Source organism: Falco biarmicus, chromosome 6, assembly GCF_023638135.1.
Source record: "Falco biarmicus isolate bFalBia1 chromosome 6, bFalBia1.pri, whole genome shotgun sequence".
NCBI lineage: Eukaryota > Metazoa > Chordata > Aves > Falconiformes > Falconidae > Falco > Falco biarmicus.
This window is the reverse complement of record NC_079293.1, coordinates 19,203,867-19,345,756: the sequence shown is the minus strand read 5'-3', so window position 1 is coordinate 19,345,756 and position 141,890 is coordinate 19,203,867. Positions and strand designations below refer to the sequence as shown.

Here is a 141,890-nt window from a genome sequence, read left to right as displayed (position 1 = left end):
GACTTAGTCAACCTGTTCTGCAAAAAAATCTGAAAATACATAGATCAATTGATTTACCAAAGGCAGTACAGTATCTAACTTGCCCACTTCTTCCTGTCCTGAGATAGTACAGATTAGAGACACAATACTTTTTTTATTATGTTTTCCCTATGCTTGATCAATCATCATAAAAATGCAGTTCTGCTAAGTCCGTAGACTAAGAACCAAGGATACTTTGATTCCCTGTGCTTTACCGTCACAACAGGCCTTTAATGTATGAAAGCTGATCAGGTAAGCAGTCAAACCCCACTGGGTTTTCTTCCATTTCTGAAGGGCAGACAAATATATGTGTAATGTAATACTGAAATAAAAGGGACGGCTTCACATTCGGTAAGGTGAGCCAGTCCTTTTCATTTTTAGGGCCTGAAATATATAGAAGTAGGGTAGGTAGCTCTTCTTAATACTTCTGTATGGCACCTTCCATTCAAAGGAATCTTGGGGACAGGTGAATGCTTTCACACACTGCTGAGAGCCTGAAGCTCCCCAGGTGGAGTTCTAGGGCCATGATCGGAGACAGCCGTAAGGACTAACACACATAGCTGGAGCTGCAGGGAACAGCAGCAGGAGCAGGCTGCTCTTAACTACATCAGAGCTAGCTAAGTACCAAAGATCTACCCTTGATTTAAAACAAAGCCTGTGACATCTTAAACAACCATAGTTTGTTGGCATGATGGCCAAGGCAGCGTTTCCAGTGCCACTTTGAAATCTGATGTGCTTCACATACCAATTAAAGGACATTCTTTGGACTTCAGTGTCCCAAACTGTGCAGCCCTGACAGTCTCCCAGCTCTACTTGTTGGGCAAACTGCACCAGGAGCATATCCAATTTGAATCCACCAAACGTGTGTCTTCATCCTCCTTGTGTCTGGTCTCCCTGGTACCTGATCACCACCATGACCAACAAATTTGATCATTCACAAGTGAATCAGACTGATCAAAGGACTGACTGACCTCCATCTGACAGTTGTAAAAGCTCTTGTTCAAGGAAGAATACATGTCAACATTGATTTGAGCTTCTCTGGAGTAGCTGAAAGGAGATCTTCTGTCTTCCCATTGTGTCTATTTGAAAGCTGAGGAAAAAACCTGCAGACCATGAATGCAGCTGAAACAGAACATCTTTATCTCTGCCTGAACACTACACTGAGTCCCTATTTTTATCCACTGTTATAGCTAAGATGGCCGAATTACAAGGTCACGTATTTTGCTGAGGGCTGTAGCATAAGTCATTTGATTAAAACTCTGCCCTTCCTGGCTCTCAGTCCTTTGCTCTACTCATTAGTGCACACAATGTAATAAAATGTTGGAATATCCCCAGAAGGGAGACTTGCTTAGACCACTTCCTCTGTAGTTCACTACCACAGACCTCAATTCTTGGCTTGGGCAGCTTTCCAGCTGAACTACATGATGCAAAATAACATTTTAAGTTAAATTTCAAGTGGGATAATGAGCAGCTAAAGAACTTCAACATTGTTCTAAATTTAAACAGAACAGCAAGAGGAATTTTAGAGAGTATTCAACAGAGTAAACAGAATAGAGGCTAAGCAAATACATAGCAGACACTATTCACCCTTCTTATTATCTATCTTGACAAGCTTCTTTGATGCATTTAGTAACTTATGTCCTCCACTCCCTTGCCTTTTTTTCAATTTTTAGCAAAAACCCTTTACCCAACTCCCTAACCCAGGATAATTGAAAACTGAAAAGCTGGCAAAATTAACCAGCTGTACTGACTGATGAGAAATCATTGATAACATTAGATATTCTATTAAAGTCGCATTAAAACTCTTCTATTTAATAACACAGCTTAAGGAAGGGTTCATTTTATAAACTCATAGGGTGTTGGGATGAAAGATGTGATATTTCCCATGTAACCTCATAAATTCTCTTGCTAGTCAGTCTCGAGTCTATGAGCTCTAATAAAATTCTCATGAGAACACAGTATCCGTCCATAAAAACTCCTGAACCCCCCATGGGAATCAGCTGGTTTAGAAGGGTTCAGAGGTTGAAGCCTGTGGTTTATTTATTAAAATTTTCTCAGTAAATATATCATGGTATAATAGATAACAACCACACTGTTCTGTGCTAGTAACATCCATCTTCCATAAAATATATGAACAGTAAGCTTCAAAAATAGGAAGGAAGAAGAACCTTAAGTTACATTTAAATGTGGGTGCACTAAAACTTTTCTCAAAAAGAGTCTGAAATCATAAACAAGAGTGACAATTTGCTTCCTTATTCTCCCCCTCACAAAACCACTGCCATCGGAACAGCTAAAATGTTGCTCTTTGGAAAGCCAGAAAAAGGGAATTCAGATCACCTGAGCTTTTAATAGACTGGGCTAAGGTTAGACATAGTCTCAAAGGAAAATGGTGACTTAGAGATAACATAGCTCTAGTATTAGAAGTGTGAATCTGACCAGGAACACCATGCCACGTCCATGCTGGAAATACAAGCATTTTGTATAGTGTGTGGTTTAAGGCTCTGAACCAATTTTATCTCCTCCCTCTATGAAGGCTCTGAACCAACCCTAAAAAAGAAAAATGCAAACTCCTTCCCTTGGAACCAGTGAACAGTAGTAGGAATGTGACAGACAGCAGTAGCTTCTATGAGGCAATATTGTACCCAAGACTTGCTCAGATACTCTAGTGATGAGTTTGATAGCTAATTGGTGCCAGATTAATTATTGTAACACAGGATACACACAGCCATTTCCACCATAAAAGGCTCTTTAGGGAGGGTATCACTAGAATCCAGACAGACCTTTTTTTTTTTTTTTCTGTTGGAAAGCAAAAACCAGTTGGTCCAAATCCTCTGGTGGTATCGTCTTGAAGAACACTTCCACCCTAAGAAAGAGTAAGTCTTTCATAGATGTTTTATAGCAGGTCACTTCAAGCCTTTAGAGGCAGGCTCTTGGGGTGGCAGGAACAGGGAGGTGACAAAGGCACCTTTCTCGCAGCACTACAGCCAGCTGCCAGCTTCCAGCTCTGAAAATAAACAGGTAGATGGTCACAGCTCTCCTGGTCCAAAAGACTGCTTCATGCAGATGTGCAGAGCATCGCAGCCCCAGCATGCTGTGGCGCCCAGGAATGCCAAAACCACCATTACTCTAAGTTGCAGGGGCTGAGCATGCCACAGGCAGTCTCCAGTTTCTCTACTCAGAAACCTCCATATCCACTCTTCTCCTAGTACTACTGTATTAAGAGAAAATGGGAGAGGAGGATGCTATGTGGAAAGGATGAAATACCCTTTCATATTCCCTGCCTTTCCTCCCTGTGACACAAGTGCATAGCTTTTCCCACTCAGCTGGTCTCCGCTCCATATCGCATCCCATATTCACCTCTCCATTCTCTAACACTGATGTGATGCATATAAAGAGCACAAGGTTGTGCAGCAAAGGAGCCATCAGTCTCATCCCTCTGTAGTCTGCATGCATGCAGATCCTGCTCAGAAAAATGGACTCTGTTCTGATTTCTGCCAACCATCTGTTGAAATGTAAATGTGTTTTATTTTTTATTCTCAAACAACTCCAAGCAACTTCACAGGCTTCCTTCACTTACCATAACAACACCTTGAATATGTTCAGAAAATTTGCTTAGCTTGGATAATAAAGTTCTGGCTTTGTATTTCAAAGCAGTGTGCTTCAAATCCTGCTGGGACTGCATTTTTATTAAAAATTCTCTGTATCTTTCCTTTCTCTCCATGTGAGCTCGGCACATGTACAGTATTTGAATGGCTGGATTAGAAAGATAATTAACCAAAATATTCAAATAACCTTTTTTTGTTGTTGTTGCTGGAAGAAGCCAAACTTTGTGTGTGTGTGCATGCTCATGCGTGTGACAGAGCTGGTTTCCTTCACACTGACACAGCCCAATAAATGTTTAAATAGAAATGCGTATGTCAAATTCAACTGTTCAATGTGCGAAGTAACCATTAAAAATCTTTCTTAATTTCTTAATGCAATCAAAATTTTGATTCTACAAATAGCGTATACTATGATTTAGTGTTAACCGGCTAAAGCTGTGCACATAAAGGAAGTCTGCAAGCACAGTACCTTTACACATCTATACATCTCTTCTCTGGAACAGAGCTGACATTTGCATTTGCCAAATGATCTACACCAAACTTAGAAGATAAAGAAAGGGAATAAAGTGTTTATTGACTTTTTCAAAGGAGAAACTAGATCTGAATTCCATTTTAGGCCACTCAAAATTCCAAGGCTTTAGGGCAGGCTTCTGCTTGCATTTTAGCTCCAGCAGTAACAGTGAGCTGTAATTCACATAGCACATCTTTTGAAAACACCTCCAATTTACAAAGATTTACGGGAGTCATTTCAGCCAACAGTGAACTGCGGGGATGGGGGAAATAGGTTTGTGACATAAAGAGGTAGGCCACAGAAGTGAAAGAATACTGTATTCCCTTGAAAAATGTAGAGGATAATAGGTAGACACACTATAAATTGTAACACTGGATTATCCTTCAGCTTGTAAAAAATGTCAGGAGACTTTAAATACCTACAGATGGTCAGTGCCTCCATTTTCAATTCCTCTGACAGATGGCCCTTCCCTGCGGCCCAGCACTGACACGCCAAGAGCAGCGATTAGGGATTGACTCAGAGGCAAGAGCGGTGCCATACTTTGCAGCTGTATTTACAGTCAGACCCAGAGTCTTCTTTGCATGTCTTACTGCAATTCAAAAATGTCACCTGAAGACATATTGAAACAATAGCAGTCACATAGTTCTATCCCCCCGGCCCTGATTTACCACCATAAATCATACTGTATTGAAACTAAAGGCTATTCACCAGTTACATTAAAACTCCAGAACTTATCTGTACCCTTTCTAGAAGCTAACAGCTCTGCATACACTTAATGCATTAAAGTATCAATGCAACTCTCTTTCATTCCCCAAAGTTGAAGATTCTGTTATAGATCAAATCATCAGTTAAAACTATTGGCCAGTAATCACAAAACCTGAGCCAACTGCTGACAAACCAAATCTATAACTGGCATTTATACTAAATTAATCATGTAACACGTGGCATTTGTTAGCACTTTACCACATTGTACACAGCCTGGTTATTTCCTGACTCCAGTTCCAGTTTCAATCACGGCTCTTCATTTCATGTAAAACATCCAAAAAATAAAATGATCCAAATGTCTTTATCACCTCGGAAAATGTAAACCGTGGGAGTGTGAAATGTGAATTCTTCACGATCCAGTAAAGCACCAGGCCCAGATGGCCTCTCTGTGCAGTTTTTCCAATGATCCAATTTGCTGCTTCCGTCCCATTTATGATCCCTTTATTGAGAATCATAATAGGTGTTCAAAAGACATTGAGTAAAGCAACTATTTCTGGATTTTGGAGCCTGAAGAGAGTCTGGAAATAGGTTTGCTTGCCCACTTACTACCTTCAACTGTGTGGGATGCATCCAGAACATCGCAACGCTCTGGTCTGAGCAGTGTCAGCCACACGGCTGCAAGCAGCCACTTCGCTGTGCCCACTGCTCTTCCTGCTCCTGCGGCCCACGTGTCTCCCAAGGATGGCTCTCTCTCACTATGGACCTGGCAGGACGAACAGCCCCCGCCTTGACAAATGGCACAGATAATTGCTGGGGGTGGGGATGGGTAGGGGGTGTCAAATACACCAAACGCCTGATCAGCATTTGCCCAAACAACTGATCATGTTACAGAAGATGACCATCGACCAGATTAAACGGTTACTGGGGCAATACAAAGAGGCTTGACACTAAGCAGGAGCCAGACTGAAAAGAAGTATAAAAGATGCATGAAAACTTAACAGGAGGGAGAGACCTTGGAGGGGAAACAGCTTTCTCAAGGGCATGTGGTTCAGTCACCAACTTGTAGGGAGCCGCAGGGGCCTGCATTAAGGTACAGGACCCACATCTGCCAGAGGAGGCACATGTAAATAGGGAGACCTGCAACCTTTGGAAAGGGGGGTGTTTTTGTAACCCATACTGCCAACAAGTGAGGGGGTGCATACAACTCTGTGCATGCATGCGTGTGTGTGTGTGTGTGTGTGTGTACACTAAGAAGACTTTGGGATTAGTTATGGGAGACTGTTCAGAAATTTCCAGTACGATTTGCCTATTGTATTACTGATCTTGTATTCAGAGTTCACTGATTGCTGGTTCATTATATACTGTCAATAAAGCAATAAACTGCTTTGATGCATATTTATTTTAAACTATGTAAACTCAGCAGTTTTTCCCTGCAACATCTAACAAGTTGCTGAAGCAACCAGAGATCTCTGTAGCACAAGGATTTTATGTTTTCTTCCAGAGCACTGACACGGAATAAATCCATGTAAAATATATGTTCATGTTTAGTGAGTCACATCGAAACATATGTGAGATCCCTTAAATGCATGCAATATTTGTCTCAAAATAATTACTTTTAAGTAAGTCATTACACATATGGTTATTTCAAACCTAATTCCCAGAAGTTTATACGCAGATGTTACATGGTTAGCATTTGTAGTTAAACATGCTGTTATACTTCAATTTGGGGATCAGCACTCACTGTTTGCACCATATTTTCCTTTGAGTTGTCTGTGAAAAGAACAAACCGGGCTTGGGATTTGGATTTCAATTACCACAATCTGATAGAGAAGAGCCTTAGCTAAACCTTACTAAAGAATCAAAATTGTAATTCTACAAGTGGCTTTCGTGTGTTGCAGTTTCACTGACCCTATAGGGTTTTGGGGTTTTTTTGTAACATCGACTCAGAATTTTCTTTTTCTGTAAGAGAGACAAATCTTTTCAATTTTACCCATTTAATCGTCCTGGCCAGTTCTCTCTCCTTCCATAGCTGTAATAACATACTCTAGTATTCCCTAAAGCATGTTTTGCTGTGCATGCCTGGATATGTTAGTCAGTGCTAATTTGCTATAACCCTGCTGTCCTGACTTTCCCAGACCTCACTGATAACAAATGTAAGCAGTTTGGTCCGAAGTGTGGACTTTGTAATAGCCTCACAGCTCTGAATATTGCCCAGCATTGATGCACTACCAGTGACAACAAACTCTCCACACATCCTCATAGTACAGATAGGGCACAAGCAGGCAATCAGCCAGGAAGGCTCTAACACTTACCAAACAATGAACTTTGAACAACTTGGTAAAGGAAATAAACAAATTTAAAAATCTCTGTTTCTGGGCTGATATTGTAGTTGGATATCCCTGCCAAAGATAATTGTATTTCACAAAATTGCAAACCTCACATGCGAGTTTATAGTGGAAAACCACTGACAGGCCATTGTCCGCGGCATTGTATTCATATTGCTGTAATTCTAGCTTTACCATAATGAGTGTTAACTCTGTGGTCAGGAAGATGGCAAGAATGTGATATTTTTCCATGGAATACTTCTTCCTTCATAGATGTTTGGCTTGAAATCTGCCGTTTAAGTTGCAGTGTCGTTGGCATTATTTTTCTCATGTTTTCATTTTTTGGGGCTGATTTCTGTAAGTGCTTTAACTTGGCTCCTCATTTTAGGTGTACAAATAAATATTACTTCATTATTTCCAAGCTTGATTAATTGCACATAAAAGTAGACATGTAAACACTTTCTATCATTTGATGTTTAGAATCCTCCCTTTGCACCCACAGTGGTACTCCTTTGAGTATTATCAGCCACAAAAAAATGACGATTTTTTTTTTCTTTTTTCAAATTAGGTCACTACTGTTATTAGGCAAGATCCCTGAGGTCTCACTGAGCTGTGCTCCTCCAGGCTGGCTTGGCAGGAGACATATCTTAACCCACGCTGCCTGATGATAATCACCAAGAGATACCAGTCTTACACCCACGAGAGGCTCCTTTACCACATCGTTGTGGAAGGTTTCTGGCTCATCTGCACTGGAGGAGCAGCAAAAAAACCCTCAGCAGAGACCAAAGATCTGGCTCCATAATCAACCAAGCATGAAATACAGTACTGTCTAATATACCCTCGTGTATCTAAGTGTGGGATGAGCTTTGGAAGGGGAAAGAAAACGATGTCTGGACTGTTAAAAATGTTACTTCTGATAGGTCTAAAAGATGGGTTGGTAATCATTACTGAAGGCTGCTTAGTAGTGGGTGGTCCTCCTTACTTGGATGTCCCAACTCTAATGAGCTCTGACGAGGAAACAAGGTCAGAATCTCACTGGGAAAGTGCTGGAACAAGAACACTGCTTTGAGAGCCCAAGCCGGCTCACCACTTTTTCTCAGTAGTACTTGTATAAGCAATACTCCTGATGGTAATGTGATTATCTAAAGGCAGAAGGAATACTCATACAAATAAGGGTTGGGATTCATGCCTAGCAATCTGTCTTATCTGGCACTCCCTCTCCTTCAGCTGCACTAAATGTTTTCCAGCAGAAGACTCTCAAATATTATATCCAAAATACACCAATATTCTGGGGGGAAATTCTATCATAGCTTACAAAATCTTTCCCGAGACATGAGTATCCATCAAGTTCTGTGCAGACAGAATAGAAGGATCCCAGGAGAAAAGGACTATAGTTTAGTCTAAGGGTCCCTTTCCAAGTGCTAATTCTATGTCAATCGTTGTAAAACTGCATGTTTCCTCAATAGGGTACAATGCAGTGCTAGTGATCTAAGCATCAGGTTTCACTGAGGTAACAGAACCCTGAGATATCACCTTCAAAATATAAAACACAATCTCCCAAATAAATTACAAACTCCTAGCAACATCACATTTGTCCTTACATACCTGTGGACACAAAACCAGGGACCTGAAAAGAACACAAGGGATGCCCTGGTGAGTCGGACCAACATTCAGTTACTGCCGGTATCCTATCTCCAATAGTAAGAGATGATATTTAAAGAGAACGTGCAAGCCGGGCATATACATTTCCTTTGTTCTCCTCCAGTATCCACAATCATTGCATTAGGGATGTTAGGGAGCACATCCCTACCCATTCCTTTTAGAGTCTCTTCATGAACCTGTAGTCCATTTAATCGTTTTGTCTCCTTTCCAGGCCACTGACCTATCTGCTTCCAAACCCTCTGCAAAATCCCCAAGTCCACTATACCTGCTACTTAAAAAAGTATTCCCTTTTATCTGTCTTAAACCAATCGCCTATTGGTTTCAGTGGCTGCCCCCTAGCTCTAGTACTGCAGGATTCGGAGAACAACAACCTGCATTCACTGTACCCACTGCCTTGATTTTATAAATCCTGATCGTATCCACTCTCTCCAAAATGAAGCTCATGCTGTGGATAGCCTCACTCCCTTCTGTTTGCCCCCCGACGCTATGGCACGTGGGTCTGAAAGGGACTGTCCCTCCACCTTTCACCCCCTCTTCAAAACATGTGCAAGAATCAGCTCTCTAAGACTGCAGTTCCAGAAGAGAAACGTCAACAGCAAGCTAAATTTTCTGAAGATTTATCATCATGACTCAGCACAGAGTTCACTGAGTGCCAGAGGTGGTTCAAGGAAGGGACTGAGAATGGGGAAGCCAGCAACTGAAGTAAGTTATTGCAAATTCACAGCTTTAGCCACTCTCTGTGCACCCCATAAAAGCCAGGATCTCACAGGCCTTTTCCTTCTGGGACAGATGTTGTATTTTACTTTCCTTTCATTTCTGGTGTGAGAATGATCCAAAGGTGCTTATGATTTGGATACTCCTGTCCATAAGCTTGCCCATCCTGGACCTGAACAAAGGTGCAGCCAGCTCACGCTCCTGTCTCAGTCAATGGCCACAGGTAGGACAGAAACATGAACAGTGTTCGTGAACATGAACAGCAAGAACAGTGGGCATGAACTGATGTCTAGGAAAGAGTAAGGACAGGGCATGCATATATGAACTTTCATCCTACAGCTTTCCTAGCTTCAAACTATTTTCAACCCAGGAAGGTGCTTTGAGGCATGTACAGGTTTTCAGTATGCCATGGTGCATCTGCTAGAATTTGGAGAGGGCAAGGGATCCTGTGCCTCTGTCCTTCAGTGAGATGTTGTCTGGAAAACTCTTGTCTCTCAGTGTGTGCAGCTGAAAACAGACCCCTCTGTACTGAGTACATAGGGGTGACAGGTATCAGAGATCTGACGTCTATCATAGGATGACAAATATTAGGGAAAGGGTCTAAAAATACACACACACACAAAAATCCCCCCTCCACCCCAAGAAACTTTCATCTTCATGAGTTGTTTTCAACCAGCTGAAAACATCACACAATGACAAACAAGCCGCTTCAAATGTCACTGAAATCCCTCAGGGCTTCACTCTGACTTCTTGAACTGCTTTAAAATCCACATACTTATTAAGAAAGATGGGAAATTTGGGATATCTTGGAAGCAGAGCACAGCTAGTGGTCCTAATCTGGATTTATGTAGACCAAAGATTTCTATGATAGTGAAGATAAAAAGCTCCATTTCTTCAGAAGATGGAGTCTATCAGCTATTGAGAACTCAGTTAAGAAAACCTAATCACTACACTGAGCAGAACCCAAGGCAGATTAATCACTTGCTCTTAACATCTGCTACAGTCCTTTGATCATGCCTGGTGGACAGAAACAGTTTTACGTACGCTCTCCCAAATCACTGCATATCACAATCACATTCTTGCATTTTGTTCCCATTAATCTTTCCACTATTAACTGTAGCTAGAACCTAATTTTCCTGGAGACCTCACATTAAAATCATGGATATTATCAGCTCACAGTAAAACTGGATATTGCCAGCTCCCAGGGCCCACAGGTAGGTTTCTGTGAGCATGTCCCTTATTTCACCATTTGCTAGCTTCCAGAAATACTAGTTTGCTGGATTCAGCATCTGGGAAGATTCCTGAGATACCACTGACCAACCATAATTCTGAGTTGCATTTCACTGTATTTACCACAAATTTCAGCTGGTGCTATACCATAATGCTTTCTCACAAAGTCAGAGGAAATGCACAGCTTCAGGTTATCTCACTCTTTTTTTGCTGACGCCTGCAGAGGCTCTCCCCAGCCTCCCACCCCCTGATGCAGTCCCAGTTCTTCCTTTATGCCCTGATGCTTTTTAGAGCCTTTTGACCTAACTAACTGAAACAAGTAACTGACTGAACTAATTCAGCAGAAAGCTGTGTATTTTTCTGCCTGGTTATGTTTCTGCTGGGCTACTGAGTTGATGCAGCCATTGCAGATTGGGAGAGAAGGAGCAAGATTCAACAATTACTGCACAAAATAAGGCACTGAAAAGCAGATTTGGAAATGAAAAGGTGCTTTCAGCAGCAGTGTGCTGTTAAATTTGAGTACCATCTCCCACGAAATCATTGCCCAAGAACCCATCTCTTTTTCCTTTGCAAGTTTTATTCCATGTTCGTATATGTTTCATTCATAGAAAAGGCCTTAGTTTGTGTAGCTGTTTATTAATGTGTATGTTCTGCCAGATAACTTCATGGTTATTATAAAGAGCAGTATCTCTGCTTTTTACCATTTGATTGAACTGTCAGGGATGATTCTGGATCTAGACTTTCATACTAAATTTTCAAGGAAGTGGCACGTCAGGGCTGAAGGGTAACGACCCATAAAGGCGGCCCAATGAGGCTGTAGATCACTCTCCTCAGCCTTTAAAACAACCTTCCATCACTTTAACACCACTGTCCTTCTCACTGCTTATACACACGTGTATGCATATGAAAGCTTATTTATTTCTAACAGTCACCTTTTTGTACCGGAACATGGTAACTGACTTCCTTATTCAACTACAGATTATGAAACCTGATGCCTCTGAATCAGCATTGTAAAAACCTGTATTTTGCTCCTCTTCCTTTTCCATAGTCCCACCCGATGAAGAGAACAATCTTTTGCACAAAAATCTTCCAGAATTACAGTTGTCTCACGGTGCTCAGCTGCTCCTTTTTCCCCTCACCCACAACATTTTCTTCTGTCTGTGGTACTTCAGAAGCACTCTTCCACTCTACAGATCCCTTCTAGAATCACATCATGGTTTACGATAGCACTTAGCATTAAATTTTACTTGGAGTTTACAACTATGAGTAGCCTTTAGTGTTAATACAGGAAGACCAACAAAACCCACAAACAGCTCACAGCAGAAGACTGGTGTTTTATGTGATTCATGCTGCCAACACCCTGCCTAACTACAGGTAGCCTGAGTAAAAGTGTTGAAGGGGAGAGAGATGGGCTGTGTTACACAAGCCCCTTAGAGGCTCCTTGTTTTATACTTAACAACGCAAGGCACAAGCTCAGCCCTTCCCTGGAGAGTAGGCATACATTCAGATGTGAATGGAGATGGGCCTAACGAAAGATCACACATGATCAACATGGGTGGAACTTTCTGGGGACTGGGCTGCACAATTTTAACAAGCCTCCAACTCCACATTTTTAAGCTTTTTTCTCTTCAGGTCACATTTTCATGAAGATGGAAAAATATATCCCTGAAATAAAAGCAATTTACTTGCCAAATCTGAAAGTTGTTTTTACAAACCAGAGAGATGCTAGAGGCTGTTCAGTGAAATGGTTATGTTTATAATGGACAAAACCGTGTATTATCCCCTAAATTCATCCTTGTAGTTGGCTTGATTGTTGTAAATGGAACTTTCTAAAAACAAAGCAAACAAATCACAATAAAAGGCAAAACAACCAAAACAAGCTAAAATAAAACAGCTGGAAGCAGATACCCAGCAGGGGCAGTTTCAGTTCAGACTGGCCGTTACGAACAACTGAAAACTAGAATAGAAAGTGCTTAGCAGCGCTAACACTAGCTTTGCTACTAGCTCTGTTATACCTCACTGTTAGGGCTGAGGGAGTTGATTTACCATGCTACCAACAAACTAATTTAATGAATTCTCCTCTCATTAAAAATCTCCCACAGGAGACTACCTGTGCTGTAAAATACAGCAACTATTTCACATCAGGCAATAGTTTAAGTAACAGCTTAGGGAAAACGATACCAAATACTTTTTGTAATTGAAAATGGAAGGGAACACAACAAGAAGCATATAATTACGTGAATTCAAATTTAGCCCAGGCTATCCAGTCTCCTTCAGCAAGGAGTATCATTGAATCAGTAACCACAACTGGTCATGATCCTAGAGGTGCCAAAGACACTGTATTTGTTTGACTTTGGAGCCCCCTCAAATAGAATTGCATGGTTTTGTTCTATTTAATCCATTGTTTATTTAACTGTGCTTTACAAGAGCCACAAGTCTCAGAATACTTCATAAAGAAATCCAAAATTTCTGGATTTCAGCTTATGAATCTGCTTTTCATTTGCATTTTGGAGCTGTCCTGCCCTCAAGTGTCCTATGTTTGTTTTCCAAAGTTGCTATACCTTCAGTCTTCCTTCCCACAGATGAGGGTAAGATAAGGAGAATGGTTGTTTTCCACTAAGCAGACAGACTTGGACAGCTCATATGAAGTGGGGTTTTGTCAGAGCAGTTAAACACTAACAGAAAAAACAAACGGAACATTAGGAGTGGAAATTAAATACGTTAACCCTAATGAGAATACTGATTCCGCTTTCCAGCAAGCTCTTCAGAGCGGAAAACTCCCACACCTTTAGGCAAAGAAATCTAAAGGAAACAGAAGATTTTGGCAGGGGTTTTCAAATGACCCCTGAAAGGCGGCAGGTATCCAAGTCCCATCACACAGCATTGTGCGTCTCTCCCTGTTGTGGCCGTGTTTATGCTCAGCCTGTTTGCAGGAACACGGGAAGCGTGGGGAACGTCACAGAGAGGCACCCCTGAATTACTCTGAAGGACACATCCTGGGCTGGTCGAGAACGTCTCACTTGAGAGTAAGCTAAATACTGCAGTGGGTGACAAAATACACACAAAAATAACTTTTAGTGGTATAGCTCCAGCGAAGAGGGATAGCAGAGAAGAAGTCAAGGTGTTAGAACAACCACACCAAGCAGTTTCATACATGAGCTATGCTGTGCAGCATCCTGAGCCTTGGGGTTCGCACCTGTTGGTTTCCCTCAACACACAGATAACACCAGCGCTCAGTCTGTGCATCCGACTTCATACGGGCCACCCCCCTCACGGCTGCAAAGCTGCAGGCGAGGAGAGGAACTGCCCCCCGTGAGGGGCAGGGGGTGCCCGGCACAGCAATGAGCACCTGCCGCTGGGGTGCAGGGTGTCTGGGTGGTGCAGGCAGGAGACCCTCGGCCCAGCCCCTGCCCATGTCTCTGTGGGAGGTGGCCGTCTGGGGACAAGGAGCTCTGCAGGCATGACTCACTCTCGTTCGTGAGTTCTTCTATCCCCAGCGTGGCCGGGCAGGGGTTTTTAGGCTTAAAAGGCTACAATGAGCCACGGATCTCTCCGCGGCCCGTGGAGCCCTGGCAGACGAGCAGCCGGAGGGCAGGACGAGTCCATGCGGCAGGAGACGCCAGCCCCGGGGCTGGGCCCCGCCAGGCACGGCGCGAAGCTCCGCCGCCCCCGCCAGCACTGGCCCATGTCCCCGCCGCCCCCTCAGCCAAGTGCCACACGACGCCGCGCCCCCGCGCAGGGCGCTCCGCGAGCGGCAGCACGGCCGGGCCGCGGCGCGGGGCCGCCCCGGTAGCGGCAGGCGCCCTCCGCTCCTCCTCGCCCGGGCCCGGGCCCGCCCAGGGGCAGAAGCCAGGGCGGGGGCGGAGAGGCGCGGCCGGCGGTGAGGCGAGGCCGTGGCGCCGGCCCCGCGAAGCCTCACGGTGCCCGCCGGGCGCGGGAGGCGGGGCCGGGGGAGGTCGGAGGGCGGCGGGCCGGGCGCGGCGGGCCGAGGTACGGCGGGGCGGCGGAGGGCGCTGGCTCCAGCAGGGATGAGGCGCCGGGGGGGGGCGGCTGAGGGTGAGCGGGCCGCGGAGAGCGCGGTGGGGTCCTCTGCGCAGCCACCGGCCTTCTGGCGGGGGCTCCGGCGCGGCGGGCGGCGGCAGCGGGGGCAGCGGGGCGAGGGGCGGGGGCAGCGGGGCCGGGCCCCGCGACCCCGGGGCGGGAGAGGGAGGTTCCCCCCGCGGGAGGGCGGCCGGCCGCGCTGGGCCTCGGCCTGCCGGCCTGCCTGGGCCGCGGAGTCGAGGGGATCAAAGGTCGGGCTTTGAGTCTGGCTCCCAGCCCCGCAGGCCCCGTTTTCGGGTGTCCATGGCCCTCTAAAGCCACCTGTCTTGCTGAGGGGTTACAGCTGGGGCGGGGGGGAGTCACTGTGAGTTACTCCCTTTAATATTAAAGGCTTGATGTGAAATGAGTGTGTGCTCTTTCGTGCTGCTGCTTTAACGCTGTGAGCAAGGAAGCACCTGCTGAGGTAGAAAGAAGGATGCGCTTAATTAAGTGTACACTTGGTTTGGGAGGAGGAGGAGGGGAAAGGTGTCTCCCACCTGCAAGCCACTGCCACTGGCGCCTTTACAAAGCACAGCCAGGGAGGCAGGGATCAGTGTCACAGCAGTAACCTCAGTGCTTTTTGGAGGACAGATGCCTAACTTGAGACAACGCACCGAATGTAAAGGTGAGACACAAGGGGCATAGACACAGTCAGGTAAAGTTACTGTATGTAGAGCTTCCTAAGACAGCCTAGGTTTCTGTCTCGAAGTTTTGGGTACACTCTGAAAATTCCTGCTTTTCCTGGTGTTGCTGGGCCTGTGACACTCCACTCGTAGCACACCAGGTACAGCCTGGTTGAAAGGCCACTAAGCAGGGCACTCACAAGTCCTGTACGTATCCATAGCGTGTGCCCGGATCAGCCATATGGCACAAGTGCAACAAAACTGATGCTTTGAGTGATGTCAAGCTTTTTGCTTGCATACCTGTATTTTTGACTGGGAAAAATGCACACCACATACATCCCAAAAAAAACCAGTTTCCCCTGATGGAAATTTGGTATTCTCTATAGTGAGGTGTAAGGAAGGGCAGCAGTTAGTGAAAATATGATACAGTAGCCAATAGGCACATCTTTACCTTTTGAATTTTTGACACAGTAATCAAACACAACTCAGGAGAGTGTAGTGTTATTTAGAACACACTAAGTAATGATATATTATTTTTTTTTACCGGGAGGAAGGAACTTGTTTGTCTTCAGTTGCAGTGTGTTTTCTTTTCCAGAGTTGGGACCATGGCTGTTGACTGGATTGGGTTTGCATATGCTGCATTGCTGGCTGTTGGAGGTGTTGTGGGTTATACGCGTAAAGGTAAAGATTGGGACTGCAGGATTTGGAAATGAAGTATTTGTTTCCTCTCCACTATGCTTTGTAAAAAAAATAAAAATATGTGAGACGTTAAACTTTTAATGTAATGAACATGACTGCATATTAAATCCATCCTGCGCTACTATAAATTAGCTGAGTCTCATGAGATTTACTTGGGTCACCTTAAGCATTTAAGTGGTCACTTTTTTCTGTTAATCTAATTGATGAGTTTGTTTTCAGAGCAAAAAGGGGCTGTCACGTTATCTTTGACCTTCAGTGTATTATGGACGTTCTCATTTCCTTTAATCATTCCTGTGTTAAGCACAGCAGATAATCTTTGATTAAATCTTCATTTCTACAGAGGCATCCAGGCTTGAATTCTGAGATTTCCAGTTGCACACTGGAAAGAAAAACCTTTACTTGTGTATTCTGATTTGGTGGTTAATTATCTCATGCTGTTAGAATCGTGCATTTCCACTTTAAGATAATCAGGCAGGATTTAGGTTATTACATACTGCACTGTATTTCAGGCCGTCTGCCGTTTCTGCAGTCCTTTCCAGGTAGCAGCGCCCTGCGGAGCCGAGCACAGCGTCCCGGCAGAGGTCGCAGTAGCAGCGAGGACCGGCTGGCGGCTCTCCGGGCCGGTCCCTCTTGGCTCCCCCACAACGTGCGCATCCCAGCAGCGCATCTGTCTTTTACACTGTGGCCGTCAGCCATCCCGAGTCTTGTGATTCAGAGTTGCTGTTTCCTTGCATAGTGTGCGCATACTTTGCTCATGGAGACATGGCTTTCTGAAAACACTTGCTGTGGTTTTTCTGTTTGCACCTAGCTGCGCTCACTGACTGTCACATTTGCTTGTTCTCGTCACTGTTTTAATAGGTGGTCAGTCCTTGTGGCAAATCTAGATTACTTTGTTATTGGTAATGATTTCTGTTTTCTTGCAAAGTCTTGATTAAAAATATTCAGTATTACAGGACTGGGAGCTAAATGACATCTGGGGTTCTGGATTCTTTATTTATAAGCATTTTGGGATTATCTGGATTAATCCAGATAATGCCTGCTGTTCTGATTCTATGCTTTTATCAGATGTTACTGAGTCATATGTCTATTCAGAAACCTAAGAATATTACTGAAACTCCAGGACTTATGAACCAATTTTGTAATAGCACTGCAAGAAGACATCGAGTTACTTTTTAAAGCCATATTTTTGTCCTCATTGCCATCTGCTTGGGTTTTAATCCTTTATTAATTAAATGTAATGCTGGTGATACTATTTCTTTGTCCAGGACTGATGTCAGACCAAAAGGCCTATGACTACATGTGTTGTCCAGTTTACCCTTTATATATATTGACACATTTCTACCGTTTTTGGAGGCTCTCAAGTGCTATAAGATATGGTTAAAATCAACAGACAGAGAAATTACAAAAATGCTTCTAAAGGTATATATTGGTAGAGAAAATAACTAAATTTGGGGTTGTGCTTCAAAAGTGGTTTTTTTTTCCCAAATAGCAAGTATTAATAGATCCTGATCATCTCCCTCTAATTTAGTCAACATTGGCCCTAATGTCATGTAAGAGAATGACCCAGTTACAGAAACATCACCTGTTTATTCACACTGGGTGAGCTAGTTGCACTGTGGCAAAATTGGTTCTATTTTTTAAATATTTGGATAATACTGTGTAGGAAAAACTACTGTATAAAAGTTGATCTTAAAGACACTGTATTGAGAAATAACACTTGAATGGTTTCTTGCAGGTAGTAAAATCTCTTTAGCTGCTGGTCTTACCTTTGGTTCTGTGGCTGGTTATGGAGCTTACTGCACAACACGTGATCCGAGAAATGTGAAGATATCGTTGTGTAAGTGTTTTACTACAGTAAACAAATGAACAGAAAAAGCTCCCAAAAAGCAATTTCCTTAACTGTATGGAAAATTCCCTCTTTTAAATTTTGAGTTTTGCTTTGGTTTAAATGATAGTTTTTAAATAGAGATTGGCACTTCAATTCCGCTTGCAAAATTCAAGAGCTTAACTGTGGAACTATTTGCAAGGTAAGGCAGACCATTCACACAAAGCTTGCAGGTGTGTGTTACCACCTGGCAGTGTCTCCTTTTATTAGATGGTTACCTAACATTGCAAATACTGTGAAATCCAGCTGAGAAACATGGGAGAGTACTGGAATAAAATAATTAGCGCTACAGATTGGAATGTACTTTTGAGAAGAAAAGTAGGTGTGGGATCCAGTCATGCATAATGTAATGTCTCCTTAGCTCTCAATGAAACAAATAGTTTGATTTGGTGGAGGTTTTTTTTCTTTGCTGCTAAGAAAGACAGAATACAAAGTGTGCAATAATGGTCACATTAGCTAGTTTGCCATGAAACCCTCCTGGAGGCGAGGAGCTACAATCTTTAAGAGGGACGTTATCCTCACACAACTGATTTGCAGTAAGAGCTCTTGGGAACTTGTTTCACTCATGGTTTTAGCAAAGATAGCTTAGGCTGTGGTTTCACATGCAGAAGTGCATTTAAAATACATTTAATCCAGATTGTGTGAGTACACAATCACTTTTTCTGTTAGTTAGAATTTATGGTATACTGTTCATGCTGGCGCTGTGCTTTACACCAGCCACAGCTGTAAAAATTTCCATTTTAAAAAAGTGTTGGAATAGCATTGTTAGCAAAATATGTTCCACCGAGTTCTTCAATAAAGGTGGTAATGGCATACCTGATCTGCCCCTAGATGGCCTAAAATTGGATATTCCACTTTGCCAGCATGACCTTGTTCAAATTAAGTTATCCCACTGTTAAAAAAAACACCCTTTTGTGGAATGATGACAGCCTTAGGTATATGTGTATTTTTGTCATCCAGTGTGAGGTGCTTTTAAGTAGCATATGATACTGTACTTTTATGAGTCAACTAAATCACTAATTTTGGATACAGAATTTGCGGAAAAGAAGACAAATTAAAACTTAATAACTGTTGCCTGTTTCCCAATGCCCTGGTTTTGAAAGGACTAATACAAAATTTCTACTAATCTGCTTATGAACATCTGATACACTAAAATATTGTGAGTGTTGTGCGGTTCATGTAGGTGTAGGCATGTGAGGACTTTGCACTGGAGAAATGTGTACCAATGTAATAGAAATTATAGCAGTACAGATGAGATATATACCTGCCTTAGAAGGTTCTTGTTATGTAGAGTAAAAGGAGCAAAGACTTTTTAGAGTAGTCTTAGTTTAGAATGTTTACAAGGTAATGTTCTAATTGCTTAAAACCTAAACATGTATTTAATGTTGGCAATGAATGGGTGGCCTCTTCAACATCCACCTGTGCTGAAGGAAACAGAGAAGGTGGTCTGAACTAACTGTAGTAATTTTTGCCTGAAGTGAGTTAGGAAGTTTCATACAAAGTATGCTGCCAGCACCAGTCAGGCTGGTTTTAAATCTCTTCCAGGCTGATGTATCTCAGTCTGGAAGAGGGCGTTTTCTGGCTTCTATATACATAGATACCGTAAACCAGGGGTCCTCAAACTTTTTAACCAGGGGGCCGGCACGCGGATGAAGTGGCAGGCAGTCATCTGCGGCTGCTTGGTTTCCCCCCCAACCCCCGGGGGGGGGGGGGGTCTGTAAATACAGGGGCAGGATTGAGGACCCTGGGGGGCTGTATCTGGCCCGCGGGCCGTAGTTTGAGGACCCCTGCTGTAAACGAATAAAGAACTTAGTAGGAAGACTTCAGAGGAAGGGAGAATTAGACATACTCAGGAACATCTACAGGTCCACCTCTTAAAAACCTTTGATGGCTACTGTTATCTATAATAAGGCTTTCTGTAATAAATGTGTATTGCTTTGGTAGAAAATCATAGTGTTTTCACTTATGCCTAACCTTCTGAGGTGCCAAAAGCAACTAGAGCACAAATGGAAGAAGGACACTTAAGTGCATGGAAGAAAGTGACTGCTCTGAACTTAGAAACCAGTAGAGTAAATTGCAAGGTAAAATGAAGCAAATACCCAAGCTTTTAAAGGTTAGGAAATTAAAAAAAAAAACAAACCCTCTCCAAACCCATAATTATCTGTAGTATTTATCATCTATGCAAGAGTCTCCTACAATAACCTAGGTAGTGTTTTAGTACGAGACCTTGATAGCAGGGGTTTTGTAACTTTCCCTGCATACAGAAAATATGTAGCATACAGATACCCTAGGAAAATTCTTAGTTGTTGTAGAAATTATTCTTTCAGGCATTCTTGCACTCCCTCTGAAATTAAATATCGCTTTCTTAAATACTTTAATGCAATTTTATGTTTGGAGTAGGAGTAGAAATTCAGACTTCAATTATGCAAGTTAGTGCTGTTCAGAGTGCAAGTTGATGCACCTGTCTATTGAATTTCTGATTTGAGCCTGGTTTATTGAATTGAATTTGGCTTGATTTATTGAATTTCTTTGATTCAAGGTGAAATAGTGACTATCTAGCACTTCTGAAAATCAGGTCTAAAAGTTGAACATCTTAAAAACTTGCTGACACATGCAAAAAGCCAGATACTAGTAACTGGCATTACAGAGTGAACATGCTTTGTAGCTTGTAATTAATTGTAAATATACTCGGGGCTCTGGCAAGATGCATACTGTGGAACAGTCCATTCTTCAGACATTCCCGAGAGGATCAAGGCTATGGGACCAGAAAAATAAGAGCAATGGATAATGGAGCATAACAGTTTTTTTGCAGGGTGTCTTTAATGAGTGCACATGCATAGCTAGTAGAGTTTTGTAAGATGCTGGTAACTGTCAGAGCTTGCTTGTTAATGCTGGAGTGAGTTTATGACTAATTCTTGACAGTTGTGAGCACAGGACTGTCTACAGGAGGAGACAATGGAGTTTGAAGATAATCAGCCAGATGGTTTAACCGCTTCATAAAAAAGGAAAAGATTTGTGTAACTGCCATTACTTTGGCTGCAAGAGTGATAAAGCCTAGCTGCCCACGAGAGGTCCTGCCTTCTGCCCACCTCTAGGAAGCATTTCAGGTGACAGTTCTTTACCGAAGCTAGCTGTATTTGCAGTTTTATGTATTCTCATCAGTCTTCTCATTTATGTAGTGCTCTGCAGCCATAGTTCGATATGAAATCCCCAAGCCTGACCAGTTCATTGCTACCTCCGTTTTTAGGTTAAACTGCTCCAGGAAGAAGACGCAGTTCCTTTCATGATGTTTGTTTTCTGCTGCTTGCACTGCATTTGTTGCCCTCTTGGGCTGCCCACCTTGTGCCACAGACAAGGACGGTTCCCTCGTAGCAAAAGGAAACACAGGGACTTCTGGTCGTGGTGAAGGAGATGCTGATAGCCATATTCTGTAGCTGAAACAAGTGGCAAACCTTCCAATCTAGTTTTTAAGGCTTAGCAAATAAAGAGCTAGCATTCTAAAAAGAAAACAGATAAAGTTGGATACTCTAGCTCCTTGACTAGTTAGAAAACAGCTGCAGTGATCTAGGGCGGTGGGATTTATGAGACACTATTCCTGTAATTCAGCAAACATGTTACTGTTATGATGAAGAGTCTTCCTACTTTATTTGTATTCCCAGGAATGTAGATACAGGGGAGTAGAAGTCACTGTCTGACAAACTTATTTAGGATCTGTGGAATAGGGTTTAGCATTCTGCTGCATGTGGAAACCTTATTTGTAGCTGAAAGAAATCATAGCAGTGTATTTTGGAAAAGCAAGAATGTTTTTATAGACCTTATCTCTGATCTAATGTTTTATTAAACTACAGTTCATAGCAAAACTAGCAGTGACCTTTGATAACTCTCCATGTTCCTGAATGGTCCACTGGGAGAAGTGAGAAAATAAATATATTAAATTGTCTCTTACAGTTTCAGCTTTTCTTTTGACCATTATAATGGGAATGAGGTTCAAGAGGTCCAAGAAATTAATGCCAGCCGGACTAGTAGCATGCCTGAGGTAAACCTATATTGAGGATCTTTTAAAGATTTCACTGGTTTTCAAATAGTTGCTATTTGACATCTGATTCAAGCCAGTATCAGTGGAAGTTACCATCATCCAACAACTGTATGGTTTAAATGAAATCAGTTTGGAGGTCACAGTCCTGTTTCCAGTGAACAGCTTTTTCATCTCACTAGGCGGATACATCTGATATGGACTGACTTTCTCAGCACAGAAAGGAAAGATCTGCAATTAAATATTAATGCATATTGATAAGGCTCTTGGAAGAACCTGAGGTAAGCCTCAGTGTTTTCAAACACATATGTGTAAAAGTAGTCATCTAATTTCATGTAACACAGTCATCTTAAAAAAGAACAATGTTTTGGTTTAGAAGTGCTGCATTCAGAACTACTGGAAACACAGCACCTTTGAAAACTAGGATGTTTTTGACCTGACCTAAGAACTTTCATTATTATTACTGCAAATTATGATGTTTCTAACCATTCTGACTGCTTTATTGCTGCTGTTTATTTTGGCATTCTGGAAAACATTATTTTCTGTACTTATTATTTTGGAATTGAATTATGAAGTAAGTAAAAACTTCTTTTCCAGTGAGTCTGCAACTCAAAACATTTTTCAACTGTAAGTCATAATCTCCATCTTCTGAAGGAATAGTAACCGTTGCTTCGTTGTTACCAGATTTAATATAACACCATTAAGTGTTTTACTGCAGTTACATACAGGGAGGAAAAAATTATACGCAAGTAGTCAAGATGCAGGACTTAAACTGGAAAATGTTATTTTCCATTGTGGATCTCTTTTCAAGCCTTGGTGGACTGCGTGTTTCAACAGACACTGAGGCTGTAGATTTAGAATTTTAAAAAGATTGCTTACTAGAGGCTCTAGCGTCAGGTATTTATGATTGCACTGTTATTTAATGATGACTTTCACTGGTTTTATTCATGCACAACCATATTTATGGGGTTTTTTTCTGGATTTTTTTTTTTTGCAGCCTTTTGATGATTTTGAGGCTTGTTTTTATGCTGCTGTAGGAGAATTCAGCAACTTAACCAAAGCATGACTGCCATGCCCACCGAACAGGCAAGCTCTCCATACCTGAAAGACAAGTTCGAACACAAGTCTTACATTGCATTTATCTTTTCTGTAAAAGATCTGTACCTGTTATTTGATTATTGACATTTACCGATATTTTGCAGGCTTTTTTTTTTAAACTAAAACAAGTGTTTTGTTGATGATCTATTTTGATCTACTTCTGCTAAGCAGTCTGTTAACTCAAGGGATCTTTTCTGTTTGCTATCTTTTAGGGGTGCTGAGCACCCCAAGAAATTGAGTTAGTCTTGCACTGTATCACTGAGAGAATATATCTAAATACATGTTTATGCTAAAAAGGTATATTGTATTGGACCATAATTTTGTAGCTTCTGAGATTAAGTAATCAATTCTAATCATAGTGTCAATTACTAACCAAAGGCTCAGGCCTGTACTGGGTTGCACTAGAAAACCCACCTTCCTTTGAAACATACGTTCTTGTTCTGCTGCTTCTAAATGTAAAAACTGTTTTCAGTGATCAAATAAAATGGAAAAAGTTTGAAGCTTCTCACTATTTTATGCAGACTAGCGAGCCGTTTTGTCAGTGAAGAGTCTGGTGATCTGCATTGTACTTGGTACTGGTTTAAAACGTGCACCGTGCTGTAATTTCCCACTGACATGAGACAACTGAGCAAGGTTCACCATCTTGCACAAATAGGTTCTGAACTCTCAGTCTTAATATTCTTTTTAACAGGTTTGCTGTTGTGGTCTTACACAGATTATCTTCCTGAAGTCCTCCCCATCCGCAAAAGAGACTATTCAGACAAACTATTCAGGGACTGAAGTTGCTTTGGTTTGCTTAGAAAATAATTGAAATACTCCCTGGGTCTCAAAGCTTGGCTAAAACGATCTTCTGGTGCACAGGACTGTGCAGCCCTAATCATTAGGAAACTGAATATGGGTGAGTGCACTACTGAAGACAAAGAGAAATTTTATTTCTTTTCATTTTTTTCATACAGAGCTTGCTTATAAAGGCTATCATGTATCAGATCTTAATGCTGCGCAAATCCATCCACAGAATACCAAGATTATTCTTGGCAGGGGCTTAGGTGGTCACAAGGTGTTGTGAGCAACTCAGGTGTCTAAGTATAACCGACCAAGAAAAAGGGCACACACACACCCCCCCCCAAAAAAAAAAAAAAACAAACCAAAACCCACCAGCCCCAAACCACAGCCTCCAGCTCTGGAATCTTTTGCTAACCATGTTGGTATCAGGCACACACAGGTATTGCCAGTGACTGAGCTGGTTGGGATGACAGCTGGACACAGAAGATGTGGTTCATTTCATCCTGAGGCAGAACTTCAAGGCACACCAGAGGAATTAACTGCCATGTACCCTAACAGGCTTGAGTAACCAGTGCCAATTTGCATATCTGTACTGCAGACAAGGTGAATCCTGCCTTATAGATTAAGCTCCAATGAAAAGTTTAGGCAAGCTAGCACTGAAATGCAGAAGCCATCCTGCAGTTGCGGCTACCCCGTATCCTAAATGCAACAAGATGTTATTTTTGAGCACATCCAGAGCTGAGCCTTTGGGGCATTCTCTGAATTAGCCCTTGGTTGGGGGGCTGGGACTAGCTTCCCAGTCCAACTGTTATCCAGACGCTTTTGCAGAAATTCCTGAGCTGCCCAAACAAGTAGCATTCTTAGCAAGTCCAACATATCCCTGTGGGCCTGAAGACTCACAAAATGTAAAGTGATGTCCTGTGCCAGTTTCTGTCATGGTTCAGCAATCAGCACTTGTTTGGAGCAGAGGTAAAGCTCAATGACAGCGGAGTACTATAGTGGACATAGCAAATACTGCTACCTTGGTAATTTTAATGTAAGACTTTTAGGACCTCATCTGGGGAGTGCCTAGGCAATTGGGGTGTTTTCAGTTTGTACCTCTCAGATGTGTTCTGTGGCTCAAGTTAGAATTAACTTTACTAGGCAACAATTCTGTATATACACTGGCTGACCGTTTTCTCTGCCCAATCAGTTCAAGTCCTGCTGAGAAAAACACCTAACTGAAAGAAAGAATAGTTTATGGCACTGTTCTTAAAGGGAACAGTGATGGTTCCCATGAAATTAGGGTAAAGAATCTGAAAGAGTAGTGAATGCTTTAATCACTGTTGAGATAAACCTAACCCTTTTAATGAAAAGGTAAACAGCCAGTGCAGTTCTCTTGACAACTACTTGGGAAGGGGCTGGAGAATGTAAAACCTTATAAAAAAAAAACAAACAGTCAAGTGGTTATTTTCCTCACTGTTACCATCTAGCCAAGCAGCAAGAAGAGCAAGGGAATAGGCGCTTTCAGTAGATGGAAACACCATCAGGCTAATTAAACACAAGTACTTTGATCTTTCAGTGAACAAAACCACTTCCAAAAGATTCATGTGGTGATTAAAAAAGTTTCTTACTTTTGCCATAAACTCACCAGGCTTGTGAGTTTTAGGGTTTATTTATTTATTAAACTGCTGCTCTGAAAGTACAGAGACAGCAGTGAAATACAGCAGGGGGGCAGTGAACTTTGATTGAGGAGACCACCTAGAGAGAAAACAAAAAGATCTAGGCCTGAATTTAAATAACTTCCCCATTTTTATGGAGTGGCTCTTCTCTCCTGCACTCTATGAAGTGGTGGGGGCTTTCTACAGTACTCTGCAAGCTATAGCTGAAACATTTTACCCTACCAGGCATGTACTGTAATTAAACACAAAGTATCAGCATATTTTATTTCATGTAACTGCTCCATGAAATATCACTTTCTGGACTCAACAGGTCCAAATCAGCCTTTTACGCTAATTTAAAAGTGTATTATGTTTCAACAATTATCATGCAAGCTACAGAATACATGTATGCAGTTTACACTTACAAGGCACAGCTCTGGCAATATACTAACTACAGTTGTATGATCTTCGGCAGCCAAATGATTAGATATTGAATATCTTCCTCACATTGGCAATAAACTTCTCATCTGCTGGTGGCTTCCTCTGGCTGCCAGGCTGCAAGAATTTTTTGATTGTTGGAATGTTGCTTGTTCTTCCTTTAAAAGCCTGTAAGGGGCAGCAGTAAAGCCAATGACAGTAAGGAAATTGTAATTCCATCCTTTATAACTTAAAAATCAGGTGACCTGGATATTTACTTGTCATTCCTATTTATTAAACTGAGAAAGGTAGCAGCTCCTTATAGCCAGCTCAGCCCTCAGCATTTTCCATTTAAAAAAAAAAAAAAAAAACAAACCACAAAACCCCAACATACTACTGAATTGGAAAATTCAGGTGTGAATATTCTGATTGGCAATGCTGGTGCTATGAAGTTTAGCTTGGTTTCCCAGATGGGGATGGGAGAGTTTAATATTGAAGAGTTAAGGTTCATCTAGAAAAAGTGGAAGAAAAAAGGAAAAAAAAGCAAAAAAAGATACATTTGGACAAAAAAAGCGGCAAAAGCAGCAATACTTCAGTGCAAAGCACAATGGAAGACAAGACATAAGAAATTTAACAAGTTTTGTGTATGATTTCTTCAAAATATAATTTTGCTAGCAAAAAGAGAATAACAAGAACTGCAGACACAGCAGGCTGCAGGCTTCCCCTCCTGATGCTCACTGTGTGTTTGAAGACATAGAAGCAGCAGTTTACTAACGCTACCAGTTTGGTCCTGTAAGTGAATTCCTGCCAGCTGAGAACAGCTGGGAAAAGCAGAGCTGGAGAAAGGTGAGCCCCCAGCAGCTCTGGGAGCAAGGCAGTGCACCTGTTTTCAGGTGGTTGTAGCCCACAGAAGTGGACCAGAGAACTGTCAGTAACAGTACAATGGTTCAAAAGATTTAACCATCAGCTAGCTTTTAAAACTGGGCAGTGAAATTTGTATGTTATATGCCATGTTGAGATCAGATGATTACCAACCTGCAGCAGAGGGAACGCAGACAGTATATCAGGCTTGCATTCTTCTGCCATTAAAATGGCTTCCAGCAGATGTATGTCTGCCCAGCTTAATTTGTTGCCAACAAGATAATCATGCCCATGGTCTTTTAAGGCCTACAAAATACAAACAAATAACAGAAGTCATATAGGATGTAACAATTTGACCTAGATATTTAATTACAGACAGATTTCTACAAAAACACACAGCACAGCAAATCCATGCAAGAACCTATAAAGTCAGGAAATGGTAGATACTCTCACAACAAAAAATCAAACCAGAACTCATGTTTCAGTGTGCACAGACCTATCACTCACTCTAACCTACTGCACCAGGTAACTGTAGCAAGTCCACTATCATAAGAAATACTTAAATCATACAAAAGAAACAGGATAGAGAGGATATAGTAATTGGAAGAGGTAGCAAGGACAGTTTACCTGTAGCATGCTTTGATTTTTGTAAAAAAAGTCAAGTGAATTCCCAGATGTTTCAGCCAAATTTGAGATTGCTGATTATAGTTGAAATAGGTCAGGAATGAAGGAACACAGCCTTTCCATCCTTCATCCTGTATGGAAGGATTCTTTCATGGCAAACTGCTGATGCAAGAATCACAGTCTTCCAAGGCTACTAAGAGCTGTAACAAACAAGTTGTGCTGAATGTTGCAACACAGCTTCAGAGCAGTTACCAGCGCTCCAGCCTACCTTTTTCTTGAAGACTGTGACACTTAGAGCAGGAGCAAGAGAAGGAAATGTTTTAGTGCAGCATTAGAGTAGCTTAGGCACAGACACAACGACCAAATGTGCGCTAGAAGTATGACAACAGTCTATGACTTTGGAAGCTGATTCCTTCTCCAGTCCACCTGCCAATTTCACTGTAACAGAGGCAGTAAACTCTGACACAGACAAAGATGATAACTACATGTAGTTATTTCTTACACTGCTCTAACAACATCCAGCCCAGCTCGTCTGTCAAAGCCATATGGGAACTCCCAAACTGAGCATCAGAACCAGACAGCCTGCAGTGCCCTACAGTCCCTTTTGCCGCTCTGCCTGGCTGCTGACTGTTTAAAGTGAACACTCACAGCTAGTGCTATTTTCTGTCAGGCTGGCGTAACACATGGACTACAAACCCTGCTAAACCGAATCAATGGTCAACTTAAACAGCTGGTACAGGAGGAAAATTGTTCATCATTCTAACAAAATCAATTAGGCTAAAAATCACGGAAAAGTTTAGTTGTGTCTTCACTGTAAGTAAACAAGGGTTATCTTGAAGACTTCCCTGCAGTGAGTATACACACTGAAACGTAACAGTAATTTCTGCCACCTAGGCACAGGTTCAGAGAGTATGTATGTACATAAATTTGCTTTTTTGGTTATTTATAAATATTTATGTTATATTCATATAATATAATCTTCAAATCTCTGGAAGATTAATGTGTGCAATCAATGTCTCTCAGCACAGCCTTCCATTGCTATGGCAGTGGATCCGTATGAACTCATATTACAGGAGTGCTGGCTTATGTTGTTCATGTGCAAATTTTTTTTCACAGGGCAGCCTCTGTGGGTTTCGCTTCTGCAGTTTAAGACTAATAGAGGCACATGAAATTGCATCAAGACCTGTACTTTCTGAATGGGCTTCAGCTGCCTGTGAACTAAGGATTCAAGCTAGAAACCTGGCTCAGCTCTCAAACAACACGGCTCTGTACCCTTGGCAGAGACTTCTGAGACAACTGCCACGCTCTGAAAAAGCACTGTGAGGAAGTCTGTATAGTACAAGCATACAAAGTACAAAAGATAAAGTTACAAACAGAAGTACACTAGTGAGATAAGGATCACAGCTGGCTCAATTTGAACAGGAAAATGTTAACACCAAAAAAAAAAAAAATATCGTAAAGGGAAAACCAAAACAAAACAACAGAACAAACAGCAAGCTGGTAGAAAATGGCAACTCAGTAACATCCAGCCTATGTTCCAGGGAGAAGAAAAGAACTGCCTGAAAAGAAAAGACCAACTCCTGCCTAGCTAAGAAAGACTCTTCATGTGCTCTACAGGGGTGGCAATGCCTTACCTCGTAGCTCGTTGTAGGCTAACTCTTTGAGGCATGCTAGCCAGTAAATAAATGGTTTATGCTTTTAAGCTAAATACATCCTGTTTGCAGAGCCTCTTTGTGCACACCTAAGGATGTCCAAATAGCAATTCAGAAAAAGACAGTAATAGTCTAAGTATAAAATATGTAAGCAATGGGGTTTAGAAAGTCCGCAGAATCAGGTCCTTAATTATAAAGCGCAATTATATTTAACTTTGAACCGCAAGAGTTGTCGTGGTTTAACCCCAGCCAGCAAGTAAGTACCACGCAGCCGCTTGCTCACTCACTCCCTGCCCCTGCCAGCAGGATGGGGAGGAGAATCAGGAAAAAAGTAAAACTCAAAGAGTTGAGGTAAGAATAATTTAGTAACTGAAATAAAATAAAAATAATAAACAACATCAGCAGCAATTGTAATGAAAAGGAGAGAAAAAGGGAGAGGAATTAAATCCAATGGGAAGAGGGAAAAAAACCCAAGGGATGCACAATACAGTTGTTCATCACTCACCAACCAATGCCCAGCCAGTCCCCAAGCAGTGATCGGAAGGTCCCAGCCAACTCCCCCCAGTTTATATACTCAGCATGACTTTCTCTGGCATGGCATACCCCTCTGGCTAGTTTGGATCAGCTGTCCTGGCTGTGCCCTCCCCCCATTCCCCACGCCCCTCCAGCCCTCTCTCTGGCAGGGCCTGAGAAACTGAAAAGTCCTTGACTTAGTATAAACATTCCCAAGCAACAACCAAAACCATCCATGTGCTGTCAACACTGTTCTCACACCAACCCCCAAACACAGCACTGCACCAGCTACTAAGACGAAAATAATCCCAGCCAAAACCAGGACAAGAGTATATTACATTCTCAGGCAACAAGTTCTGAAGGCTGGCACACGCATTTAAATGGTGCATTTATGCAAAATGCTAGAAGCTATCAGTCACTAAGCTAGGTTTAAAAAGTAGGATCTGCTCTTTGAGGAGTCTTAAAAAGAATCAAAGATACTCAGAACTGAAACCACCCAGAAACTACTTTGTGGCCCTCTTCACACTGCTGCATACTGGCTCCATCATAAAGTTCCAGAGTTGCCCCACTTTACTGTCTTTGTGGACTACTGGTGATTTACCACTTACCTTTTCATAAACAGGGAAGTACCTGCTTGAAGCTCGTTCAGTGATTAAGGCAAGATTCTTTTCTTTTGTGTCAGCTGGTTGAAAAGGGAGATACATGATCATTCCCATCAGGTCTGTTGTTCCCTCCACATACATATCAATCCTGAAACAAATACTTCTATTTTACATTTACCGTTTGAACATTCCATTTTGGTTATTTTCCTGAAATACAATGCTGAAGTGATCACTGAGTAAAATGCTTACAAGTGAATGTAACATAAGACACTAGTTTGTTTCCAACTTGTTCTTCCACTTTGATTTTTTTCAAAGTACCTATCTTTATAAACAGGCTTACAGTGTCTGCAACAAGGCAAGGTATAAAAAACAGTCTGCAACTAATGTATCTGAAGCAGAGTTCACACTGTTTTCCATTGATAATCTATTCATCTATGCCATGGGAGGAAAGATCCCATATGCAAACCATGCTAGAGGGAAAAAAAATATTTTTGAGGTCTAATCATGAAAGGATCCCACAGCTACCAACTGTCAGTTCAGACATGCCAGTCCATAATAATCCCCACAATCTCTGCAGTTTTCCCTCCATTATCACAGAATAAACCCTTTACAGTAAGTGGCAGTCAGTTAAGTTAAGGACTTAACTGAACTTTTGGGTGACTTTTTAAAGAAAAGAGTAAATAAGGATTTTGCTTTTGCATTAGCCCTTTAATTATGAGCACAGAAAGTATCCACAGCTTACACAGTAAAGTGATATTAGGAAAATAGTGGTTTATCTTTCAGTAGCATTAAGCCACTGGATGTCTTTTTTTAAATCAGCTGTGAAAGATTCTTTTCATTTTGAAAAAAGGAAATTAGAACACTTAAAGACACTTCATATTTTTTGCAGGTAGCTGTAGTTTTTCCCTACTGCTTTCCCATTTAAAGAGAGAGGGGAAAAAGGGCATACTTAGCCTTTATTATTGTTTTAAGGTCCTGCAGTTGCCCAGGAACTTAATGCACTTATGGTCTCTGCTACAACATTCTCACTATGTTGACAATTAACAGTCATTCATCAATCACAAGGACCATTCACCTAATCCCTGGATCTGAGGAGTCAAAGCACTGGCAGATGTATATGCACCCTTACAGGCAGCTATTTCACAGTAATATTCTTCTCATAAATATTAAAAATCATGGAAGAGTATTAGTAAGGATAGTATGCACTGTTACCGTACCAGGCTCTCTCCTTCAGGTCTTTTCCATAGAGGTTGTACTTCGCTGCTATGTAGCTGAGGATGGCTCTAGTCTGCACCATCTTCATCCCATCGATCTCCACCATGGGCACTTGCTGGAATAGCAGGGATCCATCTTAGGAAGAAAGAGGAGCAAACTACTCAGACTGCTGCAATAGCACACTGAATATGAGAAAGAGACCTGGTAACACACCAAGACATTTCCAATGAAAGCATCCACAAGCAAGCGGGAGTTTCAAATCTTTTCTTTACAGGTCACATTGTATTGGAGGTCTTACAAAAATATCACCTGTTGTCCTTCTGTTATACTGGTGTGAATTTATGTTTAGGGTACAGTTTACAAACTCACCATTGCGTAATTTTTCTAGGTCCTCCTTTGTTTCTATGAATTCTTCCTCAAACTGAAAGGCAACAATAGAAAACAACACTGTTTCACTCCAAAGGCAATTGAGAAGTGGAAAGAAGTATGGAAGTTGGACTCTACGTCTCCACACTATCCCCCATACTTCTCATGATTGTGTTGACCCCCTACTCCTATTCATCTCTTTGCTACAGCAAATAACCCAGGACTACAGCGTCCCCAGCCCCATAGTAAGTTTCCCTCATTATAAAGACCAGTCTATTTGCCTGCATGAACGATTAACAGACACCAAATCATTCACTTAAAAGCAGCTGATGCCACATGAAATAATTGAGAAATTTAAAATATCTTATGCCTCTGTCAGACAGCATTTATCTCCCTCTTTCCCCCTCTGGCATTTTTATTTTTTAATGAGAAGGACATTCAAATGACAGCAAGATCTTTGCTTCCTCAGCACTCGTGCTCTGCAGCTTCTCTGTCAGCAACATTCACAAGTAAGCACTATTAAAAAAGCCTTTTATTTCCAATGAAGTCTAAATAGTTTGAGAAAATAGTTTCAAAGCACTATAATCAAACAAAAAATGAATGTAGAAATTAAGATTAAAGACAGGATGGTTTTCACCTGTGAATCTAGATAGCTCCCCTACTGCCTTCAGGGCAGCTCTGTTGATTTGTACCACTGAGATCCTGACCCAAAGAATGAAAAGCACCTTGTTTGGAGATAACATTCTAAAGTGTTTCATGTGGTACCATGGTCTTGCAGTAAAGAACAATCATGAGGCACAGGGAAGTAATGAGTGTTCAGAAAAAGTCAGAGATACACAGGTTTGGTCTGTAGCAACAATTTTTGATCTCAGCTTAAAGTATGTTTAAAAAATGTTCAATTCTCTTTGCGTGTTAAAATCCTTCTACTGTGCAGCCATTGCCCAAGGCACACATTAAACACAACACAGGAGAGTGTATCACTGAAGCTAAGCATTCTGCATCATAATATGCAATGTTATGCGTATCTCTAAGCATAGACGCAACTGGGAAACCTTTCCAAAGATTACCTATTTTAATCACAGATTAATCTGATCACTTTATAAAAAAGTACAAACCTCAACCCCGGCTGCTGCTAACAGCCATCGGATTGACTCCATCTTCCCCCTTCCATTGGTGTAGTGCAGCTTGGGTTTCCCTGCCATGATTTCAGAGTTCTTGTTTCCTGATAAATTCAAGATTATGATCTTATAGGAAGCATCATTTAACTTAGCATTTAAAATGTTCCCATCCAAATTACTACAGTTAGATGAATGTGAAAGCAGAAGTGCAGTCAAAGCCTAGATACTTGGGTTTGATGCAACCAAGTTTCCTGTGGATCAGTGGAAATAACCAAGAAGTACACACTACCAGCATATGCAGCAATTCAAAAACGAATCATGACAGAATGTAAAAAGCATCTACTAAATCCTATACATATCTTTTAAAATATTAACATAGCTTTAAGAGCTCACAAGAGTTTTACATCCAAAGCAGCACTGTATGGTATTCCTGAATAAATACATTTTTAACCCTGTAGTGATGCAACCTCTTTAGTTGGCATTGGGTTTTGTGACAGCATCCGTGTCATACCAGACTTGAAAACATTTATGTCGAATGAATTGCTTCATAAGAACATCAACCCAGAGACAGCAGCACTATTTTCACCTGTCTCATTATGACATTTCAGAGCCCCATGGTACTGTAACTTTACAAACACAAGCTTATAACAGCAATATATATTCCAGCATGTATTTCACCAGGCCTGCTGACTTCCATATTTAGCTAGTTCTGTTTTGACCATTAACCAAATCACAATACATCCATTGTAGAGAATGTGGACCGACTTAAAACCCACTCCAATTTTACAACCAACAGTTAAACTGTAACAGGGCTTTATATCCTATTTGCCCTGAAAATTCAACTTTAAAATCAAACCCAAACAAACGAGCCCATGACCTCTGTTGGGCAGATACTGCCTGGTCAATGTCCCCAGCAGCAGGGGACTGAAGTCAGCCCATCGAATCATGGCACTGGGATGAAACACTTAATCCTTTCAAATTTCACTAACAAGTGTAGTCACATGCACTTGAACTCAGCATGTATGAACTCAGCAGCTGATGTGAGCTTGCTTGGTGCTGAAAACAAAGCTAACACTGTCCTCATCACTAATGGATCCCAGAAGAACGAAGCAGATTTAATAAGATGACAGAGTCACAGACTAACAAGAGTGCCTCACCATTAAGCTAAGGTTTTATCTGTTTACAGGCAGGCTTATTTATTCTTGCACAGACTTCACGGTATGTAATTGAGTCACAAAGCGGAAACTTTGGCCATAATCCCAACGGCATCAATGAAGAGGCACAAACAGAAAGTACAACAGTGAGAGAGGAGACTATATCCCCGGCCTTCTCCACTGAAGTCCTTTGTGTTGGGTGGTATTTTCAATAGGCAGCCACTGCTGTACTACGGGCTGGACTCACAGAAGAAACCTGGAGCCCCAGTCTAATATACAGGTCTTCAAAACCGCTGCTCAGATTCCACCTAGGCCTGACAATGCCTATATCCCCAGACACCTCAGTCTTTTGCAACAAAGTTCTCATTATACATAAATATATGCTTGATAATAAAGACTTTATTATATCTTGACAGTTTAGAGTTGGCATCTAGTCCAGAGCTGCTGGATGCTGAGCTAGATTCCTAATACCTGAATAGCAAAAGGGCGCATAAAGAAGGCATTTAGAGAAATGCCTTATCTACCTTACCAGGCCCTACACACAGAAGGCCATGACCTGTGCTCCACGACCTAGTTCCCATAAGCGTGAGCTGCTTTATACCAAGTGAAAGCGCTCTCAACCTTCCGTACTTCAAAAATACTTAATTCCCTGGCACTCAGCAAGTAGACGATAGTTCCACCAAAGAACTGTGCTTGGGCCGTGCTCACAGAATGGACAAGCACACCTCTAGCACGTAGGATCAAAGCTGGGAAACACACTACAAGGACAGGGTAGCGTTGAGCAGAAAGAACAAACCTCCCTGACCTCTCCCCAAATGAGAGGCAGAGCTGATAAAAACCAGCCCAGCCAGAGCCCTGCTTGCTAGCATCAGCTCAGTGCCCCACTCCAAACAGCTGGGAAAGCTGAGGAGCAGAGCAAGCGTCCGTGGAAAAAAATCCAGGTACCAACACAACCTGTACTTGTTCATCACAGTTCCTTACAGGGACTGGCCAAGGGTTGAGGATTTTTGCGCAAGTAAGAAAAAGCTCACATTTTCCTGGAACTGCGCTTAAGGACTGACTTGGGGGTTTCAGCTGAATGCTTATATAGGGTTGCAAAGTACTTGGGTAACTCTGCTGCTGCTCTGCGATGAATAGCCCTTGGTAAAGCAGTGAGCCATTAAAGAGTAGCAAAATTGGTAAATTATCTTTCTTGAATAGCAGTAACAGACCTGAAAATAAATCACAAACTTCCTTGATGTTCTAGGGCATCAGACCTTCCTCAGACCTCAGCACTGTCCTCACAGTGAGAAACAAGCAAGTGAATTTAACAGCAAGCTCGTATCCTGATGCAAGATCTTAATCCTTCTTCTCAGCTGAATGCGGACCCCAAAGCAGTTCCCTGCACCGCGCTGTTCCTCCAACACAGCCCAACAGGGCGGCCCGAGCAGAACGCCCTTACACACAGGCCTGCGCCGCACGGCCCGGCCCGGCCCCAGGCCACCTTAAGGCCGTTACTGCTGGCCAGCCCGTGGCGTGGCTGCCGCTGGGACCCCGGCCAAGTCCTGATGCATAAACCGTTCTTCCACCACCCGAGCCAGGAGGAGCGTTTGAACAAGGTGAAAGGCAAATTACCCCAAGAGATTTTAAAACTTTAACTCCGAACAGCAATTCCTCCTCGGGTTCCCTGCTGACCGCACGCAGAGCCAGACACACGCTCCCTCCCTGCGCTCCCACCCGGCGCGGACGGGTCCCCCGCAAGGCAGCGGGCTGGGTAACGCCGGCCGAACACCCCCGGCAGCGGCCGGGCGCTCGGGCTATCCCTGGAGCCAACACCGGCTGTCACGCACCTGGCCCACCGCCCTCCCGGCAGCGGCCGCGGCTGGCCGCCCCTAGCCCCGCAGGGGGCTCCTTCCCGGGGCCGGCTGCCCTGCCCTCCCCGCACCTAGCCGCGGCGGGTAGCGCGCCGAGCGACCGGCGCCGGGCGGCAGAGAGGGCCGCAAGGGGTGGCACAGAGCCCCGCGGCCGGCGGGCCGGAGCTCTGCCCGGGAGCCGCTGACAGCCCCTGCGCCCCGCGGCCAAACTCACACCCCGCGCCGGGCCGCCCCTCGCCCTACCCCACCCCGCACGCCTGCTGGGCCGCCGACCGCCGCCGCAGCCCCCCGGGCCGCCGCCGCCAGTACCCGCCGCACCGCCAACAGGTGCCCCGGCCCGGCCAGCTCCGCGCCGACTGCCCCCGCCTCCCGGCCCGCCGCGACGGGGCCGCTCCTCCCCTCAGCGGCCGGGGCGGGCTGACGGGCTGCCCCCGCCCCGCCTCAGGCCCGGCGGCGGCGGGAGGGGGCGAGAGGCGGGGCCCGCGGCCCCCGGGCGAGGTGCCGGGCCGCCGGTGTGCGGGGGCTCTGGCCCTGCGTGGCTGAAGGCGGGGGTCGGCAGCCGCCCGGGGGGCTCCCGTGGCGGGGGGTCGGCAGCCGCGGCCAGGGTTTGCAGCCCAGGTTTCTGACAGCGCTCGTCAGCTGCAGGGGCTGCGGGAGTGCCTCAGTGGGGTGGGAGGGACGCGGCTCTTGAAACAGCTCCAAATGTACACTCTGCTGCGGAAAAACATTGTGGTTTTTTCCTTTCTTGATGCTAAAAACTGGTTCCAGCTGCACGACAGCTCTTACAACGGAACTATCTGTGTTAGCAAGAGTTTTAGTGCCCTGACTCTGCCCAGCTTAAAACTTCCAGCACTAGAGCATTGGTTGGTTTTAGGGCACTGGCTGTTGCATTTACATACTTGGTTGATTTGGTGTTTAATTAACATACACATTTACGTGTTCAACTGCCTTGCTAGGCTATCAGTAGTAGAGCTTGACCTGAGTGATTATACTGTTCAACTTAGGTACAACTTATATTTAACTTAAGTTTGATATAATGTAAGTCAACATGAGGTCCAACGTTTCAAGGTCCACTAGTGCATGGCTCCAATGTGATGACTCCTTCCTCAAACAATTAATTTTCAACTTTACAGTTGGTGACAAACATTCATTTCTCAGCTGAGCCTGTAAAGTGCTCTTACTGCTACAGTAGACCTTTTGTTAAAGGAAATACTGGCGAAGCCATGGTACCGGAGTTTTAACAACAAAACAGAGGTGCGGTAGGATCTCTGATCCCAGCATACTCCCAAGTTAATTTTGGAGGAAAGCTGAATCCAAACCCACCACCCCCATCAAACCACAACCTGCAGGCTTTTCCTGGCGTTTCCCAGAACAGATATATTGACTGCTGTTTGGGCTAAGCTCTCTTCATTTTCCAGCAACTCTTGGGAATGCTGGAAAGACAGAACCAGAGAGCCCTTAGGTATGTAGCAGCAAGAAGCCATTGAACAAACTGGTTTTGAGTGTCAATAGTAAGACTTTATTTTAGATGTTCTCTTAAGTAATTTAAGACATACTGTGTTGTCCAGTGTACCCCCTAATTCAGTGAACTATTTCATTTGCTGGTATGCTCACCTTGGAGATGTTTGCAATAGGCTAAAACCAGTCCTGTAGCTAAGGAGAGAGAGATCAAAAACCTTTTTACTATTTTCATTAATTTCACTTTGTCACTATCAGCAAACACCAAGACAATGAAATAGAGTTTCTGTGGGTTTAGGTTGCTGCTCAGTGGAAAATTTTCATCAGTTTTGGTACGTCTTTTTCTTGTAGTGGTGGTTTCCTCTGGCTGCCAGGCTGGAGGAATTTCTTTATTGTGGGGATATTGCTTATTCTTGCTTTAAAACTCTACAAAACAAAAACAAAATAGCACTGTGCTGTTAAGAACCATGGTAACTGTCAGGCATTTAGATGTTATCTATGCTCTTTAAGTAATGTTATGGGTTAATCCTGCAGAAGAATCTTTATACTCCATCCTATTATGCTTTTGTGGCTATAGTGACAGAAGGCAGCAATAACCATTAGTATTCAAGGCCAGCTAAAACTATTTAGGACATTTGAGTTTGATTTTGTTTTTCACTTCTTTCCTCACCCTCCCACTCTCCTGTATTTCTCAGCCAGTGTAAATCAGGGGTCCTGCTTTGATTCATTGTCCATTAAAACTGTCCATTCTATTACCTGCAAGAGAGGAAATTTGGCAAGTATATCAGGCTTGCACTCTTCTGCCATTAAAATGGTTTCAAGTAATTGCACATCTGCCCTGCTAAACCGGTTGCCAACAAGAAAGTCTTGTCCATGGTCTTTCAAAACCTAAAAACAGAACCAGAAGCAGATGTGATTTTTTTTTTCTCTGCGTGACTTAACATGATATCTTCAAAGCAAGGTCATACACTGCATGGAGTTGTCCTTGAAAGAAGGAAATGCAGTAAGAGTATCTGTAGTACAAACAAATTATCTGACCACACTGTCATCCTAGGCATAATTCATCAGTCCTTTCTCTTCTGCATTTCTTTCTGGCAGCTCAGTTGTACTCCTCTTGCCTTCATTTCTCTAGCTCATGTAGTCAGTGCTGTTGTGTTGAAGGCTGAACTTTACGGGATACAGCCACCACTGCAAATGCCTATACAAAATTTACAAGAGGCTTAAGGCTCTTCAGCCCAGGGCATATTAAGAGTATCTTGGACTCTTTCTCCTTTACTTCTCACCGGCTTTCCTCTTCAACTTTGGGAATGTGCATTGAGAGCTCTCCAGTCCTGACACCCAGCTAATCCATCCTCTCTTGTTCCAGAAGGAGCTGAAATGCTTTTACATAGCATGGATGGTAGAGGGGGTTGTGCATTTGTGAGGAAACTTTATATAAAAGCTGATGCTATAGTGTCTTTTGTCTGAAACAACATACAGGCTAGAACATGGACATTTGGGGAGCTCGGTGTGTCCTGGGTTTTTGCAGCACTGCATCTCTCCCAGATTTGTAGTGTCTTCTGTCCCCTCTGTAATGTCCTGTCCCCATCCTCATCCTAGCAACACCAAAACCATAACATTTGTATCGAAGTCGTAACTTTTCTTCTCCATTTTGCTCAATAAAATGTTTTTGTGTAGAGCCAGGATGGAGTTTCAGGAAAACAATATTAATTAAGTTACTGCATCTTTGCCACATACCTTCTCATAGACCGGGAAGTATCTGTTTGTGGCCTTGTCCACAATAGTAGCAAAATGTTGCTCCTTTTTATCTGCCGGTTGGAAAGGATGGGTCATGAGCAACTCGTTCAGATCTATTATTGCTTCCACATACATATCAATTCTGAAAAGAACAGATACAGCTGGAAAAGTCAAACACAGTAGGTCTGAATAGCATGTTAGCTACCTGCACAACCCCACTGAGATGTTGGGAACTCTCTGCCTCTTCTATCCAGCATGCATAGCTTGGAGCTGTGCCCCCCAGAGTGCAGCAGCTTCAGGGGGGAGCAGGGTGAAAGACAAGTGCCAAGTGCCTAGCCAAAAACTAAAAGACTGTGCCCCTTCCATTTTTCACTAAGGAGGGATGATACTTCTTTGTATTAAGTTTTTCTGAACCTGAGTACAAAATTGGCATGTGTACCATCCAAACTTGTGTTAAAAATCTGGTCAGGTGTGGTAAATTAAACAGTGGATCTATACAATTCCTAACAAATATCTTGACGTATTTACTAGTACTAATTAACTTGAAGAATTTAAAAATATTTCAGGTCAAAACATGTGCCCTAAGAGCCCTGTCCTTTAATAACCAGTTATTAATTCTAATTCTTGGTTAAATGAGAGAAATATTTTCTTTCCATCTTTGATGTGGTGAAAATGCCTGCTGCTGACAACTGCAGGAGAAAATGAAAAGCAGCATCAGTAAGACAGTCTGCCCTCTGTGCTCCTGACTACTTTCTTCTGATAACTGTATTGACCTTTGATCTTCATGAACTCCCTTGCGCCATGATGCCTATCTAATCTAGTTGGTTATTCCTGTTATAGATATAACCCACAGCCATGGTCCACACGTGCTGCATGAAAAGCTGCTGTATCACGCTGAATCTGTGAGCTGGAGCATTCTTGTGTTACACAGAGAGGTAGTGTGAACTGCAGTCTAACAAACAAAGATGGTACTGTTACAGTACAGGGCTCTCTCCTTCAGGTCCTTCCCATAGAGGTTGTACTTCGCTGCTATGTAGTTGCCAATGGCTCTGCTCTGTGCCATCTTCATTCCATCGATCTCCACCATTGGCACTTGCTGGAACAGCAGGGATCCGTCTAGGGAAAAGGGGACAAGACAAAGAGACATTCAGTCTCTGAATGAGAACCATTGGTGGGTGTTTGGCAAAGTAGCCACACATATTATTTTTTATTTAGAATCATTGAATCATTTAGGTTGGAAAAGACCATGAAGATCATCGAGTCCAACTGCAAACACAGCCAAGTCCACCACTAAACCATGTCCCTGAGCACTATGTCTACATGCTTCCAGGGGTGGTGACTCAACCAATTCCCTGGGCAGCCTGCTCCAATGCTTGACAACCCTTTAGGTGGCAGTCTTCCTCATTCTCACGGCAAAGTACCATGAAAACAAGAACCATTTCTTAATGACTTGTTGATAATATTATAGCACTTAGCTTCTTGAATTTTCTTCAGATCTGAGGAAGCACCCAAATGCAGGACTTTCAGCAGTCATACACTGAAAAAGACAAGTCCTGTGCTGCATGGCCCTAACTCCGATGATTCTCATGGAGGTTAGTACAGATGAGAAGGACTGAAGGATCTGACCCAGCCCGTTTCTGTCATGCTTTGGCAAGTATTACAGAAATCTAGACTATTTAAGGGCTTGCCAACTTATAATGTGAACATACATGCATATAATAACTTTGTGACTACTATATTGACTTTATACAAAGGCATACATCTTTACAGGCATGAAGCAGGAGATAATGGGTGGGTTTCATGAGTTTCCTGCAAGAGCCAAATACCACTTGGTCTGAGACTGTAGCCGTGTAAATCCCTTACTGATCTGCAGGAGTTTTATTCCAGCAAGGAAGAAGTCAAAATACCTCCAGGAACTGATCGGAGAAACAAGTCAGAGTATTTGCTTTATGGAATCATATTTCTCAACTCAGATAACTGATCAGCTACGTCTGCCTTTGTATCCACTGTAAGGCAATCACGCAGAGAAACTTGTCTGCTATTAAAGGCACATTTTCGTTTACGCTCGCATCTCAAAATGCTTTTTGAAAGGTGGCAGGGGGATCAAGTTATTGTTCCTAAAGGAGAGCAGGACTGCAAATGCCAACCCTAGCTCAGAGTTCTTTGAAAAGCCAAGTGAACTAGAAGAGTACATGCGTAATTAGGTTTGTAGCAAATGTGAATATCATGTTCACAAAGATGGAAGCTAAACATAGAAAGGTGAATAGTTACCTTGGGAAACAGGAAGGCATCAGAAATCTGAAACTCTGATTTCATATGGATTATAAAGCAACAACTTTGTAGGCTAAAATGCTACTGAATTTCAAGATGATCTGATGACAAAAACCTGTATTGTCATAGGGCAGGAGGCAATGGGCACAGACTGAAACAAAGGACAGTAAATCATGTGAACTTAAGGAAAGGCTTTTTACTGAGAGAATTACTGAACACTGGCATGGATTGCCCAGAGAGGCTGTGGAATCTCCAACCTTGGAGATATTCAAAACCCAGCTGGACACTGTCCTGGGCAACTGGCTCTAGGTGGCCTTGCTTGAAGAAGGGGGGTGGAGCAGATGATCTCAAGAGGTCCCTTTTGACATCAACCCTTCCGTGATTCAATGAAGACTGAAGCAACTGGGTGGATGATACCATCTAACACGCTGATGAGTGCATCTGTGATACCTCATGAACAATCCAGTCTAGATTTTCTTTTTAAGAGACGTAAGACTTCTTAGGTATTCTAAGACAAACAATTCTTCTTCTAATTATGATTATCATTATCATTACTATTATCAACTAATTATTAAAAAGCGAAGGAAACTTACCCTTCTGTAACTTTATCAGATCATCCTTTGTTTCCAGAAAACATTCTTCAAACTGCAGGAAATACAGAAGAAAAGTTGCGTTGTCACCACATGTTTTAGCTTTGCATGAGACAATGAGAGCACAAAAAGCTGTATTTTGGAGAACTTTATTTTTAAAAAAATAAATCAGATTTGGAAGTGACATCTTTAAAAATGTATTTTGCCTCTGTTGAATCCTCTCCTCCTCCCTCTCACATGTGATTCATGTTTTAGCATAGGTAATCTGAGGTGACTGAAAGGCACAAAACCCTGTCCGCTGAGCAAACAATGACCACGCCACTTCTGTTGTCAGGGCTGGCCAGTAGCATACAGTACCTTCAGGAGTAAGCTACACTGTAGTAGGCATAATTTTTTGCTGTTTTGGACATTGGAATTTAACTGAAGGTCTTCAGAATTGAAAGTGCTCAACCCCTGTGATCAGAAAATATGAAGCCAGTTTCTGCTGCTGTAGTTTAATTTTTTGTCTTTCACTAGCTACGGGGGGGGGGGGGGGGGGGGGGGGGGGGAGGAGTTTGTAGTGCTACCAGTAGGCTTGGCACATGATACTGGGAAGTGAAACAGGAACTTGCCCCGCTGCTTAGGGTAAGCTAGTGGTCATTGTTGGCTTGGTCAGCAATGCACTAAATGCAGAGCTTGCAGCTGCTAGTCTGTCACCTTTTTTATAAGGAACAGTAAAAATATGTATTTGTCACATGCTTTTAGTATAAAAAACAGAGGCAAACCTCAACCCCAGCTGCTGCTAGTAGCCACCGTATTGATTCCATTCGGCCTCGTCCATTGAAGTAGTGCAGCTTGGGCTTCCCAGACATATTCCCACGTGCCTGCTCTCTGGAATAAAGAAGCAAGGTTTGCAAAATTAAGATTCAGAATACTGATTTTGAGTCTCTAACTGGTTCTCAAGTATTGTTCAAAGTTGTCTTGCTTGAAACCAATGATTTATGGTCCAAGACTCTCATCAGATTCATAGAGAAGGTAACAGTTAAACTATATTGAGAGAGTACATTGTGTCATTTTGCCTTAAAATGTCTTTTATATGTGCAGGTTAGTTAAACAGAACTCTGTACTGAGACCAATTGGCCCATGTTGGAGAACAAGCAAATCAAAACCCATTTGCATCCCAAAGTGTTCTGCTCTGACCAAAAAGAAGGTTGTGGGAGACACACTGTTCTGTTTACTTTGGCATTATCTCAGGATACAGTTTACTATTTAATCAGATGTACAATATAAGCTCAGCAATTGCTGTGCTTTCTTCAGCAGCTTCTCCATAATAAAGTGACAGGAAAGATCTTTTTTTCCCTTTGTAAACGTTCAATCTCATTTACGACACTTCTCTCTTATCTTTAGGGAAGCACCTGAAGATGTGGAACTTAATTAATCTCTGGTAACATTAGATTTGCCTTTATCACAGGCAGAGCCAAAGTGCAATACCTGCTTGGTCCAGTTCCAACTCTGCCAGAATTTAAAGCAACAATATTTTCTAGCCAGACTGACAACCACCCTATTAAGAACCAATGCACTGACATCAGCAGCAAACATGTAGACAGTGCCTGGTTTCTACTAGCTTCACAGTTATTAACACCACGTCAACAATAAAGCTGAAGCATTAAGAGCAGCAAAAATAAAATTACTAAAAACCCACTATATTACTGCCTTTGTAAATAACATGTCATCTTCTCTACAGTAGGAATAAGGGAGTGAGAGGAAGCACCCCACATTTCTGAGATCTACATTGCTTTTTCTTAAATTTGTACACCTAGAAAGCCGTTGATTAATAATTCAACATTTGACGCACATAACCATGTTAGTAAAGAAAGTACATACAAGTATTTAATCCATAAAACCTGTTCACTTAGTTTCAAGTAACTAATTCCCTATGCATGTCCAAACCGCAAAAAGCTTACCTTCTGCACAGTGTAAATCACTCTAAGCTCACAGTAGCTGTGCCTTGAGATTATATAGGTCTGTAGTCCCTCCTACAAAGAGGAGTGCAAACAGCCCTCTGCTGATGGGAAACTCCTATTTCTTAAACAAATAAAATCAGTTAGGTCTGTTTAGTCCCTTCTCACCTACAGAAAATAAATCCCTGACTAATGATTACTATGTACAAATGTAAGGTTCACAAGAGGTCATGATCATTGGGACATCTCTGACAGCAGAAAATTGTATGCTTCCTATTTTCATTGTTTGGCAACCTACCAGTTAAAAAGAATCTGAACAGCTGAAAAGCTCCCATGATTTAAAAACATGCTGTGATGGCAATCAAAATTTTATTGTAATATTTTATGGGTTTTTACTTTACTTTTTTTTCAAGGACTGAAACTTTACATAAGTCACACCAACTAATTCAGTTTGAGTCCTTCATAGGTTTCCTTCCTTTCCTTAATGATGGGGGATAATACTTTAGGACATTTTTTCTGCTGAATTTCATTCACGAACATAGAAGCTTTTTTTCTGTTTCTGCCAAAACTTTTTCCCTAAATTTGACCTAGTGAAAATGCATGCCAAGGACAACTGTAGGAGACAATGAATGAAGAGTGGCATCAGAAAGCAAACTGCTCTCTGTACTCCTGACTGCTTTCTTCTGATAACTCTGTTGACTTCACAGAGCCAATACAGCATGAACTCTCATGCACTATCCTGCCTGTCTAATCTAGCTGGTTAATACTGTTGCAGACATTATCTACTGGCAAGGTTAATGTCCTATATTAAAATCTGCTGAATCATCCTGAGCTATGTAACTGTGAGCTGGCATACTCTTCTGGTATTATACAGGGAGATTGTATGAACTTATGTCTATCAAACAAAAAATTTAGTTGTTACAGTACGTGGGGGCTCTCTCCTTCAGGTTCTTCCTGTAGACTGACTTTGCTGCTATGTAGCTGAAAATGATCCTCATCCCATTCGGCTCCACCACTGGTACCTGTTAGACCAATGTGTTCCCCGTTTGACAATAAAATAAGCTTGATCATTTATTTAAAGCTAGAACCAGAGAAGGACAAGACATCAAAACAGTCACCACTGCAATGTCTTGTCTTTTAGGAAGTTCCCCAATGGAACACTCTGTGCCCTATACAGCACACGGGGAGAGCTAGGCTTCACAGAAGGGGACTTCTCACGGATAGCACATCCCATAGCCTCCACCTTCTGGTTCAGGCTCTTTTCTTTCTTATTTCCCTCTGTCCCCCTCTTACATTTCGGGAGGTTCTGTCCAGTGAAAGCTTGCAGCGGGGCTCAGTTACCTATGCAGAGGTATCCATGCTGCTATGCACGTTCCAGGGCATCTGTTGGCCTCCAGCTGCTGCTCCAGAGAGCCCAGCTCTGCAGCATGTGCCACATGTCAGCCCTGCAGAGGTGTCGCAGGGAACCCCGGCATCTGTGCTAAGCGCAGCAGCAGCAGACTGTTGGTACTGCTGTAGAAGCACAAGCTGCCCACATTTTGTTTTCTGTTAACATCCAACCCAAAATAATTTGTTCATACTTTCTAATGAAACAGAACTCTGCATACAAATGTTTGGTTTGCTTGCTTCCTGGAGAAGTTACTGCTTTCCCCTCTAGGCTTCTGGGAGTGCTGATTTCTGCTGTTAGCACTGAGTTTTTTAAGAGTTAAAGATCAAACTACGCTGCTGGAAACAGTGTTTCTGGAATTGTTGGACAGAGGTGATTTATGACCCAGAGTCTAGGATAATGTAGGCGGTAAGTTGTCCCTGTGGAAACATATGCACCAAGGTACATCTGGTAGCGTTTCACAAATCAGACTCACTCTTAGGTAGCTTGGCTGGATTAGTCATTTGTAGACCTGGCCATGATAAACTAAGGACTTGACATCCACTGTGTCAGAGGACTGCAAGGTAACAAAACATGATTTCACGCATGAAAGTTAATCAGTGTAGACAACTTGGGAAAACTCATCTCCTGGAAACTCTGTAGACATCTACATCTAGTCTAGTTGTCTAGTCTCCTTTAAATAGGTCTAAATTCAGGAGCAATCCCTCCATCATGCAGTCGAGCTACAGCTGATATCCAAACTACTTGAAAGGATGCCGTCTCAACTGAGACAGTTAAAAGTTTAGATGAAGCCAGTCTCTTCAGCCTTCCCTTAGGGGAGAGGAGTAAAAGTCTTCAGAGGGTGATTTATTGCAACACTGACATTTCTTACCCTGTCAGAGATACCCATCAAGATTTAAGGCAAGTCCTTGTCAACACAATTACTAGCATAAATAAAAGTGAAAAATAAAAATACAGTCTGTCTCCTAACCTAACAGGACTTTTGGAAATGTCACTTTACTGAGCTTGTCAAGTATTTTTGAAAATGCTATGGAAGTATTATTTATATCTTGCATGCCTGAAAGCATCTGATCTCCTAAGAACATTTAGGTTCAGCTTGACCATCCAGGAGTTAAAACTAGGGGAAATGTTAAAGATACCTTAATAACTTAGAAGGGAATATTCACCTCAGCTGCTTCTGTTGGCCACCTGCTTCTTTCCATTTAGCCTCTTCCTTTAAAACAATAAGGTATAAAATGTTTGTTGGTTTGTTTCAAACATGATACTGATTTCTTGACAAAGCATTAGAAAATGGTTTGTGTCATCAGCCTTTGTTAACTTTCCTCTCTATATAAAACATATCAGAATTATGTTAATTTGAATTGGAGCTGTGTCCAAAATGATGAGCCGATATTTAAAATATATTTGCAAGGGAGGCAGGTGCATGCACAAACTGCTATGCCTTACTGTATTAGCAGGAGGAATAGGGACAGTAGAGAAGGGAGCCTCATCTGTGGCTAATGAGACCTGTTGGGATATATCCAGTCCTGCCTTGCTGCAGAAATAAAGTGCAGCTCTGGTGATTCATGCAATTCCAAACAAAGATCCCATTTGTTGCTGATTTTCCAAGCTGGCACTGCCTGTGTTCAGCACAGTTGAAAAGTGCAGCTCACACATTATGTCCCATGAAACATTTCCTCACACTGCATTACACCCTCCAAACCTTGCAGGGTAAGTGTGCAATGTAACAGTCTTATAAACCCAGGAATATGTTTACAAAACATAGCTTTGCAGAGGGAAGGGAGAAATTAAATGAAAGAAAATATCTTTTTCTCCAGTGATCCTCATGCTGACTTAAGACTTGGTTTCAGGTATGTGAAGGCCATTAGATGTTTTTCCCAGGCATTTTGAAGAGCAAGTGGGTTACCTAGAAGCCGGCAGGTATTCTCAGTGCTCCTCCTGAGCTTGTACTTTTTTTACCATTATGGTTTTTTGCCGGCAGTTCCTTACAAGATGGTTTGAATAACAAATGTGAGACCTTGCCTAAGCAAAACCAAACCAACGCTGTGATATTCAGTGAAAATTAGTGATCAACACTGGCTAACATCAGCAGCTCCTGCCATCCCAATGTGAGGCAAAGAGAAGGTTGTGAATGGGGCGTTACCTGCTCATCGTTGCTTTTAGAGCTCTCTTACCACATGAGAGCACATTAAGCTTTTAGATTTTCTTCTAGTTCCCTCTAGCTGGCTCCCTCTCCCTCTCTCTCTCTCTCTCTCTCCACTGCTTAGTTTGTGTCTTCTTGGCAAATTCCAAACCGTCTCACTTACCTGTGATTATTCCCTATTTTCCCCTCCACGCTTCCAGCCTCTGGACCTTTCTCCTTTCTGGATGTGATTCTCTTCCCATGGAGACGGTCGGTATGTAAGAACAGAAAGTAGCATGCCATTGACCCTCAGGCAGCATCAGGACTTTCAGAGCATTTCACACCTGAAAACTTTCTCTTTAGTGTCTTTCCTCTTCTTTTCTCAGCTTTCCATCAGCCAGCACAGAAAGGATCCTAATATTTACAGAAATTCAAGGGTTTCTTAGATCGCTGCTAGTAATGATTTCAGACTCCTCTCTGAAACCAGGGTTAAGGGATTAACTTCCTCTGCAAGTATCGCTCCAAGCACGCTCAAGCGGTAACGTGACACAAACCAGTACAACTCCACTCTGAGATCACTTATGGCCTGATGTGAAGGTGCATTGACCATTTCAACATCTGACCTGCAGGTCCTCAATATTCTAGAGCGAGAGATCCCAGCCACTTCACTCTGCAAGCTGTTCCTCCAGCAGCTGTTGTCAATTTAAAGTGGAAAACCGATGGGAAATACAACTTGTTTTGAAACCCAAAGTGGGCATGGAAAGGAAGACTTGCACACCAAGTACTAGAAGTCTGTATTTATCTGCCTTCTCCCAACAGTGACCTTCAGCCTTCTTGCTCCGTGGAGCCTGGAACATGCCATATGGCTTGTTAAACTGCTTGTGTTCTCTGCCCCTACAGTTTAAGCCAATGTGTGTCCTATACCAGTGGGAAATGCGGTTGTTTTTAACAGTTTTTTATAACTCTTACAGGGTTAAGCTGCAAGTAGGGTACACTAGCATTTTTCCTGCACCCTTACACTTACTCTCTAGTTTAGCTTGCCTAAAAGCTTGACAACAGTAAGGGATGCACCTTTTTTTTTTTTCTTTACATCCTGGTTACAAAAGTAATAAAATTTTACAGGACGGCCTTAGCTTACACACATATGTGGATAACCACCATAAATATATTTTCTGCTTCCGTTCTGTTTATGCTTAAAGCATAAAGGTGCACTTGAGTCCACAGCTTGCTAGCACTCACTCTCGGAGTTAAGTGCATAAGCACACACTTGCCGTTAGGTGAATAAAGATGAGTTTCAGTGTTTGCAGGTCATAGTCAAAAAGCTACACAATCGTATTGGACATAGTCGTAAAAGAGTAGGTTGCCTCTGACAAAATGCAGAGCATATTCAGTTGTAAACCCCATTTCGTCTAGTTGCATCCCAACAGAAATAATTAATTGTTCTTTTGTAGTCTGCTGCACAGGAGAGATGTGGGGGAATACTGGAGAGCAAGCAATCTGAAAAGGAAGCTTGTTCTTCTGCTTTCTCCCTACCAGGTTCCTTTTCCTATATTTTTTTTCTAATTTCCTTTTTTCTACAGTTTTGTATTGGCAGTATTAAGCATCAGATTTGATTACTGACATCTGCTGGAACAAGTTTACTTCTATGCAGATGTTGCTTTGCCACATCAGGCCCCTTCACAAGGCAGTTATTGCCTACTGTAAATGTATAAAAGCCCTAATATTTTCTTTTTTAAATCAACAGAAGCTGAACCTCTGTTGCTCTGTATTCTGTCCCACAGCTATAGAAATAAACCACCTCTGCTCTACCTGAGTCTGCAAAACAGATTATGTGTTTCTCCCACAATGCTTCCTTCTCAACAGATAATATATTTGTAACCTGCATGTGAAATGCTAGTAAGATCATACACAAGGTTTGAAACAATTTTTGAAGAAAAATAATCAGTTTTGCAAGGAAAACTTTGCAGAGAGATCTTAAGAAATCCAATTCACCCATAGGCCTTAATTTAAAGATGGCAACATTGGCTACATTTTGACCTTTTACAGGTATGTAAGCAAGTGATGTACCAACCAGCTCACAGGAATTCCAGTTCCACATTCAAAGCCCACCTTGTTGCTCAGCATGGAGAGGTAGCAGCCACACAGATGGCACGGAGATGTACGTTACTGTGGTGGCAGCTACTAGGAAGGTGGTGTTCCTGCACAGGCAGATATGCAGTGGCTTTCTTCTTGGGACAGCGCAGAGGTGCCTGGTGACACAAGGAGGCAGGTTGCACTGCTGCCCAGCAGCTGCACACGCAGTTCACCTATGGCATTGCCAGCCATTAGCAAATAAGTTCGGGTACTTCTCCACCTTCGGGATTTTACAGGAAAAGCAACTTCTTCCAGCAACTGCTTGAGACCTGCTGCTTTCACTTACTACAGAACCAGGAAGAGACAAAGCGCCAACAGTGTGGGTGGCACAGGGAGGCTGGTATCTCCAAGCTGAGCACTTGGGTGGCCTGGGGAATGATGGCTCAGGGCACCTGGCGAGGGTGAGGCAGGCCAGCACAGATCCCATGTGCTGGCAAACCGGCTATGTAAGGAGCCATCTCTAGAGATCTTTCCAAGACCTCCTGTGACTCCCAGAGGGTTAGGTAGTCCCCACCAAACAGGACTGACCGTCCTGGGGATCCAGGTGCCGATGCCATCCACAACGGCTGCCATTGCTGAGCCCAGTGGCTCCGTATTTGGAGCAGAGATCCAGGGTGAAAGCAGGGCAGATCCATTGCTCCTTTCAGCCTCAGCCGACTCTGACATCAGACCTGGGAGCCTTTTGTGTGGCACATTCTTCCTTGCTCACATTGCACCAAAGTCACTTTCCAAGAAACCTTAAATAGTTTTTCAGGATAGAGATAATGAGCACAGCTCACTAAAGGATTAGTGAACTTTCCTGCACAAGGAGAGATTGGGAAGAGAAATTTGGGCGACTTTATTACACCTTTAATGCACCTGAGCTGTTCTAGCCATGAAACCTCTGCTGCTCTGTGACCCCACTCCTCCCTTCCCCATTGCCACTCTGTGAATCGCCTTCACCGCTGCAGACAGGCCTTGCTGCGAGGAGCTGTGGCCACCTTGGTGACACTGGTCCCAGCACATGGCCAGAAGGGCAGGTGGTGCCCCACTGTGCCGCCAAAGCAGTAGCACCCCTAGGCTGCCATCATTTCACTCTGTGCAAAGTGGCAGCTCAGGCTCAGGTTTTGCCCTCTGGACCTCTCCAAAGATCACATCAAACACGAGGCAGTGCCAGGTCACGGGCACTGGAAGATGCCATCTATGTTACTGAATTGATGTTGGCTCACTCAGGGCTTATTGGTCTGCACCTGCTACTCTCGCCCAGTCCAATCCAGGGCCCAGCTGCAACAAGCTGCTTGGATGTGGTCACACAACATTGGGTAATAAGAGAGTTTAATAGCATGAATTATTTAATAGTGGGTATTATAATCTAATTTCCTCAGAGCCAGGCAATGGAGCCTGGTGCTTCTTGTTTTACTAGGAAGAAGATGTAGCTGGCCATTGGTGTCCAGAACTGGGGCTAGGAGGCAGCTGAGGGTCCCCAGATTGGCAGATGAATGCACAGAAAGAAGCATGAACAAACATTGAACCCGAGTGCTCATCTGTTTGAGGATGTGGCTCTGCCCTCCCCATTCTTTGAAAAGGTTTATCACGTGAAAAGGTGCAGAATCCAGTGCACTGGGAACAACAAACTAAGGTGCTTGGAAGAATCAGAGGAAGAAAATAATGGAACTTTATAAAAGCTGGTTCCTAGGCAAGACCTAGGAAGTGTAAGAAACAAAAGAGATTTGGCTTTGGTAACAACAGATGAAACCACGACTAAATTAGAAGTTTCACTCACACAATACACAAAATATAAAAATAATGTAAGTACTTACCAAAATTGCTCTTGAAACAAGTCTACTTCTTTAAAGAAGTGATTCAGTGAGTCTTCTTCTCTTTCCTCTCTTCCATAGCTCTTATACTGAACCTATTTTCATCCAGAAAGTATCTTCTTCAACATGTTACATTCTGACAATACTAACACCGCATTGGTTTTTTTCCAAATGAATAAATTCTCTACTATACAAATAATTCTTTGCTCCCACACTCCTTTGTTTTCATGTTTTACTAAGCATTTGATATCAATAAAGACAAACCTACTGTCACATTGCCAGGGTAATCAGAATGCTTTATTTCCATTTTGGGGCTTTTTTTTTTTTTTTTTTAACCATTGATTTTAACTGCAACAGTAACAATTTACTGAGCTTCCTACTTCCTTTGGTTTGAGCTTCTGAGTTTGGGGTTTTTTTTCCAGCATTTTGAGTCTCAATGAAGGTAGAAGGCATTCATTTCTTAAAAATCTTCAACACAGTTTCAACATAAGATTCATCTGGTTGGGGTTTCCTTGGGCTGCCAGGCTGCAGGAACTTCTTAATTGTAGGCATATTGCTCATTCTTATTTTAAAAGCCTAAAAAATAAAAACAACAGAGTAAGAGAGAAATTCCAGCTACTTCAGTAGCAAACAGTGCTCCCTGCACAGAACAACTGCTTCCCCCCTGCTGCTAGAAGAGACCCTAACATTCATTCAGATTTCTTGCCATCTACACAGTCGTCTTCTGTCCAACAGGAGGAGGACCTTGCTGCTGCAAAAAGCCTGTTCTTACCAACGAAGGCAGTATTGGAGCAGACATCTAAATCTCTGCTGTGTGAAAGAAACTGAAGGCAAAAATTCAGTGTCTGGGAGCACCAGGGACTAGATTTGAAGGTACAAATACACTGACCCAGCTTGTGAGCTTTTTTTCTTTCTTTGCTGGTTCTGATGTTGCAAACCGCTATGTGGGCAAACAATTATATATTTTAACATGATTTACATTTTTACTACAGAATCACAGAATGGGTTTTGAATGTCTCCAGAGAAGGAGACTCCACAACCTCTCTGGGAAGCCTCTCCCAGTGCTCTGTCACCCTCAAGGGAAAGAAGTTCTTCCTCATATTCAGAAGGAACTTCTAGTGTTGCAGTTTGTGTCCGTTGCCCTTTGTCTTGTCGCTGGGCACCACTGAAAAGAGCCCGGCCCCATCCTCCTGGACACTTGCCCTTAACTGCAGACATCCATAAGGTCCCCTCTCAGTCTTCTCTTCTCCAGGCTACACAGGCCCAGCTCTCGCAGTCTTTCCTCATAAGGGAGATGCTCCAGTCCCCTCATTATCTGTGTAGCCCTTTGCTGTGCCCTCTCCAGCAGTTCCCAGTCTCTCTTGAGCTGGGCAGCCCAGCACTGGACACAGCACCCCAGATGCAGCCTCACCAGGGCAGAGCAGAGGGGCAGGATCACCTCCCTCCACCTGCTGGCCACGCTTCTCCTAATGCACCCCAGGGTCCCATTGGCCTTCTGGGCCACCAGGGCACACTGCTGGCTCATGGCCACCTTGCTGTCCACCAGAACTCCCAGGTCCTTCTCTGGTGTATAAGCCACTCCTCCCAGTTCTGTATCACCAGCAAACTTGCTGAGGGTACACTTTTGTCACTTCATCCAGGTCATTGATGCATAAGTTGAACAGAATTACATTATGTAGTAAAATGATGAGCTCTGTGTCTAGTATGCCCACTGTTGTCCCACTGTCCCAGCATTTCTAGGATTGCGTGGCTGAAGGTGAAATGACTGAAGGCATCCTTGGCTCAACTCAGTTGTCCAGTAGAGGCTTCTGATGCTGTGTTGTAGTCTACAGTAGCCAAAATATCTATATAGGGCTAGCAGATATAACAGAGCCCCTCAGGAAGGCCTATTTCCTCCTGGAGCAGTGGCTGTAGGCCAGGACTAGGATTAAGGAAGAGCTAGGCATCTCAGGTGGCAAGAGATGCCTGTGTTAAGGCAACTGAGGATCCTGAAACATCTCATCGTGCAGTCAGAAAGACTCACTGATGCAGATTGCAGCCAGCTGGAGACCCCATGGTTAGCTGAGCAACCTTAGATGCACAAGAACCTTCTAACAATGGGGCTAAGGGAGAAAAGCTTTACAGAGCAACAGCCAGTTCTTGCTGGCAGATGTATGAAGTTAATTCCCTTTTCCTTGCTGGAAGGATAAGAGGGAAATACAAGAAGGAGCAAGAAAAATAAAATAAGTAGCCACCACTTTTAGAAACATTCTCCCTTCCAGCAGTAAAGGAATCCCTCCATAATTCCAGGCACGGCTTCAATGTAACTGTGCCCATGCCTAGTGGCTATGGTATCTTGCTAGAAGACGGGAGTTAGAGACAAGAATTACCCAAGTCTGCAAAACTGCTTATGTGATAAAACCTGACACATGTAACTGCCCACTTTGTGGCTCAAGTGCCTCATTCTTTCACACTAAATTCAGGCTTAAACTGTTGGGGTTGAGATCTAAAAATTTTTGTAAAAGTAATCAGAAAAAAAACGTCAAAGCCCTTTTCCTCATCAGTTCCATGCAGAAAACCTAACTGTGATAGTCTGATGCTGAACTGTTGGTTGTTGTCGTTGGGGGTTTTTTGTTTGGGTTTTTTTTTTTTGTTGAAGGGAATAAAGGCAAAGTCTTTGAGTACACCCCTTAAATTAACTGTCTGTAAGCACACAGAAGCATGACCTCAAGCCTTGCATCCTCAACCCAAATTTGCATTGCCTACACTGCTTTATTACCTTGATTACAGGCACATGAGAGGACTAATGAACACTATCTGCTTCTTTCCAGTCACAGACTACTTGGGTCCACTGCATCTCAACACTTAATGACTCCTGCAGGTCACACCCCAGGCTTGCCCACGCACCATGCTCTATAGCATGCTGCGTGCTTCTGATTTCTGGTCAAGGCTCACAGCAGAAGTGCCTCACTTCTGCTTAGTTTCAGACTTTGTATGTGACACAAAGGCAGAGAATTCCTCTTCAATTGTATCAAGTTGATTACTGACAGCTAACTGTGTCGATACTAAGGCTTCAGTTTGTAGTCATAGTGTAGAAGGCAGAAGTGAGGCTACTGGGATCCCAAAATTGTAATACCAGCCAGTACAAAAAAATGGCACACTGTACCTTATTGTAACATGTCAATCTGTACCACAGACAGCATTTGTTACCTGGCGTTAGATAGCATCTACTGGCAGGAAGCAGGAAAATGAAAACAGGGCAGCTTAGGTCAGTGATTCCCTTAGGATGACATTAATTTATTTCTATTGAGAAGGCATATACCACTCAGGTATATGAGGTATATAGGCATACCTGAACAGAGTTCATCAGGAGCACAGTGTCTTACAACAAACCAGCTAAATCAATTCCCTCTTGTGCTTGATGTTAAGCATACATATAATAGTGACAGTTCCTCAAATTGCCCACACTCGTGATTTACATAGCATGACGAGGTGATCACTTTAGGATTGCCCTCTAGCTCCTGAACACAGGCATGCTCGATAACCACATTACCTGCAACTGAGGAAACCCCGACAGCACAGCAGGTATTTTCTCCTCCACTGCTAAAATGGCTTCAATTAGCTGAACATCTGCCCAGCTGAATTTGTTGCCCACGAGAAAGTCTTGGCCATGTTGTTTTAAAACCTGTAGAATACAAGAGAATGTGGGCTGCAGATGAGAATGGGACATGTGATCTCTGGCAGCTAAGTCTCACAGCACAGCTGTAGAGCTGAACAGCAACTATATCTGATATTTCAGGGTGGAGTTTCCAGCTGGAAGCTGTGAGCCTAAATCACTTCATTATTGTTGGGAAAAAATCTGAACTGTTGTAATACACAGGCTGCAAACTTTGGTCACTTAGTAATGGTGAATGATAATAGGCACTGGGAACAGGGACAAAACTATATGCTTAAGTAGATTCGTTAACAGTCATAGAATTAAACATAGAGATATTGGAGGAACTAACAAGTAACTTGGAGAACTTCTAAAACTGCCATTCAGATACTTCATTGAAATTTATGTCCCATGTTGATACCAGGGAAGCAAACTTAGAAATACAGAATTACAATAGCTAACCAAAGCAAATCCCTGCCTTTGGGAATAAATTATTGTAAGAACTTCTAGGATGTTCAGCCTTTATTATTGTTTTCCATCAACAGTAGATGAACGTTACAAAAGTAAGAAATGTTTCCAGATGCCCAAGTCACATGGGCTTTGTTTGTTGTTTTTGAAAGTGGGATGTGCAGAAATCTATGTTCTACTAAAATACTCCTAATCTCTCCACCTGATGTATTTGCAAGCAATTTTTGCATTTGTCTAATGAAAATGTTCCAACTGAAATTAAGTATAGCAGAGAGATGTGCTCTAAACAAAGGTAAGTGTGGAACTATCCCCTCAAGCAAAAAAGAAATCATACCTGCTTGCTTTTACTTTAGTGGAAAGTTTTACTGCATAGCTGAGAACATACGACTTTGTAGATGTTCAAATACCACAGCCCTGACAACACAAGTCAACAAATAAAGAAAATGTGCTGTGTGTTTCCCTTTGGGAGAGCCAAGAAAGCTGGGGATTTGGAACTGACGTGCACTACAAGCACATTCTTATTTTGGGGAAACTTCTGATAATTTGCAATACAAGTTTTATAGACACATCCTTACTGTCACTTACCTTTTCAAAGACTGGAAAGTACCTGTTAGTTGCCCTGTCCTTAATTGAGTGAAGACTTTTCTCCTTTGCCTCAGGTGGAGAGAAAGGAAACATCAAAATCATTTGCATCAGATCTGTTATTCCTTCCACATACATGTCGATCCTGTTGGTGGGGGGAGACAGTAGAAAAGAACACAGAAGTTATTTCATCTGTTTTCCAATTGACTAAAACTACTTAGACGAATTTTGTATCCCCACCGTAGTGCCAATTTTCACAGCCAAAACGAAACATAAGCTAAATATTTTTTAAAGGACTAAAAGCCTGTTTCTGTTCAGCAGCATTTCAGAAGCAGTGTTTCTGCTAAAACCTAAGCAAAGGCTAGAATCCTTGCTTTTTATTGTGTTAGCCTTTATCATGCCTTTCTACTGGATTTACAGGATTTACTTTGTTATATATAACGCAGCTATCAAATAACAGATTGCTCATTAAGTGAAAGGAGGTGTTACAGTACAGGGCTCTCTCCTTCAAGTCTTTCCCATAGAGATTGTATTTCCCTGCTACATAGCTGAGGATGGCTCTGGTCTGCACCATCTTCATTCCATCGATCTCAACCAGGGGCACTTGCTGGAACATCAGGATTCCATCTAGGGTGGAGAGTTGAGGGAAAGCTTGTTAGTTCTTCCTAGACTGCTATCTTTACAGGAGAGCGAGAGACTAAGCACATTTCTTTGCAGTGTAGCAGATTATTGATATCTTGCCCTACTGTAAAACTCCATGCGGTAAACTAACATGGGAAAGATCAAATACGGACTAGCTTGCACCACGCTTTTGTAGCTAGGTCATTACAGTGCACTGGGCCCCTTGCTTTACAGCACTGCCAGAGCTTCACTGGCTGATGGGAGCTGGCACTGCTTGCTCCTTTGGGCTTCTGGACCCTGCCTCATGCTGGCAGGAAAAGCCTGAGCCAGCACTTTCAACCCAAGGGACTGGAGGAGAATAAAGGTCTGTGTTAAATCTGAACTTAAAAAAAAAAAATCCAATTATTTTGAATGCAGATCAGTTCCCTGTCACAGACATACACACATGAGTAGAAAGAACGAGAGGGGCAGTACTGCAGCAAGGCTGAGCTACCAGGATAACAGAAGAGGTCAGGCCACTTAAACATTGTGAAGCTCTCCAGCTTGGCAGTCCTGGGTAAATGGCTGAACTTAGTTATCTCAAAGGTCTTTTCCAACCTAAATGATTCTATGATTCTAAACTACAGAGTTGAAGGCAGGGACTCTAACAGGAGTTGCTGTTTAAGTTTTAACAATCCCCCCAGGGACAAAATTTTGAGAGTACACATAGATTTTCATTACAGGCTTATCCTCACTGTCATTCCACAACAATTCAGACCTATTTAGATACGTCTTCGTAGTCTCATTTTCTCCTGGTGCTGGTAGGAGCATTTGTGGAAGCCTTCAGTGAGGCAGCTCTGAGAGCTAGGCTGACGAGATTCAGAATAGCAAAGTCAGCCTTTTCTAGACCAGTTTTCTGCTGGATTCTTTCATGGTCTTTGGCGATACTCCCTCCTCCATTTACACATTCAGGGCATCTAGAGAACAATCCCGCCCTGTTCAAATCACAGCAACATTCAAAATCCAACTAGGCAGCTGTCACTTTGCATTGCTCAAAGTTAATAATTTATTTTAATTGCTCAGTTTTAATCTGTTCAATGCGTCCTTCTTTCAGGTGTAAAAGTTCATTTTAACAGACACATCTGTTTGCATTGTCCAATAGCTCCACAGAGCTATTAAAATACTTTGCTAGTCTAGAATTAATAAACATTCTTCATTCATTCTATATTATTAATTTACAGTTTAAATTCAAAGAGTCGTTCCATCTGCAGCAATGAATAGCCTTTTTTTCTTGTAAACATTCACTGAAAGATCATGTGTCTTCATGTCTTTCCAGGACACACCTCTGCAGCTTGATATCTATCTAGCAGAAACAAAGTAGAATGGGAAAACTAACAGTTCTGCAAGGGAACTTTTTCAGCAGGAAAGATGTGAAACAATAAAATCTCACTTTCTGGCCCCTGACAAAAAGTGATCCAGCAAATGTGAATGAACTGAATGCATGGTTTGTTTCTTATCTACAGAAAAGAGGGATTTCTCTCTTGTGACCAGCAGTGGACCGCTTCTCCTTGCTTTGCAGTGAGAACCACTTCACATAACCACTGCACAGAATATATATGCAGGATTAAAAGCAGTTTGCCAGTGGTTTTACAGACTGGATTGTGCTGTCAGAAGGTGTTCTGTGGAACATACCTTAAAAACCAATCATTTAGACCTACTTTTCATCAATTACCAGCAGACTTTGTTGATATTCAGGTAGCAACCTGGGCAACCTGTGGCTATACAGATTGAGCCAAGCTAGTAATCTCTCAGGCCAACAAGGTACAGGTCTGGCCAGGCTGATGCGATTTAATTCTCCAGGCCTCCAAAACAGCTGTCTGTCAGCAAGCTGCCCGTTGGGAACAGCCCCTGTCCCAGGCTTCATCCTGGACACTGCTGGGGCATTGCTTAGAAGATCATCAGCTGGCACCTGCTGAAGTCACATCTGGACCATTCTAACAATGTGCTGGTGTTTAAACACAAAATAAGCTAACAAAAAGCATTTTGGAAGGAAGAGGTAATGTGGGGTTATTCTGTGTTCAGACCTGCCCTGCAGGACCGGCAGCATTCCAGAGGTTGCTTTATCAGGATGACTAACTAGTTTGTCTTTCTTAAACCCATCATATTAAATCCCACATTTTTCTTTTGAGTTCTCACTATCTTAATCTCTCTCTCTATATATAAAAAAGCCCTTGATCTTCTTTATAAAACCTCCCTATCCCTTTCATCACCATTTAGTTCTTCTCTCTGAGTATGGATAAGCTTGGATGCTGTATCCAGGATTGTACCACTTGGTCTGGATTAATTAGCCCTGTGAAGCAAATTCAGATTTGGGCTTTCAGTATCTAAGCTATCATACTTAGAGCTATACCTGTTATCTTTACACTGCACTGCTCTCCCACATCAGTTTCCCAGACAGCTGGACCTGCTATTTTAATTCTGCTCTTCATTATACCCTTTTTTTAAAAATATATATATATATATTTAATATTAATTTTTCTGTCAGAATTTCTTTAAACACAGCTTGTCCTTTCTGACCAAGCAGCCAGAATGCAGCCAAGTCCTCTCCCAAGTCTCCCAGCATGATTTCACAAGCTCAGCCTGCTGTGAGGTTTCTCTTAGATCTCCTGGGCAGCAGGTAAACTGTAGGGCAGGTGCACTCTGTAGTGCTCCTCATAGTCCCAACTCCTTCTCCACCCTGGCAGCAAGGTCTTCTCCTTCTAGGGTGGCTGCAGAGGGATTTGGTCTAGCCAAATATCAAGGGCAGTGGCTGTGGATATGCACTGGTATTTGGGAACTGGTCTCACTCCCACGGCTGACATGAAGCCTTTGTGGCTTGCTGGTTTGACCATGTCAGACTTTCCACAGGTCTCCCCGCTGGGTCCCCGTTTTTTAACTGGCAGAAGCTTCACAGCTCAGGCTTGTCCTGCTTAGGACTGTCACTAGTGTGTTTGCAGACAGCCTAGCACAAAGGAAAACGCTTTCCTGGGGATTTTGATGCTATGTCAGCCTTTCATTTAGAGGCTTATCTCACTGAGGTTCAGAACCAACATATAGGTACATCTATCTGTTCTAGTCATCTCAACAAGAGCTCAGGCCAGCTGGCACAGAGTGGCCATCTTCATTCTATGCAGTGCTCTCTGCCTATAGAGCATGGCGGTCACATCTAAGTGACAACTTGGAAATGGCCCTTGGCCTGGGACAACTCCCAAATGATGCCTAGGAATTGCTTTGGGGAGTGCTATTCACCCTGGACCAAAAATGTGTCAGGAACCATGCTAACAGTTCAACAGCATACATAATTAAGTTCCATTAAATAGGTATATTTGCTGCTCCTGTTTAATGCGATACAATAAATGAGTCACAGAAGCTATGGCTTTTAGCTTATAGGATTTGTTTGGCACTGGAAAGAACAGGTTACTCAAACCCAGCATTTCAGTATTCTAGGTGTGCACCTGGAAGTTTGCACTGGTTTAAATAAACTAATTTTAAACCACAAATTTAGCTAAATTGGAGCAATTTTCTGAGGTGCTAAGCCTCAGATGTTAGGATTCTTACCTTTGATTAACTTTTCATACTGTTCTCTTGTTTCCAAAAAATTTTCCTCAAACTGGAAAAGGAGACACAATAGTGTTATACTGCTGTATTTTAGCATTTTTCTTCTGCAAGTGACTACACATAACCGTATGCAGAAGGGTCGAACTAAGCAAAAGATAGTGGGCTGCATCTTCAACTGCGCTGTTTGGCCACAGATGTCCTGAGGATCCCCCGTGTGTCCTCACAGATGGGGAGGAGCAGAAGGTCCTGGCCGCTTCTGCCGCAGCACTGATTCAAAAACAACCTAAGTGTGGGGACATCTAGAGGAGGGAGACGGGTTATAGCTAGTGCCAAGGGAAGCACGAGGTAAAGCAACTATTTCTAACCCCACCCCAGGGCATGCAAGTCAACAAAGCTCTTTTGTTTATACACATTGCAACTGCAGGCAGAGTAAGACTGAGTTAAGGTGGTTTTGCACAGCGGAAACCTCAGGCTAATTAAGGACCTTTAAGTAAATCCCCAATATGATTAATTGGTTCATGGAACTGATACTAGCTCTAATAAACTCCAAGCTCCACTGTGTTTGCACCCAAAGTATTAACACCAAACAAAGTCGTTAACAAACATGCAGTGCCACTGGCCAAATTAATTTAGTCACCCCCTTGCAGCCATTTATCCTCTATGTGCATGTTAAATTGTTCCTTGCTGAGGCCAGTTGGAAACACCAGTGTGGAACACAGTAGTCAACTAACCTCCACACCAGCTGCTGCCAGCAGCCATCGTATGGTCTCCATTCGCCCCCTTCCATTAAGGTAGGTAAGCCTAGGCTTCCCTGACATGCTTCTGAGCTCCCGGTTCCCTGAAAAATATGAAGCAGAAAACAGCATCTCATAAAACTGGTGTAAAGTACCATTATTTTGATGTGAGAGAGAGCCTTTTTTATTCTCGCTATGCCTGCTGATGTTTAAACTCCATCTGGTTTAAAACAGAAGATGAGAGATGGGCCAGTGACACTACAGGCTGTGCTAGGAAAGGAAAGATGCGCAGATCTGTAAAGCCTTCCCCAGCGCTCATACAGAGGTTTGGTATGATTATAAGCAAACACAGACATGTTTAAACATGTGGTATGAATCCCAAGCTACAGGGGGAACCTTGCTGTATTTTAACACAATTATACGAAGCCACCGAAAAGTCTACCACATCCCCAGGGAAGTTATTCACTCACCCTCCTTGCCCTCATCCTCATTGAAAAGATGAAGAGAAGAAAACAAAACATGTTGTACTAGAAGGCTGAAATAGGCTAGCTTTGTTTGCCAGATGTGGGAGCACATTTTGCAGCTTCAACTGCATCCACTTCTTTCCTCATTTAGGGGCAAATGAATTGTTAATCTTCCCTTTGTTCCATGAAACAGGCTGAGCTTCCTTGGCAGTCCTATTGAATGGCTACAGCCTGTTTCATTGCTGCTTACGGCAGCCTTGAGGTGTCCCTCAGAGCCTGGAACGTAGATCTGAATCTAGCTGCGTTGCTTCAGGTGCCCCCCAAAAGTATCCCCTAGGGCACCAGGGACCTGCGTGCCCAGGGGGTGGGCGCATCGGAGGCTGTCTGAAGCTTGCTGTAACAGCACCTCTCTGCACCATGAGCAACAGAGCTCCTGGCAGAGACAGCATGTCTGTGGTGAGCTGTTTCATAACTAGGAACGAGCTGGAATACTTGTGCTGACACAAATAAAAGTGTTTGCAAATCAAGGCCTTAATTTCTCTGTGCTTCATTACCCTGATTGCTTAAAAAAAAAAAAAAAAAAGGACTACTCTTCCCCCTTCACTAAGATGTTACTATCATACACGAATGACGGGGAGAAAAATGCTTTAAAATGGGTATCCTAATCATGTTCCAATGGCTCAGAAACCTGAGTGCCTGATTTAAGAAAATATTTTTACAGATGAGCCCAGTTTTCTCAGAGCTAAAAGCCAAGGGCACAACATCATGTCTGTCACACTCTGCATCCACATGATGTTTCCCATTCGAATGAGATTCAGTATGGTCCAGTTATGTGTTTTCTTCAAGTCACAATGCTTTGTAAGCATACGGAAAATAAAGTACGTTTGGAACATATTTTGCCAAAACCTGATTTTAAAGAACAATCAGATTGAGAGTTCTCCCTTGAACATTTCTGGTAAGAACCAAGTCATGTCATCACAATAAATAGGGATATTTTGGGTAATTTAGACAATATAATCCAAATACACAATAAAGGGAAAAATGATCACCTCCAGTTTTAAAGTGCAAATAGCTGTTGCTAATCACAATGTTTTGCCTCTAGGACAATGGTTTTAATAGTTTCTGCATGTTGTGTGATTAGCTTTCACTATATGGCACTGCAGCTTATCTGTATAGTTCAAAACATACTTTCTAGATACATCACACCCAAATCATTTCAACACACATTGCCTGAACTTGTAATGTGCAGAAACTTACAGTAAATAAGACTTTTCCTTTAACAAGAAAAGCCAAAGACTTCAATACCAAGAATATGAAAGTTAAAATTTTAAATTACTGGACAATTTATCTATTGTTTGTAGAACAAAAATAGAGTGAAAAGCCTTAGGTAGGTATCATATTATCATTTTACATGAATAAGAAATTCTATATGGCATTATATTATGTGAGAAGAATAATGAGAAATAGAGAATAAAAACCTGTCATCAGCTACCTTTTTTTTTTTTAAGAATAAGTCTGTCAGATGTAAGTAGATTTTAGTTGCCTTAAGCTTCTAACACAGAAAAAAACCCCTTGGTTTTTGGTAAAGTCTCCTCAATCTTCAGGTCCGCTGAGTGTATCTCCATTGACTATACAGACTTGACACAGGTAGCTCACATTAAGACTGCGACATTTCAGTGCCTGGGTCTGGACCTGAGGAGTGCCCTGAAGGCTCAGTTTAGTTGCCCATTCCTATGTGACTACTGACACCTGAGATTCCCTAAAGGTGGGCAGACAGAACCCTTGACTTACCAGAGACAGGATGACTTTTTCTACCTTAAATCAGTATACTCATTCATCTAGACTCTCAATGCCTTTTTGCATTTATTTGGGGAAAGGTACAGCTAACATAGACAAGGCTCCCTCAGAACTTCACTTGGTTCTCCACTATTTTTCTAAAATTCTAGCAAGAGATTTGCAGGTTGTTGTGTTAAAAAAAATGTTGTTTTTGATACAATATATTGATGAATTATTGGTAGCCAAGGAATCTTGTATAACTGACACCCATTCCTTACTGTTTGCCTCAGCTGAAAAAGGCCATTGGGACTCTCCACATAAGTTACAATTTTTATAACAGAAGCACCGAACACCTGAGTTACATTCTCCAACAAGAGGAACAGTGTTTATCTGAAAACCATATTAAAACCATTCAAAATCTACCATGAGCAGGTACTAAAAACAAACTCAAGCCTTTTTAGGAGCAGTTTCATAGCTACCTTGCTCAGCTCTGAACCGCACTGCAGGATTCATGCCCTGGTTAAAAAATTTCTTTCTCTTGCTTTCTCTCTATTGCAGCTTCTAGCTGGTGAGTAACTATTGAGACCACGCTTAGTATACCTGGCACACGAACTAAAGAGAGCAGAGAATCTACATTACCCCAGTAGATGCCCTAATACATTTGGAAGTCACTTCACTATAAACAGTCGCTCAAATGCTTTAAGAAAAAGGAAATTTTAAGTTAGTACTTACCTTCTGGCCTCAACTCAGCTTCCACCCAGCACAGGCAGGTTCCCTCCGGGTGATTAAACTTTGGAGCTTGGGGGAGTTTCCAGCTATACCCAATTAGAGAGAAAATCTCCCATGGCTGTTAAGCTGGCACTATCCAGCTTAAAGACATATGTCTCTGAAAATTGCCATCCAAGGCAGAGACTTTCTTTTTCAGTTTGCCGATTTGACTATGCCATGGGGGTAGCCTCATAGTTTCTACAGTAGCCATCTATGCAAACTACTGTCTTGGAATTACTGGAGCTTTTTACCCAAATACTAGAGCGAGACACTTTAATATACTAAGAAAATTACAGATTTTTCTGGGTCATTTTTAGGGTAATAGTAACCATTTAAAGACTAACTGCTGACATTTCTAGGCATATTTCACTATTTAACAGCAACCCAGGTTTTTATTTCCACAGAAAAGATACCCAAAGAATAGGATAACAATGTTCAATTACTTAGAAGTACAGTTTGCTGGTGTCAAACTTAAAGTTGGTATAAAAAATAGATGAGTAGTTTATGTCACTAATCACCCCATGTCTTAAGGCAACCGCATTAATTTTGGAAATTGAGTGTATGTGGCTGATGCTCAGTTAGACATGAAATGAACTATGATTTTCCTACCCTGTTTCCATGAAAAGTAACTGCTTCAGATTTGTTACAGACATTTCAGGGGAAAATATGAAAACTGAAAGTGGGTGTGAATGGGAAATGGGTTTTTGGTGGCAAAGATCAGGTTCTCACCTCTAACATAGACCCATTTGTGATGCTGGGCATCACTTTACACCCCTGCAGCAGATGTCAGCACAGCTAATCTGAAAATCTGCTCACAGAACCCATGCTGTCATCAAAAATTGTGTTTATCAGTCTAAAGCCATGGCTGTACTAACACAGCATCTCAAGGTGGGGAATCTCAGGACAAAAATCTCTAGTGACTACCTTGAGGAAATCCCTCCAAAGCTGCTACTTTCTTTTTTCCCCACAGTTGGAGTTTGGTTATGGTTTCTCTGCCTGGCAGTTGCTGGCAGACTCATCTAGAGGACGCATTTCCACTAGTGGCTTCTCACAAATTTGTAATTTACATGCTTCAAAGGTTGATGATGTCAGAAAAAAACTTACTGTATGGTGCTTCTTTATACTTTGCCTAATTTTAACTCTCTCAGGTCCATCATTCACTGAATAAAGCACCACACTAAATGTACATTTCTGTACTGTGTCTATGTCAGGGCCAGTTACCACCCCCAGAAAATTCCCCAGGTATGGGTTGGAAGTCCAGCATAGGCCCAGAACTGTTCCCAGCAGGCAGATGGGTACAGCACCCTATTCTGGAAGCTAGGGCTGTAGTGTAAATGCATGCTGCATCACGCTAGCTGGCAGCGGTGCCAGCCAACGGTCCCCATATGCCTAAAGCACTAATGTAGATGCGGCTACAGTAGGAGTGTGGCACATGCAGGACAGGACAGCTGAGTAAGAAAGGAGCATTTTTGCATATTTGTCCATGATGGCAGCACTGAATCAAGATTAATCTATTCTTCCTTTTGAGGTCTTTGATAACAGCATACACCTGAGTGCAAAAGTTGGTTCAGGAGCAGTGACCACAGAAAAGCATGCAAGTAACCATTGTCTCCTTGTCTTTTCTGCAGTCTCAAATGCTGCCAATGGCAGCAATAGGCTTGATGGCAAAGAAGAAGGGGAAGAAGAGGTCTCTGATTTGATGCTCAGAGATGAGTGGTCAAGAAAAGCATTCTGATCCTTTTTGGATTTTCTGAATTTGGCCACATCCAACTTTAACTGTTGTTCCCCTTCCACACACTCCTATTTGCCAGAAACCTTCCCCCTTCTTCTCTCTTTATTTTGCTTCCAGCACAGCCTTTCATAATGTAACTGTAAATCTCCCTTGACTTGACATCTAAAGGTATTGCATCAATGAGGTTACTATCATCTATAACTTGAATAGCTGGTCTGTAAACCTCTAGAGTAGAAAAGAAAAGAAGTTTCTTTTATTAATAATTTGTTAAGCCACACCTGTGAGTATTCAGGCAGGTGGCATGGAGCCCAGATGCCACTTAAGTGATCTTGGGATTGGCATAGGCAGAACTTAAATAGTACATAAACCATGCCCTGGTATGTCAGGCTCCCACTGTGCTCTGCAGACACACTTCATTGTGCTGTAGGTTAAACAAGTCCAAAGTCTTCTTGAACGTACTTGCCTGCAGTCCTCACAAACCACTAAACTGGCCTGGGGGACCACCTGATGTCAGCTTCCAGCAGTGTCATCTCAGAGGCGAGAACAGGTTATATGACTGACTGCCACTAGGGAATTAAACAAGGGCGGTTAGGATCCTCCCCATGCTGCTTATCAAGCTCCTAAACTGAAGCATACCACCATTGTGATAAAAAATTAGAGTCCACATAAATAGTTAGAACAAGTCATGCATCACTCAAACCTAGACTTGCTGCAAAACTTCAGCAACTGCTCTGTTTCTGTCCTGGAAGCTTTACTGGTTTACTTTACACCCAAGGACAAAGTTAACCAAGCTTGTATTGACCCTCGCACGTATTTCTGTGAGCTGTTTGGCACTTACCTGCACCACTGGCACAGAGAAGTCTGAACACTGTAATCCTAATTCTGATTTACACCCATTGTGCTGCTGGCAGGGAGAGCTTAAATGGAGTGTCTGTTTACAGAACGTTATTTGGATTGTCTAGTCATTATTGATATAAATATAAATATCTCAACACGGTCAAAAGAATGATTTATATAGGTGCAAGACAGGCAATATCAAGGCTTCAAAGCCAACTGGAAAACAGTTGTACTTAGTACAAATTTCATTGTGAAATATTCTTCTTAAATAACTCATAATGACTTCATCTTTTGATAGAAACTTGTGTATGTTTCCCCTATTTGGTCTCTGGTGTGTGCTGTGAAACTTTCTAGGACTCTCAGTTTGTGTGTTGTTACAACTACAACTAATAATAATCTAAGCTTAGGTTTAAATAATCCTTTTATTTTCAAAAGAGAATGTAAAGAAGCAAAGCAGATATTGCAGTCCTATTTTTATCTGCTGTTGACCAACTATATAGCTAGACAACAATTTGGGGTTTTTTCCCAGTAAAAAAGGGGGGTTTGCAATAAAAAATATTTAAATTGATCCCTTGAATAAATTTAATATAATCTCTTATTCTGTAAAACATTTTTTGTTTGTTTTGGTCCTTTTTTAAATAAAACCAGACTTATTTATACATCTTAGACAGGGAGAAATAGGTTTTATTTCTTCTATTATAAAACACTTTTGTTTTCACTGAAGTACGAGTCCTTCTCTGTCTCTCCTACTTTGACCTCACGCATAAGAAATATCTAATAATTTTATCTAACTTTTTTTTAACAAATTGAACTGTAATTCACTGCTCACATGCATTTCTCAGCTTTGCTTTTTCATTTTCTTCCTTTCGTATTTTACTTTGTTGGCTGTGTTTCCCTACGCTCACTTTATTACTTCTGCATTGCGTAAGAGCGCATTTTAAGTTTTCTTCCTCAAAACTTCCAATGAATATGGGTATATTACTATTTCATTTAATTACTTACAGAAAAGGCAACTCTGAGGGAATGGAGGGCACTTTCTCTTCTACATCAGGATAGCTTCAATCAGTTGCTGGACTTCCACCCACAGAAGTTTGACAGACATGAAAGATGGGTAAGTAGCTTGATTCAAGAGGGAAAAGGCTTACAGGAATTAAAAAACATTTTACAGTTTTGCTCCAGTACAGAGTTGATGGAGATATTAATGACCTAAACCTACATTTCAGGTTTATTTCTGCATCCCTGGACAGTTTTATAAATTGCATATGTACACTAGCTGCTACATTTCCATAAAAACTACAAATAAAAAATGATCAGAAGAAACAGTAGGTATGGTATAAGATACATTAGAAGTGGAGGGAAAGATACATGGTTAATCAAATGTGCGCTGGGTCAGATACGAATCTTCACTTGCTTTTGTTCACTTGTTCTCAAGGAGAGGTTTTCAGTGCAAGTTTGATAATGGAATAGGAATCTGGTTCATATTGCCCAGCTCGTTAGCAGCACTAGAGACTATAGGCTCGGTGCTCACTCCACAAAAGCAACATCTCACTTATACATAAGCCTCTTTTCATCAGTCTGGGCAGTGGGAGGTTAAATTGAATGTAAGCATACAGAGAACTGAACTGCCTTTGCCATAGCAGGAATATTAAAAGAAGGCTTTGATGTGCTTGAGAACCATATTGAAACAGTGAACAGTCTTTACATACAAGATAATGAAGTTGTAATAAGTAAAATACAGTAAATACATTCATGTTAGAAAAACGTTCACGGGGCTATGTTTCACTGCTGAATGTGGAGACTCCTAATCTTCTACACAGGAAAAAGCAGAAAAGACAGATCAGTCTTTAGGACTGAAACCTATACACTGGTCTTCAGTAGTCTGGCTTGAAGAGGCATCCCTCTTGCTTCAAGGGGAACCAGGACACTATATAACTAGTGAAGTCTAACTCCATCCCTTTTGTAGGACAAAGATGACCTCTGGATCCTGGAGATGTACGTTCTCTAGCCTCAACCCTGCACTGCTTCATATTAGCGCCTATTGCTATTAGCAAGAAAGTACCATGGCCCTGTCACAGCACTCTCCAAACTATCAAGCAGCAACAAGGTCTTTCCCCATCTCATACCAGCACACTCTCCATCCAGCCCCTCTGCAGCCTTCTCCTCATATAGCCTCATCCAGAGCACACTCTCTTTTCTCTTAATTCTTCCTCTCCCTACTTCTCCCTCAGCTGCTCCCTCTTCATTGGCTCTCAACCACTTCACTTAACCAGCCACAGCTGCACCTTATCCCCATCGGCCAACCCACCACCCCTGAAACCAGCCCACAGTTGTATATTATCAATGCTAATTAACCCAGCTTCATTCTTCTACATGGCCCAAGAAAAATAAACACTGTGCTTGTTTGATTGAGGTTAAGATACTCCTGTTACACCATTGTTTTGTTGTGCGTGCCTACTTTGTGAGAACTTAAACTTAGAATGAGATACTCTGCAAAGTGTGAGAGTTAATGCTGTTCATTTCAAAGCTGTCTCTGTGCAACCCCTTCTTAGAGAAACTTTCTCAGAAATAATTGTTCAAAGCAAGTTTTCAGAGGAATCCAGAACAAACAGTTGTCTGCTAGATCACCCCTTGAGTAAAGTTCTCCTACAGCAAAACTATCTGCTGAATAATAGCAAGAATTAAATCAAGTAGTTACTTCCTTGCTTGAAAAAGCAAGCAGGGGCATGATCTACGCTTAAACTAATGTTTATCCGAGTATGCTAGCACAGTTGGGATCGTATGTGCTAAGCTATAGCATTTAAGGCTGAAAGAGGTGAAGATATTTTTCTCTTGCCAGAAAGGATAACGTTTCCATTCCATCTTCTCTTGGATGATGTTTCCAGGCCTGAGATCCAATGGTTCTGCTGCAGTGTAGAAATTGGTCTGAAATAGTAGTAGTTGTAGGGCAAGCAACATAAATGAATTGCAACCTGCAGCATAACCAGAAAATTGTCCCCAGTTCTGCATTAGAAGTGATGCCTATAGCTAGGTACTTCATGGGTCAATGTCAGAGCTGGACGCTGAGTTATACAACTATGCTATTTCGAAATTTCCATTGGACGTCAAAGTTACATTAACTTTCTTGGATGCCAGTGCCACATTGGGAGATGGTATATGGTTGATTATCCACCATGTCCTTCATCTCCTCCTCCTCTGAGTTCCTGCTTCTCCCCTCAGTGGGAATTTAGGGAGAGGGAATTTAGCTACAGTAAATGCAAATGTATCTTGTTTATTCATTCCCAGTATGCATACTGATACTTTTTCTTCCTTGAACCCGCTTCAACCGATTCTTCCAATCATTTGCACCATTTAAAAGCAGGTTATTGTAAAGTAACCGTTAAAGTCAGATACTTCACTAGCTGACGATTAGTTTTCCTTCTTTTGAAAAACTATAGGAAATGGACATTTAAAGACTATGTATTGAGATAGCCCAATCACATTTTTTCCCCTTGACACAGACACAACATTAAGATTTGGATTTAATTTCACATGAAACCAGAAGTTTTCCAACAGCTTTTAGTTGTTCTTCCCCCAGCTTCTAAACCATGCACTTTTTGCAGGGCTGTGGAACACCATGCAATCACAGATAACATCAATGGCAGATCTTATTTTGCAGCGAAAAGTTAAAAACTAACCATTGCTTTCCAGAAAGTTTTCTGTTTACAGCAGTAGTTTAACATTTACATGCCAGTCACCTCTTGAATACGGGTATTAATCTTTTACTAAAGCTCAATAAACCTCTGCCTCAAATATTTTTGTGTAAAAATAATTAATTTGGAACAAATCAGTTGGCTTGTGTCTAACTGGCCTGTCATGCTCACTGCAAATTGTGTCACTGAGGCACACAGGTGATTCTCTGGGTGTGCAAGTATGCAATTAATTCTAGATGTATCTAAGCTACTATAATAAATTCAAGAAGAGTAATACTGTTACAGTACAGGGCTCTCTCCCTCAGGTCCTTCCTGTAGAGGTTGTACTTCGCTGCTATGTAGCTGAGGACGGCTCTAGTCTGCACCATCTTCACCCCCATCAACCACCATGGGCACTTGCTGAAACAGCAGGCATCCACCTATAGGGAAAAACACACGTTATTCTACTGGATCTAGTAACCACGTCAGATTTCTTGCTGTCTTCAGATCATTACTTTTATGGTTAGCTTGCTGTAGGTAGTCATTATATTAAACTGGAGTTCTTCCATGCAAACAATAAATTACAGTGGTGCAGACAAATTAAACTGCAGAACACAATTATTTTGGATTAGTTGAAGTTGCAGTCAGTCAGTTGAAGTAGCAGTCACTGAAGTTGCAGTCAGGACAACGTACAGCAACTTTTATGCTGAAATTGAAACAATACAGTGAAGACAATCACACTAAACACCAACTGAGTAAAAACTGTCTAATTCTAAATACATTAAAAAAAAAAAATCTGTTCCATTATTTAGAACACAGTTGAAGCAAATATCATATTCCCAAATTCCTCTCTTATAACCAGTATCTTAAGCTAAATCAGGACATTCAGTGAAGGTTTAAAGATATGTTTTTTCCAAGCTCCTGAAGCCCAGGGTAAGTTTGTGGCACCAGATGGGACACGTAAACAAATGGAGAACAGAACAAACCAGAGGCATGGGAAACTCTCTGGGTTGGAAAGACATTCAATTTTCAATTGCATCTGTCCACATATAGGAAAAAAAGCAGCAGCTGCAGCTGTTAACAGCTCTCAGTCTTACTCCCCTCTCTGCTGTGTGGAAAGAAAGTCACACACAGTCTTCCAAGTCTTCTCTTCACGTGTCTTCTCTGAGACTAAGTCTGGTCACACTTGAGGTTTCATGCGGACTCACCTTACAGGAGCTTCTCATACTGTTCTTGGGTTTCCAAAAACTCTTTTTCAAACTGAAAAAAGGGAATGACGAAGAAGAGGAAATGAGTGGATTTTTCACATTTCTAGAACAGATAAACTTTTAAAGCATCGTAAAAGGGAGAGAATATATATCATGATTCCTTCCATTCCAGATATGGCTCTAAGGGAGAAAGTACCAAGGGCAGAAGCACTGGCCAAACCTCTTGGACTGGGCTGCTAAAGGCAACCCTAGCAGAAAAACAGGCCAAAAGAACTGGAGTGAGGATGGCTTGTTTGGTATTGAACAGGTAATTTAATGTGAAATAGTCAACAATACAGACTAGGCTGTCCTTAAAATGCTTTCTAGTATGTGAAAAAAAGACCTCAGTTGTGGGATATTTTGATTTGGGAGCTAGACAGGAACAAATTCTTAGGAAGTTAAAACAAAACTTTTACAAAATAATGTAAATAAACTTCCAGCAGGAAGTTTAGTATAGAAGCATGTTTAGGATACCTGAAGATGAATTATCCACTAAATGAGAAACAAAAAGGTACAGAATGGCCTGTAATCAGAATGACGTAGTTATATTTGATATGGATGACAATGGCTGGTCCAATCACTGATATTTATGGAGGAACTGAGTTCAAGAATAAGGCACCAAAATTAGATGTCTACATGTAAGTGTTTGCATGTGCCATTCATGTCTATAGGCAATGTAAGCCACGGAGGCTAGAAAATGATTGAGCTTACCAATTTCTAGATACCTAGCTATGGAGTCCCAAGGAACCTTCCTCATTAACCTCTCTCAGAACATCTGCACAACTTATGTTAATTATTAAGATTTGCTATATTAGGGAAACCCCAGAAGATCAGGCATAATAATACAATGCCAATGTCCAACTATAGTAAGAGTGATCACAGAATCTGAAATACAGAACCTGGGTTTCTTCTAGTGAAAAGCCAGGAAAAGATTATCTCAAGGAAAAATGTAATAATTGGCACCTATCAACAGGTGGGGATTTTTTAATATTAAAAAAAAAAAAGAGAGAGAGGGAATTAAAACATAGGAACAAATGATGCAGGGAAGTAGCCAGTTATATCTTCTGTAAGGCCTTCAAATAAGGACTGGTGATCTTTTTGAAAAACTCTTATTCCTTGGCTCACAACAGGGGTAACCGTATGAAGTGCACCAGCCTATTGCATAAAAGAGGACACTCGGAGCAGCTACTAGTCCTTTCCATCCTCAAACTGAATTATCAGTTTATCACCAAGATAGATGGCAAATGAATAAGTAAATTATATCCCATTAAAAAAAAATATTTTAAAGTGGTGTCTTGCTTCTCTGGTTTACCCAAATGTATTTCTTCCTGCTCTAAAATTTTTAATTTCCTTACACATGTGGGCCACTTCACCCTGTTAAGCTTCATCTAAATGATGCAAGTAAGACAAAAATATATTTCATGCTATAGCTTACTATGGAGGATGTAGCCAGTGGAGGTAAAAATAAAATAAAAATCTGTGTGAGCATCCAACTGAAAACAGAAAGACTAGAGAAAACATATTTGTTGCTGGTTTATTTGGCACAGATAATACTTGTTATGCAGGAACACATCTATCATTCAGCTCAACAGCTCTGGGTCAGTAATCGAACACTTAATTAAGCACTGCACATTCTTGCATTAAGCAAGAAACTGGATTACAGTGTCATTGCTCAGAAGACATGTAACTTGAGGCCATACTTTTGTGTGCCTAAGAGTGTTTAATTACACTGAATAGCCAATGCTCATTTACTATTGTATCTTGGGATACCTTTTCATTTTTGGTTAGTAAGCTGTGATCTGCCTCAAAGACAAGCTTACCAATGTGCAACTTAAAGTAAAAAACACTAAACCAAACCTCAACGCCAACTGCAGCTAACAACCAACAAACTGACTTCGTCTTGCCTCTTCCATCAAAGTAGTAAAGTTTTGGTTTTCCAGCCATGACTTCAAACTTCCTAGAAGTGTTATAAAAGATAATGTTAGTAATGACACAAAAATCTGATGGCAGCTGGGATAAAGGTTCACAGGTCACTCATGATAAAAATTTAAGTCTATGTTTGACAAAACACTTCAGTAAAGTTTCAGTCTACACTGACTTGGTTTTATGCTGCACATAAAGTCACAGTATTTCATAGTGTTTTCATACCCCTGAAAGTCAGGAAAAGTAAGTATCAAGTTGCTAAGTAGGAGATAACAGAAAAAAATAGTCACCCCTAAGGAAGTCCTTAAAACTTTTAGAAGATATAAGTTTTAGCACTAGAGTTACTCAATCAGCACTGAAAGCCAAGTTTTGATCAAAAGGGAGAAGAGGAAGTTACAAATCTGGCAGCCCTTATATCAAAGAATGCCAAAAGTATCTAAACATTAACTCTATGCATACTGAGGTGAAGTATGGGAACCTATTTTCAAAGCCTCTCACTTTTCTTTCCAGCTGGGGTGATCCAGGGTATGTGATACAGAATCGGCAGAAGCTTCCTTCAAAAGAATGAGCAGTTTTGTCTGTAATAATCCAGATTAAAATATGAAAATTCAGACTGTTACACTACTTCTACTGGTTGCATTTCTCTCTAGTAATAAACCTGTTGCTAAGCAAAACTTTTATAGACTTTTCAGTTAACCAAATACACCATGCTTTGCAAGCAACATTTTAGTTCTTGAATGGCTTAATAAACAAGGCTATTAATTGTTATTCCTGTCTCAGCAGGAATTGGGTCCACTGTAGAGCCATAAACCAAAGGAGCATTAAATTTAATCATACTGGTATTTCATATGCAGAACTCTGTAATAGCAACTCCTTGCTGCAACTGAGAGCTGTTTTCTCTCTGTGGGGAGATTTCTTGTCACTCCAATCCACAGTTCAAGAACTGGAAAAGAGGCTGTTGGCATGCAAACAATAATCTGCAGTCCCCGATGTTGCAAGAGCTCCTTCATAAACAGAAGGGAAAAGTGACCTTTGAAAGACCTTGAGCACATGAGGCAAGCAATCAACTTGTTACCCAATAGGCCTGAAAACAGAACACAAAATACAAGACTGCATCTGGCCATGGGAATTCAAAGGGGCCAGGCTATTTGGCCCTTCATGTCTGCTTAGTGGCCTCCATTTCTTCTTGGGTAAGTCACTGGGAACTAAAACATTGCTGAGTAGTATCTATACTGCTAACAAATTTAGGAGTGCATGAGAAACAGGAAAAAAGGACTACAGGAAAGTATTGGTGTGAACTGCAAGTAAGAACAGAACGAAACAGGAGTTGCTTGTAATACAACTAAATTCACAGAAGAAAAAAGAAACTAAAGGTGATTTTTCATATGAAGATTAAAAATTTAAATGAACAAAAGTCACCTTTCTTCAGCGCACCTTCCTAAGACATGCTCCTAGCAGGCCAACTGACACGTCACAGGAGATCAGCAAGTTGCTTTTGCCAAGCACACACCAAGGCAGCAGAGATAAACAGAAAGTACAGACATGGTGGATGTTTATCTTGTAAATACAGGGGGATCAGCAAACTTTGAAGACAGCTGTAGCATTCTGTTTCCTAAGACTCAGCCTGCCATGCAGTATTGGAATAGAAAGTCCAATGTGTTAACTGAAATCTGATGGAAAGACAGCAGCCCCCTCTTGGGATGGGCAAAGAGCTGCTTCTTTCCCAGCTCTTCTTGCCAGAAGGAGAGAAAACGGCAATTTGCAGTAAGGAGCTGCTATTGCAGGTAGGCTGCTGGCCATTCCCCTCAGCCTGGTATCTCATCAGCAGAAGGACTTTGGGAAGAAAGCATCTGAATTTACACCTTTGTTGTGATTTATGAAGGCCGCCTGGGCTAACAGGGGGAAAGAGGGAACATGAGTATCTGTGCAAGAAGTCATTGCTGCCACCCTAGCCACACAGACCACAAGAACATTGGTGAAGAGGGCCTGGAGACCAGCTGTGCCTGGCACATCCTGCAGATCCAAGACTCCAGGACCCGACTGTCACTGCTTGCCTTCAGCCGCCCTGTTCCACCCCCTCTCACGGAACACCAGCCTCCGGGGGAAAGCCCCCCGCTCAGCTACGACAGGCAGTAACCTCCCGGGCCATCGGCTACAACCCTGCCCATTCACGGCAAGTTCTGTGTAGACACGGGATGAAGCGCGGTTCATGCTATTAAAGGGGGAAGCTGCCATGCTGGTGGTGGTGGGGTGAGGGCCTGAAGGCCAAAGCAGAAGAAAGCGAGCTCCCACGGGATGGGAAGTGCTGCAGTAAGCGCTCCTTGCACAAGTGCTCCTTAAGCCCAGGGCAGGCAGCCTGTGGCCAGGGAGGTTCTCCCCGACCAGCCACCCCAATGCCAGCCCAGCCCCCCCAGCCCCCCATGCCACCAGCGCCAAGCGAGCCAGGGTGGTGATAGGAAAAGAGAAGTCACAGAAACCCACGGTATTCACACCGAGTATTAATAAATAAATAAATGAAAACCTAAAAGCAAGCGAACATACACGGCTTTTAACGAGCGAGCCAGCAGCGGCTCCCACCGCGGGGCTGCCACCCCGCGAGGGAAGGAGCCGGGCCCGGCCGGGCCGGAGGCCGGCACACACCCACCTGCCCGCTCACACTGCCACGGCACCGCCTCCAGCGGGACAGCCGCCAATAGCAGGAGTTTATTTTGCATATTTCGCAAAGGCTTCTGGGAGAAACATAAAACAAAAAAAGTCAACAATAATCGGATTTTAAACTTTTTAGACCGAAACTGCTTATACTATAAGAGGCGGTTGCATGGCGTGGGTCAAGGAATTGTCAGTCTCGACTTGTCGCCATGACCTGAAGATATTTTAGATTCTGACCCTTATATAGCGTTTGGGGCCAGCTCATGTTCTGGATGTGAGGGCGATCTGGCTGCGACATCTGTCACCCCATTGATCGCCAGGGTTGATTCGGCTGATCTGGCTGGCTAGGCGGGTGTCCCCTTCCTCCCTCACCGCTCCATGTGCGTCCCTCCCGAAGCTGCGCGCTCGGTCGAAGAGGACGACCTTCCCCGATAGAGACGTACCGTTCATCGGTCAAGGGTATACGGTAGCTGCGCTCCCCTGCTAGAACCTCCAAACAAGCTCAAGGTCCATTTGTAGGAGAACGTAGGGTAGTCAAGCTTCCAAGACTGCAGACACATCCAAGTGAGGCACTGCATGGGGCAGTCTGCCATTGTTTTGTGAGCCGCACTCACGGAAATGACCCCGTTTCTAACGTTTTTTACGGTTCTTTACGGCACTGCGGGGCGCGAGGGGGGGCAGTGCATGCAATGTGGAAGTCTTAATTAATCTAATTAAAAAAGCCAAACTGAAGTGCTTCTATTAAAACTGGTTAAAAGCAGGACTCTTGTCTGTCAGTATTTCTTCAAGAGTAACTTTATTCTGGGCAGGAGACGTGACAGAGAAGGAACGAAACCAAACATTTATACATATTCGAACAAAACCACTGAATAAACAAAAGCCATTATTTCTTTACTCAACTCTGACAATTCCACCCTCTCCTTCCACATATGTACAAAAATGTTCTTTTAGTATTTGTTTTCCTCCTCACATTATGGCAACCTACTCACATCAACATAGAAGTGGGTTTTCTGGCTTGGTTTGGGGTTTTTTTTTTGGGGGGGGGGGGGGTTGGTTTTTTTTTCTAACATCATGGCACTTACACAATTCTTTTACAAAAATCTGGATTACAGAGCTGAATGAGTCCACTGCCAGGCTCCTTTACTTCCAACAGTCATTATTACACATTATGCATAAGCCTGAGAAAATGTAAACAGTAGGATTCTAAAAACATTTTGCATAAAGATGCTGCTAAATATTAAAGCACAAAGTAGCAGGTTACATAGGATAAATTCTCAGATAGCGCTGCTTGTCCAGATTTCAGTATGAGACCTACATCTTTTCCATATCTATATTGCACACACAGACAGCACAGTAAAATACATAGCTCAATTAACTCAGACCTTACTCGAAAATAATTTTTTCCAACTTCATTATGAATTTTCTTGATTAAAGGCTACAAGTGCTGCCATTATACTTTGCTAATTTTCTGTCCCACCAAGTTAAACCTAGCAGAAGTGATTCTGAATATCAAGATTAGCAGCCTTTTTTTCCAAAATAAAGGCTTTAATTTGGGAGAGGAGGAGGTAAGCCAAAATAAAAAAAAGCACTACTACTTTTTCCAGCCTGTTTGCTGGACCGACCAAACCCTGAATGCTATTGTCAAGAAAATCTCTGCAGGGTTGATAAAGGTTCAGAGATTACAGGCCAGGCTCAGATTCATCCTGTATCACTTTAAACACATGGAGTAGCCCCCATCCTCAGTGCAGAGATCCAGGCATCTCAAGAGGGTTACTAAGTTCTCAGGTGAACCAAATTTCTCTTGAGATGGTTCTCACTCACCACTGGTTTAAAGAGTTAGCTCACAGCAAAGGAGCTGATGCTTAGGTGCCTGCAGCTAGGTAGGATGAATACAAGCCTCAGCAGCCTGTTCTTGTGACTTGTTCATCTCCTGCTTCCAGTAGTAGAAATTCAGTGTATGCAACAGTTAAATTGCCTACTTAGGTCTAGGAAAACTTAGGACAGGTTCAGGGTGTTCCCCTCTTGAGACGAATTATTCAGTGATAAAATAAATTAAATGATATCTAGACATAAATACAGATATTTATTTCCACCAAGAGAAGCAACTTTCTTTCCAGTTCTAACACAAATTTACATGTTTCCCTTTCCATTTACCCAAAGGCACCATCAGTGTGTGCCACAGAAATCAAATGGCTGCTTTAATTTACTGCTATGCATTGGCATCACTGCTTTGGAAGCAGTTAGGTATGGTTTGGAGTCTACTCGCTATGAACAAATAACGGAGTAGCTCGACACATAACACATCCTTGGCATATGTAAGTCTTACATGTGTACTTTTTTTTAATGCATAGACCCTTTTGCTCCCTTTTTGACTCGTACTGTCTGTCTCACTGTGGACCGAGCCCATAATAGCAAACAGTGAGCGGTGCTCCTCATGGTTCCCCCCGTAGCACTGAGCCAGCAGCCTACTCTAGGGTACAGTTTCCTCCAAGTCCCACAGGTTCTCTACAGGAGTACTGAAAAGGCCAGCGTGCATTACCAGTCTCCAGTCCACAGTGGCTGCCCCTTGTGGGGTACCGGCAGATCCCACGGAGAGGGTCTCACTAACACACTGTCATTCAGCTCCTTTCAAATGGCTGGATGCTGAGAACCATACCTGTTCGGATCCCTTTAGACTAGGTCTAAGTCTGACAAATATACAATTTGCCCGATCTGTTCATAAAATGAGCTCAGACAGGTGAACATTTCTGTACGCTTCTGCAGGAAGATGCATTTTTACGCACACTTTAGCTTTGGTGGTGCTGTTCCAAAACACAACTATAAAAGGTGTTCTCCCACAGAACTGTTCTTTCTTCTGTGGAAGGATGTGCAGGAACATCCAAATTCTGGCTGTGATCTAAACTAATCTTTTGCTGACGGCTGGACTCTGGCATTCCTTTCCAGAGCAGCATTAAACCAGGCAATGCGGCGATTTTCTCTTCCCTATAACCTGATAAATAATTTTCTCTCATAAACTGAGTTAAACTGCTCTTTAAACAGCTGTATCAGTTTCTGTGAAATCAACTACAATTTTAGAATGTTTTTTAGCAGGACCAGGTAAGGTTCCATTTTTTGCAGTAGAGCCTGGAGGACTAATTTACAGAAGCTGACATACTCTTCACATTGTAAGTGAAGATGTATTGAAGAGAAGAACTATCTTAAACTGACTAATTTCCTTTGGATTTTTTTTTCCCCACAAGTGATTTAAAGCAGTTGTGAAAATTAAGTCAGCTGCATAGATATTGTTTCCTTAAACTCTGCTGCTGGTATATCACTAATACTTTGTTACTCTGAAACCAGCTTTATAATTGTTAATACTGTCTTAAATATGTCTTCAGATCTTATATTCCCAACAAGAAAAAAAGAAGAAACAATCTGATTTTTCTCCTTATAAATCATCAGAACATTTAAATGAATTTAACAGAGGTAGGTCCACATTCTATTTCAAAGTGAACAATGCCAAGAAGCAACTCTGAAGCAGGACAAAAGAGTGCTGTGTCAGAACACAGATCTACAGAAGGGTTTTCACCCTTCACCAAACAAGGAGATTCCCCAAATTTGGTTAAAGCCCAAGAATGGAGCTGGAACGCTGGAAGCAGTCCAAAAACTCCTTTAAAGGCAAAATAAATGAAAAATAAGAAGCACCCCCCCGACCTTCAGCAGTCTCTGAGTGCAAATGAGAGTTTAGACTGTTAGTCACTCATTCCTTTGATGTCAGTACAAAGCAAATGAGCACAGGACAACAGAAGCAAGAAGCATGGCATCAAGATGTGACATCGCTGAAATTATACAGCCTTATTTAGCACATAAACTTCAGAAAATGTCTAATGAATGCCCCTTCCTCAGTACTTCTCTTCCACTGCAATATTGCACCACTTTGCTTTTTTTAATCCACTTTTATAAAAAAATTGATTCTAATAAAGGAAAAGTTCGATTTTTAAAAAGTTCATTATAAAAATTTATCATATAAAAATGCCAAACCCCCTAAGCCATATATACAAAATGTATCAGATTTATGAAAATAACCGGACCCAATTATATAACAAAACAATTTATACAAAAAGGTACAAGACTGCATTCAAATTAATACAAATAAAAGTAAAAAACCCTTCAAAATGACTCATTCATAGAAGATCTGTTTCTTTCAAATTTACAGGTATATAAATCAGTATCAAATTGTCTCATGTTAACAACCATTTAACGGGAAACACGCACTGGTTCAGAGAGTATTTCCACACGTCACCGGTGAGCACCATACTTTGCAGACCAGTCAACACGCCCATGGATTGGCTGAGCTGGTGGGGGGAGAGGCATTAACCTTGGTGTGCTTTTTGTAGGCGAGTTGAACGATGGCCGCCCAAGATGCGGTCTTACTGACTTCAGAGAAGAATAATCTAAAGGACAAAAGAAAATGCCATGAGATAACAGTTCAGTGAGTAGCTGTTCATATTGAGCAATAAGTGGATGCAGGTCCAGCTCCTTACTTCTTCAGGATATAAGCCTCCTTTTTTAATAGAATTTGTTGATGTGAAACAATAGTGGATCCAATCCCTAAAACCTTATCAGACAAGGAGTATTTATATCATGGATCTCACAAATGTGAATTCTGTGCCAGCTCTCACAGCAACCTCTAGGTCCCACTGAAATATGCTGTGGATAAACCCACGTATTTCATAAACAAAGTAGAAATAAACCAAATCCTTCTCCCTATGGAGTTCTGCAAGATTACAAACTGTAGTTCCAGTCAGTCAAATATTTACAAACAAAGTAAAGCAAAGATAAATAGTTCAGTGCTGCATATATACAGCATTACCAGAGTAATGAGCAAGGGACCAAGACAACTTTGGTACTATACTTACTAGAAGATGGATCCACAACTGGTGCCAACTGAACCCTCTGCCCAGCAGAGCCTACTTCCTTCTTCAGAAATGAAGGGACATAACCACTAGTTAGACCACTTGATCCTAAGGGCCCTGAAAGAAATGGCAAGGAACACCTGAGCTCAAAACAATGGATCTCCCATACTATCAACAGATGACAAAGGTGTGCACAGAGGGGTCATACTCAAGATCAAGCCTCATCACAGACTGATGAAAACGAGAACGTCATTGAAGACACTAGAAATCCACAGATCCCATATATACCTGCGTTCATCAGACTGTCATCATCAGACTGCATTTAAAGATGAAAGGGAAAAAGGGTACAAATTGTACTACTAGAAGGGCAATTTCTGCTTCTCCCTAACATCTCAGCTTTTTCAAGGTTTCTCAGAGCTTTCTGAACTTAGGAGTTCAGCTGGAATTGTCTTGTTTGACTTTCAGCAGCTGGGTTCTATGGATATACTCACTCCTGATTTCTACGCAGTGAGTCTGGGGCTCTGGTGCCACTCAAAGCTCTTACTGAAGCCAGTAAGAACCCAGCTTAACTGGGATAGATTAATGTTCCAAATTCATAACGTCAACTAAAAAATTTGTCCCTAAGATGAGCAGGAACAGATTTGACCAACCTGTAGGATAAGCCATAGAAATTGGAACAAAAATAGGTATAAATAAAACAGTGCAGATGGACACTATAAACAAGTTAGCATGCACAGATCAGATCCACTGCATGTATGCCTGTAACATACTAGAACACTAGAGCAGTGCCAAAGCATATTGTGGGAAATGATGGTTGCAAGTTAAAAAGGGAAAATCTAATGATATATGATGCTGCTACAGAAGAAGCAAAAACTTGTAAAAGAGCCAGGAAGGCAACTTGTGCTATGTATATAAAGGCTCTCAGGTAGTTTAGCCATTTACAACATCCTCCCACCTTCACTCTTCAAAGAACAATTTTCTGATTAAACCACATCCAAAATTTTAAGGTTTTTTCTTTTTAAACCAGTTTCTAAAGGCCCAAAACGTTTCTGTTGAATCTTGGACCAAAGAAACAACATATGCAAAACAAGTACTGCACTGCAGAACTGTATCACATGAAAACCTGAAGGCAAGAGTTAGACAGGAAATACATAGACACAATCTTAAAACATCAATATGTTTAAGTATATCTGGTAAAATCTAATGTAAAAATCTACAATGAAATAACAGGGATTAAACACCTGAAATACCAAATGCCCCAAAAACATGAAGAAGAAACACTGAAGAGTTTTGCTTTTCGCCTTAGTTTTTCAAAGCTACAATTATATCCCTATTTTAAACAGCATCAATTAAAAGACATGATAACAGATGACGGATTTGCTTTATTCACATAACAAGACTGGTGTATATGGCTAGTTTAATTTAGACCAGCTTCCTCCTCCATGACAGCCATTTATGCACCAGCTGGGCTAAAATAACATGGAAACCTGAAAATAGGACTTACACAAACAGATGAAGGAAACTGAAGGCAAGATGAAGTATTTCAGGTCAAAGAGACCTAAGCTGTCCAACCTTCTATGCATACTGTACTTCAAACCAGACTTTTGGGGATTCATTAGAAGAAATGACTATGTTTCAGTTTAAGGTAGTCTCCAAATCCAAGGAACAGTGCTCATAACATATTTTGACAGAAAGACCAGGCATGGTAGCAAGTATCTTTGGAGCTGACAATGTATCAGAAATGGGTGGCCCTGAAAAATAGCTGTCTGGAATTACGGGAACATCACCTAAGCGCAGCTTCTTACCTGAATTCATCCTGTTAATACTTCCTCCCAAACCAGATGCTTTCCCAGGCAAACCAGAACTAGGCCAGGGATTAGACAGAACAGACTCTTTGTTTGAAGTGGAGACTATGGTATTCCTTGTGCTTATTCCTATTGCAAAAATGCAAAAATTACCATGCTGAAATCTCTGTTGTTACTCAGGCTTGCATTCATTCCATCTGATGCACAATCTTAGAGCAGATGTTCAATTCAGCAAACTTAACTAAAACCTTCTCACTCTTAACATGCCTCTGGGTTACTTCCCATCCGCTCATATGGGAACACTATGACTTGACATAGGCCCTAATCCTGCAAAGATAACAGTGTGAGTAGTTCTGCTAGCATCAATGGCTGCTGATATCAAGGGACAAGACCCTTACACTAAGGCCGCAAATATTCTCAAGTTGTAGAAGGTAAACCTTGCTATGTAAATGAAATCTATGCTTTGCATCAAACACAGCATTTTACAGCTTTAACCTAACAGTGACAAGATAACTTGAGAGTAAATAACAGTAGATTACATTTGTCGTAGTACTGGACTCTTCTTTGGTGTATCTACTGAAACCACAGACTGTGGCAGGGTACCTAACATGCAAGGATGCACTCACAATTTATGGTAAAGCAAAAGTAGGCTTGGGATCACATGTTTTACAACCTCCTCCAGTAATACAACTTTTAGCTACCAAAACTCTTACTTAAGTGATCCAATTTGAAAGTCATTGCAATTAATTGTTTCAGGAAAAAAGACTGATTTTACAATCATGATACCTTCTTGTTTACTTAATTTATTTTGAAGTATGAGTACTACAAGTGAAGGAACAGCTAACACTTCCTTTATAAACAGAAATGATGAAAGAGGATACATTCATATTCAGCTCATTTTAAATACAGGCAGACATGTTGCCCACCTCCTGTACTCATCCTGCCTCAGCACTGGTCTCAGTATAGCAGAAGTTGACATGAAGACTGGCAGGCAATTCCTCTATAGAGACATGGATTTGCATTCTACTTAACTCCAAGCTACAGCAGAGCATACTCCCACTATCAGTTAGCTTCTGTTCATAATATTATATACTTATGAGGTAAACATAGGGCACTTTCTTTCCCAGTCTAAAAGACCAGTCTTATCCTTCTTAGGGAAACAGGGAATACTTTGGCATATTTTCTAACACACTTCAAAGAATAAGAGTATCCAGCAGGAAGAAGTACCATGAATCCTGCCCCCTTCTTGTAAGCAGAATTTATCTCAGTTGCTAGAATGTAGTTTGTATCATTGCCATCTACATTAGCAAAGCTCTTGCTCTCCTCATTTTCTTTAAGCAGTAGCCCCACTTCACAAGCTCAAAGGATAAAGCCTCGTGTACCCATGACTATTTCATATTGCTGTTGGAATTACAGGAAGAAAAAGAAATAAGTATTTTTTACTAACCAGGCAGATACCTAGAATGTCTCAAGTAATGTTGCTTTGCTGCAGAAACTCGCAAGGTGGGAGTGTCCTGCCGTGGAAAGGTCACATGGGAAGGTGCACTGCTGCCAGAGCCTACAGCATCCACAGGCTTCAGGTCCAAAATGCTTTCAAATCTGTAATCCCAAAATTGCTACACTTAGTCCAATCCTTATAGCATATGTTTGGCCACAGTTGGCCTTCCCATCTCCAGGAACCATTTCCTCATACTGTGTTTGCTACAGCATAAACATACAGACAACAGGGAATATTTTCAGCCTGAAGACATGTAAGTGCCCCTGAAAATCAGATTCACACCTCTTGTTCCCTTATAAATACATTTTAAAGGTTTTATAAATCACTTGTTTTTTCTCTACTGTGTATGATCCATGGAAACTGCAGCTTAGAGTCACCAAAACTAGTTTATATGCATGGAATATGTCAAAATGGTTCATATGTGAAATAAAAGTAGATACTCAAAAGACCAACTTGGGAAGACTTAAGCTAAACAATTTTCAGTGGGGAAAAAATGAACAAGGAATTGTATAGAAGGGTGCACTGCCCATCAAAAAACGCCTTGCAATTCAAAGGTCAGCATCCAACAAGCAGCCAAGGCAAAGCAGGAAAGAGACAAGCTGCATGTCCTTTACTTGCCTGGATATATGTTTCTGGATCCATAGAAAGCATAAAGAGCAACATGATGAGAAGTGAAGCCTAAGGAAGTAAGACCAAACAGCACATGGACATAAAAGAAACAACTTACCTACAAAGAGTTTCATCACTCTGCCTCTTCTTGTTTTTCAAGTCCACCCTGGTGATGGAAGAGCTGAAATCAAGGTCTTCCAAGTCATCCCAGTCTTCAGAACTCTTCACTGTTCTAGCAAGATGTCCCCATCTTCGCCTAGTTTTTGGTTTAAGTTCACCATTTATATTCTCAGTCCCAGCAGATGTTTTCTGTTATAAAGATTGAAAAGAAACAAACCCATGCACTGACACCATAAACCAGGTGACAGAAACAAAGAGGACTTTTTTTCCTGTCTCAAAGAGTAATAGTGGTAGTAGTGCTCTAACAGCAGAATCCTAATCTTTCACTAAACGTGCTAAGAACACAGCCTGTAGACACTACTACCTATCTTCTGCATTTCATCTTATAATAAAGTAACTTGCACTGACAGAATAAATTTCTCAGGTCTCAATTCTAATTCTATTTATATTTCACTATACAAACTCCCAACCAATTAGCTCACGCTCAGTTTTTATTCCCTGACCCATCTTAGGAGTACAAAATGGCATACATGTTCCTGTTTCCACAAGCCTGTGCCTAGACATTTACGAAATCTATTTTTCTTGCAGGACAGCACAGGTACAAATTTGTGTCTCTTCAGCCACTTAAAGTATCAGTACATTTCAACCTTGTGTGACTCTGTATGTGGCCAGTACAGACCCTATTTAAGACCAATGTCTTAGCAGCAGCATTCACACTCTCTGCTCTTGTAATCTATCTCATGAATACCGCCTCCTTGTACTATCAACAGAAATGGTAGGTTTTTATGCTGAAAGAAGAAACTGTTGTTTTCCACGGCCAGTGTAGAAGCCCAAAGGGACTACTATTCCCAGTCACACAAACTGGATGCCTTAAATGGGTGAAGGCAGAATCCCCCCTCTCCCTCATTTCAATACTGTTTAGCTTAATACTTTTCTCTCTGGCATCGATCTCATTAATATTCTGACCACTGTACATCCTTTCTACCCGTATGAAATCACAGTAACATCCTTTAAGTGCTGCTTTACAACAAAGGGAAGAATAAAATGGCTTTGAAATGAGAAATCAACTTGCTTGTTTTATAGCAACTGGATTTAGATTTCAACAGAGTTAATTCCACTTTCTAGCAGGAAGTTATAGCTATTCTTTATTCCCATTTCCTGTCATTTTAGTAAGTATAAGAACCTTGAAAGAGAACAAGAAAAAGAAACACAATCAAGGAAAAATCAGGAAGTGTATCTTACGCTAGATGGACCTTTACCTGCTGAGGAACCTTATTGTGAATTGCAGGCAGAAGAACCTGGTTAGACTTGTCCTCCTGTAAGTAGTTACTGTGCTCAGCCCCAGAGTTGTCTGTCCTATACGGGTACACCAGGAGCTGAGAAGACTGGCTTTGTTGAAAAGGCCTTGATGAAATGCGAGTGTGAGGTTTCAGAGGCGGCTGTGCTGGGGGGACAGGTTTAATATGCAGAGATGATTTATTATGCAGTTCCTTTTGTTTCCCCAGTTCCTGAATGCCCAGAGCATGCCCAACCTGGAAATACGGATATCGAAGTGCCTAAAACATAATGAAGATGTTAGGATCCAACTTAGAAAATGCAAGTTTTTAACTTACCCTAGCCCTATGTGACAGTGCAAATTTAACTTTCTCTGGCGTGTGAAAAAGCAGAAGACCCGTCTCTCAACACCAGATTCTACTGAGCACAATCCAATTCAGAATAATGCTGCAATAGTAGAAAAGTTTCAACAGATATCAACTTACCAGGACTTAATACCGAAGTTAGTCAGTATTTTTTGCTTTTCAACACCTTTGAGAGTTTTCCATCTATTTTAACTGCTTTAATTAGCTTTAAAGCTTTTTATTACAATTGGTACTGAAGGCCTGATATAATCACAAAGGTTCAGCTATGGTCCTACTGAACTAAAGACAAATTTGAACCCAGTATCACATCTGTTTTTCAGAAAGTACCCTGCTCATTTCAGTAGTTGGGTACTACCACTACAGTACTGGTATCTGCAATCAGTGGCTACCATCATCAACATCAACTGGACCATTGTACATGCAACACATATGCTATGCTTACATACAGGATGGTGGGACATATCTACAGAGCAAATGATCTGAGATTGCCCTGCATAAGCTAGCTTTTTACCCAGCCAACAGTGGGCTGGATGAACAGACAGCGAGGGGGACTGAAATCTGGCTGAACAGCCAGGCCCAGAGGGTGCTGATCAAAGGAACAAAGTCCAGTTGGAGGCCAGTAGGTACCAGTGTACCCCAGAGGTCAATACTGGGGCAAATGCTGTTCAACGTCCCAATTACTTATGTCAATGGTGGTGCAGAGTGCACCCTCGGGAAGTTTACCAATGACACAAAATGGGAAGGAATGGCTGATATACCAGAGGGTTGTGCTGCCATCCAAAGGGATGTTGACAGGCTGGAGAAATGCGCAGACAGGATTGCGTTGACCATCAAAGTCAACAAGGGTAAATACCATGACCTGCACCTGGAGAGAAACAACCCCATGCACCAGTAGATGCTGGGGTCAACCATCTGGAAAGCAGCTTTGCTGAAAAGGACCTGACAGACACCAAACTGGACATGAGCTATCAATATGCCCCTGCAGCAAATAAAGCTAATGGTATCCTGGGCTGCATTATAGTGGGAGTGTTGCCAGCAGCTCAAGGGCAGTGATCTTTCCCCTCTGCTCAGCACTGGTGAGGCCACACCTGGAGCTGTGTCCAGTTTTGGGCTCAGGAGAAAGAGACGGACGTAATGGACAGAGTCCAGAAAAGGGCCACAAAGATGATTAAGGAACTGGAACATGTCATGTATGAGGAAAGACTAACAGACTGGGACTGTTCAGCCTGGAGAAGAGAAGGTTCACGGGGACCTTACCAAAGGATACAAATACCCAAACAGAAGGTGCAAATAAGATGGAGCAAGGCTCTTTTCAGTGGTGCCCAGCGATAGGACCAGAGGCAATGAGTACAAACTGAAACACAGGATGTTCTCTCTGAACATGAGGAAACACTTTTTTACTGTGAGGGTGACAGAGCACTGTCACTTGTTGCCTAGGGCAGTGGGGCTGGACCAGATGACCTCCAGAGGCTTCTTCCAACCTCAGCTATTCCGTGATTCTGCGGTTCGCCCCAACAACAATGAAAGAACAGCATCACAGCCTTCAGCCATACATCCTACCTTCACTCTGCTGCTGTTCACAGTGACTGGACTATACTTAATTCAGGTATACTTATACACACTGCAGCCACAGATTTGATCACTGAGCACACACCCCATGCAGTTGATGTTGTATACAAAACACTGATTACTCTCTTTTAATTACTCCCCTTTGTCTTTCAAATTATTCTTGGCTTCTGCTCTTCTCCCTTCTAAGAAATGCACCCCTGAGCAACTGTTAAATGACTGTCTATAAAAGGTGTCTTGCAGTGAAAGGAAGTGTCATATGCAGGTGTGAGAAAAAGAAAACAAAACCAAACCTGACTAGCTGTTGGCCGCTTTTTGGGGTCCCACTGCAGCATGTCTCTCATGAGCTGCACCGCTTCACTGCTAGCATTAGGTATGAGAGTTTTTAGGTTGTTAGGTACACACTGAGGCCAGCGAAAATTCATGGAGGCTGAAAGCTGGTAGCCTTCAGGCCAGTCATTCTGGAAGAATGAGATTTCCAGTCACAAATAAAGTTCAGTGGTAAAATATCACAATGCCTAAGTACACTACCATATATTTTCCTATCAGTAATAGACAGCTTACTGTAATACTATATATAGTATATAATATATACAATATAAATATATAATATATATAATACTATAATAGACTACATTAAAGATTTCAGTAGAAATTTTCACATAAAACCTCTGGTGAGAGATTAGTCTTGCTTTAAATCCAGCCAAGTCAAAGGCACAAATGGAATCAGGAGACAGGAGTCTTGCTATGATTCCAGTTTCTAGCCTCTTAAACCATAAGTTTATACACAATGTGCAAGAGATAATGAAATTTCCACCTAATGAAATCACAGTCTAAGGACTTAGGTGTTCAGGGGTCCATTTCTCCTCCATATGTCAGGTTTTATAGCATAAATACATAATGCTTATTTCACAGAAATTAAGTTTTAGTTTAGTTTACTATATCTGAGATCAATACCATACAATAGCAGTAAGTGTGAAAATTGATTATTTTTATGCTTACTGCTATTGTGCCATTCTGTATTGTAGAACAGCTCTAGTACTATTGCAGTGTGGAATGTTACTTTAGCTACCTTCTTTGGTGTCCCCAAGACTTGGCAAATTTTGAATATAGTATCAATTTCACTGGCGCCTGGGAAGAGAGGCCTCAGTGTGTAAACTTCTGCCATTATACAACCAACAGCCCAAATATCTATTGGAGAGCTATAGCTGGTGGATCGCAGAAGGACTTCAGGAGCCCTGTACCTGTAAGAGAGGAAAAAAAAAAGCTAAACATATCTCAACAATCAACACAATTCAAGCAGACATACATGAAACCATTCAGTTCTTCGTTCTTTGCTGTTGAGAGCAAACACCTCTTAAAAAGTTCCTATCCTCTCTTATCCTATACATAAGACGACTTTTTTTTTTTTCTAGAATGAAGAATTAAAACCTACATACGCTTTTATAAGCTCTCTTACACTCTTCTGACATGCAGCAATCCCAGCATGTCCCATTGGCCTTACCAGGCTCCTTTTTTGTTCCTGTGCTGCTGTCATCTGTAAACTGTCTTGTACTAACTGAAGCTCTTCAAATTATGCTAAGCTTAAATAATTTTTTTATCAAAAGGAGGCACCAAAAGTGGTATTACATCCAGCACAAATACAGTACTTTACTTCTTTAAAGGTTCGATTATAAGTTTCACACAACATAGGTGAATACCAGCACTTACCATCTCGTGGATACATAATCGGTATAAGGAGGTCTAGATCGGATTTCTCGGGCTAAGCCAAAGTCTGCTATTTTCACAAGTTCTGGTCCCATGCAAAGGAGATTTTCAGGTTTCAAGTCTCTGTGAAAGAACCCTAAAATTCAAATGAAATATTGATGTGCGTTGCAATGCCACCCCAAGCTGTAGCCTTTATTTTCGACCTGGATTCTTTTGCTTTAGTCTTTATTGCTGAAGCTTGAATAGCACAACACAGAGTGCAAAGTTTTTTATGATCAACAGAGCTAGTCAATATAATGGTTATTCAGTCAGACTGTGAAGAACAGTATATGTAAGTTGACTATCTTATAAAAATTCAGAGTATTCAGTCAGATAGCTCCCTTTTAAGTGATGCTTCTTTAACATAAAAAAATACACTTTAATTTTAATTTCATTCTAATTGCATTTGAAACTGCAATGAAGACATCAAAAAAATTACTTTAGAAGTTCCTTTAAACAGACTACAAATTAAAATATGAGGCAATTTTTTTGCACCTTGAAACCTCTTTTTAAATCTGAGAACATAATAATCTGCAAGCACTCAGTTACTCATTGCCCTGTCAGAGGATCTCAGTGTGTTTTTTTAGTATTATCTGCATTCAGCAGAACTTGATCACAAATGAACATTTGGCAGGAGCTCTTTCAATACAAATGAGAGAACAAGGCTAGAATATTACTGACTACCATCTCTGAAATCTGCTTCCACCCTTAGTCTGGAAAACTGTAATCATGATTCTTTTTTGCAGGCATCTAAGAGGACAGTTTCCTATATACAGCACTCTCTGTAGTACCTCTCTAGAGCTCTAGGACCTCCTTTTCAGAGGTTTTCCAACAAGCTTCATTTTTTCCCTGGCCTTGAATATGCTCCCACAGAAGACAGAATAAATATTGACATAGAATGTGTCTATGTTGTCCAGTATATTAACTTTTGTTTGTTAAGATTAATGCATGACAGCATCAAAGACATAGTGCTGTAGGTATCTACCAACCAGCAGATTATGTTCTTCCTAAGTATATTAAATAGATGTTCTGGTGCCAGCTTGAAATACTGCCTCTGGAAGGTACCAGAGCAATTAATGTTGTTTGTAGCATTTAGTACTTCTGTATTTTGCTGAACAGATGTGCAATGCATCAATAGAATGCTTTTGAGGAAATTTATTTCATGGCAAATGTGTAAAAAGAGCAACTGATTGTGTATTCAGATATGGAAAAGATGCTTAGAGTTTGGATAGATAAAGAACATAAAAAGTTTCCTTGACAAGCATTTCTATGCCATACAGGAGTAGAATACAGAAATTGAGAGGAAAAAAAAAAATTCATGTGATTTTTCCAGAACTGTTGAAGAGAGAATCTTGGGACACCCAGTAATACACTGTAAGCTGCAAGACCATCAAGACCATCCTGTCAGACTTGCCAAGAATTTTCAGATCTTTGTAACTATGGATTTGCAACATGTTCACAGAAATACCAGTCTAGGGTGTAGCAGGTCAGTGAACAAGACAGTTTCAGCACAAAATTGTTCATTATTTAAAGCTATAGTAAGTTAAATAGTAGTAGAAGGTATTCTGAAAGGTTGTGAACCATTTGACAATTTATATATTAAAAAAAGGTGGCTTAAATTTTTACAAAATATTTTAAGACAGAAAAAAAATACAGTTTATTTGTATCTCACTGGAACAGACTGGAATTTCTAGCTTGGTTTCAGAAGAGTATCCAAGCACTATTAGAATAGAGAATAAAGCCATTAGCTTGAAAATATTTTGTAAAACAAAGTTACATGTGTTCTTCAAGTAAACTGAAATGCTGGTCCTACCAGCCTTTCACTTCCAGAACTTTGGCCACTGACGTTATTTCTCTTCTGATAACCCTGAGAGCTGACCAGCAACATATACTACAGTACATTTAGCAGGCAGAATTGAACAGGGCAGCAAAATGTGGTGAGGAATTTATCATTAATTTTTTTATTAGTTAAATGGGTCTTGTTAGTACTGGCTGGTACATCAGCTTTAGCTTTTATCATTGTAAAAATTAGTTTGAAGGCCATGCAAATGAAAGTTGCCACTCAGACTTCATTACTTTAAGCATAGCTTACAGAGAATGTATGATTTGAGTATCTGTGTGTACCTTAAGAAAAAGCATAATTTTTCCTTTATTTTCAATCTCAGGGGACCTCTAAATCTTTCAAGAAATGTGCCCATTAATGTCAGATGAGTTTTAGCAAGTGGCAGCTGCTAGTATGAGAAAGTAGAAATCTATAGAAAAGAAAGTGAGCAAACCTCTAGACTACAGTATCAGGCAACTGTAAAATACAGTTATTTTCAGTAATCTGACTCTTCTCATATAGTGCCATTCTTTTGATCACTGCCTTCAGTAAAGTTAGTAATGTAATAGCATACTCATTAAAAAACTTAAACAGCCACTATCTTGCTTCAAGACAAAATGTTTACAGCTAAAATGTAACCTACCATGCTTATGAATAAATGCAAGGCCTTGCAGGATCTGATACATAATATTCCTAACTGTAGACTCTGGAAACAGTTTGTTTCTGTGGGATAAAAGAAAAGGTATGAAACAAGTATTAATGATTAAGTTCACACATTAGCTTATGCTACCTAATGACCAAAGATAAAAGGTAAAAATAATAACACTCTCATGTAGTTCATTTCTCCAATAAAATTCAGACAGTATTTCCATAAGTGACACATCATATTAAGACTATGTGATATCAAGACTATGTGGGACACTGAACTAAAAATGGGAAAAAAATAAAAAGAAAGAAAAAAAGAGAGTTGGCCAAACTGAACAAACCTTAACAAAGAATCATAGAATGGTTTGGGTTGGAGTGGACCTTAAAGATCATCTAGTTCCAGCCCCCTGCCACAGGCAGGGACACCTTCCACTAGACCAGGCTGCTCAAAGCCCCATCCCGCCTGGCCTTGAACACTTCCAGGGATGAGGAATCCACAGCTTCCCTGGGCAACCTGTTCCAGCAAATAACCATCCTCAAAGTCAAGAATTTCTTCCCAACATCCAATCTCAATCAGTTTAAAGCCATTCCCTCCCTTCTCACTACATGCCCTTGTAAAAAGTTCCTCTCCGGCTTTCTTGTATGCTACCTTTAGGTACTGGAAGGCTGATAAAAGGTCTCCCCAGAGCCTTCTCTTCTCCAGGCTGAATAACCCCAGCTCTTCTTCATAGGAGAGGTGCTCCAGCCCTTTGATCATCTTCATGGCCCTCCTGTGGACTCACTCCAACAGGTCAATGTCCTTCTTATGTTGGGGGCCCCAGCAATACTCCAGGTGGGGTCTCGTAAGAGTGGAGTAGAGGGGAGAATCACCTCCCTGAACCTACTGGCCATGCTTTTTTTGATGCAGCTGAGGATATGGTTGGCTTTCTGGGCTGCAAGTGCACATTGCTGGCTCATCTTGAGCTTCTTGTCTACTACCAGCATCCCCAAGTCATTCTCCTCAGGGGTGCTTGCAATCCGTTCTCCATGCAGCCTGTATTTATGCATGTATTTTGCTTCATGACATGTACAGGTCATGAGGCACGCTCCTCACAACAGTGAGAATTCATGTTAATTTAGTGCTTTTCGTGCAACAGTTTCTTCTGGACTCTCTTCTAAAGGATATACAAGCCATATTTTTTACTTTCCCTTATTATTATCTAACAGCTGATGTAATACTCCCTTCTCTCCTGTTACCTGAAAAAATACTCATCTGCTACTACTGAAAACAAAGAGGCTCTTCTCCTCACAATATTCAAGCAAGAAAATCAACCATGGCAGGTGGTTTTATGATAGCTCCTCTTACCAAGAGAGGTTTCTGATCAAACAGCTCTGCACCAGCTGCCTCTGCACATATCAAAACACAGGAGAGATGGGCCGGAGTGGAAATCAGTGACAATGGTATTCAGAAAGAGCCTAACAGTGAATGAAGATGATGGCCTGGGACTTACTTCAATTTTCTGAGCTTATTTCTCTCACAAAAACTGACCGTCACACATGTCAGAAGTGAGATCAGCTACCAGAGTAAGTTTTTCATATTTGCTTGCTTATTTTTTAATTACAGCAGAAAGAGTCGTATTTCTTCTACAGTCCCTTCCAGTAAGACTGGCAATTTTAACTAAGACTTAAGCAAATAAATCACAATCTTAAAGGTTTGATTTATACAATGTCTAATTAGTCCAAGGCCTAGCTAAACTGTAGAGAATCTGATATGTAGCACACTTTACAGACATCTGCCCTTGTTGTTTTCTTAAGGAGGCAGGATACCATCATGCATTTCTAAAGAATTCCTAAAGATAATTGGTTTGTATGTTAGGCACTTGAATAATTTTCTCAAGGTTCCTTATTTCATGATTAAAAATCAGCATCCATATATAGGTACCCAATTTAGTTAAAGTTGTTCTATACCTTTGCATGCATAATAAGTATTTTTATACTTAAAAGGGCATTTTTTGTAGTATTCACAGAGTTACGTTATAACAATAACCTTACTTTGTTAAATCAAGTAAGATTACTGTCACCTCCTGGGCTGATTCTATGGTCCATAGAAAGAAAACAGCCTCCTCAGAGAACAATTCAAAGCAGGGAGTTATTTTGCCCCAAATTATCCTCTGAAGGATGCTATCGTGGCCCAAAGGGTAAAATTAAGACTATTAACGCTCCAGGCAATATCAAAAAGCTATATTTTATTGAGAAGGTTGACACATAAAATAGACAGTCCTTTGGACATCAGTTCAAATTCCAAGTTAAAAAAAAAATTCCTAGAAGCAATCCGGAATTTGACCCTTCCTGATTACTGTTTCAATCACTTTTTATTCATTCATTTATCTGAGGAAGGTATAACAGAAGAGGTGGAGATACCACCCTCTAATAGGAAAAGCACTGCTGATTGGGGTACTTATCTAGAAATCAGAAGTTCTAGGTTCAATACTTCCTAGGTGTGATGGCTGTTAAAAGTTCACAGTTCCTAACTGTCAAAAGAGTGCCCCACTTATCTGCTAGGTTAATACAGGAAGCAACACTGGAAACTCCCACTAAACTGTCTGAGATATGCTCAAAGGTGACAGCCACAGCTCCGACTGCAGCACGCAGCCTTAAGTCATAGTCATCTAAACCTAAATAAATGATCCAAAGTTCTTTGAAAAGTAACAAGGGTGTTAAAAGCACATTACACAAGAAATTAATTTGTAGTAGGAATGGGTGATGTGCTTACATACCTTTCTTTCATTAACTGGTAAAGATTTTCCTTCATGTATTCAAACACAAAATACAGATGATCATTTTCTCTGATAACTTCTTTCAGCTTTACTACATTGGCATGGTTTAATTTCTTCAAAGACTAGAAACAGAAAATACAAACAGATCTTACGAGGGTCTTACTCTAATGAGAAAGAAAAAACATTTCACTGATGCAGAAGACTTGGCTTCAAATCTTCTTCAATATCTTAAGTAATCAGACAGCTCTGAGAACAAAGACCAGATCTCCAAGTATTACCAGATACATATACAGTATACATATCAATTTGATGTGCTGGTTGTTTGAAAGCCAGCTACCTGGTGTCACAGCAACCACCATAACAATTGCATTTTCTCTGTAAGTAACTTCCTACTGGCAGAATTCACACTCTTCTAGAACTTGAACTGGCAATAGTCAGGTTAGACTCATGACTAAACACAAACCTGGAAATTCTTCCTTAGTATTGTGGATTAACCCTGCCAGACAGTTGAGATTGCTCATCCCCCCAGGTGGGATGGAGAAGAGAATTAAAAGGGCAGAAGGTGAGCAAACTCATGGGTTCAGATAAAGGCAGTTTAATAGGTAAAGAAAAAGCTAAGTACATGAGCAAAACAAAATAAGGAGTTCATTCACCACTTCCCATTGGCAGGCAGGTGTTCAGCCATCTCCAGGAAAGCAGGGCTCCATCATGCATTAATGGCTGCTTGGGAAGACAAATGCTGTAATTCCCAATGCTCCCCCTTCCTCCTCCTTATCCCAGTTTTTACTGCTGAACAGTTTGGTAGTTTGGTCAGTTTGGGTCAGCTGTTCTGGCTGTGTCCCCTCCCAGCCTCTTGCCCACCCTAAAACAGGTGGCTTGAGGTTGAGCAAGCACTGCTGAGCAGTAACTAAAACATCCCTGCCTTGTCATCAGTACTGTTTTGGTCACAAATCCAAAAAAATCCAAAACACAGACCCTTATGAGCTACTGTGAAAAAAAATTAACTCTATCCAAGCCAAAACCAGCATACTTGGGTCTTCATTCTTCCTTCTTCTTACATCTTCAGTGTATTCCACATTCATTCTTGCTGTAGCAGCACAGTACTAACTCAGTACTTAAGAAAAGTGACCTAAGTTTTTTGCATGTTTGCAACACTAATAGCAAGGACTAGAAATTAAGAGAGGTCTTTAGAACATACCCCTAAAGCTCTGCAGGTGTCAAAATTTCATGTCATATGTCTGCCACCAAACCAACTATCCAGAAACAACTGCATGTACAAAGGCTACTGCTGTTCAAAGGGCATGTGTTTATTTATCAAGCTTTGAAACACCCATCAGCTTCAGGTTTTGTGATATGAGGCGCTCTCACACACCACTCACCAAGGAGGAAGCAGCTCTCTGCAACCAAATGATTTTTTGTAAGACTATAGACACCTCGTTCACTTGCAGAGCCAGGAAAACAGAACTGTAATGCCATATGCCACAGCTCATGTTGGGGGACGTTTTTGGTAAAAGGGGTAGAAAGAATGCGATGTTGCCTCAAAAATGTTACAGGGGTCATCTACTTTAAAGACAATGATTGAATGAGACAAATACCTTAACCTCTCGAAGGTTCATGCACTCCTCCCAGGAATAAAACTTTCTCTTCATTCTGCAATAGTAGAAGGGAAAAAGCCAATTAATACATGATCGACATCATCTGGTCTTAGACCCATAAGTCTCATTATATCTTAACAGTTCAGTTCTATCAAATTATAAGGTGTTATCTCCTTTGTCAAAAAACTTTACATGTCCGGATAAGGTACATTCTAATAGAATGTAAAAGCACTACTATTACACAGGATTGTCTTTTTCCTATATGTATCTTGCTGAAAAATTTCAGAGCCTTCAGTAAGTCAGGGCATGTTATTTTTCCTTCCAGTATACAATGTGGTGAAGTACAGCCTAACTGTAAAAAGAACAAGGGTTGTGACAGTTATGAACAACTCAGACTAAGTTTTGAAACAAACCTAATGAAAAATTAAATTAAATCACCGTGTCTCAAATTTTATCATATTCTTCTTGCTCCTCTTCTCTGTATTCTTCCTCTGTAATTTCAATACTTTTCCCATCTAAGTTGTATTTCTCCAGTTTTCAGTGTCCACTGCTCCCATGTTTCTCTCTCCCTTGCCAGTTGCATCTATCATACCAACTTCTTTTCAAATTCTGCCTTTCCTTTCAAGCTTACAAGCAACTCTGCTCTAACAGAAACAAATTGTGTGGCAGATCTGTTTTCTCCTAAGCCAGACTATAACTCTGAACATACTATTTGTGTGTAATGTATGGTCCTATTTATTCACATGCATTTTGATTATGACTCAGTTCTTTCACACATAACTCTTATGCTTTCGGACCAACAGGATGAAGGCACACCCACACAAGAGCATATATTAAACTTACAAAAATACCCAACTGTTTAGAGTCTGGATTTCAGAGGGAGTTAGGATACCCTTTGAAGATCTGAGTCTTTGTCAGACTTTAGTAATAATTCAACATTACTTATTATTGTAGCAAGTTTTTAATCTGAAATCAGCTCTTATAGTTACAATAGTTTAAGAACTACAAGCCCTTCAAAGGGTCTGGTTTTTTTTTTTTTAAGTAGTTTTTTGCAACTGCCATCTTGTGTGTTCAGCCACCAGGCCATTTCTGTTCCAAATGGATTGGCATTAATGTGTAATCTAAGACAGTACCATCTTCTGGTTTGTTCTGAAAGTTTTGAGTTCCTACCATGTTGCAAAATGAAAATCAAAGGTGCTTCTGCCAAGATTTGATACAGGAAAAATACCCTCAACACAGAGGATTTACAAAGTTCCTAAAGCTAGCTATTGACTGTTCATACAAACCAGCATTGTACTGAAAACTCTTTGGACAAGTATGTCCCTGGGTCATGGTTGGTATTTCAGGAAGGTGCCTGCAATGCTTTACTGTTGTTTCTTACCACAGCTAGGACAAATACGCCATTTACAAACTGAAACCATTACTGAAGTGTCAGAGAAAATCGTGGATTTTTCAAGAAATTTTAAGAAAATCTTAGCTGAAAAGACCAATATGTAGTAGAATATAAAGATACAGATTATGGATAATGAGATCCATCGTGTTAATTATGACTTCAGCGTTAACATTACACTGGATATTAGCCCATGAAACCTATGTTCCATGTAAGCAGCACTGCAGAATACTCTAAATAATACACATAATACACGTATGACTGCACCTAGCAGCAGAGCACTGTTACAATAAGCCTATATATCTCAACCTCTTTATCTTCTGCTGAGGCTTTGGAGAATACAAGGAACTTTGGATTTGTACTGGGGTAGCATGCAAATGCTCAATACAAACACTGTGTGGAACTGGAATGTGAAGTACTCAAAACAAGCACGACCAAGTGGACCATAGAATGAAAAAACCTGAACCATCCACTGTTAAATAACAAATGAAAATACTTACTTTTTAATGGCTATTAGCTCTCCAGATTCAATGCTTCTCCCTAGGAGGACAGAGCCATAGGTCCCATCACCAAGCTGTCTGATGGTTGTATACCTATTCATGATGACGATACTTTAGCCGCAAACGCATTTCAGTCCTTAGTGTTTCTTGTGTTTCTCCTCCGAGTGTAACCAGTTCTTTCTGTGGCAGCATAAATATAGAGCACTCAGGACAGTGTGAACAGTTGCAGGAATCATGTTTTCAAGACTTAGCCTTTGGTCTGAAAGCACAGAACATAATCCGTTTGAATCCCGTACTCTTCCAAGATTGCTTGTTTGCAGACTCCATTCTGCTCCAAGATATATTCCTTCTAAGCTATACACAAACACTTGCCTTGGTCTCTCATCTGGGCCAGCCTGTACCAGGGCTAAGTGGGTATGCTCCCCAAATCCACTCTAACACTAAAGCTAGATGTACTTCACAGCAAGCTCACTGGTAGCCCAAACGGGAGAAACAATTACCAAAAGCAGAGAATAAAGCCTCATAGCTTGGAGAAAAGAGTTTGCTGTCAGAAAAATGAAGTGTTACAGTAATACAGGAGGGAACCTATTATAGCCAAATTATCAGATACATAAGTTACCATCTCACATGTCATCCTGCCATCAGTTAAACGAATTTCCTGACTTTACATAAGGTCCTATGCTAGCGATACGCCATATGTAGCCCCTTAAACAAAGCCTCCAGAGGAAGCATATTATATTCGTGTCAGATAAGATCAGATGTATCTCACTACAGTAGCCCTAAGCATGAATCAGTCTACAGAAGCAGTTGCTACATCAGACTATCTATCCCACCTTTTGTCCTGACACTGCATGAACAGAATGCTAGATAATAAAGCCAAAAAGTCCTTATTCCCTCATTTAATCTAATTCTTGCTAGTATTTCTTAGACTTTAGTTTAGAATAACTGTTATCCATTCTATGCAAATTAACCATACGTTTGGAATAAAACAGAATTCCCCTGCAGTGAGGGTTTGGTCCCTGCATTCCCTTTTTTTCCAGCTCCAAGAAGACAGCAATATTCATGGCTGGTGACCTTTGCCTTCTGTAACCTGCATTTAAACTATAATTTCACAGTTTGGGTTTAGGTTTTTTTATTTTTTTGTCGCAGCCTTAAATCCGTCCTCCATCTTGCCTTATTTCACAAAGCCAAATTATGTTTTTTAAAAGTAATGGGATTATGTTTCTTGTACTCTGAAGTGACATCAATGCAGCGCCACAATCCTGTGGATGCAAGATGTTGTAAGGATCCTTTTGTTTTCAGTCTTCTAAGCCCATTAGCCCCACTAATACCAATACAGGAACAAACAAAAATTAGGAAACATGATGTTAATACACCTTAACAAGCACTGTGTATAAGTAAGAAACAACATGTCTCTAACACTGTCTTAGACACTGGGTAGCATCTCAGACAGGCAGGAGGAATTGCCACCTAGCAGCACCCATTTCTCTCCACACACTACTACAGAGAACCATGACTGAGCACCTTATTAAGAGACCTAATCCCGCATTTTGTCCTACTTGCCAAGGAACACAGAGCCTGTCCGTAAGAATGGCACTTTGGAGTACCAGTTTCTTTTTGGCTGGTTTTCACGCTGTGTACCTGCATAGCATAAAGCTACGTTTAGGCAATGTTCTGTTTCTATGTTAAAAAGCTTTGGTTACTCCAGCTGGTCACATCGTAAGAGGATGTGAATACAAACTACAAAACTGTCTTGGAGTAAAAGAGTGTGTTGATACTAAATAGAAAAACATAAAAGCCTTATTTTCACAATATTGTCAATGATGTTCAAACTCTGCCTCACCTGTAAACATGGCTTTCCCCCCCCTAGAAATCAACCAGCAAATACCCTTTAAAAGCAAGCCAGATTTAATGTACCAAGGCTACTTTCTGATTCACGGCATAACTCAAACTTGTATGCCTTAAATAAGCATCCTCTCCCATTTGAAGGGCTGCAGCACTGAGAACTGAAAGTGAAACTGGCTCACCCTCTGCCACAGCTGAGAAACGCAAACAGTAAACAATCGGCAACTGCCTTTCAAAATCCGTTCAGTGCTTTGGCAATAACCCTAAAGCGTTACTAGCAGGATGCACAGAGAAAGGCCTGGCGTAAAGCCGCGGGTTGCGATCTTTGTTGTCCCAGCAGCCGGTGTTTATGTGTGTTTGTGAAGGCACTGGGAGGTGCCCCACGAGCCGAAAGCAAAGGCAGGGGCAGCGGGAGGCACCAGTCCCTCGGCAGCAGAAGGACCCGCGGCATTTACGCGATGGCGGGGAGGCGAGCCGCGGGGCCCTGCCCGCACGGCAGGCTAAGTCGTGGCTCCCGCCCGGCCTTCACGCTGCGGCGGCGGCCGATTCCCAGCCTCGGCCCCGCCACACGCGAGTAACCCAGCTCCAGCCACTTCTCGCACCGAGACGCAGCACCCCCGCCACGCCGGCGGGTCCCCCCCGCGGCGCTCCCCGGGCGCGGCGGTACTCACGGTGCGCGGGCGCGCCCTCCTCCAGCCGAGCCCCCGCCCGCCGAAGCGGCAGAGGTCCCCAATGGCGGCGCCGCCGCTCCGGGCGGCTCCCGCCGCGGCCCCCTCGCGCCGCCTCAGCCCAGCTGCGGCCCACGCCGACCGCGGGCCTCGCTCAGGGCGCCGCCGGCCGCCGCGCCCCCCGCCCCGGCCCCGGCCTTTGGCGCTCCCCGCCCGACGGCGGCGGGGCTCCCCGCGGGGGGATAACGCCCCACGACAGCAGCCGGGAGGGCCGTCAAGCCGGCGGTGCTCGCCTCCGCGCCGCCCGGCTGGTCCCCTCGCGGGAGGGTGGGCAGCGAGGGCCTGCGGGCCCCGGCGCGGCTTCGGCCGCGGGGAGGGTTTAGGGGTCGCCCCAAAAGCAGGCGGCTGTCGGCGGGGGAGGCGAGAGACGACGGCGCAGCACCGCGGCTACCCGAGAGGTGATTACATACAGCTGAGGGGGGCTTTAACGTAACCGAAAAGAGAATAAAAATCCCCTGGTGACTGGCTTGTCTCACGTCCCCGAGAGGAGTGTAAATAATAAAAGAGGGACGCAGAAATACCGAGCTACGAACTAGCGGCAAAGGGTACCGACACCTGCCGCGCCGCGGGGGGGGGGCGGGGCGGACCCCCCTCACCCAGAGCACCGCCACCCTGCCCGGCTGCGGCAGGGCCGGGTAAGGCACAGGGGGCCGGGGGCAGGAAAAAGGGAACAAAAAAATTACCCTCAAACAATTGATCATCAGATCTGACAGTAATAATGATTAAGTTTTACCTTCTTTTCTGTGCTCCCTCATTTACATTTTAAAAGTTACACAACACAGAGTTACTTCCCGGGGCTTGCAAGGCGGGGTGAGCTGGTGTAACTCGGAGCCTGGGGGACCCAGCTCCCCGCCTCGGGGAGGAGGGTTTTACCTCAGTGAATCCTACTGCAAAACACACACTTGTTAAGAACTTGGCTCCTTAAAAAAGGTGTGAGGGAACTGTGGTTGCCCAGCCCTTCCCCCCACCTAAATCGAGGCCAGTCGTTACATTCAGCCCTGTTTTAGAAAACCTGTTTTAGAAAACCTAACGGGGTGTCCCAGCGGCACTAACAGCTCTCTCCACCGAGCTGGAGAGTGCCCTGGGTGCAGGGCAGGTAGTCGTGAGAGTCACACGACCTCAGCAACGTTGCTATCTATACAGCTACAGCACTAACTGCTCCCTTGCTACCTGGTTATTAATTTGTCTGTAACGAGGCCCCGGTTTGCCCGCGGTCACAGCGGGAATGGCGGCTCCGGCGCCGGGCCCTGCTCCTGCTGACGCCGGGCCGAGGGGCCGCACCAAGGCGGCAGGAGGCCGCCCCCGGTGCGCGGACACCGCCGCCTTCCCTCGGCCTCCACCGCTGGGGCCGGACAGGCTCAGCGGCGTCCGCGGGGCTCGCCGCCTGGGGGCACGGACTACTTTTCCCGGCAGGCTCTGCCCCGCCGCCGGGCGGGATCGGCCCGTGGAGGCGCCGCTGCCCGGCCGGCGCGGCCCTGGCGCGAGGGGGTGCCGCCCGCGGACTACGTTTCCCGGCGTGCAGCGCGGCGCTCCGCTACAGGCGGCAGAGCCGCGGCGGGCTGCGGCGCGCGCTGGGGCGGGTAGTCCGCGCGGCCGGCGCCCGCGCCTCCGAGCGGCCCGTGCGTCAGGCGGCGCTCTGACCTTGCGGGTTTGTCTGGGCGCGTCTCCGCCGCTCCCGCCCGCCTGCCCCTCACTCGCCGGGAAGATGGCTGCCGTACGCAGGGCCCGCAGTTACTCCCGCTGCGTGGTGCGCTTCTCCGACCGAGAACTCTGCTAATTTCCCCCCGCGGGGAGGACGCACGGACCGAGCAGGGGGGGCAGAGACCCCCGGGAGGGGACAGCGCCGCCCGAGCGCCGGCAGCATGGTGAGCCGGGCCGGGCCCGTCGCGCCGGGCTCCCCGCGGCAGCGCGGCCTGGGGCGGGCGGGCGGGGGGGGTGCCAGGCGCCCCGCGGGCAGGCGGTGGCGGTGGGGGCGAGGCCGCCGTGGCGGGCGTTGGGAGGGGGCGGTGGCAGCGGCAAGGGGTGTGTGCCCGGCGGCGGGAGGGGCGGCCCCTCAAAGCCGTGCTTGCTGCCCCGCACCCTGCCCTGTCCGCGGGCACCGGGACCGGGCAGTGCCGGTGGGAAGTGTGCCGTGATCCCGGTCCCTTCCGCGGGGGATTTTGGGCTGAAGAGTGAGTGGGGCTGCTTGGTTGAGGAGCGATCTAGCTGTCCGTAGAAAAACCTGAACGTACCACCACTGTGTCATTACAGAGGAGCCTGCCCTACGTTTCTCTTTCTTCCCTGAAAAGGTAGATGGCATAAAGTCATCTGGTAAACGGCTCCGTTGGCCAGGCACTCTACTTACTTTAGTTTGTGTCTTAACATCTCAGAAATACTGTTAGATTCAGTATTGCTGTTCTCACCTCAATATTGATTCAAGCATCCATGATGAGAGCTTGGTCATTCAAACTATTTATGTCATTCAGAAGCTTTTAAAATGCCTTACCACCACGATTAAAACTCGTTATTTTTCAACACAGTGTTGCTTCTACCACATTGACAGAAAAATGGAGAGACTTACTAATTTTCTTATAAAACATGAAAAACGTTAGCTGTCAGTCACTGTTCTGCTATGTCATGTTTGCTTGTCCCTTGGTTCTGTGCAGTTCGCCCGTAGCCCTGTTCAAATGGTGACGGTCAACTTTGAACCGTTTCTGATCTTGGCTTTGTTTTGCTGAAACATCTGAACTATTAAAGGGTTTGACATTACAAACACTTTAGCAAGTGATTGTTGTGCTCTGAGGAAATCAGCATGCAATTTTTGATTGCAAAACAGTTAAAACGAAGCTGTGCAAATAAACTAGTCTTGCATTTAGCAAATGATTTCTAAAGCTTTGCAAACGAATCAGAATCGAACCTACTCAGCTGACTTCTTTTTACAGGTTGCAGCCTAAGTCAGGTGTTTACTTTTGACATGTTGACCTTTTGACTTGCCTGGCTACCACTTTTCTCATGGAAAATTATTTGAGCTGATCAGTACACACACTAAGGATGTCTCCCTTTCAAGCAGGATCAAGTCACTGTTCCGTATGACAGCTTGTTTTTAGCAGGAGGAAGGCCAACAGTGTAAAGATGGAACAGGCTAGATTTATCCACTGCATAGCTATTACAGTACAGTATTCTGTGAGCTTCAGAAACTATAACTGCAATTTAAATATTGTCTGAGTGGGGGCAAGGAGCCAATTTTTACAAGTTACAAACTGATCTAGCTGTGGTCTCGTAAGCTGTATGCTAGTGAATATCCTTGCTTCAGGGATGCCTGTGTTTACTCATTTATTCTAGCAAAGCCATAGGGTTTCAGCATTCAAGTAAATAGTGGAAAGTTTGTTAATCCAGTCCAGTTAGTCATACAGTAGCCATGTGAATGAATTGCATTACTGGTAAATTTAGAGGGATGGTCACTTACGCTGACACTGCTGTCAGAAGACAAACCTGTGATGTGAGAGACTTCAGACCACACATGCACTTGGTATAGAGGAGGTAATGACAAAAGTAAAAACTTCAGTTGTAATCAACTTCATGATGTTTTTTGACAGCTTTTAGGCTGTGGACTAGGTCTTCATAGTGTATAGTATGTATTTTCTGTTTGGATTGAGAGCACACTCAAATTTTAAAGAGCGTTGAATGATATTTTGGAAGCAGTTGGTCCAGAATCATGACTGACTGTGACTCAGAAATAGAGGAGAAGCAGGGCAGCTGAACAGAGACGAGGGGATGGAAATCAAAACTCTTGAACAGATTACTGAAGCAAAAACTTTTTGAACACGAGGTAAACTTCAGCCAGCTTCTTAACCTTAGAAATAATTTTAACTCTTACTCTTAAATTAGTTTATTTACAGTCTTAATGAGCTAAGGGTTTTAACGGGTGTGCCTTTATGCACGTGAAGATAGTGTGTTGTTGATTTAGTTTAGGAATTACTGGTTTCTGCATTTTGCAGATAAAACCAGGTTTATTCTTCCCAGACTGAGAGCTGACTGGGCATAATTAATCTGCAAACCAGAAGCCTTGCACTCTGCACAGGCAGAGGTGGGCCTTACTTGTGTCAGCCCAGTGCCATAATAATGCTCTTCCAGACATCCATTTCAGTGCTAGCTGGTTCCTAGGCTATCTCTGTTCAGCCAGCGTAGATGTAATCCCTGGATGCTATAATAACATGGTAACTCATAGGATGTTAACTGCCTGCAAATTCTGGAATCAAAACCCATGAAACTTCTAAGTTACTTACTCCTTGCTTAGGTTTAATGCTGCTGGTGTTTTAGAGTGCTCTGGTTTACCTGTTTTCTCCACAGAAAAATAAAAAATGTGCAGCCTTAAAATAAAAGTGTAGAAACGGATGCAGTATCTGTTTACTTTAACCAACCAACACTGTCTGCATTATCAATTGAAAAAGATAAATTGACTGAGACATCAGTGAAAACACCTTTACTGATGACAAGTCAGTAAGTTTGTAGCTGTTTTGGAACCTGAGACAAGTGCTACAGCTGAACTCCAGGGAGGTGTTTGTCACCAAGACAAAGAGATTAAATGTTGCCATCCCATCAAGTTTGCCAATATTGTGTAGTTTGATCATGAACTTCCAGATGCTATAAAAATTTTATAAGTTTTCTGAATACAAGAATGCTTTGATTTCTGCACTTTGATTGTGTAGGGGATAGAGATTTCTTTACGAGAACTCAGAAGAATCTCACTGACAGAATGTTACTTGAAGTCTTTGTGCACTGCTTACAATAGGAAGGAGTGGGAAACAAAAGTTCTGTAAGTTAGTTGTGGTAATCTTAATGCCAGGTTTACCTTCTTAAAATTTCACTTTGCATTGTGTACTTGCAGAACTATAGATGTCAATTTCAGTGTAGAATGGTAGAAAACCTGGGATGCTTCAGCTGCAGGAAGAAATTTAAACAAACGTTTTAGTTTGTCTTGAGGTTTTATTTTTCCTTACTGGCATCTTGCAGTGGTTGTCATTGAATATCTTATTGATGCTCAGAATTAGTTTTCCTTTGTTTTAGTATAGATTCCATAAATCCCAGTATATTTCAAAATGAGAATTTATTTGCATCTTTTTAAGTTTTGCTCTGAAACTAGCAGTCTAAATTCTATGTAGAGCCCTGTTAAGTTTGTTCAAAGGTATTAAAGTCTTATTTGTTTATCCTGTCTCACAGCAGTACTGTAAATAAAAGCAGCTGTCAAGCTCTCATGCTAGCTTTTTATTTTCTTTTACAATACATTTTTTCTTTAGTTTCACATGTAGTTTGGAGAATGCTTGTATTGTCCCACAGTTTTCATAAAGTATCTATTGTTAGTCTTTTGTGCTTCTGTAAATGTTAAACAAATCAAAACTACGGGTTATCTTTACAATGAGAAGATAATGATTAAATTTTAATTTCTTGTATGAAGCACACGACTTTAATCTTAATGAAGCTTTGGTTCTATGCTTTGGCTTGGATGCTGAGTGTATTTATTCAGGTGTTATGGCAGCGTTCTGATGCATGTAAGCCTTCAAGTGATACATAATGAACCTGTGTTGGATTGGTGTGACTGAACTGCAAAGCCAAACTTCATTGGGTTAAGAGGAAAGTGCAAACAATACCAGTAATTGTAAAATTAATTTTTATCATCAATTAAGATTGATCTGTGGAGTAGTGGACAGAATGTGGAAAAGGGGAGTATGCTTAGAATTTTTTAGGTGTGTGTCCGTGACAGTTGTGCTTTGTGAATGTGCTGCAGGGACTTATGCAGACTCTATAATCACATCTGACTGCTCTCTACTAGGCAGAAGCAGAAGAAGATTGTCACTCTGATTTGGTAAGAACTGATGACAATGAAAGATCCAGTGAAGCAAATCTTCAGGTATGTCTCGTGTTTTTACAAACATAGTGCTGCTGCAATTTAAGCTGCATTACTTATGCTCATTCAGTTACCACACATTGTTGATCTGACAAACGCTTAATCTGTCTGCCCCTCTTTGCACTGTGTTCCAAGTGTTAGATTCAGTCTTCATTTATCTGTGTAGATGAAAAGAAAATTTGTGTCAGATTTGGAATTTGATGAACTAGAGAAATCAGACAGCAGTTTCTGTGTGGATCAAATTCCAGTTTAAGTTGTCGCTGTCTTATGGAGCAGAAAGTTGATAAAGGCAGTCTAACAGAAAAAGTGTGTTCTCTTAGGATACTAGATTTCTGTGTAGTAACTCCCCAGAAGTCATGAAGATTGCAAAAGACATGTAAAGTGTAGCTTCAAAGGTGCTGAAAAAAATGCATGGCAAGAATTACAACTTGTATTGTTTCACAGAGCATAGTCCTTTCTTTTTAAAAGAGAAAGGAATGTAAGATCTTGTTTGTAGATTATATACAGTCTTGATTGTCATAAAGCTCAGTATCCTTATGTACAAAAAATCAGGTTTTCTAAATTTTAATTTCAAGAGCTAGTTGACTTCTTGCTTGAGATAACTGCATAAACAAGAACAAACATCATGTCCAGAAATAATACTTTTTAATGGAGTCTTAGGTCATAACTGTAGTACTAACAACCACTTCTTGAAACATCGCTTTTTCTTCTAGTATAGATAAAAGCACTTATGTTATTGAATGAGATTGAACAAGTCCTTGTGCACTTTATGTTAAATTTACTGTAAAAGCAGCTGTGTCTAGACTCACTGAAACTAAGTTAGAAGTGTAAAGCATAATTTTGAAGTTCTTTTTTTGTGTTTGTACTTCATAATTTCTCCTTAGAAGTTGTACCGTCTGAATATGTGGTACTAAGTCAGAATTAATGGGATTTTTTTAGGCAGAGCTTCAGATGTTCAGAGCTCAGTGGATGTTTGAGCTTGCCCCTGGTATGAGTTCTAGTGGGTTGGAACCTCTGCCATGCAGAGCATCTTCAAGAGGACCTGGAGTAAAGTCTGTAGATGCCAGAGGGAAACAGGAGATAGCAAAAGAGGAAAAGGTACAAAAAACTAATGTGTAATTTGGGGATTTTTGTGTTCGTGTTAGTGTTGCAGTATAACTACTCTAAAAGCTAATGATTAATTAAATCTAGAGGAACAACAGAGGTGATTAACCTGTTGTCGTGGTTTAACCCCAGCTGGTAATTAAGTACCATACAGCTGCTTGCTCGCTCCCCCCTCACCCAAGGGGTTAAAGGAATGTAAAGCTCTAGGGTTGTGAGATAAGAACAGTTTAACAACTGAGATAAAATAAAAACTAAAGACCAATAATTTTAATAACAACAATAATAGTTACAATGAAAAAGAGGGAGAAGGGGAGAGGAATGAAATCCAAAGGGAAGGGAGAAAGAAGACTAGTGACGCACAGCACAGCTGCTCACCACCCGCTGACTGATGCCCAGCCAGTCCCTAAGCAGTGATCTGCAGGCCCCGGCGACCCCCCCACCCCAGATTATGTATGAGCTTGATGTCCCGTGGTATGGAATACCTCTTCAGCTAGTTCAGGTCAGCTGACCCGGCTGTGCTGTGTCCCCTCCCAATTCCCTGTGCCCCTCCAGCCCTCTCACTGGCAAGACCAGAGAAACCAAGAAGTCCCAGACCACACTGTTCCCGTACCAAATCCAAAACACAGCACTGCATTAGCCACCAAGAAGAAAATTAGCTCTATCCCAGACAAAACCAAGACACCCGTTGTCTCCATACTAATGTCTTACTGTAGTCCCACACTGATTTTTCTAGTTTTTACGCTTGGCTTTGTGTCACCTTCGCAGTCTGCTTTCTGAAAGACTAGCTAAGGGGTGAGCAACAGGAACATGGATAGTTTGTTGATTGGGAATTTCAGTTATGGCTTGTAGCACATGAATATGTCTTCTCACTCTATGGAATTATTCTATTAATCTCCTTCATAGAGTACAGTAGGTAAGATGAAAAATAATTCTAAGTCAAGTGACATTGTGCTTGTATTCGTAAGAAATTTATGAGTGTTCTGTGTAATTTGTTACACAGGCAAAAGAACTTTTCCTGAAGGCCGTGGAAGAAGAACAAAATGGAGCCCTTTATGAAGGTAATATGGAAGTCTACAGTCAACACCCTTATTGCAGTGGAGTCTACCACTGATTTATGTGCAAGCCTGTATGATGCCAGTGAACTTAAACAGCAGGCTAATAGTAATTTGAGAGCTCAGTTGTTTGGATAAGCAGACAGACTGGCTAATAGGAACCATCATATCACAATTCTGAGGTTGAAGAGAAGCTGAAGTGAGATCAAAGAAAGAACTTTGAACTTTCAGACATCTTGAAATCTGGTAATTTAATCAAGCACTGAATTGCTTCTTCATATAGCATGCTTCTTTATATGACTTTTATAACATGGAATAAGCATAGTAATTAATCAAGGTAATATAGTATATTTTCTGTGCTCACAGTTTTCTTCATTCCACTTTAAACAGAACTACTTAATCCATGGAATGTTTTGTTGTTTGACTTTGACTTTTGGTTTTATTCTTTTAATTTACACAGTATGGCTTGTTTAAGAATTCCTGAAGTGAATGTTTAAATTACTTTGTGAGGTTTGCCAAAAATATTTGAGATGCTGAGCTCTTGTCCTCTTGCTGTCAGCACTTGTAGAAATGGAAATTCAAAGTTTTGTTCCTCATCGGTATTTTTCAGAATGTATAGAGCAAGAAGTCCATCCTAACTTCAAGTCCTGTAGGTCAGTAGTGGAGATACCAGTTTTCTGTTTCTTTCATGAAAAAAAAATAAAAATGAACACAGAGCATCTGTGCCATCCTGCTCATCCACTAGAGGCTTTGGCTACCTTGGTTGAAGTGCAGGTGCAAAATATGTCAAGATAAGCAGAACGGAGAGTACTCTGGAAACTCCTGAATTCAGCCACCTGTTGAATACAAAATTTCCTCTCTATCATGGGAGTTTTCCTTCCCTTGCAAGGGATTTCTGGTGGTTGTTCCAGATCTCAAATGAACTGAGAAAAATGAGTCCCCAGTAGGTAATAAAATTAGTTATTTCAGTTTCTAATTTATTACATGTTTTTACAAGGCAGAATGACTTTGGGCTAAGATATTTTGTGTGTTGGGTGTAAAATTAACTGCGCAGTAAAAAAAAAAGACTTTAGGACTAAATCAGATATGTAATCTACCATTTTGGAAATCATGCAGTAGGTGGTGAAGGTTCTTTCATATCAAAAATTTCCAAATGATCTTAAAAAATATGGAAGGAAAGCAGTCTATTTAAATATTGTGTATATAAACATGTATGTATAAAATGAAAGCTATAGATTCATCTGCTTGAGTGCGTTTCTTGTGTGTTAAACATAGCGGTAGACAAGTAGTAACATCTAACAGTTGCATTCACAAAGGCATATTAGGCATTTGGATTGCTTGAATACGAATCCATTCTTTCTTAGTTAAATTTGGTTTGAGACTTAAAGAAACAAAACTAAACTGTTTCTACACATACATCTATATGAGACCTTAGAGACAAGGTCCTAAGCCAGACACAGATACATTGCTGAGCATGTGTTGGGACACCTGTTTTCAGACCAAACTTTTATCTGCTGACCTGGCCCATGTCACCAGAATCCAGCTGGCATTTCAGCCTGCTTCTGAAATCTGCTGATACTTGACATTTGTGAGACAGTTATATGCACCAGCTTGCTCATGTTTAAGTACAGTACAGGCCTTCCTGCAAGATTAAATGCTAAAGTTGAGACTGATCTCTGTTTAGCTGGCTGCTGGTATTCCTCATCCTCCCCAGCCAAAGGATATTACTTGTCAGTCAGCAGCCCTGACATAAATTTAAGGAAATAGAAATGCTTACTTGCCCAAGCTCAGGCTTCTGAGACTCATTACTGTGTCATATTCTGAGCTCCATCTCACTGGTGTTTTACTTTGGGTTTGGTTTTTAAGGTCCAAACTGAGGGAGAGTTGCCCTCTGATCTTGGTATTTCCATGCAGGAATACAAACAGATGTATAAGTACATCTTAACAGTGGTATTAAAAGAGACTGTGGATACAATGAATCTGCTTAAATTAAGAGGGACCCACAGAGTTAACTCAAGAAAGACGTTCTACAGTTTAAATAACAGTTTGTTCCCACAGGGTGATTTTCCTGGGTCTATTTCTCTGCTCAGTTTTCGTAGCATCTTTGGAGTGTTAAAGGCAGAAGTACTTTCTCTGCATGCTGGAAGAAACCCAATCTGTCAGTTTTTCTTTCATGCCCCATAGTCTTGTGCTTGCTACATAGCTTTTTGAAAAGGCTGCTTTCCTCCAGTGAGGTTCCTCACTCACTGTTTTGCGTGGGCTTGCTTCTGTGCCTTCTGTGGTTTCCAGGGTTTTGCCACAGTAAAATTTACTTGGTTTGTGTCTGTTGTTGAAATTTTAAAATTACAATAGTATTTTGTTGATCTTTCTCACCTTTATAATGTTGTGTATGTCTGAATGACTGTTTGTACTGTACTGGGGATTTAAAGTACCTGCATCATCTTTAAAGTTCTCTTTCATGTTCCTCATTGTTACTTCTGAATATAATGCCTAAAATCTTTATGGCTTGTTAGGAATGCTTTGTAAGTGCTGCGCAACAAACAAAATCAGGACTTCGCAATATTTTAATGTAAAATTTTGTATTCCGTAATTGAATTTATAGTAGTTAAGGTAAATCTGTAAAAGTTGAAACACTACTGAGAGAGTTCTTTACTCTGAAAGAGTACATGAAGTTTTTAGTTTTGAAAATAGGTGCTTATGTGCCTCTCTTCTGTATTGATTTGAAACCTAATCAGTTTAGACTAAGTAAGATTTACTACTAGGCAAAGGCATTTTCCACCTTTTTAGTGCTTTTAGCTGAAGTCATCTCTCTAAAAAAAAATCTGCCTTAATAAGCCAGTATAGGCATCAGACACGTTTAAATGTTAAATCTTTATTTTCAGCTATCAAGTTTTATCGTCTAGCCATGCAGCTTGTACCTGACATAGAGTTTAAGATCACCTATACAAGGTCCCCAGATGGTGATGGAGTTGGAAAGAGGTGGTAAGTATGAAAATTTGCTAATTAAGTGCATAAGAGTACTAAAACTTGAAATTTTGTTTCTAAAACATAAGAATTCTGTACTGTGATAACACAGTTGTAAGTCTCTTAACATTTGGAAAACTTGTGTGCTTTCATTTGAATAGAATGCTTCATAGAAAGTTTACAGATGCATTAGTCCAAGGAGGGTTTTTCTGTAGTCTAGTTCAAAGAAGGTAACAGGCTTGTTTGGAACTAGTTAAATTCAAGTGGCAGGATTACAGATAGTTAGATTGTTTCTTAAGAAAAAGAAGCACCAGTCAGTTTATTAATTTTGATTTCTGATTTTCATATTTATGAGTTATACATTTACAATCATCAACAAAATTGCAAATGGAGAAAAGATGAGGAAAAAGATTGCTACCATGGAATAAGTGTCATAATTAAGCAGGGGAATATACTACTGCTCTTGTGCTAACAGAGCCAAGTGGGAGCATTTCCAACAAGTAGAGCAATATATTTGGAAGCTCATAGACTGTAAACTGAGTAGTCTAGCCTTTCATCATTACAAGCATCAGAATACTCCTAGCCTCAGCACAACAGATGTGTAGCGGTTTAAGGTTGGCCTAACTTGATTCACGTTAGGCCCAAAACTTGTTATAGCTCAGATAGTGTAGTGAAGACAAGCTTATGAAACAGAGCTTCCCAATTCAGTGCTTACTGATAGCAGCCATAGATGCTGCTGATAGCCATGAGAAATCAAAAATTTAAAACTGAAAATAAAAGAGGAAAGTACACCCCTGTCTGTGTGGTATTATAGCTCAGATGTGTTGACCCAGGGCAGGACAGCTTCAATGCAGTTGTTGACTCAGTATAAAAAAAAAAAGAGTAAGATGAGCCAAGTGCTTTATTCACATCTGTTACTTCAGGTTCTGAATGCATTGCTAGCATGAAATCTTTGCTGTGCATTTGTGCACTAGGAAAAGCACTGGATGACAAAATACAGCCATGTAAAAATCTTGTTTTTCATAGGATTATTTTTGTATTTTAGCGTCCTTTTCCATACTCCCTTCATCAAGCCTATCTGACACCAAGTTGGGTGGGAGTGTTGATCTGCTTGAGGGCAGGAAGGCTCTGCAGAGGGATCTGGACAGGCTGGATCAATAGGCTGAGGCCAGTGTATGGTGTTCAACAAGGCTCAGTGCCAGGTCGTGCACTTGGGTCAAAACAAGCCCTTGCAATGCTACAGGTTTAGGGAAGCGTGGCTGGAAAGCTGCCTGGCAGAAAAGGAGCTGGAGGCATTGGTCGACAGCCAGCTGAATATGAGCCAGCAGTGGCCCGGGTGGCCAAGAGGGCCAAGAGCACCCTGGCTTGTATCAGAAACAGTGTGGCCAGCAGGGCTGGGGCAGTGATCGTCCCCCTGTACTCGGCACTGGTGAGGCCGCACTTTGAATGTGCTCAGTTTTGGGCCCCTCACTACAGGAAAGACGTTGATGTGCTGGAGCGTGTCCAGAGAAGGGCAACAAAACTGGTGAAGGGTCTGGAGCACGAGTCTTATGAGGAGCGGCTGAGGGAACGGGGGCTGTTTAGCCTGGAAAAAAGGAGGCTCAGGGGAGACCTTGTCACTCTCTACAACTACCTGAAAGGAGGCTGTAGTGAGGTGGGTGTCAGTCTCTTCTCCCAAGTATCGAGCGATGGGACAGGAGAAAATGGCCTCAAGTTGCACCAGGGCAGGTTTAGATTGGATATTGGGAAGAATTTCTTCCCCAAAAGGGCTGTCAAGCACTGGAACGGGCTGCCCATGGAAGTGGTTGAGTTACCATCCCTGGAGGTATTTAAAAGACGTGTAGATGTGGCACTTAGGGACATGGTTTAATGGTGGACTTGGCAGTGCTAGGTTAATGGTTGGACTCGATCTTAAAAGGTCTTCTCCAACGTAAATGATTTTATGATGCTATGAATTTTCATTCAGTTTTGTAAATGTTCCTAGAACTATGTGACAGTGAGGGAAAACCAGCCAGTGCTCTTAGTTGTCTATAAAGCAGTATTCGTAGAGGTGTGTTTTTTGAAGAGATTCTAGTTGTGGTGGTTTTGCTGTCTGAATTACTATTTTAGGTGTTTAATACAATCTTGGTAAGAAAAAAAAATACACAATTTATCTGAAAAAAACAATTTATAACATGGCCTGTAGGTACTGGGACTGGCTGTTGCATTCCATCAAAATAAAGGTGTATATTGAGTGCAGCATCTTACTGTAGTCTTAGTTACGACAGGCCCAAACATAATTGTCTTCTCTATAATACCGTAAAACCCATTGGTAGGTCTGCTATTTGCTTGCTTATATTCTCAGCTCATTCTATTAAGCTTGTTTAGAGGAGAACTGAATAATATTAAAAAGTGACTGGAAGATTTCTTAGCTAGCTTATATACCAAGTCAGAGGAAAAATGTTTTGTAATGAGATCAAGGAGAGTTGTGTAGTTTGTGGTTACTTGGTGCAAGCAAGCATGCAGCTATTAAAGGATCATATTATGGCATACAACTTAGATTTAGTTTTTTTTGAATGTGGTAATGTTCTTTTATCACTTAGTAATCTTTCAAGTTTACTGCCCAATAGCAAGTGTATTGTTTCTGTTCTGCTACCTTGTTCTTGCTCCTGAAATTTTTTTTCTCTGCCTGTTTACAGGATTCGTGAAAAGTTATTGATGAATAAATTCACTGAAGATCACGCTTCAGTGAATAACACAAAAGTAAAAAAAATTAGAAATTCCTTCATTGTTTTCAGTATCTTACATCGTGACAAGGATTACAAAACATAACTTTCCATCAGTGATAATTTATTTCCTGCATGCAGTTTATCTCAGGCAAAGTAAAGGATGAGGTTTGACTTTTCTTGTGGTCAAGCAATTCTTCAGTGACTTCACTAAAAAGAGTGTACTTTAAAAGCCGAAAAGAAACTGAAATTGGAATTACATGAAATAAAAAGTTGTTGCTGTCAGATGGATTCCAGGAAAATCTAAATGAACTTCATAAGATGGCAGTAGTTCTTTTGTTGTGTGATAAAATGAGGTTGCTTTAAAACCATACAGGAAACAACTATATTGATTGAGGGTAAGACAGTGGATTGATGCCAAGATAACGACATCTGTTGGTATGTTTTGTCCAGTATCACAGTGTTGGCATTCCCCCTTTTCTAGTGTTGAGGATAACAAAGAGGATGACAAAATGGCTGATCTCCTGTCGGATTTCCAGCAGCAGTTAACTCTTCAGGAATCTTCAGTCAAACTTTGTCAGCCTGAGGTTGATGTCAGCCAGACCCATATCTCAGGTACGAGTTAAGATACACTGTAAGAGTTCAGAGGCAAAATTTATGGAGATGTTCACTCTACTACAACATTTATCTCCTTCATTGTAAAGCCACCTTTAAAGAAATACACACAGTATGTCTTTATTTACTGTTATAGTTAGATGTGAAGGAAGAAGGATCATCAGCTGAACATATCTTTTTCTCATACGTGAATCTGCCTTTGTCACACAAGCTTTTCCATATAGTGCTACTACTATATAGAATTTTTCAGGATCAGAGTCATACTTCAAAGTATGCAACTTCTAGGAACAGACTTGCTAAAGTAAGCGTATTCCAGTTTTCATTCCAGTTCATATTGAAAAAGTGAAATGTGGGTTTTTTCCTGTTTGGTTTGCAAATACTTACAACAATTCTTCAGTGTGAATAAGAGACAGTTGTCCTGTGAATAATACACATATTTGCATTTCCTTTTTTTATCTGATCCTGTATCAGATTTTTACAACAAATATGTTTTCAGGTTCAGCAAGACTATATAGTATAGCTAGAAAGACTTTTGGAGGTTAATGATTTTCAGTGCTTTAGTTCTAGGGCAGTCATACTGAGACTTCCTTATGATATCTAAATTGTAGAGAGCGTATATAAGCTATAAACTCTCTTAAAATCAGATGCCTTAAAGCATGTGTGTTTTGCATCCCAAATTATGAGTTGCTCTTGGAAATCTTGGCCTGATCTCCTCTTCTGCTTCAAGGAAGGAAAATAAAATAAATGTAGCATGCTGTTCAAGTAGAAGCATATGCAAGTTTTTTAAAATTTTATTTTTATTTTAACAACTGTGACGTTGTACGCTTGAGAAAGCATTTTTTGGTTTTTTTGCCAGTAAAGTCAAGATGTTATAAACATTACTATAAAATGATCTCAGGAGATGTCTCTTTTGAGCAGCAATCTTAAGTCTCTTTCTAGTTTTATTTTATGCCTTCCTGCCAGTCCTGTGCTACAGTGTCTTGTTTACTGACTCTTTTATAGTGGAATGAAAACTGTTAAAATCATGATGTCTGCTTCAAAAGTTAGTAGGCTGGAAAGCATCCCCCTTGGTCACCACAGTAGTACAATAGTCATGGAACTCAGCAGCCCAAGGAAAACTGAAACAATGTGAAGCAGCGGATTTGGCTGAACTGATTTCCTCTGTTCCATTTTACATTTTATTGACATTCATAATCTTAGAATACTGGTTAATCATTAGTACAGGACAGAATCGAACCTCTGCTCTGTAACTGACATACTGAATATATTTACTTCCCCTCCCTAGTATATGAGTAATTTTTCTTAGCAGTTTTCTTTTACATGAGTAAAGCTTAGGACCAAGATAGTATTCTTCACCAGAAATACTGTAATATTTTTTTACAGGGTGTGCCAAGTATCTGAAGCAAAGTGTCTTCACAATCCCTGGTTTATTAGAAACTTAGAAACATGGATGATGAAATAAACAATCAAAGGCTTTTTGATTTTTGATCATTACTGACTCGTAACTATCAAAATGGAAGATGTAGACCTGCTAGCATTAATAAAAGATTTTTAAGCCTTTGTTTCTCCCATTCTGCAAGGCACCGAGAGTTCATATACCGAAGAGCTCCTCAGCTGACAGAGACTGTTTTGTACCTTGTAGCAATAATCTGCACAACTTTTGTTTATACTGGAACATTAATTTAATGGTTGCAAATATAGGCAATATAGCAAATTTGTGACTTCTCAATAATAAAACATAAATTAAGTGAGATTCATGAAACAAAATGTGTATTAAATGAATCCAGAAACTGGTGGCCCATGTAATGTCTGTACTTTTTACCATGTTAGTATTGTGAAATGTGAAACTCAAGTTTCATCAGATTTTATAGCAAAAACAGTCTTGTTGGATTTGTGGGAGTGCAGCAATGCAGGTTTTTTTAAGAAGCATATTTTTTCAGTAAAAATAAGAATTCTGTTAAATTGCAGTCTCTACCATATTTTTTTTAGCTAGTTACCGTTTAATGTACCTTTGCACTACTCTTGCTGTTTTCTCCATTTGATCTCAAAGCAGTTTATTCAGTTATACTGAGTAAAATCATCAAGTCTTTAGTGCATGTGGTGATACAGTTGAAGCTGTAGGCTCTGGAAAGCAGCAGTAGTTGAAAATAAATGAAGTGTAATTCCTGATGGTATAAGATCAGTAAACAAACTATACCCAGCTGAAACAACAGAGGAAACTTAGGGAGGCAGAAAGCTACTAGGCAAAATGCGGCTTAGTATTCCAGAACTTTTTTGCTGAATTTTTAATGCTAGGAAAATTATCATATGATCTTGTGGTGGTGCTTTGATAAAGATTCTGTCATTATCTTGCATTACATTAGAAAAAAACTTTCAATATGACAAAGCTGTGTTATACCATTCCCAACCACTGGATCTGCGCCACAAAACAGTGTGATATCATATAAATTCCATAGTGGCTATGTTGTTTTAAGACCTCCTATGCAATACTGAACCTGACCAGAGCTTATTTAGCATGTCATGCAAAAGCAGTGTGCTTTGAGGTAATGTTAACACACTAGGTCAGTTTGAAGAAAATACTGCTTCACAGGCACTGTGGATGTGCAATGTCTATGTGGAATTTTTGGTATAACATCTTACAGTTCTGGATATTTGTAGTCTTCCTGTCACCTTACCATAATGCACTTCCAGCTCTTGATTTTTGTTCTTTTGTTATGCAACTTTTTTCTAATATATAGTGACTTTTAAAATTAAAGATACATTTTTTTGTTCGCTGACATTTGGCTACAGTGTGAAAAAACAGGATTTTTTATGGAAAGTCAGAATTTCAGTAATTGTCAAACCTGGAATTTTAGATAACCTGTTGATCTGTGGGTTACCATCTAACAAGGATTTGTTTACTCTTTGCAGTGTTGCCTATGGAAGTACTAATGTACATTTTCCGATGGGTCGTTTCGAGTGACTTGGACCTAAGATCATTAGAGCAATTATCACTTGTTTGTCGAGGATTTTACATTTGCGCCAGGTATTGTAGATAACTTATCGAAAGTGAAGCTTCTTTCTGCTGTAAGGAAGACAAAAGAGCTTTTTATGCTCAAGCATATTTGAACAGTATGTAGAGATGAATAATAAGTCAGTAGAGCAAAACTGTCTGTGTTGGAAAGGTGGATTTTTTTGGTGTTTTGGTTTTTTTTTTGCTGTTAAGCTGCTAAACAGTACACGTAGGACTATGTCCTGCTTTTTCTTCCCATGGGAGTTTTCCTGTTATGCCCCCCACAGCATTAATCAGCTTTTGAATACACCACTAAATGGTATGTTAGATGGATGACTTCACTGTAATAAAAAGTGTTGCTGAAAGTCTTACTTGCTTTACCTTGTTCGAAAGTCAAGAGTTGCAAAGTCTCAAAAATAACGTCTGTTGTGTTGTCATCCTCATATGCTCACACAAAGTGCCAGGCTGCTGCAATGTTGTTCTGTACTTGGCTGAAAATGGCATTGTGTTCTTGAATTTCACTGGGAGGAGGAAGTGGCTTGAAACACTCCAGGATTAAGTAAAATAATGATTTTAAATTATGAGCTACTGTTGTTCAAGGAAGTTTCTTTTGGTTGCATCCAGACTAAATAATGGGAGTTTTACTTTACTATATAAAAGCTAAACAAGGTTTGCAGGAAAGTTACGTGATTTGCTTTTTTTCTCATTTTCACTAGAGATCCGGAAATCTGGCATCAAGTCTGTTTGAAAATATGGGGCAGGAGCTGCAATAAACTTGTTCCGTATGCCTCTTGGAGGGAAATGTTTTTGGAAAGGCCTCGCGTTCGATTTGATGGTAAGGTGTACTTTTGGAAATAGTTTTGTCATTCATTTACTGCATGTAACCCATGACAAAAGTAACCAAGAAGGGTATGATGTTATGATGTTGTTAGACTTAATCTGAATTTGTTAGGGCTTTTTAATCTGTAGAATATCTGTAAAGAGAAGGGAAAGGTGCAAGGGAGGAAAATAACTTTCACATATCTGAGTAACAAAAGTAAACTCAAAATGATTACTGGTTTTTTCCATCTTAAATATTTTGTGTACTTTATTCTGTTCATATACTTGTATCTTCCTTTCCTATAGGTGTATATATCAGCAAGACAAAATACATACGTCAAGGAGAACAATCTCTTGATGGTTTCTATAGAGCGTGGCACCAAGTGGAATATTACAGGTAGAACTGTAGTACAATGAGTGAGTGAAATGTTTCTCTCTCTTAAGTTCTTTAAATCCAATCCCTGATATCACAAACATTAATCATACTGTAAAACTCAATGGAACTACTACTGTGTGTAAAGCTATGTGTAGTTTTTGAGAATTGGTCTTAATAAATAGGATTTATTGTGATAATTAGAGATGGACTTGGAAACACATTTCATCCTCAGTTGCACAATTTAATGTGGATAAAACTTAAACAGTAACAACAGTAATACTCATCTACAGATTTCTTTCCCCAAATCATTTCTGCTTTAAATTTCTGATACAAGAATTCTTTTCAGTAAAGGGGAAACAAGTGGTTATACAAGAATTGTCTTTTAGCTTACTTGTAACCAACTGTAAATAATAAAGAGGCTAGGCTTTCTTAATTTGCTGTAAATACTTCGCCATTTGTTTCCTTAGCCTGTTTTTTTGCCGTTCTTCATCTTGCTGTTCCCAGCGTTATATTGTTCCATTCTGTTGTCACTTCTGAGGCTGGAAACTGTTAATAGATGCCATCGAATCTTGTGGCTATTTCTGTAGTCTCACAAGCATCATCATCAGAATATCAAAGTACTGTAAAAACTGATCAGATCTCAGAACCTGGAAAAGTCCTTATAACATTGTCCATTCTGTACTGATACTGTACTTAAGGTTTTGTTGGATTTGTGTCAATCCATGCTGGGAATGGAGACTCTTACTTGAGGTCAGTTCTGATTCAAGGATTAGCTGCCTTGCTGTCACAAGCTGCCTTGCTTGACAAAACTCTTGAACTTCTGTCCTCTTTCATAACTGTTCATAACTTGATCTCTTAATCTTCAAAACTCTCTTTTGATTTCTGATCCCTTTGTTATATCACATTTGAAGAAATGCGTTTTCAAATCCTATTACTTAGTAAGTTTTGTATCTTTCTGGGAAATATCCTGTAATTAAAAAGAACCAACAACACCACAACAGAAAAAGGATATGTTTTCTAGGTTTTTATTGTATAATTATTTTTTGCAGATATTTGAGATTCTTTCCAGATGGTCAAGTTATGATGCTAACAACTCCTGAAGATCCTCCATCTATAGTTCCTCGCTTACGGACTAAAAATACAAGGTTATTGAAATAAAATACTTTGCTGTACAGTTTTCATCTCACTTTTACCTGGCAATTTCTAATTACTTTTGTCTTGGACTCTGTGTTCCGGCTTAGCAAAATAAAAGTAAATGTACAATGTTATTTGTATTGTGTTATAGATGTTTATAGTTCTCTTCTGAGAACTAGAAAAATTTTGGTCTTTACGCAAAGGTATCTTTCATTTTAAGGTCCTGGTACTGTAATTAGATTTCCTTTGCGGGTTATGTGATCTTAAACTTTTAAAGGAAGTAGATGAAAGAATACATGCTATTACCTCGGTGGTTTTAGAATCCTTTTAAAAATGGTCTTTTTATTATTGACTGCCTTCTCACACTTCCATGACTTTTTGAAGGAAAGTGAAGATTTTGGTGGGATGTGACTGAATTATTGCTTGATTTCTTTTTGATGTTTGCACAGGCTTGTTAAAACCATATAAAATTGTTTGCAACTTCAGAACAGGTTTGAGCTGTTCACCCAAAGGCCGAAAACATTTAGCAGTAGGCTGGGTAGAACTGGCTAACTTAACTTCACTGTCCATCCGGCAAAATTAAAAGCAACTTTCAAAAATTTTTTCGTCATTTGATATCGTCAATGAGGCTGGTACTTTACTAAATGGAAATAAAAAATGGTTTCCTTAATTATGATATGCAGCCTGTCTTCTTTTCATTGCTGATGTTTGTGACAGAGAATATTTTTGTGTCCTTGACACTGTCCTCCTCTTAACCTTCCAGAACAGATGCAATCTTGCTTGGCCATTATCGCCTTTCCCAGGAAACAGACAATCAAACCAAAGTATTTGCTGTAATAATGAAGAAAAAGGAAGAGGTAGGTAACAGAATAGAATAGAGGAAAAATAGTTTACGGAGGGGGCTTTTTAATAAGTTCTTTTCTCAGACTGAATATTTTAAAGTCACCTGAAGATTATACCAGAGGATTGAAAAATGGAATTAATTTTTTTTAATGGTTTAAAAGTAAAATAGAAACAGGCATGGTGATTTGTCTTACGTTTTTTCCCCAAATCTGTGTTTATTGTTTATTAAAAGATTATATGTTAATAATCTTTTTATTAACACAGATAAGTATCTGGTTTGCATTTGAGCAGCGGTTCTCCTCCCTCTTAGACTTAATCGCCATGCGGGGTACTATTAGGTAATTTGTTAGCATTGTTAACAGGAGGGAAGGATGAAGAGGTCACTTTTGTAGATCAGTTTTGACTGTGTGCACTTACGTTACACAGCATTAAATAGAACTAAATAAGCTGTGCTCATTAATTGAACTCTGAATGATTTGGTCAACAAACTTATATCACAAAATTTTCTGACTAACAAAGTGTCTGTCAAGAGAAAGTTGTGAAGATGTAGAAGTCTTAACATTACTTTACAGTGAGTTTGCATAGTTTGAGTGGTGTCCTCCATGCTTACCTTACTTTCTGTGAAAACTTCTTCCATAATTAACATCTAAATTGATGTGTTTTCAAGGAATACCAGTACTTGCTTTTACGTGTGAATGTTTAACAATCTGTTCTTACAGTTACTTAGGCCTCAGGATAAATAGTTGCACAATGTGTTTGCTCTTTATAGGTCATGAAACTTCTTTTCTCTTTGCACAGAAACCAGTTGACTACCACAAATACAGGTATTTCCGCCGTGTTCCTGCGCAAGAAACAGATCACAGTTTTCATGTAGGACTGCAGCTGTGCTCCAGTGGGCGCCAGAGGTTCAACAAACTTGTCTGGATACATCATTCTTGTCACATAACTTACAAGTAAGTAAATGGAGAATTAAGTTCAAAGAAGGATACTTAACTATAGAAACACAGGTGACATTAGTTTGCCCGATACTAAGTACAGAAGATATAAGGACTGTGAGACTTAGGAGGCTTCAACAAAATGTTCTGAAAACAGTAACTGGTCCTGATTTGATAAATTGCAATGAACTTTTACTTTAAGAAATCGCAAGGTTTGGTAACTTTTTATAATGGTATAGGAAGTTTCCCGAGTGGTGGAACTGCAGCATTTTAGCCATTTAAAGGATTTATACACAGTGTTTGAATGACCTCAGAACTAAATCAGGGTTAAATGACTTAGTGTGGTGCTAGTAAAGGCGTGTAGAAAACATACATTCATTAAGGTATATTGCTTTTCCTGTGTGGATGTGCAGGGTAGAAGTGTCTGCACCCATCATGTGCGAACTGTAACATTTACAAACTATAATCCAGAAGTGCAAAATGTGGGCGTGTGACCAGCTGTTCTGATACTAACCAAGCAAGAGCCATAGCCACTGTTCGTGCACCTGACACCCTATAAATTACTGGCAAGTTGGCTGTGCAGATGTTTGATGTTGGCATTTACGATGGATTTAGGCCTTGTCTTCCAGTCTTAATCTCTGTATTCAGTGTTCTTACAGGGGCATAGCTCAGCTATTGAGCTGTAAGTATATAAAATCTAGGAAGTAAACTACTGCTGGTTGGGAGTATAGGTAAATTCCATAAACAGAAAAATGGCTTTTATAAAACCTAATATTTTCATACCTGATTTACGGAGAAGTGGCAGTATCACACACATTCTTTTCAGAATGAGGTCTCTGTACTGCTCAGGTTCTGTTGTACCTCTCAGTATACTGGTGTCCTTTGGAAACTAGAATTAAGGTAAGTATACGGCACAGCTAGGAGGAAGTATGCTTTTTGTCACTGATGTTTGGACATACTTAGGTTTCTTTTAAAAGTTTTGTAAACACAAGTTTTTGCTGTCACTCTGCATTCTGAATCAGGGTTCAAAGTAAAAACAAATGAAAGGGGATTTTTTTACTTTGATATTAATGTCATGATTTGAGTGCCATCCTGCGCTGTTTCAAGTGTTCGAGCTAATAATAAGAATGTAAGGGGAAATTGGTTTCTTTGATATTAAAATAGAAGCGTATTCTACGTAGTGTGATTTGGCCAATGTTCAGATGCTTTCAGAATGAGGCAGTATGAAAGACAAATTCAGCTGTAGTATGGTGTACACACTGTATTGTGGAACATGATTGCATTATTGAGGGACTTAACAGCAATTTGTGCCTAATTTAACTTTTACAATACCCTTTGCAGATCGACTGGTGAGACAGCTGTTACTACTTTCGACATTGACAAAATGTACACCCCTTTGTTCTTTGCACGAGTGAAGAGTTTTACTGCATTTTCAGAAAAGCCGCTCTAAGAAACACCTATTCCTCTCACAACTCTTGCATGAATAAAAGGTTGTAGCTTATGAGCACTTAAGTTATAAATGTGTATATATTTGGAACATTTTAAAATTCTGGGGAAACTCTTGAAGGCAGTATGTTCTGTTTGATTGTGATTGGCTGGGGTTTTATTTTGAGATCAAGTCTATGGCTATTAAAATCCTTTGTGACAAGAATTTGATAGCAAAGTTTTATTGTTTGTTTTGGTTTGTTTTTTTTAAAACAGATTTTATAAATCAGTCTGCTTAAAATATCAGTCTTCATCTGCCTGGACATTGGTTTGTCCAAATGGAATTGTTACAGGAAAATCTCACTGTCCATGGGACAGTGTGTGTGGTCTCTGGTGAGGGCTTGAAATGTGAAGGGGAGAAAGTTGTCTTATATCTGTTAAACTGTGTGACTCAAAAGAACTTTGAATAAATGTCTTCTTTAAAAACGTAATTAAACTTATTTTGTTTGCCTTTAAGGTCTGGCATTTTGTCAACATCAAGCTTAAGAAAAAGAGTCTAGGGCAAGCAAGCATGAAGTATAAAATTTAACTGCAGAGGTACATCCCCACTAATGCAGTGATGTCAGTTGGTCATAAATGTAATTTAATCTTGATGGAAGTTCAGTGGAGCCTGCCTTCTTGACAGAGTGGGCATGAAGGGGAGAGGGATATGGGCAATGAGTTGTTCTCGTGTACTGTGGGACAAGTTTGCAGGGTATGTGGCTCTGCTTGGGGAGCGTCACAGTGCAATGGTGAAATGCTGGTGTGTACTGCTTGGTCTGAATGCACAGGTAAGCAGGGCTCACTTGCACGTGGTTGTAATGTGTTATCATTCATCTAACCTTGCTACAGATGCTGTAAACCCTTTGAGCATTTGTTGTACTAAGATAAATTTTGAGGCTGCTGTAGATGTTCAGGTGCTGTATACTGCTAATCATGAAGTGTACCTTGAGGTGTGTTGCAGGTACTGTATGCTGCTTCTCCTGCATATATCGCTTGGGGGTGTAGTGCAGACACTGTAATGCCGCTTATTATATATGTATTTTGAATTCTGAAAGAACTGAAGCTTTTTAGTGTAGTTTTTTAAAGCCATTTTGCATAACTTACCTTTGAACATCTCATTTCAAAATACTGACCTGGACTTGAGGACTAAAATGTGAAAGCTGTGGAAAGAACTATACTTGTTCCATAATTTATAATGTGTATCTTTGCAAGGAGCTACATGATTAAAAATACATCAATAAATCATATTTTGAACATGCAATCCCTTGCAATTTCTTATTTTGCCAAGAAATCATTATTTTCATATAGTTAAAGATGATTAGTTAGGAGCCACCATGCATAAATTACATGCTAGGCAAGATCGACAGGTAGAATTAACCTCTTAATGACTTTTTATTACACTACTTGCAGGTTATCTGACAAAAGTACAGAAGCTTTCAGGTACATGAGTTCTGAATAAGGATGTGTATGTCTGAAACTTGGTGTTTTTTCTAGCTAGTCTAATAAGACTGCCTACAGCCCTTCTTTGGCCTATGTCCTTAGACTGCAGTTGCACTACTGCTTTGTAACAACAGAATGTTGAATTAGCAATGTATTGTTTTCCCCTTGCTGAAGGGAAAAGTGATTGCTTAGAATATCAGCTTCTTGTTTTGAAATGTTGCCAGGTTTGTAAACAGGGAAAGATGTTAATTACCTACACTTTTGTTGAGGTTGAAAGTTAAACATTTGAGTCTGTCTGCTGCGAAATGTCAGCAGCTTTTGTCACAAGAATCAGAAGATTATACCGATTATTTGTTTAGGTATAGTCTTGTCCAGTAACCAAGCTGGATGGAATAGAGGAGCCTTTCAATGGAAAGCTCTTTTCATATCCGACTTACCAGCTTCTGTGTTTGGCATACACTCAGGGTGTAAAGGAAAAGCTAGCTAATGTCCTGTGGTAAATTCGGATGTTGATTCAACAGAAGTCCCAGGCAATGATTGTTTAAGATTATATCAAGTGTTCCTTCACCAAGAAAAGTATGTGAGCCTTCTGTCTGTGAGACTGAGCTGTGATTGATGTGCTTGTTCCTCTGCATTTAGCAATATAAGATTATTGCTTAGATAATATATATTATATATTTATATAAACATACAATTTTATATAAATATAAATAAATACATTTTGTATAAATATTATATATTTCTAGAAATACATAATTTTTTTTGTCTTTTGAAACGGTTTATTGGCAGGTACTGTCACTGTCTCTTCATGTGCCACTATTAAAATGGTGCTTGTTTCAGCCAAGAAATGGATGGCTAGTTGCTCGCTCTTCCTTCATTCTCTCTAGTGTTTTTCAAGAGTCCAAGGCTTTAATTGCTAGAGGCTCTGTTCTTATAATTCAGTTTTATTGCCCTTTTAATTACCATATAAAGACATTAGTTGCTATAACTGGTTTACTGCTGGGAAATTGTCCTTTACTAATTATATTAGTAATTTGAATAATAGAATAATGTATACACCTATGCAGTCCTTTTTCCCAAGAGTTCATTGTATGAGTTGAGACAAGTTCACTTAGAAAAATGGAAGGAGGACTACTAAGAGGTGACAGAAACATTGTTCTTGGAGCTGTAGATCTCTTTTACGCATTGTATTACAGACAGCAGAGTGCACAGTTTTGTGGCAAGAAGATGCTCAGGTGTTCAAATGCTATGCTCATTTGACCCAGTCTAATTGGACATTAGCACCACTTAAACCTTTGTGCATAATGCCGGGCTGTAGGTGGGGGGCGGAGGTAGGTGGTGTGATTCAGTGCCCCGAGCAAAGGGCCAGCAGTAGACGTTTTCCAGCTGCCAAGTTCAGCTCCTGACTCAGTCTGTAACGGTGAACCAAGCTGGTCAGAATTTCAAAACTATGTGGTGTTTCCACAAGGTTTTTTGTTTAAAGAAAGAAAATATTCAGTAGAGTCTGTTTTGATTTTTTTTAATGCAAGAAAATTCTCCTGGAATGTGTGCCAGTGTAGTTGGGAACTTCTGTCATTGTTAAAATGGCTGAACTACTGCGGTGCTTTTCCGTTTTGTTTTTTCTGCTGTCCAAGGTGAGAAAAATATAAAAATTTATATACATTTGCAAAACAGTTTGGATTTCAGAAATTAATGTTACATATGTTATTTAGTATTAGCATCTGTAAAGAAATCAAAGACTGTCATTTGATAGTCACTCAGTCTGGATTCAAGCTTTGTCCTTTATGCTAAGACCAGCAGCTTTCTCAGTAAAATGACTTGGATATTTTTTTTGCTTAAAAGGAGCAGTTGGCGCTTTACCTTTACCTCTGTCTTGTCCAGACTATAGTTCCTGAATCCTGAAAATAATTCTTAAAACCAGAAGTCCTAGATATTGTTGGCTGAAACAAAGGATTTGGAAGAGAAACTAGAGTATGTTGAATGGAAGATTTGGGGATGTGTAATGTGTAATTTGGGGATGTGACATTCTCTCTTAGCTGAAGCTGCTTTCAGCTCTGGTCACATTGCCCATCTGAAGGTGTCTAGATGCACCATGCTGATGTGTACCTATCATTCAAGGCAGTATGAGATAGGTGCTAAAATTACAGTGTGATGTGATTTTATGGAACACATATTCCGAGTATGAATAGAAAAAAAAAAGATGAAACATGCCTGCTTCTGAAGATAATATTCCTGCATCTTTTAGGATTGACAGCCTTCCTACCTTGGCAACTGCAGGTATTCTGACTTTTTTTTAAGATGTCTGTAGCACGTTTATTAATTTAGCCTCAGAATGCTCAGAAATAGCTGGATGTGATGCAGAGCTAAGAAAAGTAAGACGACTAGATCCTGCCATATTACATTCTTCTTTAATGTGGAAAGCCAAGATGAGCAGACATTTTTACCACGCATTTTATTTCTGAATGAATGAATCTTTTGAGAAGGTGTGTACATGCAGTGTGACCCCTGTATGTTTCCATGATAAATTTACACCTGAAGTAAATTTCTTTTCATATAATTCTACTTCCATAATGGTAAGATACTGCTAAAGTTGCTAAAACAGAAGTTCTGCCTGGTTTAGTTTGCAAATGTGTTTGGGTTTTTTGGTTGGGTTTTTTTGTGTGTGTGTGAAGGAATTTCCTTGATTGTGTTTTTTTTCGTTTGCTTTTCTATTTTTCCCCAAAGTAGTGCTGACCCCGCAGGTTGTTGCAGCTTAGTAATAAACAAGAGTTTTGTGTTGTGGCTTCCTAATGTATGTTGACTGGCAGCAGTGCACCATGTTGCTGTTCTGCCGTTAGGTGGCATGCCGCAGTTTGAAGTGTTCTTTTGTACTTAATAAACCATATTTATTTTTCCCTACAGCTTATTTAAAATTAGAGAACCTTCCAGGAAAAAACAGAGAAAACAAAACAGCAATAGTTTAGCATTATGTTTAGCCTGCCAAACGTTCAGCCCCTTAGGTTTCTGCGCTGTTAAGACATCCACAAGAACATGGTTGAATGGGAATAAACAGAAAGGCCAGCTCTTCACGGGGATTTTAAGTATCTGAATCTCAGTGGAGCCTTCAGTCCTGAGTGTGCTTCCTAGACTCCAGGGGGATGGCCTCCAAATGGGATCTGAAGCACCCAACATTTAACATCCTTGTGTGACAAAGCAAATCAACTAACTGCTGTTTGGAGAGCATATGGTCTGAAAGCAGTGATCGTTGTTTCAGTCGCTGCCATGCTCGGGGCGTTTCTGCTCGCAGTCCAGGTTTGCTAGGGCAAGGTGATTGGTCCTAGCCAGGGCCAGGCAGACATGGTTTTGGGGTGTTTTGGTCATCCTGTCTTGCAGTGTGTAAGTGACTCTTACTTCTTGTAGAGCAGCTTTAACAAGGCAGACTGAATGTTTCTCCCCAGAAACCCTATGAAACTGGTAAACATGGGTGTGAATGGAGTACCTCAGCTAGAGGAGGGAACCCATGAGCTGAAAGTGTGTTTACGTTCTATATGGATCTCCCCTAGACTTCGATGTTGCATCGCCTGCTGTCTTTGGGAAGCAAAAGGAGTGAGCCTTCCTGGTAGTTTAAGAAGATACTGCAGGGATGTCTCACGGCAAGGGAAGTTCAGGAAGCTACAGCACTCCTGAGACATTGGGTTTAGGTCTAGTATTTCACACTTCAGTGTTTATTAACCTGGGTTGGCCAATTAAAATATGTTTATAGGAATGTTAATTTTTTATCAGCTCTCAGTTCCATGTTTGAAGAAAAAAAGAAGTACAAAACATTGGTCCTTTTTCTCCTCTTTTCCCTGAAGCCCAGTGTCCTTGCCTCCTGGTTTGAACGGTGGTCACACAAACAGCTGACTTTGCTTTTAAGACAGCTGGGGGAACAGATGCCTCAGGGTGGGTGGGGAATGGGATCCAGTGGCTTAGTGCAGAGGAAAAGGCACAAATCTCTTCACATTATGAAGGAAATTTGATAAACATGTATGTAAGAATCAGTTATAATCAGTTTTCACTAAGAGTGTATGTTATCAGAGATTTTAGTTTTGTTTTTTTCTTGTGGCTGATCTTTCCCAATGGCTGTGGCATCCTCTCCACGAGCAGCAATACTGGAGATCAAAGCATAGACTGAGCTTGTTCTTTTTGCCACCGTGTCTGACACAACGTGCAGAATGAAAGTGCTTGTTCCCAGGTGATGTCTGTACCAGTGCCTGCAGAGCTGGCTCTGCACCGGCCGGGGATTGCTGGCTGGAGCTTGGGAACCCGCGTGTACAGAAAGGGCTGCCAGCAGTAGAAGCTACTTAGTGAAAATGGTATTTAAGCTAAAAGTAATCGTGCTTTTTCCAGCATAGACAAATTGTTTCCTGTACAAAGTAATATAGGGATGGGTATCATTGGTCTGATTGCTTCTCAAAAGCGTTTCCATTTTCTCTTTATAGTAAGCAATGTTAACTCACAACTCGTTTCAGCTGAATCCTTCCCACACCTCACAGATTTTTTTTTATTATTTTTTTTTTTTGCGGGGGATACCCAAGGAAAAGATTGTTCCTCTTGTACAACCTCAAGAAGACCTTTGAAATTCAGGGTACTTTCCACAACTTCTGTACTTTGGTTTCAGTAAAATAAATGAAAAGGTCTTTAATTTGTTCTGGATAATGTGACATCTGCCTTAAATGACAAATGTGAATATATTGGGTTGGTTCAGTGCTGCCTGGAAATTTAATCGCATGGAGAAAAAAATATTGAGTACCCTTAAACTCACCTTGCGTACACTTATTAGTAATTGACAGTGTCTAGACAGATGGTGATCTGGAAATTAAAGTCTGGGGAAAATAAACTTACAGATATTAAAGTCAGCTGCATTTCCCAGCGCTAATAAAGTGGGAAGATTGGGGGGTTAACTTTCATAGCAGCTGAGAAAACAGTTGCCAGCAGTTTTGTTTGGAACCTGCTCCCTCTTTAAGAAGTGTGCCTTTTTAAACATTTCACATAAAAACTGACCGAAGTCTGTAGAACCTGAAAAACTACCACAAACAGTAATCTGATGATAAGATGAGTATTTGTCTGGGTATGTACAATGCAGTGAATCAAGTTTTTCTTCTTTCTTCTTACCAAAATCATACAGTGTGTTGGCAGCATGTGGTTACTGTTCACAAGAATTAAAAAAACAACAACAATGGGGGACACTGTTGATCAGCTGGTGGTCACTGAACTTCAGCACAGGAGCATTCCTGCTCATTTTAAGCTAAAATTGCATTTCTGCTTCTGTTCAGGCATGGAAGATGATTTGCTGTAGAACAATTATAACCTAAACAAAGTTTAAGCTTACAGCATATGAACAGAGAAAAGATTACTATTACCCCAGTTTTAGAGTCAAGCCTGAGTTAAGGTTTTCCAAAAGAAGAGAACTAGTCACTGTGCTCTGCTCCAATTAGTGCTCTTTGCCCTGCTGTAATACTTCAGGACTACTGAAATACAGAGGTGTCGGAGTGTGAGAGGTTGAAAATGTGGATAAAAGTAGAAGTCTGCAAGTTTTTCAGGAGCCCTTGCGTTTCAGAGATGTGTAGAGTATGCCTCGTGGTTCGGACAGCGTCTGTATGGCTAAATGCAGGGTGGGCTGAAGCATGGTGACGCAAACTACATCTTTCTGTGCTACTTGCCCTGGGGACAGAGCGGCCACGCAGTTGTGGGGCCAGCCCAAATGGTGGGGCTCACTCTTTTGATATAGAAGAGCCCAGGCTGTTCTTGGGAGGAGGCTGGCTGACCCATCGCCCTGGCACTGGCTGTGTGCCTTCATCAATAGGCATTTGGGGTTAATGATGGGAGAACCTGGCCAGGCAGTCCGAACTGTAGCTATGCCCAAAGCACCCACATTTCACGTAGGAGTGATCTTGGCCTGTGCAAAGCTGGGTGTGAGCTTAAGCTTTCCTGAAGCCCAGACCTGTGAGCAGGCTTCATCCACTGAATGGGCAAGAGCCAGACAGAGGGAAAGACACTAGTTTCTGAATAGGAGGAAGGGTTATGTTGTGGTTACGCAGGTAGAGCCCATAGCATGGAGGAGCTGAGCTCCATGGAGGTAGTTCCAAGTTCCCACAAGTCTCTGCCTACTAAATACGTGCAGCTGGGCTGCATGGTTAGGATAAGGTGAAACAGGACTTTTACTCCCTTGCTATAAATCTGCGTTCATCAACAGGACTAGGATGGGCTAACAGCTGGTATGGTCATCTTGGGAGACAGAGAGACTAATCGTATTAAAAAAAAGACATGTTATAGTTTACCTGGATAATAATAACTACGTGCAGCAGCAAATAAACCTGTGCTACCCTCACCATCCAGTGAACCCCCATCAAAGTCTACCTGGATTCTAAGCCCTGTGACAGCTGCAGGTCAATTTTTAGCCAGTTCCCTAATGAAATGGAGTATTATGCAGTCATCTTGTCAGCCTGACAGTTTCGACCAATAACTTTTGAACTCACTGGCCAGTTTCCAAATAAATTTGACAGAGGGACCAAAGATTCAATCCTACCAACTTCTGACAGGTTTGATGAAAGTAGGAAAGAGACGCTGCTAGTATCTCCTTGGAGAGAAAGCCTACCATATGATGTCTATTTTCAGCTTTTATATCGTCACAAACTATCTTATAGTGCTTCAGTAGTTTTTCTTATACTGTTCCATTATTAGACCCCAAAGAATTCATGAGGGAGACAGGCAGAGGAAGCAAAACCCCAGCTTCATAATTTCTACCATGGAAGACCATGGTTTCAATCAAGTAGGCAGAAGTTCTGAAGAGTTTTTTTAAGTGAAATTTACCTCCAAGAGTGAGTTTGGAAAACCATAAATCTACTCTGTGCAATGACAGGAGGGAAGGAGAAGGCGCTCTGGATTTCAGGACACCATATTGCCATGATGGAGTGGTCAGGCTTGGAGGAGTGTAGCCATACACTGCCTGAGGGAGCGTGCGGCCAAGAAAAACCCTCTGTTAAAAGGATCTACTTAGAAAAACTTTAAACTTCTTGCTGTATCATGAGGCTTTCTTCTCCTACTGGAATAGGGCTTCCAGAAGACCACGCACTTAAAAATACTGAAGCATTCATTCCCTAGGCACCCAAGAGGGACTTTTCAAGAAATCATTAGTTTTACAGGAAAGAGAAAATCACGTGCTTTATCATGGCATTAGGCGACATCAGGGAACACAGAATGAGAACCTGGCAGGGAGGCTGACTGCTAGGCCAAGTGCACCCTGGCTTGTGTCAGAAACAGTGTGGTCAGCAGGGAAGTGATGGACCCCCTGTACTTGGCACTGGTGAGCTCGCACATCAAATCCTGTGCTCAGTTTTGGGCCCCTCACTACAGGAAAGACGTTGATGTGCTGGAGCGTGTCCAGAGAAGGGCAACAAAACTGGTGAAGGGTCTGGAGCACGAGTCTTATGAGGAGCGGCTGAGGGAACAGGGGCTGTTTAGCCTGGAAAAAAGGAGGCTCAGGGGAGACCTTGTCACTCTCTACAACTACCTGAAAGGAGGCTGTAGTGAGGTGGGTGTCAGTCTCTTCTCCCAAGTAACGAGTGATGGGACAGGAGAAAATGGCCTCAGGTTGCACCAGGGCAGGTTTAGATTGGATATTGGGAAGAATTTCTTCCCCAAAAGGGCTGTCAAGCACTGGAACGGGCTGCCCATGGAAGTGGTTGACTCACCATCCCTGGAGGTATTCAGAAGACATGGCACTTAGGGACATGGTTCTTAGGGACATGGTTTAATGGTGGACTTGGCAGTGCTAGGTTAATGGTTGGACATGATGATCTTAAAAGGTCTTTTCCAATATCAGCAATTCAAAGATTTCATGATCTCCGCTGTATGTAGAACCAAAGCCACCACAGCCTGGCAGCTGCATGCTGCAGGGCAGAGCTCTCCCTCCTGCAGCCATGGCTGGGAGCTGGCACCGTGGGTGCTGGAGCTCACAGCCACACCACAGGAAGACCACAGGCATGTTTGTGAGCAGGATTCTCATGGAAATCATGGTTGTGGAGAATAGTTTCATCTGGCTGAAGATAAATGTTTCTTCCTTACATTTGGCAGTACTGCTGTGTGTGAAGGAGTTAACAATGAATGCGGTAATTTAACAAAGTCAGGCAAACCTTCTCCGCTCCCAACAAAAGGGCACCACAAGGCACTGGGAGGGAGCAGGGTTAAGCTGTACATGAGATAGTATCTTTCTGGAAGTTTGCCAGAGGAGGCTGGTGCATGGCAAGAGTTTCAGTGTCATTGCAATGAAGTACTCAATGAGTGCCTTGTCTGCGTGCTTCAGTTGTTAGAGCTTGTCAAGTCACATCAGAACTCCCTGTTAAATTAGCTGTACAACTATTATTAACTAATGAGCTGTAAAATAAAATAAAACCAGAACCAAAACCTCACTTGAACTGGAGGGAAAACCCTCCCCTGCCAATTCCTAGTGGTAGGTTGTCCTGTTGGCCAAAAGGAGGAGAGGAGAGCAGGTTACTGGCAGCCCGACAGCCTGCTGGATGGTGCTCTTCAGGTGAGCTTGGTGTGTTTCATTGCACTGATGTACTGCTTCTTGTAATTTTGGTGGCACGATGGTGGTCTGCATGGGTGATCCTGTGCTCTGCCACAAATTCCCCGTCAGCAGGGTGCAGCCCTACTTGCTCCGCTGGCTGAGGCTTTCCTCTGGGTCACCGCCTCTGAGCACCAAAAGCCCCATGGCAAAGGGACCCCCGGCCCACCCCTAGGGTGCACGAGTGGGAGAGGGAAAGCGAGAAGCAGCCCCTCAGTGCATAGCATCACCCTGCCTGGACAGGGCTGGTGCTTTCCCTAGCCCACCTGTATGAAGAGGAACAGCTTTTTTCATTTCTCCAGGGGTGGCTTTTGGCAGGTAAGCGGGGCCTCTGGGAAGTTCGGTCCTTCTTGGTAGGGTGATTTAGTGCATAAAAGTGCAGTAAGGTTGGGGCAGAATTTCAGTCTGGCCTGAAGTTTTCTCCTTAGTGCATACAAAGACCAATAAGGATCAAACCAATAAGGTTTACTCAGTGGAATAAACCAGCAAGACAACATCAATTAACTTTTTATTTTAACTCACTTTGGCCAGGGTCTGTTCATTCGCCCTATGTTTCACCCACCCTAAGGCCAGACACTTGTTCTTTTTTCTCCTGGTTTCATCCTGCCCCCCGACTTTCCTTCGAGCATGGGGGTCACTGGGTCTCCAGTCATACCATTTACATGGATACCACCTTGTCCTCACCATCCCTGTCCTTTGAGACCGGGAATCCCACTCCTGTCTGCAAAGAATCAGGGAAGTCCAGAGGCAATGACTGTGAACCACCCCTTTTGTCTGAAATACATTGCTGCTTTTGCTGTCAGCTTGGAGCGTCTGGCCTCCAGGGATCCTGTTCTGCCCAGGGCCATTGCTGGCTGGGCTGAAGATCATGGTTTCCTCCTGTCTTAGCTGTGGCTTGAGCAGAGGAAATCTGGATGTTTGGCAAACAGCTTTTCACAACACCCAGTGTTTACACTATCCACAGATATTAGGTCAGTCACAGCTGTTCATGTGACAGTTGTTGCTCATTGCTGAAGGTGCCTGAGTCCAGTGTAAGGCTGAGATGCCACCAGCTCACCTTGCCGCCCACAGGTGCTAGGGGAGAGACTGCAGACATGGTGACAGCAGCATGTCGTTGCCCTCCGCTCCTCAGCTGGCATTTGGGGCAGGAGAAGGCCCCGCCAGCTGCTCCCTGCTGTGTCCTGGCAGTAATGTTCTGCTGGGGGCAACAGAGTGAGGCACCTGATTCTGCCACAGGCATATGCTATCTCCTTTAGAAGCAAAAAGGAGCTTGATGCCCAGTTGCTGTATGGCTTTGGCCTTTGCCTAACAGTTTCCATTTGGCACAGAAAGCAATAAGTAAAGAGGACACTCTCATGCTGTGGTTTGTATTATTTATGATTGTCTGTTTTTAGAACAGCAAATAGATTGGGCAACCCTTGGTAACAGAAGACCTAAACCACGTCACTGATGATACAATTGCCAAGTGATCTTGAACCTTGATGTAACTGGTTTTAAGAAATGAAAAACACTTGTTTGAGACAAGCCCTCCGAGGCAGTTTTGCTTCTTCAATTACTAACTGGAAACAGAAGGAATAAGCTCAGAGTGAAAAGCTGGCCAAAGTCCTTCCTGGCTTGCCTCGTCCTCTGAAAAGGTTATCTGTGCCCCAGGAACTACTTGCCATACAGGAGATCATCTCATATTGCTCACAGAAATCAAATAATCCAACACGGAGAGCAAAGGGTGCTTGTGGCATTCAGATTGCTGCTGCTGCTGTCTGCAGGGCCACAAAGGCTGTGTGCTGCTGCTCCAGGGTGTTCCTAGTATGTCAGGTCTTGGGATGACTTTCTGGTTGTGCCACACAGTACACAGTTAATTCAAGTAAAGGCATCTGGAGACTGCAACTATCTGGTTGGTAACAGCTATGGGTGATCCTAAGTGTTCCCAGAATCACAAAATAGCTGAGGTTTCAGTCCGCCTCACTGTCCACTTAGCAAGCCCATATTTCATCAGGTTGTCTCTGAGATTGTTATAGAAGACAGTGTTGAAAGCCTGGCTAAAGTCAAGACAAAAACCATACACTGTTCTCCCCTCATCCACCAAGGTTGTAGAAGGCTATCAGGTTGGCTAAGCAAAATTTCCCCTTCACAAAACCATGCTGACTGCTTCAAATCACTTTCTAGGCTTTCATGTGTTTGTAAACTGTTTCCATGAGGATTTTCTCCATCATTTTTGCAGATTTTGGGGTGGGGCTGGTTGACTTGTAGTTCCCCAGATCTTCCTTCTTGTTCTCCTTGAAGACAGGAGTGACATCACTTTCTTCCAGTCTTCAGGCACCTCTCCTAGTCACCATGATGGATCAAAGTTTACCAAAAGTGGCCTCACAATGACACCTGCCAGCTCCCTCAGCACTCATGGGTGCATCCCATCAGGGCCCACAGACTTATGTATGTTGGGTTTGTTTAAGTGCTCCCTAACCTGGTTCTCCTGCATCCATTGTGAGTCTTCCTTGCTCCAGAAAGTGAGCAATGTCAGTGAAGTTTACCTTGTGAAAGACAAAACCCCACAGTGCCTGGGGACTGCAGCAACTTGGGGAGAAAGGGGCAGTCTGCATTGAATCAGGGCCCGTCGGCATAGCTTGCATGAGAGCCAGGGCCAGTCTGCTTACGGTGTTCAGATATGCAATGTTAATATCCTATTCACGCTCTGCTTTGATTACTGATTGCATCTATTTTTACTCTGACCCAGCAGACTTCCTTCATTTTTCTTCTTAAATAAACTGCACCACCTCCCCATCCTCCTCTGCCTCCCCTGGGCCCTCACACCAGTTGCTGCCCTGTCAGGTAAAGCCTGTTCCTGGCTCAGAGAAGCCATATCCCTGCTGAGGTCTGCCACAGGGGCCACTTCTATGTTTTGCTTGCAATGAAGTAAAACACATTCGATGATCCCATTCTAACTCCCTGACCGTAATTACTTAAAAAGCCCCAAATGACTACACTGAGGGGAAGCAGGGCAAAATCGCCTTAAGTACCAGACACACAGATTATTAAATCTCCCAAAGGCCATCAGGAAAGAAAAGCTTTATACAGTCACGCGTAGACTATCCCCTAAAGCTTCCTCAGCTGGAGTCCTTTCTACTAGCAGCAGTTTGACACACTTGTTTTGTTTAAAAATATAGAGAATGCATTTAGTACCATATTTTAAAAAATAGCCCATAACTCTGCAGTTTATATAAAATAGTTTATAGCCTCAGTCTGCTAAAGGGCAGGGGCTTTGTACAAAGGGTTCAAAATGAAAACATCTGGCTGTGCTCAGTCTAACCTGCAGTTCTGTTTGCATGCAAAGGCAGAGGCCTCCGGGGAAAGGAAGGCCAGAAGAAATGCAGGGTATGTGCCCAGGGCTGGAGGGATGTGGGGCAAATCCCTGTTTTGACTTCCCTTTCTCACAATGACATTCTGAGGATAAGCATACTAAAAAATTGAGGTATCCAGCTGCTGCCTTGTATTATTAAGATACTCCTTCTGATTATATGTCTAGATTTCATCTTTAAATGCTGAATGAGTCAAAAAAACCAACCATAAAAACTGTGTTTCTGTAAGATACAGTCTGGCTAATGTATCATTCTGAGCGACATTACTGTGGTTCTCTGGTGGCCTCAGAAGAGCCATTACAGAAGCGCAGGGATTAATCCCAAAGAATATTGAGGCCAGTACTTTCAGAGCTAAGACCTTGGGAAAGCAGTAAGCGTAGACCATCCACACCGTGTAGGGACATTTGTGCAAGCTTTGGCAGGATCTACAGCCATCTGAAACACTGATAAGCCAGAACAAAACATTTTGCCTGTGTAATCAACCACATCCTGACCTCCTTGCATCTCTGCCGCTTTCCTAAGATTTTACTGCAGCTGTGCCTTGCAGAAAACCATTTTCTGCAACAGAGGATAAGGTTAGAGAGTTACCTATGGGTGGATCCTCATATATCAGTTGCTGTTTCTTCATTAGCCTACCTTGAATAACCTCAGTGTCCAGTATATTTTTGTAAAATTGCAGAGGATTATGCATCCAGTACCATTTTTCACTTCTGATTCTTACCATCACCCAGTTGGGCACAGTATCTTAGATCTGGTTAGAAGAGGCTTAAAGCAGCAACATAAATACATTTTCTTTCACGTATCCCAGATATATTGCAAAAAGTCATTTTTGTGAGGTCAGAGCTGGGATTGGTATCTTTATATTCTGAGCCAAAGAGATATAAATTTGGCATTATATTGACCCACCGTGGTGAGATTGTACCCAAAGTGAAGGGAGTTACTGCCAGCACAGAAGTCACTGCAAGAACATGGAAAGGTCAAACTGACCCTGGCAGCTTGTAAACCTGGAAAGCCTTTCTTCATTTAACCTTAGAAAAATAATGAAGTCTTAGTTTTCTCCTTTTTAAAAAGAAATAACCCGTCCTACTGGAGCCTGAAATGTGTTCCTCTTGGAAACATACTGGGTGCAATGAATGCTGCATGAGCGGGGGCTGGGGGCTCCCCCGAACGGTGGGACAGTCCTGGGTGCACAGCAATACAAGTACGGGACCTGCTATGGCAGGTAGCTGCTGAGTGGAACTGTGCTCACAGGAATGGGTTCCGTTTTGGAAACCTTTTGGTTCAGACTTAAAAGGCAAACTAACAAAAAGCTTCCTGCTTCTCAGGCAGTAAAACAGGTTTGGTAGTAATTGCCTTTTTAGGGAGGTTTGGTAGTAATAGTCCTTTAGGAAGACTGTAAAACTCAGTAACTGGATGCTACCCATCTTCAAAGACTTGAAGAAAAGGTTCATCTGCAGGAAAGCAAATCAGACATGAGAAAAAATGCTAACAGTTGGGATGGGGATTGGTTATCAAATCCCCTTTGCTGGCATGTTTTTAAAACAGAGGAAGGGATTGGTGAGTGTAAAGGGAACTGATGGTACTTTGGTGTGGGGACAGTGTCTGAGGAGTCTCACAGCCACACATCGGTATGGTACCATTGCTGAAAGACAATGCTGGCAGCAGTGCAGCAGAGAGGTACGGAATGTAGAGGAGAGGTGAGATGAGACAGAGCAGGATGGCAGTGGGCAGGGTCCATGCCCTGTGTGGTCCCTCCCTGGTGCAACTGGTTTGGCAGTAGCAGAGGAATTTCAGCTATGGGACATGCAGCCCCAGGGAACTTGTCTGTCCCTTTTCCTGCAACTCACCTCCCCTTGCACAAGTGCTTATCGCTTCTGTTGATTCCACTTTTTCTGTCTTAGAGTGGAGGTTGTCATTACCCTTGATCACAAGCTACTGATCCAAAGAATCAAATAACACACAAGGTTTGGTATTGGCGTGGGAGTAACTCACAGACTAAATAGAAGTTTGGTGAACTGACCTTCACATACAACAACGGACTGTCATTTTGTGATCTACATTTAGATTTTTTCCACATAAAACAAGTCACTATGCATCCCCTGTTTAATAAATTGCAATAAACATTTTGAAGCTATAAATATAATTTGCTCTTGTCTCATAAATGTCTCTGAACTCCACCCTTTGCAACGAGACTGGTTTCTCTGGTAACTAATATATTTCAAAGATTTTTTAAAAAAGAGGGAATCTAAAAAGAAAAAACAAGCCCCCTCCCCCCCCCCCCCCCGAAAAAAAAAAAAGACAGATGATAAGACTGAACCTGTTTGATGGACACAAGATGCACCACAGTCTGAGGTACTGTGAAGTTTTTATTGCCACTTGTTTCGTAATACTGTCCTCCCAGACCCATCCCAATAAAAGGTTTATTTCACCTCAGTCCATGGGGGCACGGCTTGCTCCACAGGCAGGGCAGGACATGGTTAGGACCTCCAGCTGGGCAGCCTATGGAACCCAGGCTCTCTACCTTCATGATGGTTAAAGGAACCTCATGAAATCTGGCTCCAGACATGACATCCCTCAGCTCTTCCTTGCAGAGGTGGCAGCAGGGACGTGTGTCAGTGCCCTCACCCCTCTGTGGGGTAAGGGTCAACAGCCCCTGAAACCTGGTCCAGAGAGCAGCAGGGAAAATCAGGAAACAGGAAAATCATGCAGATATGAATTATGGGAAAAGAGAAAGGAATCTTTGCCAAAGCTCTCTGAGCTGGCCACTAAGTTCAGGCAAGAAAATTCGTATTTGGCATCCTACTTTTTTAAACAAAAGTAAGGAACTGATAGCTCCTGCTGAAACATATCTTATGGTAGTGGTCAGAAAAGGGTGTGATGTATGGAAAGGATGCTGAAGGATTTGTAACAGTCTGCAATGAAAGAAAAGTGGCTGGAAAAACCAGCAAGGCACCTTAAATACATACATGTATGAAACTGTGTTCAGCCCTGCAGAGAAAGGACTTAGGGATACTGGTGGATGAAAAATTGGACATGAGCTTGCAGCGTGCACTTTCAGCCCAGAAAGCCAACTGTATCCTGGGCTATGTCAAAAGAAGTGTGGCCAGCGTGTCAAGGGAGGTGATTCTGCCCTTCTACTCTGCTCTGGTGAGATGCCACCTGGAGTACTGGGTCCAGCCCTGGGGCTCCCAGCACAGGGAAGACATGGACCTGTTGGAGTGGGCCCAGAGGAGGGCCATGAAGGTGGCTGGGGACTGTAACACTTCCCATGAAGAAAGGGTTGGGGTTGTTCAGCCTGTGAAGGGAAGACTCCAGGGAGACCTTATTGCAGCCTTTCAATGTAAGAAAGACAACAAGTTTTTACTATGGCCTGTAGTGATAGGACAAGGTTCAAGGGTTTTAAATTGAGAGGGTAGATTTAAATTGGACTTAAGGAGGAAATTATTTTACAGGGGTTGTGAGACAGTGAAATAGGTTGCCCAGAGAAGCTGTGGATGCCCCATCCGTGGAAGTGTTCAAAGTAAGGTTGAATGGGGCTTTGAGCAACCTGGTCTAGTGAAGGATGACCCTGCCTGTGGCAGAGCGGTTGGGCTAAATAATTTTTGAAGGTCCCCTCCAACCCAAACTGTTCTGTGATGATTCCATACCATACGTTCACAGGGCTGGTGCAGTGGAGGGATTTAGATCACTGCCTGAAGAAGCTGGAAGAGTGCAGAGGATAGCACACAACAGCTGCTGTCCTTGAGGTCATCCACCTGCACTTTCCACAGTCTCACAGGCTTGAACAAACTGAGTATCAAGGGGGATTGAAATGCTACCAAACCAGAATGGCAGCGAGGTAGTCTGTAAGAAGAGCTGATACCTTTTATTAGGTCAATGAAGTAGCGGGGGAAAATGTAACAGTTAAAAATAAACAAAGACTTGTCTTCAAGTATGAAAGCCTCTCCTGAGGCCTGCAAAAGGAGCTAAAGAGGGGATCGGCTGGGTAGCAGTTTCACATCCACGCTGCAACAGGGATGGAGAATTGTGTCCGTTGCCAGAGGAGAGGGGAGAGCAGACATTTAAACCTGGTCACCATAATGGGTACAGGTTAAAAGCCGTGTCATCGTTGCAGTGGCTGAGACCCATACAGCACCCTCCCTCGCCCCCTTCTCCTCCACTTCCCCTTGCAGGTGCCCAGAAGGGGCGGTGGTGTGGTGCCCCGCTGGCCCTGGGGCAGGGGCTTCCCTCAGGCGCGGGGTAGGGCGGCAGAGGGAGGCCGCTGCTGCTGTGGGCCAGCGGGGGGTTCTCCTCACAGGATTCATCCCCAAAAGGGCCAGCACTAGGCCTGAAGGGGTGATGGCTACTCTTTGTCACGGGCGGGACGTG

At 41.8% G+C, this 141,890-nt stretch overlaps 7 protein-coding genes and 1 long non-coding RNA gene across 19 annotated transcripts in view; 2 read left to right on the top strand and 6 right to left on the bottom strand.

Annotated features, from left to right (window-relative positions):
• The first annotated feature begins 14,597 nt into the window (after positions 1-14,597).
• On the top strand, positions 14,598-23,684 carry TMEM14A (transmembrane protein 14A). The gene is made up of 5 exons (XM_056342913.1): positions 14,598-14,756; positions 16,065-16,150; positions 17,904-18,005; positions 22,002-22,089; positions 23,084-23,684. The coding sequence occupies exons 2-5, from the start codon at positions 16,075-16,077 to the stop codon at positions 23,121-23,123; spliced, it is 306 nt and encodes a 101-aa protein (XP_056198888.1). The 5' UTR covers positions 14,598-14,756; positions 16,065-16,074; the 3' UTR covers positions 23,124-23,684.
• Positions 23,685-25,861: 2,177 nt separating this feature from the next.
• Positions 25,862-36,441, bottom strand: LOC130151135 (glutathione S-transferase). 2 transcript variants are annotated; one of them, XM_056342908.1, is made up of 7 exons: positions 36,301-36,441; positions 32,973-33,079; positions 31,861-31,912; positions 31,494-31,626; positions 30,283-30,424; positions 27,060-27,191; positions 25,862-26,213 (listed from the first exon to the last, which is right to left on the bottom strand). In XM_056342908.1, the coding sequence occupies exons 2-7, from the start codon at positions 33,057-33,059 to the stop codon at positions 26,091-26,093; spliced, it is 669 nt and encodes a 222-aa protein (XP_056198883.1). In that variant the 5' UTR covers positions 33,060-33,079; positions 36,301-36,441; the 3' UTR covers positions 25,862-26,090. The 2 variants fall into 2 exon arrangements, with proteins under 2 accessions (XP_056198883.1, XP_056198882.1); XM_056342907.1 differs by having other exon boundaries at positions 36,292-36,425.
• A 1,037-nt stretch (positions 36,442-37,478) lies between these two features.
• Positions 37,479-44,129, bottom strand: LOC130151136 (glutathione S-transferase-like). Of its 3 annotated transcripts, XM_056342910.1 has the most exons (7): positions 43,982-44,124; positions 42,803-42,908; positions 42,042-42,093; positions 40,161-40,293; positions 39,178-39,319; positions 38,197-38,328; positions 37,479-37,866 (listed from the first exon to the last, which is right to left on the bottom strand). In XM_056342910.1, exons 2-7 carry the CDS (start codon positions 42,887-42,889, stop codon positions 37,747-37,749), a joined length of 666 nt encoding a protein of 221 aa, XP_056198885.1. In that variant the 5' UTR covers positions 42,890-42,908; positions 43,982-44,124; the 3' UTR covers positions 37,479-37,746. The 3 variants fall into 3 exon arrangements, with proteins under 3 accessions (XP_056198885.1, XP_056198886.1, XP_056198887.1); XM_056342911.1 differs by lacking the exon at positions 38,197-38,328 and having other exon boundaries at positions 43,982-44,129; XM_056342912.1 differs by lacking the exons at positions 42,803-42,908; positions 43,982-44,124 and adding an exon at positions 42,396-42,419.
• Positions 44,130-51,691: 7,562 nt separating this feature from the next.
• LOC130151983 (glutathione S-transferase 3-like) lies at positions 51,692-64,110 on the bottom strand. Of its 3 annotated transcripts, XM_056344809.1 has the most exons (7): positions 64,004-64,110; positions 61,029-61,135; positions 60,298-60,349; positions 56,595-56,727; positions 56,104-56,245; positions 54,949-55,080; positions 51,692-51,992 (listed from the first exon to the last, which is right to left on the bottom strand). In XM_056344809.1, the coding sequence occupies exons 2-7, from the start codon at positions 61,113-61,115 to the stop codon at positions 51,870-51,872; spliced, it is 669 nt and encodes a 222-aa protein (XP_056200784.1). In that variant the 5' UTR covers positions 61,116-61,135; positions 64,004-64,110; the 3' UTR covers positions 51,692-51,869. The 3 variants fall into 3 exon arrangements, with proteins under 3 accessions (XP_056200784.1, XP_056200785.1, XP_056200786.1); XM_056344810.1 differs by lacking the exon at positions 61,029-61,135 and having other exon boundaries at positions 64,004-64,043; XM_056344811.1 differs by lacking the exons at positions 60,298-60,349; positions 61,029-61,135 and having other exon boundaries at positions 64,004-64,035.
• A 2,345-nt stretch (positions 64,111-66,455) lies between these two features.
• Positions 66,456-76,519, bottom strand: LOC130151984 (uncharacterized). 2 transcript variants are annotated; one of them, XR_008822832.1, is made up of 4 exons: positions 76,091-76,519; positions 73,381-73,480; positions 71,485-71,536; positions 66,456-70,716 (listed from the first exon to the last, which is right to left on the bottom strand). It is a non-coding gene; the product is annotated as an uncharacterized LOC130151984 (long non-coding RNA). The 2 variants fall into 2 exon arrangements; XR_008822833.1 differs by lacking the exon at positions 76,091-76,519 and adding an exon at positions 75,988-76,090.
• Positions 76,520-76,874: 355 nt separating this feature from the next.
• CILK1 (ciliogenesis associated kinase 1) lies at positions 76,875-103,000 on the bottom strand. 5 transcript variants are annotated; one of them, XM_056344802.1, is made up of 14 exons: positions 102,897-103,000; positions 98,683-98,941; positions 96,793-96,847; positions 95,198-95,319; positions 92,440-92,519; positions 89,939-90,071; positions 89,301-89,472; positions 88,522-88,689; positions 86,282-86,578; positions 85,021-85,211; positions 84,243-84,394; positions 82,796-82,924; positions 80,994-81,107; positions 76,875-80,528 (listed from the first exon to the last, which is right to left on the bottom strand). In XM_056344802.1, exons 2-14 carry the CDS (start codon positions 98,781-98,783, stop codon positions 80,374-80,376), a joined length of 1,869 nt encoding a protein of 622 aa, XP_056200777.1. In that variant the 5' UTR covers positions 98,784-98,941; positions 102,897-103,000; the 3' UTR covers positions 76,875-80,373. The 5 variants fall into 5 exon arrangements, with proteins under 5 accessions (XP_056200777.1, XP_056200778.1, XP_056200776.1 ...); XM_056344803.1 differs by lacking the exon at positions 102,897-103,000 and adding an exon at positions 101,989-102,202; XM_056344801.1 differs by lacking the exon at positions 102,897-103,000 and adding an exon at positions 101,199-101,800.
• On the top strand, positions 102,783-124,619 carry FBXO9 (F-box protein 9). 2 transcript variants are annotated; one of them, XM_056344807.1, is made up of 13 exons: positions 102,783-103,120; positions 107,065-107,142; positions 108,079-108,237; positions 109,244-109,301; positions 112,178-112,277; positions 115,449-115,579; positions 118,490-118,604; positions 119,288-119,406; positions 119,697-119,787; positions 120,816-120,911; positions 121,664-121,757; positions 122,542-122,696; positions 124,020-124,619. In XM_056344807.1, the coding sequence occupies exons 1-13, from the start codon at positions 103,118-103,120 to the stop codon at positions 124,126-124,128; spliced, it is 1,308 nt and encodes a 435-aa protein (XP_056200782.1). In that variant the 5' UTR covers positions 102,783-103,117; the 3' UTR covers positions 124,129-124,619. The 2 variants fall into 2 exon arrangements, with proteins under 2 accessions (XP_056200782.1, XP_056200783.1); XM_056344808.1 differs by lacking the exon at positions 108,079-108,237 and having other exon boundaries at positions 102,945-103,120.
• Positions 124,620-141,218: 16,599 nt separating this feature from the next.
• The window catches only part of GCM1 (glial cells missing transcription factor 1), an 8,954-nt gene continuing 8,282 nt past the window's right edge, over positions 141,219-141,890 (bottom strand). Inside the window, exon 5 of the mRNA XM_056343569.1 lies at positions 141,219-141,890. This exon is cut by the window's right edge and continues 312 nt beyond it. Within this exon, the coding sequence (XP_056199544.1) occupies positions 141,594-141,890 (297 nt within the window). The 3' untranslated portion in view covers positions 141,219-141,593.

Bases quoted from the DNA above. Each gene is read 5' to 3' on its own strand.
- FBXO9 (XM_056344807.1), top strand. The intron at 115,580-118,489 runs GTACGAGTTAAG...TACTCTTTGCAG, and splicing joins CAGCCAGACCCATATCTCAG to TGTTGCCTATGGAAGTACTA. The intron at 119,788-120,815 runs GTAGAACTGTAG...TATTTTTTGCAG, and splicing joins CACCAAGTGGAATATTACAG to ATATTTGAGATTCTTTCCAG.
- LOC130151983 (XM_056344809.1), bottom strand. From the start codon at position 61,115: ATGTCAGGGAAGCCTAGGCTTACCTACCTTAATGGAAGGGGGCGAATG. The intron at 56,728-60,297 runs GTAAGAATCCTA...TCTCCACCCTAG, and splicing joins GTATGAAAAGTTAATCAAAG to ATGGAATCCTGATGTTCCAG. The intron at 51,993-54,948 runs GTAATGTGGTTA...TTTATTTTTTAG, and splicing joins CGGGGTTTCCTCAGTTGCAG to GCTTTTAAAATAAGAATGAG.
- TMEM14A (XM_056342913.1), top strand. From the start codon at position 16,075: ATGGCTGTTGACTGGATTGGGTTTGCATATGCTGCATTGCTGGCTGTT. The intron at 16,151-17,903 runs GTAAAGATTGGG...GGTTTCTTGCAG, and splicing joins TGTGGGTTATACGCGTAAAG to GTAGTAAAATCTCTTTAGCT. The intron at 18,006-22,001 runs GTAAGTGTTTTA...TGTCTCTTACAG, and splicing joins AAATGTGAAGATATCGTTGT to TTTCAGCTTTTCTTTTGACC.
- LOC130151136 (XM_056342910.1), bottom strand. From the start codon at position 42,889: ATGTCTGGGAAGCCCAAGCTGCACTACTTCAATGGACGAGGCCGAATG. The intron at 40,294-42,041 runs GTAAGTTTCCTT...CCTTTTCCCTAG, and splicing joins TCTGATAAAGTTACAGAAGG to ACGGATCCCTGCTGTTCCAG. The intron at 38,329-39,177 runs GTATGTGGCAAA...TTCTGTTTTTAG, and splicing joins ACTTCCCGGTCTATGAGAAG to GTTTTGAAAGACCATGGACA.
- LOC130151135 (XM_056342908.1), bottom strand. From the start codon at position 33,059: ATGGCAGGGAAACCCAAGCTGCACTACACCAATGGAAGGGGGAAGATG. The intron at 30,425-31,493 runs GTACGGTAACAG...TATTTGTTTCAG, and splicing joins GACCTGAAGGAGAGAGCCTG to GATTGATATGTATGTGGAGG. The intron at 26,214-27,059 runs GTTGGTAATCAT...TGCCCCTTACAG, and splicing joins CTGCGTTCCCTCTGCTGCAG to GCTTTTAAAGGAAGAACAAG.
- CILK1 (XM_056344802.1), bottom strand. From the start codon at position 98,783: ATGAATAGGTATACAACCATCAGACAGCTTGGTGATGGGACCTATGGC. The intron at 86,579-88,521 runs GTTTGGTTTTGT...ATTATGTTTTAG, and splicing joins AGCGGCCAACAGCTAGTCAG to GCACTTCGATATCCGTATTT. The intron at 82,925-84,242 runs GTTAGTAAAAAA...TTTTTGCAATAG, and splicing joins ACATTCTAGGTATCTGCCTG to GAATAAGCACAAGGAATACC.